The sequence below is a fragment of the Seriola aureovittata genome, chromosome 17, assembly GCF_021018895.1.
Source record: "Seriola aureovittata isolate HTS-2021-v1 ecotype China chromosome 17, ASM2101889v1, whole genome shotgun sequence".
Lineage (NCBI taxonomy): Eukaryota > Metazoa > Chordata > Actinopteri > Carangiformes > Carangidae > Seriola > Seriola aureovittata.
In genome coordinates this window covers 17,118,131-17,226,257 of record NC_079380.1, presented here as the reverse complement: position 1 = coordinate 17,226,257, position 108,127 = coordinate 17,118,131, and the positions used below count along the sequence as shown (strand labels likewise).

General features: G+C 40.4%; 9 protein-coding genes across 42 annotated transcripts; 4 read left to right on the top strand and 5 right to left on the bottom strand.

The window, feature by feature from the left end:
* The first annotated feature begins 1,582 nt into the window (after nucleotides 1-1,582).
* nme3 (NME/NM23 nucleoside diphosphate kinase 3) lies at nucleotides 1,583-5,103 on the top strand. Of its 2 annotated transcripts, none has more exons than XM_056400916.1 (5): nucleotides 1,583-1,724; nucleotides 2,835-2,965; nucleotides 3,084-3,185; nucleotides 3,281-3,393; nucleotides 3,918-5,103. In XM_056400916.1, exons 1-5 carry the CDS (start codon nucleotides 1,679-1,681, stop codon nucleotides 4,033-4,035), a joined length of 510 nt encoding a protein of 169 aa, XP_056256891.1. In that variant the 5' UTR covers nucleotides 1,583-1,678; the 3' UTR covers nucleotides 4,036-5,103. The 2 variants fall into 2 exon arrangements, with proteins under 2 accessions (XP_056256891.1, XP_056256890.1); XM_056400915.1 differs by lacking the exon at nucleotides 1,583-1,724 and adding an exon at nucleotides 2,141-2,249.
* Nucleotides 5,104-5,168: 65 nt separating this feature from the next.
* mapk8ip3 (mitogen-activated protein kinase 8 interacting protein 3) lies at nucleotides 5,169-33,445 on the bottom strand. Of its 24 annotated transcripts, none has more exons than XM_056400889.1 (34): nucleotides 32,433-33,444; nucleotides 28,037-28,157; nucleotides 27,679-27,749; nucleotides 26,961-27,052; nucleotides 26,080-26,103; nucleotides 24,677-24,785; nucleotides 23,501-23,732; nucleotides 23,251-23,353; nucleotides 22,717-22,835; nucleotides 21,728-21,739; nucleotides 20,986-21,003; nucleotides 19,614-19,671; nucleotides 19,254-19,406; nucleotides 17,585-17,642; nucleotides 17,254-17,405; nucleotides 16,975-17,031; nucleotides 16,686-16,856; nucleotides 15,794-15,953; nucleotides 14,512-14,562; nucleotides 13,267-13,356; nucleotides 12,592-12,747; nucleotides 12,162-12,327; nucleotides 11,823-12,020; nucleotides 11,542-11,725; nucleotides 11,248-11,367; nucleotides 10,916-10,996; nucleotides 10,742-10,809; nucleotides 10,380-10,528; nucleotides 10,114-10,285; nucleotides 9,841-9,954; nucleotides 8,980-9,018; nucleotides 8,244-8,423; nucleotides 7,684-7,830; nucleotides 5,169-6,569 (listed from the first exon to the last, which is right to left on the bottom strand). In XM_056400889.1, the coding sequence occupies exons 1-34, from the start codon at nucleotides 32,736-32,738 to the stop codon at nucleotides 6,445-6,447; spliced, it is 4,056 nt and encodes a 1,351-aa protein (XP_056256864.1). In that variant the 5' UTR covers nucleotides 32,739-33,444; the 3' UTR covers nucleotides 5,169-6,444. The 24 variants fall into 24 exon arrangements, with proteins under 24 accessions (XP_056256864.1, XP_056256872.1, XP_056256876.1 ...); XM_056400897.1 differs by having other exon boundaries at nucleotides 15,794-15,920; XM_056400901.1 differs by having other exon boundaries at nucleotides 24,731-24,785.
* A 4,117-nt stretch (nucleotides 33,446-37,562) lies between these two features.
* Nucleotides 37,563-42,917, bottom strand: jpt2 (Jupiter microtubule associated homolog 2). Of its 2 annotated transcripts, XM_056401485.1 has the most exons (6): nucleotides 42,745-42,917; nucleotides 41,631-41,782; nucleotides 40,931-41,082; nucleotides 40,074-40,130; nucleotides 39,697-39,733; nucleotides 37,563-39,095 (listed from the first exon to the last, which is right to left on the bottom strand). In XM_056401485.1, the coding sequence occupies exons 1-6, from the start codon at nucleotides 42,798-42,800 to the stop codon at nucleotides 38,848-38,850; spliced, it is 702 nt and encodes a 233-aa protein (XP_056257460.1). In that variant the 5' UTR covers nucleotides 42,801-42,917; the 3' UTR covers nucleotides 37,563-38,847. The 2 variants fall into 2 exon arrangements, with proteins under 2 accessions (XP_056257460.1, XP_056257461.1); XM_056401486.1 differs by lacking the exon at nucleotides 40,074-40,130.
* Nucleotides 42,918-43,875: 958 nt separating this feature from the next.
* Nucleotides 43,876-61,026, top strand: cramp1 (cramped chromatin regulator homolog 1). Of its 2 annotated transcripts, none has more exons than XM_056401483.1 (20): nucleotides 43,876-43,972; nucleotides 45,754-46,130; nucleotides 48,127-48,329; nucleotides 48,523-48,676; nucleotides 49,432-49,515; nucleotides 49,693-49,741; nucleotides 50,254-50,339; nucleotides 51,021-51,144; nucleotides 51,727-51,808; nucleotides 52,051-52,989; nucleotides 53,447-53,624; nucleotides 54,322-54,494; nucleotides 54,605-54,679; nucleotides 54,822-54,903; nucleotides 55,128-55,238; nucleotides 56,035-56,192; nucleotides 56,528-56,714; nucleotides 57,073-57,240; nucleotides 57,764-57,909; nucleotides 58,747-61,026. In XM_056401483.1, exons 2-20 carry the CDS (start codon nucleotides 45,755-45,757, stop codon nucleotides 58,858-58,860), a joined length of 3,489 nt encoding a protein of 1,162 aa, XP_056257458.1. In that variant the 5' UTR covers nucleotides 43,876-43,972; nucleotide 45,754; the 3' UTR covers nucleotides 58,861-61,026. The 2 variants fall into 2 exon arrangements, with proteins under 2 accessions (XP_056257458.1, XP_056257457.1); XM_056401482.1 differs by lacking the exon at nucleotides 43,876-43,972 and adding an exon at nucleotides 45,233-45,371.
* Nucleotides 58,899-66,623, bottom strand: dhrs7b (dehydrogenase/reductase (SDR family) member 7B). 2 transcript variants are annotated; one of them, XR_008830109.1, is made up of 8 exons: nucleotides 66,347-66,623; nucleotides 64,969-65,159; nucleotides 64,651-64,769; nucleotides 63,853-64,063; nucleotides 63,521-63,613; nucleotides 63,255-63,407; nucleotides 61,892-62,306; nucleotides 58,899-59,030 (listed from the first exon to the last, which is right to left on the bottom strand). XR_008830109.1 is itself a non-coding variant. In XM_056401484.1 (7 exons), exons 2-7 carry the CDS (start codon nucleotides 65,120-65,122, stop codon nucleotides 62,101-62,103), a joined length of 936 nt encoding a protein of 311 aa, XP_056257459.1. In that variant the 5' UTR covers nucleotides 65,123-65,159; nucleotides 66,347-66,623; the 3' UTR covers nucleotides 59,905-62,100. The 2 variants fall into 2 exon arrangements, 1 of the variants encoding a protein (XP_056257459.1); XM_056401484.1 differs by lacking the exon at nucleotides 58,899-59,030 and having other exon boundaries at nucleotides 59,905-62,306.
* A 565-nt stretch (nucleotides 66,624-67,188) lies between these two features.
* Nucleotides 67,189-71,564, bottom strand: tmem11 (transmembrane protein 11). 2 transcript variants are annotated; one of them, XM_056401488.1, is made up of 2 exons: nucleotides 71,407-71,564; nucleotides 67,189-69,481 (listed from the first exon to the last, which is right to left on the bottom strand). In XM_056401488.1, exon 2 carries the CDS (start codon nucleotides 69,472-69,474, stop codon nucleotides 68,965-68,967), a length of 510 nt encoding a protein of 169 aa, XP_056257463.1. In that variant the 5' UTR covers nucleotides 69,475-69,481; nucleotides 71,407-71,564; the 3' UTR covers nucleotides 67,189-68,964. The 2 variants fall into 2 exon arrangements, with proteins under 2 accessions (XP_056257463.1, XP_056257462.1); XM_056401487.1 differs by lacking the exon at nucleotides 71,407-71,564 and adding an exon at nucleotides 70,964-71,121.
* Nucleotides 71,565-72,446: 882 nt separating this feature from the next.
* On the bottom strand, nucleotides 72,447-76,122 carry natd1 (protein NATD1). Its single transcript, XM_056401490.1, has 3 exons — nucleotides 75,931-76,122; nucleotides 74,642-74,760; nucleotides 72,447-74,180 (listed from the first exon to the last, which is right to left on the bottom strand). Exons 1-3 carry the CDS (start codon nucleotides 76,028-76,030, stop codon nucleotides 74,064-74,066), a joined length of 336 nt encoding a protein of 111 aa, XP_056257465.1. The 5' UTR covers nucleotides 76,031-76,122; the 3' UTR covers nucleotides 72,447-74,063.
* A 1,088-nt stretch (nucleotides 76,123-77,210) lies between these two features.
* LOC130185161 (trichohyalin-like) lies at nucleotides 77,211-91,446 on the top strand. Of its 2 annotated transcripts, XR_008830108.1 has the most exons (19): nucleotides 77,211-77,564; nucleotides 78,581-78,644; nucleotides 79,939-80,278; nucleotides 80,585-80,687; nucleotides 80,789-80,924; nucleotides 83,406-83,515; nucleotides 83,685-83,920; nucleotides 84,275-84,510; nucleotides 84,688-84,798; nucleotides 84,912-87,854; nucleotides 88,240-88,378; nucleotides 88,570-88,675; nucleotides 88,999-89,155; nucleotides 89,306-89,398; nucleotides 89,531-89,617; nucleotides 89,973-90,114; nucleotides 90,386-90,422; nucleotides 90,514-90,605; nucleotides 90,768-91,446. XR_008830108.1 is itself a non-coding variant. In XM_056401479.1 (18 exons), the coding sequence occupies exons 1-18, from the start codon at nucleotides 77,545-77,547 to the stop codon at nucleotides 90,822-90,824; spliced, it is 5,172 nt and encodes a 1,723-aa protein (XP_056257454.1). In that variant the 5' UTR covers nucleotides 77,211-77,544; the 3' UTR covers nucleotides 90,825-91,446. The 2 variants fall into 2 exon arrangements, 1 of the variants encoding a protein (XP_056257454.1); XM_056401479.1 differs by lacking the exon at nucleotides 90,386-90,422.
* Nucleotides 91,447-98,137: 6,691 nt separating this feature from the next.
* On the top strand, nucleotides 98,138-106,676 carry kcnj12b (potassium inwardly rectifying channel subfamily J member 12b). 5 transcript variants are annotated; one of them, XR_008830060.1, is made up of 4 exons: nucleotides 98,138-98,749; nucleotides 101,429-102,814; nucleotides 104,704-104,771; nucleotides 106,103-106,676. XR_008830060.1 is itself a non-coding variant. In XM_056400923.1 (3 exons), exons 2-3 carry the CDS (start codon nucleotides 101,572-101,574, stop codon nucleotides 102,910-102,912), a joined length of 1,239 nt encoding a protein of 412 aa, XP_056256898.1. In that variant the 5' UTR covers nucleotides 98,138-98,749; nucleotides 101,429-101,571; the 3' UTR covers nucleotides 102,913-106,676. The 5 variants fall into 5 exon arrangements, 3 of the variants coding, with proteins under 3 accessions (XP_056256898.1, XP_056256896.1, XP_056256897.1); XR_008830059.1 differs by having other exon boundaries at nucleotides 102,892-104,771; XM_056400923.1 differs by having other exon boundaries at nucleotides 101,429-102,789; nucleotides 102,892-106,676.
* Nucleotides 106,677-108,127: the final 1,451 nt, after the last annotated feature.

The following is a 108,127-nucleotide window of genomic DNA, read 5'->3' as shown; positions in this document are numbered from 1 at the left end:
TCTTATACTTTGACTTTTTATGACTTACTATACCATGACGTTTTCATGCCTTACTATACTATGACTTTTTTATGCCTTATTATACTATGACTTTTTAATGCCTTACTATACTATGACATTTTCATGCCTTATTATACTATGACTTTTTATGCCTTACTATACTATGACTTTTTTATAACTCACTATACCATGACGTTTTCATGCCTTACTATACTATGACTTTTTTTATGCCTTATTATATTATGACTTTTTATGCCTTACTATACTATGACAATTTTATGCCTTACTATATTATGACTTTTTTATACCTTACTATACTTTGACATTTTTATTTCTCACTATACTATGACTTTTTTATGCCTTACTATAGTATGACTTCTATGTGACTCACAATACTATGACTTTTTTATGCTTTATTATACTATGACTTTTTATTCCTTACTATACTATGATATTTTTATGCCTTACTATAGTATTCCTTTTTATACCTTACTATACTATGACATTTTTATGCCTTACTATACTATGACTTTTTTATGGCTCACTATACTCTGACTTTTTAATGCCTTACCATACTGACTTTTTATGCTTTACCATACTATGTGGTTTTTAGCTTGACCTTACTATGACTTGTTATGCCTTACTATACTATGACTTTTTATGGCTTAATCTACTACAACTTTTTTATGCCTCACAATACTATGACTTTTTATGCCTATAACATTTTTAAAAAAATTAAAAATCTGTATGTATGTATGTATATTATTTTCTTAATAATTTTTTATTAAATTTAAACATGCATATCTTTCATATTTACATATATAATATGAAGATATACTGACAGGCTTTGGGATGGATATATAATAATGTAACATATGATTAAAATATAAACAGACGTACTAAAATACATGTTTCTTTTAGCTAGACATATATGTCAATATATGATATTGTTCCAATTTTAACAGATTTCATATGCAATTCTTACATATATATAGGCTATACTTTAAATACATATATGATTTTACTTCACGTGTACATATATTTCATATATGGAAATTCAACACGTACATATATTACAGTTGCCCATGGGCATTCCTGAATGTAAATTCAGATCTTATATGTTAATAACGTTAATAATAATGTTAATAATAACAATAATAATAATAATGATGATGATAATGTTGACGGCATTAAAAAGCCAATCTCTTTTTTTGCGTCCCTACCAACGTTGAGACCAATCCTACGCCCATGTATCTGTCAGTAACCGGTTCAATTAATCAACTAATCATTTCAGCTCTACAGCACAGGTTTATTGCTTGCAAATAATTTAACTGTCAGTGGGAGGTGAGTAAGGATCCAGGACCCCCTAGAAGAACTTTGCTGCACAGGATAAAAATGTGTCATCGCTTGAGTGAACTACATCATACAATGACTAAGCAAATTTTTTTTTTTTAAACTCATTATCACTTAATTTTTGCTAATTTTATTTTACCATGTCTAGGGTTTGTCTCTTCTCATCGTTAATAAGCTTCCATAACTTGTATTGGGATTGGCTGGGAACACCCGCGTGCCCGAGTTCAGCGGAGCATTCCTTAACAACGTGCGTGTTTACGTATGTGCGTCCTCCTTGCCCTGCTCCTTCCCAGAGAGTGTGCTCGTGCTCCGTCCACCGGCGACAATGATCTGCCTGTTTCTGTCCATATTTGCTAACATCTTTCAGTCAGGTTGGTGTTATATCTGTTTACAGCTCATCATTCACTCAGCGGCTCTTCAGTGTGATTTTCACAACGGTTAATGTGCTCACAGTTTCCACCATGTGAGAGCGGGAGCCGCACACTCACCGGGCAGACGCCTCGGCTAGCTGCTACAGAGGGAGCAACAATGGAGGCATGAAACCTTCACAAACTTTCCTAGAGTCTTTGTAACTAATGTTATGAGTCGCACGTACGTTTGAGGTGTGACTAACAACATCCAAACTGCGTTTTAGTTACAGATGATACTTAGAGACGTGATAGCATGCAGGTTTCGTGGCACAAATACTAACTCCCGTCCCTGTGTGACTGAAACTACAGCTAGCTACTAATCTAGCAGCAGTGTAGTCAATATGTCCTATTAATAGCTCAAGTGGCGTCTGTGAGCGCTGACATGCTGCAGGAGGGGCAATGCAATGGGCCTGAAAAAAAGGTCACAGCGAGATCTACATAAACTTGAGGATTTGGTGGTTAAACATGCACGGATCGGAGAATCTGGTGAGACATACAACAGGCAAAGATTAAACGAGATGTAGCCAACTGGGACTGTGAGGTTTGTTGCAGAAATTGCTGTCAAAAAGTGCAAGTTTCAGGGCGTTTTCCCAGCTGAACCCTTGCAATAGTATGTGTGTCTTCCACAGGTCTGTGAAAGTAACATTTGTGAATTAATTAGTGGCTTGTAAAACTAACAAATATCAGGTAATCTCTGGAGATGCATGTAGTTCAAACCATTTGAGGGTATTTGTATGTGGATCCTCAGGGTGCACAGGAAACTGGTAAACACTGGCTGTCTTTGAACATGGATTATACCCTTATAAATGCACAAATAAATACAGCTGTCACTAATGTCTGAGTTGTCATCGACCACACAGAACTTATTTGTGTCAGCTGTAGGTTCATTTCAACGCTTTTGCATTTTTCTTCCTCACTATCCCCTGTATTAATGACATTAGTGAGCTCCTTCACTGCCGATACCAAGGTGCATGCATGTTCTAGGTTGTGTGTGGTGTGGTGGCCCATTGCAGTTCAAACACAGTCTGTTTTTTCCCCTTCATTTTTGACTTATGTTAACTCTGGTTCTAGGGTGGACAGGGGTGAATGAACGCACCTTCATTGCTGTAAAACCTGATGGCGTGCAGCGGAAACTGGTGGGAGAAATTGTGCGTCGCTTTGAGAAGAAAGGATTTAAGCTGGTGGGCCTCAAACTTATTCAGGTATGTGGGATGTAGGTCTTTTATTTCCCCTAAAAACATTCTCCCTGAATGGTTTAATTCCCTGAATTATTTAGGCTAGTGTAATAATCTTTAAATTGAATATGTGTCTGTCTATCAGGCATCGGAGGACCTTCTAAGGGAACATTACTGGGACCTGAGGAGTAAACCCTTTTTCAGTGGACTGATAACCTACATGAGCTCAGGACCAGTTGTTGCAATGGTGAGACAACATGAATGTTTTGTGAAGCTGTGGTGCCACCACTCCTTGGTGATATTGTCCTTTGTGCTGCAGTCATGTACACTTCTGTGTTTCAGGTGTGGCAGGGTCTGGACGTGGTTAAGACTGCACGTAAGATGTTGGGAGAGACCAACCCTTCAGACTCGCTGCCGGGAACTATCCGGGGAGATTACTGTGTGGAAGTAGGCAGGTAAGCTCACCGGGGAGATTTATATTTTATGACATGAACAGTCACAGTTGACTGCATCCTTGACAATATGCACATCTGCATATAATCTGATTGGTTGGTCATTACAGCTACAAACTGACCAATCAGAACATGGCTATACATCCACGGTTAAAAAGGTCAAGGTCAAGGTGACCTCACAAAATACATTTTGACCTTGTGAACACAATATATCGGGAACTCCTCCTCAAGGGAATCCCCCTCAAATTTGGTACAAATGCTCACTTGGATTCAAGGATGAACTGATTAGATTTCAGTGGTCAAAGGTCAAGGTCATTGTAACCGCACAAAATATATTTTAGCTAAAACCCAGGAAGTCACGCAGCAATTATGAGTTTTACTCAATGGTTAATACTTTATGTGAATCTTGAGAAACAGGAACATAACCTGAAGCTAGTCTGAGTGGCAGAGGCGTACAACCAGGTGGTAATTCTAGTTTCTGTCTGTCTGCGTGTCCTGATCCTTTCTGTGTTGGCTCTGCGTGGCAGGAATGTGATCCACGGCAGCGACTCTGTGGTGAGCGCCCAGAAGGAAATCTCTCTGTGGTTTCGTCAGAACGAGCTTCAATGCTGGGAGGACAGCAGCAGCCACTGGATCTACAACTGATGGTCTAAAAATCCACTGTCTCCACATCTTCCTCTAGGTAAACCAGTGGTTTTTTTCATGTTAGTCTCATTACAAGATGGATCACATCATACCTCAGAGGAATATTTTGGCTTTATTAGCTTGTAGCCACATGAGATACCGTGTCATTGCTGCCTTGCTGGATCTCTCGCTCCTCCTTTTTTCATACGTTTAAATTTGTATCTAGAAGCAGAAGTATTTCAGAGGTGAAATGATTTTACGAAGCAAAAATGCACTAAATGGACAATAACTTGACAGTGTTGGCTTCTGTTACAGTTTTCATTGTAGTTTTTGTTTAGTCCAGAACACTAGCTCATGTTTACAGTTTGAAGCAATAAGCTTGGATTTGAAGCAATAAAAGGTCAGGATTCATAAGGTTTCATTCAAAGGTACAGGAAACTTCCACATCAAATCGCCTCTGTGCCAGTGATGACTATGGCTGGATGACTCAATTAAATACAAATACGATAAAATGCTGAATGTCATAATGTTCTGTAAAAACACTTCTGGCCATTATTCAAAGCCATAACACTGATCAGAAGGGGAGATAGTGACCATATTTCCTGCAGTTTAACTGGTCTGCAGAGGCATAAAACAGCAAGGCAGTGATTCTAAGGTCAAAAATTTGCCAAATGTGCACATTTTTTCTGTAATAGTCCTTGCAGTGAAAACCCCCAAACATGGGAGCAGTTGATAAACATTAAACAACACCACTATTGCCTTTTTGCACGATGATTTTCAGTTTCCTGTACCTTTTTTAAAAAATTCAAATCCTGTAAGGGTGTAAAACCAGATCACGTCACTTGAAACTACTTGAATACAGTTGTGGATGTAAGTTTTAAAATATGATGCCTAATAGCTTTCCTGCTTTTAATATGGTTTTGTAATTTCATCATGTCAGACTCAGTGAACAAATATCTTGTTTTATAAAAAATTTGATTTTTCCATCACCCAGCTGGTCACGTTCATGCTTTTGTAAAACACCTGCAATGATGCCGAGTGGATTGTATTGGAATCGTCAAAAACAATAAATCTGATCTTGAAATCCTTTTTTAATATGCTGTTTATTATGTTTCAGTGTCTTGCAAAGTGAGAGACATGCACCACACGTCAACTTAAGTTTCAGCACACAAATATGTTTAATATTTAATCCACACAGATAGAGATCAATGCATGAATTTCCATACTGAACAAAGAGGATGGGCTTCAGTGTGTCTGGAGATTTACAATAATGCCTGTACACATACTGACAACACGCCACCGTTCACCTGCTTTACACCAAACCGTCCGATCGACAGCCAGTCAGATGAGAGAAATGAGTTTCGGACCAAACTACTGACAAGTTAAACTCGAACCCTCAACCTCGCTCACATGATTTACACATGTTGACATGTTCTGACCTCACCGAACTGAGTCCTCTGACCTTTGATTCACATCAGGCTGCTGCACGTACACCAGATATTTCCTCTCACTTTGAGGTCAGTAACCACACTGATGCAAAATGTCCTTAACCAGGACATTTTAAAATAGAGGCAAGATGGGGGGGTGCAAAATATTTGGGGTACCAACCCAAAGAACCCAGACTTTCAAGCTGAATTTGACATGTAGTAATTTAAACTTTCCACTTGTTCCATGTTGACTTATTTTCACTTACCCTCAAAATTTCCACAACAACGTTAACCATCTGCTACAAGCTGAAAGCCAAAACAGCATTTCTGCGTGGTGTCATAGCACCTGACATCTGCATCCACAAACTCCCAATATCTTAATATCTGTGAACAATCAGGGTCCATGTCATGCCATAAATAGTTATGGATTGCTGATTGGCTGTTAGAAAAATCTGATAAATATCTGGTGCAAATGCAAGTCAGTGTTGTCATTCACTTTTTTTTTTGGTACAAGTGTTGCATGTTGGGGCTCTGGGCTTTGCTTTAAGACAAGGTGGAGGCTTCACAGATGACGAACTAAATGGAGGAAGAGGAGGAGTAACTGTGGGGCAGATGCAGGACAGTTGAGGTAAATATAGGAGAAGATACAGTGTGCTTACAGGGTGAATATAAGATCGATACAGAGGAGGGAGGTAGTTATGAGGCTGGGTTACAAGGCTCATGAAGATAGTTACAATGCCCTGGGTGGGACAGACAGGATGGCAGGCAGATTACTAGATCAGAGGAGGTACTTACAAGGCATTAAAGTTACAAGGTGACGGGGCAGGAGGGGATATAATAGTTATAAGGGACGATACACGGCTTGGAGGGTCATTTTAGAGCCAAGGGGGAACTTTTACTTGACCAGGGATAATTACAAGGTTTAGGTGGCTGGAAGCTTTTGGGTGCAGGAGGAAGAGGTTTCTTTAAGGAGGTGGGTGGGGCATTAAAGCAGATCCAGGTGTCACTCAGGCACGTAAGACACCTGCCAGACGATGATGTGGCTCCGCTCAGCTTTGCACAATGCAGGTTTCATTTGCGAAGCCCCACCGCTCTCTCCTTCCTCTGTCTCATCGTCTTCTCCGTCCCCTGAGGAAAAATAAACAATAAAAACAATCAAGAACTGAAGAGCCATGCTGAATTTCCACAGTGAAAAGATACTAAATGTAATTGTGCTGATAATGTTAACAAAATATGAGAGATTATTTATTTCTCTATTTATTTACTTATTAGTTTCAACATTTCAACATAAACACATTACATCTGTATTAAATATTAAACAAGAAATTATTTAATATATTTATTTAAAGAAAAATTTTAAATCGTATCACAATGCTATCACGAGAATGGTGTTAGTGTAAGCTGTGTAAAATTACCAAACTGCATAATTTAGTTCCATTTTACATAAAACATTGACATCAGGACTGGTGATATTAAAAACACTACTGTAAAATTTGATTATTTTATTCTGAATATTTTTTACAGGAAGTCTTAGTATGGTGTTTTGGCTGTGGAGATAACAGTTGAACTTGGTGGAGTTAGAATCAGTGTTGGCTGACCTCCAGTGGTCAAGAAAAACCTAATGATTGTAAATAGACTCATATCAACTGTGAAAGTAACACACGGCAGAGGAGTGTATCATGAGTGCTCACTGCACAGTGAACCTTGTAATAATGAGTTATAAATAGGGAAATTAACACTATGGCTGTGTCTGAATTTACTCCCTATTTACCACACACCACATTTACTGTTCGAGTGTCTGCATTCAGAGTGGGTAAATCTGCTACACAGAAAGTTGTTTACATGGCATGGACGTTCTGCCAAAAATCCCATAATGCACTGCTCCTCATTTTAGGGATGTGAAAATTACCACTGTCAGTGATGACGATGATGATGATTACTAAATGTCTGAAATCCCCACATACTGCTTCCTACTGAGTAAACTACTGCATGTCCATTATATAGGGAGCAGTGAATGAATGAAGAAGGGGGAGATTTCATATACAACTTGTGTTTACAAAGACAAATAAAGATAAATATTTATTTACTTCATTTATATCTTGTACCCCTTAAAAAATATCTACATGCAACATATAATTTAAATATTTTTTTTCAATTCAGTCATAGCTCTGCTGTTGTGTCACACACTTACACCTAATGCATGTGTGTGGTGTCAGGTTGATATGCAGGTGTGGCTGCTCACCTATACGGAAGTCAATGTAGCCCTCTCCTCCACTCAGCACCAGCACGTTGTGAACACTCTGGGCCTCCGTCTCTGGGGGCGCTGTGGAGCCCTGCCCCTCTGATGGACTGTCCAGCACGCTGCCGTTTAGGGTGGCCAGAACATTGCCTGTCACAAACACATGAGGGGAGCGTAGTCAGTTATAGACATGCGTGTGTGAGTGAATGCAAATACCCTAATAAAAAAGAATAATAAACAATGTCTAATTTGACTAAATGTACTGAGTAATCATTCTTCATAAAGTCCAAGAACAGAATTTTATCTATTTTCTTCAGCTGAACCTAATGATATTTACATTGTAATGCAGGATTGTAAAAGGTATTTTACAAAGCACCTTTCTGTCTTTTTTGAGACAACTTTAGAGGACATTCGTCTGTTTGGCATAAGACAGATGTTACCTACTTTAAATCTGGAGGCAAATTCCTGTGTGTGAATCAGACATGGCTAATAGGGAGTTTCAAAAAAATACACTGGATTCAGAACCAAAGCAATGAACATGAGTGTGTTATCAGCAGACTGACAGACGTTGTGAGTACCGGGTACAGAGACGAAGAACTTGACAGCATCTCGGTGTCCATGAAAACAGAGCTGGGCCTGTGCCATGGAGCAGTAGGGGATGAAGCTGCCGCTGCTCTTCTCAGAGCCGTCGTCACCGTACACGTGGATTACTCCGCCGGAGGATGTCGGAGACACCTTATTGGCTGAGGGGGAAGGAGTCCAGGAGTGAAAAAACTGACCAACCGGCAATGTTTACTGGCAAATCATACGCGGTGGCATGACACAGGCAAAAAAAAAAAATATTCCCAGGAAAAACACCCATAATACCCAACAACCAAAAATGAAAAAGGTTTTTAGAGTAACTCAAAGTTTAAAACAGCTAAAGCACCCCATTGCATGCAATGGATCTGGTACACACAAATATATCTTTTAGTCATTGATGCAATAACTCACAATAATAAATATCATGCAAAGCAACCAATGTGTAAAAGAGCTGTTCTGATATAAGTATAAAAATAAATAAAATGATTGCGCACACAATACTTTTGGTGACCATCAACTAAATAGTCACAGATATGAGAGGACTTATTCAGTGTTGAGTATGTGTCCTCACTACAGAAGCTTTTAGAAACAGCTGGCTGTTGCAGCACCACAGAAGAGGTCTGCAGACATGAGTTTCAGGGAACATGAAGGTTTGACCGGGTGAAGGCGGGAAAGAAAAGATCACAGCAGCAGGAGGTCGGGAGCGCTCCCACTTACCCCTCAAACCCAGGAGCTGTCCCCGGTGAAGGACCACCGCTACAGGAGGCGGAGGAGGAAGAGGAGGAGGAGGAGGAGGAGGAGGAGGGGGAGGAGAGCAGAGGAGAGAGAGGACAGTAACAGTAATAGTTACAACCAAGACTGTGAGAAAGAGGTGAAACCACCGAGGGGGAAAGGAAAGAAAACAGAGGGTGGAAAAAAGACGAGGACATCACGGGGAGAAGAAGGAGTGAGCTAAAGAAGAACACAGATAAACAGCACTGACGTAGGAGAGAGTTTGAGTCACGGAAAACTGCAGACATCCGACTGGTCAGTTCCGGCTACCTAATGAGATTTTAGATTTGAAACAACTTGATAAGATTTGATCATGAAGTTTGCACAGTCTATGAAAGACATGTGCACCCATTAGCTAAATTTCACATTATCTACTGAATCCAAATAGTTGAGAATTTTCAAAGGCTTGGCCTGTTTGTCTCTAACTATGTTAGTGGTGCAAATTTCCATCTACACCACATGGTTCACGTGGTGTAGATGGAAACATGGTTTTATGTCTAATTTTTCACAAAACTATAACCAAAGTAATATCCAGACACACAAGCAAATGGAGTCACAAAATAACCTCTATGGCAGAGGTAACTAACACTGTCGCGAGAAGACCAATTGCATTTATCACTGTCCAAGTGGTTTGTGTGGTTTTATGTGGTGTTAGTAGAAAGACAAAGACGTTCATTTTCCCTTTTCTTCCAACCGGCCGGTAATGCTTACAGTTTGGATTTTTATTTGCAACTGAGCTCATGAACGACTTTTCCACCTGTTTTGTTATGTGGCCCTTGTTGTAAGCTGTATATACATGAAACTCACTTTCTGTCAGTGGGATGGAGATGATCACACCGTTTCCAGTTCCAACCCAAAGACGATTTCCACCAATCAAAAGTGCTGTGATTCGCACAAAAGAGAATCCCAGTTTGCCAGTTCCTGTGAATTAAAACCAGAGTGAGTGCAATTAGATTGGCTGCATTAAATCCAGGATATTAAAAAAAAAAACACTGAATCTACCAGATGAAACAGTACAATAGTTGGAATCAATCATCTCTGTTAAGACAAGATTTGCCCTAAAAGAGGACGTAATCTCACCCAGCATCTTGCTGACGTATGGCTCAATGTCCACATCCTGGAGGTGCTGATGTGTATGAGCATGGTAGAGACGTAGGGTCGAGTCGAGCCGGATCGACACCCACACTCCATCACCGATCCACGCCAGCTGCCGCACCTGGCTTTCCCTGCGAGGGTGGGCGTCGAAGGACTTCTACAGTGAGGAAAAAGAATCACATCAAACTGCTGCACCATGAAAACAAAAGCTGATTGTTGGACTCGTTTGTGAGCATGGATTCATAACTCACCTCTATCTGCATGCTCTTGGGCTGGATGACGTGGATCTTGTTCTTGTAGCCGCACCACACCTTGTCGTGGACGACAGCCATGCAGCGAATGGAGTGATGAGGCCGACCGAGGTCCATTAGGTGGTAGTTTGACAAATCCCACTGGCCATCTGTTGATAGAAACAAACACAGACACAGATCTGACAACAGAGCCCGACTGCATTCATGACTACACAAAACACACTAAAAGCTTTGCGTCTTGCTGATCAATTATGCTGTGATACAAAACAACTACAACCATCCATTTTAAACAGTTTGATGTGTATCACAGAACTCGAAACATATCACTGATTTCCTGTGGAAAACTCAAATATTTAAAATACCCTCTGATCTATGGAAAATGGCGAGGGTCCCGTCAGCGAGGGCAACCAGCACACGACCTTTCACATGCCTGCAATTGGAGAGAAAACAAAGACAGTTGGCCTCACAGAAATTCATGGAAAGACTTTCTGATTCTCGATTCCCAACTACATAAAAACAAAGCCTGCACCACTTACACCAGACTGAGCACCGAGTCTTTGAGTTTGATGGAGTGGAGACACTTCTTCCAATTTCCCACAGCCGAGTGGACATAGAGCCTTGAGGTAAAACAGAGCCAAGTTACTGCAAGTACAGTTCTCAGGCATGGCGTGACATTTATGTGTGTATATTAGATGGAAGACACAAGCACTTTTTTGGGGGTCTTTTGTGAAAAGATGTAACAATAAAAATGTACTTTAATGCGGTTACCCAGTGTAAAAACCTTGATAAAGAAATGAGTGGAATTATGTGTTTGTAGATACTGTGAAGCTGCGGCAGAAACTGTGAGCGGTTCAGCTGAGCGGCTCACCAGCCGTTCTGGGCCCCGAGCCACATGGTGGGGGCCACGCTCGTGTAATTTTTGGCCTCTTCACTTCCGTCCTCTGAATCTGGAGGCTGAGACGTTTCCTCTTTGGACTGACCTGCATTTCTGTGAGGACAGACAACATTTTTTTAATTTTCAAAATGGAGAACCTGGACATCTTTTGGTGATGTGATAAAGGTAATAATTGTATCCCTTATCAAATGTGTACATAGGTTTATGGGGATTGAGTAATTCCTGATACCATTCCTGTCTTTACATGGACAGACCTTGACCTCTTACCTGTCAGAGGCGTCTGCGTGACGAGGCTGGGGATCGGTGAAGACGTGCTCAGTAAACGGTCCTGGAGGTCCAGATCCCATTTCTATGTGGCTGGCTGTTGACTCAGGAACCTCGGTGGCCTCTGTGGCTTCCTCAGCCGACTGTGCAGGGTGAATCTTCGCATGCATGGGGGGAGCAGTGGGGGCTAAAGCAGAACACCATTGAAATAAGTAACAGACCTATAACCTTGAGCCCTTTTCTATGATAATATAAAGATGCAGGAGTCTTCTCGATGTGCTCACCTTGACCTTTGTCCATTATGGGGGTGTCGGTGCGTGAGGAGCAGTTGCTACGAGCAACGCTGCAGTTGGTGGCGCAGCCTACGAGAGTGATACCAGCTAACATGCCCTCCACACCACCAGTGTCCTCGCCTCCCCCTGCACCTCCATCCCCTGGATCCAACACGATCTCTCCTGCTGGGTAGTCGCTCTCACTGGCAGCTGAACGACCACATAAACAAAAAGGGAAAAGAAGGAAAACCATCAATTGAGTCACAACGCAACTGAAAGTGCAAAAAAAAAAAAAAAAAATCGTATGTAAAAATGCTTCTCTGGGGCTTGGAGGTGCACTCTCTGTCTTACCTGGCACACTGGAGATGCAGAGCACGTGGGCATTGCAGACGTTGAACTGGTCGACCAGTGAGCCCGGCTGGTTGGCGTCGATGATGACCACCTTGCTGGCAGAGTGGGTGCTGGTGAGTATCCACACTCGACTGCTCATGGTGTCTGTCTCTTGGAGCTCCTTTGACTGGGACAGGGAGAGAGGGAGAGGGAGAGAGAGAGAGAGAGAGAGAGAGAGAGAGAGAGAGGAGGCAGCATTTATTACGACACAATGACAGCTAACTGAAAAAGGATAGACATGGTTCATCTGTTAAAAAAAAACAAACAAACAACGTAAAGTCCTTGATATTTCTGTGTCGTTTCATGTGTGAACTACACTTTGCTAATAATATAATTCAAAAATGTCTGAAACTGTGTGTCGGTCACTTTGAAGCAGTGATCGTCAGTTTACCTTCCTCTTCTCTGGGGAGGTGTGGCTGTTCTTCTTCTCAACTCCGTCTTCCTCAGCATGCAGGGGGTCGCTGCTGCCGGACAGCGCTTTGGCTGGTAGCGACTCCTGGCTGCTGGCCCTCCATCCTGTCAGGTCCACTCCTGCTGCACACCACAGCTACAAACCCATGCAAACACAGATTCAAAAACGGATATAGGATGGAACTGGCCACACACAAAAGCTGCTTCCCCACAGTGTCTTCATAAAAAGTTATTATAACTTTGGTTCAGGTATTTAGACTATGCCTTGTTCTAACCTAGTCTGAGATGTTGTCCCCACCTTGAGTCTTACTACCTGGTTCCTCCCCTCCTGGCCCACTCCCATCTTTCTTCCACCCTCTGATCTTCTCCTTGTGCTCACCCCTTTTTGGGACACACTTTTAATGTCACCCTAAAATATCCCACCTGACCCTCTGGTTGTCCCAACTGTCCCCAAAGTGCTCTCTGATCAACCTACACCACCGTCCCTTGGAGCATCTGTGCAGACTGTTGTCCTGGCTCAATACAGCTCCCACCAACTGACACGATGGCAGCACGTGGTAAAGAAAGAAACGCTACAGACACATGCAACGCTGCAGAGAGTTGGGTGTGGACTTGTGACTTGTCAGCCTCCATATTTCCCCCCTTTATATCTCACCTTCCTGTTGGGGTCCTTCTCTACCAGAGGGCGACAGTACACAGGGACGGGAACATTCTTCATGCGGTTATCCTCTTTTTCATTGGTGGTCTAAAAGCAGAGGTAATGAGAGGTCAGGAGACAAGAAAAGTTGTGAATTATTGTCTGGTTCCCTCAGTACATCTCCAATGTTACTGGGCACTGATGAAAACAAAGAACATTCAGTGTTTGTCTATGTACTGTATACATGTACAGTACATACACCGCAGGCAATAAAAGGAAAACTCCACTGATGTCACCGATCTGCGATGTTGTGCTCACTCATCTTAACTTTTGCTTCAGTTTCCTGTATTTTCCCACAAGGCCACTGGACCATCCACAGAGAACTTAGACATAATACGAGAGGATGGAGAGTGTAAAAGAGTGTCATGTCACCTCTGTACAGAATACTGTCTATGATGGATTTATTGCTCCAGTGCATAATGGTTCAAAATGGTGCTTTCAGAAAGAATCCTTCACTGTTTGATCGTGGCACCAAAATGTGATTTTTTTTTGGCAATTAAACTCCATTGTAGCTGCACTTTAAATGTGCTGATGCAATGTAACATCATCAGAGGTAACCACAGGAATGCAAGGTAGCCATCACTGATCATATGTCAATTCATGCTTTATGTTAAAACCACTATGTGGAAGACTTCAACAATTCCTCGCTTTTGAGGCATCTGGTGTTGGTCAGTAGGCTGAGAGCAGCAACACATGCATGACTGCACCAAGTATTTTAGAGTGGATTTTTCCTTTAAGAACATCACCAAAGTCAAAGCAGGACTAAGTAAGTGTTGACGACATCAATGTGTATGTAGGGCAGGTTGAGACAGACAGAGGTTAAAAGTTAAAAGGTTGAAAAAACACTGGCAGTGTTTAGGAGTTTATTTGAGAGATGCAGTCATAAGGTGTGTGTTTGTGTGTGTGTGTGTGTGTGTGTGTGTGTGTTTGTAAGTGACATTTGTTTGTGTTGTATGAAAGACAGGGATGCTGACTCATACCATGCTTCAAATGAGCAATTTCCCCTCAATTTTCATGCATTTTCAGAGATTGTTTCATGGCAAACTTTGCCGTACTTTAATTAAAAATTTTGTGGTCATTATGTAGATATGTATTCAGTTATTTGTCTGTCTATCTGCTATCTAGGGGTTAGGGTTTTAGGGAGAAGGTCAAAAGGAGAGGAACCGTAAAGGCGCATGCTGGCACTCTGTCGGTCTCACTTGCCTGTTGTCTCTTCAGCGGGCTGTCCTGAGCGCTGTCCGTCTGACCACCAGTCTGTGGGAGACCAGAGTTAGAGCCACCTGCCTACCAACACACTCTGCCCTCTGGCCTTTGAGCTGCACGACGTCAGCCCCTGATTCTGGCAGTTAAAGTTGAAGCTGCACTTCGATGTTATTAGGTCATGTTTATGCTTGATACCAAAATGGAAAAGACTGAGAGCTTTTACTATTCTTACCGAGACTCGAGATATTTTCCTCATCTTGAATAAATACCATAAAAGGCCAAAACCAGCAATGACTTTATCCAACTAATACAGTTTGTCTGTGCAGACAAAGCCTCATATATCTCCAAGCACCAAATTTGTATTAATCCACAGCTGAAAATAGTTCCAAACAAATGCACTATTTCCTCCAGATAAAGTATTTTTTTGCTTACTGAGCCTTAAAGAAAATCAAACAATATGTTGGAAAGTACTGAGAGACTGAGGACTAACTCATTACTGGTTTTGGTCTTTTCGTGGGTTTTGCCAACAAAGAGAAAAACACAGAACAGCAGCATCCGTATCCTTTAACAGGACTACATAGGAGGTTTCGCAGGATTTTTAAATTGATGAAAATCAACAACTCTTCTTACACATGGTATCTATACTCTGTTAGTAATATATCAAATAAACCACTTTCTATCTGGGAGCTAGTAAATCATTAAAAAATCTTATGTTTTTATTTTGGTGAAACTTGGATGCAAAGGATGCAAACATCTGCTCCTTTAATTTGACCATCACAAGGGGAGTATAGACATGACCCAGCAGGCACAGTCAGAACAATCTTCATGGTTTAATTCTGCTTGCTGGTCCTTACAGCCTGGGCCAAACAAAAACAGCAGGCCGCATTAATCAGCAGTCTGATGGGAGAGCTGACTCACAGTCACTTTCAGCTGTCATATCAATTATTTAATAATGGACCTTGGGAAAGCACTTAGACACTTGGTAAGTAAAAATCTTCTTCTCTGTCTTCTCACGACATAAACAGCAGAAGACAATAAAAGGCCACAGACTCACAGAGAAGAGTTGTTACTTGATAGGATAATTACAATCTAAGTATTTACGATTATTTCACAAGGAATTTCACCTCCCTGATCTGTCAGTAACCCAAAAAACTGGTGGGATATTCTCCCCATGTGAACTGAGTTGTCTGTGTCTTTTTGTCGTGTTCAAAAACCACCCCACTTGGTGAAAAACCCCTCCAGGTTTCTCACCATGTGGGGTGGTTTATGTGTGTGTATGTACCTGTTTGAAGCGAGATGGCACACTCCAGCCGCAGGCCTGCATGATGCCATCATCGCGGCGCATGTGCTCGCGGACCTGCCGGTACTGTTCCCGCCGTTGCTCTCGGCGGGCCAGAAGTGCCGAGTCACTGAGGAGAGACGCAACACCGTTACTGGCCAGTCTGGAAGCAACAGGAGGGGAGGGAGGGAAGAGAGAAAAGCGAAGCGTTAGCAGCCTGGCCAGCCAGCAGCAAAAAAGCTAGAAAGATGTGAGAGGATGAAGAGGAGAGGAGGAAAATAAAGCAACAGCAGTAGTTAAACTGAGCTTTATTCTAGCTCAAGCCAAGCAACTGTTGTATCACACTAAACACAGGAGAAGATTTTTAGTACTTTTGGCATTAGTGCAAGAAAGAAGTAATAAAACATACAGTTTGTGTTGTACATGTGTGTTGTATTCATGTATGTTTGTGAGAGAGATCTTAAAAGACAAGAATGGGACAATACAAGAATTAACTTTCTCAGTTCAATCACAAGTAAGTGTGTCATGATGTTAGAGGTCACGTTCACTCTTATCACCTAAAATTAAACATTTTAATGTGCAGAAATGAATTCAGTGAAATAAATTTTCAAGCTCACGGCCCTGGATTCATGTGCATTGATGCATTTGCTATATTTTCCCTTTTGTGTATGAAGAGATTTGTCTGAATGGAATATGAAGGCAAAAACAACCAGCCACATACATGTGTGTACATGTGTATGTCGAATGCTCGAGAACCTGCTGGAGGCTTTCTGCTCTCTAAAGCTGCCACAAGCGAGCAAGCAACCAGGCGTTCAGACCAAAGCAGAGTGAGAAGCAGATTTTTTTTTTTGTGTAAAGTAAGTTTAGTTAAGACGTGTAGCTGGTTGCTGCTCACTCTTCAGGGAAGAACTCCAATGTGCGGTTGGAGGTGGAGATCTGACACATGGTGTGGCTGCGTCGCTGAGAGAAACCAGCAGGCGAGGGAGACTTGTAGTGGATGTTGACGCTGTGGTACGACCGCTTGACAGGCGGAGGGCTGGACGATGAGCTGAAGAGACGTGCAAAGCTGATGGAGAGAGACAGAAAGATGTTTCATTTTGGACGGTTTTGTTTTACCAAATCATTTATTTATGGTATTTCTCTTTGTGCTTCAGTAAATAGCTTTAATAAAACCAGAATCTCACAACTGCCAGATGGTCGACTTCTTTTTCTCTTGGATTGGAGGACTCTCCCGGGACGCCCTGAGAGGAACCAGAGGTGTGAGTCAAATAGAGGAGAACCAGTACAAACCACAGGTGAGTGTTTTTCTTTTGTGGTTCAGTACACGTTCATGAATTTTGTCACTGTATCAGACATAGCAAAGACAAATTGATTCTAAATAAATAAAGTGGTTAGGTGCAAAATTAAGTGTCTAAGAAAACAAAACAATTTTAGTATAAAGCAGCATCTTTCTTTTCTTGTACCTGATCATTTCCGTCCACCGTACGGCCTCCTGCAGCTCCATCAGTCTCTCTTTGTACTGATTCCTCTCCATCAGCACACGCGCCATCTCCACCCGCGTGAAGCGCCGCCGCTGTGTCATCGTCATGTCGCCATCCTGCATGGGTGATGAAAACTGGGAACATGAGAGCACAGTGCCATTTCTTAAAATGATGCCAGGTCTGGAAATATACATTAAGATATAGACATTTGCAGCAGGAAACTAGCTATGCCAACTCTCTCCAGTTGAGGAAATACATTGAATCTGTAAAATAAGTAGGGATATCTCCAAAACCCATGCCCGACTTTACTCACATCATCACCTCCTTCATCCTTGGAGTCTCGAGACGCAAAGAGAGCCTCTGCTCTTAACCTGCGACACAAAAGCAAAAACTGTTACAGGGAAGGAGTCGATGGTTCTGAGAGTCATTGGGAGACATAGTGGGACAACTTTGGGACTTAGGTCTTTGTGGACAAAACTTCTGAAGCTGCTGTGGGCTGAATTTGACCTGACACAACACAACACGATGCCACATGGGGTTGTTGGATACCAAATGGGCAGTTTTCCTTTAAAATACACACCAGGTGTAATTCAAACAGGTTGTTCACATGCCGACATCTTTAATTTTTTTTTCTTTCTCAGAAACGTACAGGATAAGATTCTGAGCTCAAACAGCGAGTTTTAAAAATGATTTCTGCACCTTTTACATAACGTCCTTTATTGAAAGTTTGAAAATGCTGGAAAAGGTCAAACTATTAGTAAGTCTGTGTTTCATTAACCATTTCACCAGTTGGATTTGTGCTGGTTGGTTTAACTGTTGCATTGTCTCTCTGAAAATGAGTTTTTGTCTATGTTCCTGCCCATCTTAGCCAGGTCTCTCTCGGAAAGGAGATTCTTCAAGTCAGTTCTCCACAAGTCAAAAAAACAAAACAAACTGACCCACAGAAAATACACCAAGAAATAAGCATAACATCCTGAGAAAACCTTGGCAAGTGTTGGAACTAAGCGTGCAGTCTCAGTCTGTCTGGTATTCAAGTACAATATCAACCCTCTTGATATATAGTATTGAGCTGTTTCTCTCCATCTTCCATCCACCCCAAACAAAATTTACTGCCATCCATTTCCCCCTCAGAGTCTCATACTTTAAACTGCCTCTTGGTATCCACCAAGTGTATCTAAGGCACTTGAAGATTTATTGGGTGCTATAAAAATGTTGTTGTGCCTCTGGAAGTGTGTTGAGATGAGTTTTACAATTTCCAGCTTAGCACTTCATAGCAGTGGATGTTGTACCACATCAGCTTTAACTGGGGGTAAAATGCAATCTGGCCCTATGTAAACAACTTCCTTTGTAAACACAAATAAGCTGCTGCAGTGAAATATGCATCTACTATGAAATCTTTTGCTCAGATGTAGTAAATACTCACCTTTTTCCAGGTAAACATGGCTGAAAAACATTAAACTGAGCTGAACTGGTGAAAAGCAAATCTACAGTATCACCAGAGATGAGGAAGATGAGGAAGGAAAGTAAGGAAAAGCTCCTAAATGATTTATTCTTCTTTCCAGAGAAGTTTCATATTAGAGGAGAACACCCAGTTTCAGGTTTGTCCTCAGTATCATTGTGTCTGAACTAAAAGATCAATACATGATATCTGAGGATTTTGAAATAAACTGGAAACTATCTATGAAACAAAATAACTGAGACAGGAGGTGCTCAGCCGCTGGTTCTTGTGCTTTGAAGCATCACTAGCAAGAGACTATCATGTTACTGTGTTCGTTGCTAAGCCGTATTGGTTAGGTATTCATGTAGGATCACTAAGGTGTGGGTTACAGGTCAAGAGCTGAGGTCTTTATGTTCAGGGATAAAAAACCATTGACCTTCTTCTATTCCTACTGCTGACAACTCTGGGCAGAAATTTACAGGAACATGTTGTTTTCTTCCAAAACATCTCATGTTATTTAAATAAAATAATTTGTTATTCTTACCTCTTGAGTTCTTCTTCCAGCTCCTTGACTTTGGCGTCCACCTTGTTCTTGGACTGCCTCACAGCCTCCAGCTCCTCCCTGAGCACCTCCTGTTCCCCCGACAGCTCGTCCACTTTGGCAATAAGGTCATTTTTCACAATGTTGAGAGCGTTTCTGTCAAGAGAAGAGCAGAAAGAGGAAAGTGAGATATCAAAACCAGCTCCAGGAAACTACAAGTTGGGATGTCGATGTCCACACACTCCTTTTGCTGTGAGAGGTGTGACTCTACGGAAATGTTACACCTTTGGATGAAAGGCAAAAGGTTTATAGGGACAAATAGAAATACTGACACACACACTCATCCTTTGCTGTGTCTCTTACTTGGTCTCTAAGAGCTGTTTGTTCTCAGTCAGCAGGTTCTCCACCTCCTTGCCCATCCCTGAAACAGTCAGTCACATCTCTGTTACTCATCATTAAATATTATACACAACATCCACAAATCAATCAATCCAATCACCTACAAGCAAAATGCATTTCCCAGAGTTTCCGCCTTTCAGATCAACCGGCTTTGTGACAAATGACAAAAGTTTTGTAAACAAAGAAAAGGTTTAATAATTCAATGACATGATTATTAATGGACAGACTATTTATTTGAGCTGTCGTGTTAACAAGCAGGTTAAGTGAGTTTAACAAAGGACGGCACCTTGTTAAATATTGGAAGAATATTGAGTAAACACTAAATAAACAGTCAACTTCTCTTTTTTCTCGAGAGAGACAGAGAAGTCCTCGCGGGTCTTTACCTGCAACAACATCTGCTACAGCATCACTGGGAAAACTCAATTGCTCAGAACATTTTTTTACATCAACATATAACATGTTACTTGAGGGAAATTATCCAGCTCCACAAGTGCACATATATTCAGAATTCAGGGTTGATCCATTAACCACCACGGTGTTAATCTGATGCTCAACCTATTCATTTTGTTTTTAAATCTTAATGATCTAAATTATTGCCAGAAATTAACTGAATGTTTTACATGGAAGCAGCAAGCACTGTGCAACATAAGCCAAGCACACAAACTATAAGTAGAAGTTTCAACACAGAACATTTTGGACATGAGAACATGTCGAAAACAAACAAAACAAAAAGCAAAGAGGTTCTTAGATACCAAGGGGGTAAATGGTTGAGGTAAATGTCTCCTATCCATATCATTGACTGTGCAGCCTTTGATGTACAAATATATATTTTCTGACACATTCTTTTTCTGCAATGTAACCCTCATCTTATGACGGCAGGTGTTGACTATAGTTACTGAACTTAAATCTTATTGGAATAAACAACCACTTTATCGAAGCCAACTGATGATCTGGTGTTCACCACACATCCTGTTTTTCTTCTAATACAAAACAGTCGCTCTTTTCTGTCTTGATTCAGCATCTTCACCGCCTCTTTACCATTAGATTATTCTCCAGTTGTGTTTTCTTTCCAAGCTAAAGGGCGTTTTTATTTTAAGGTTCTACTCAGTGTCACCACTACTGGCAAAGCATTTCCTACAACGCCCTTCGCAGGAAATCTTAATTGAGTTTTATTCCTTTTGGTTATGTGAGATGCAAAGGTGGCACAAAATGTAAATATAAAGCCACACAAAAAAAGGACAAAGAAAGAAGCAACCAGAGGGATGTGAAAGCTAGAGGCCAGGGAATGACATAACAAGCAAATGTGACCATGAGCACAGGCAAGGGGGTGCCTTACCGAAGAAATCATCACGGACTGGAGGCAAAAGAAGAAAAAGGGAAAGGAGGAAGGGAAGAGAAGGAAAGAGGAAAAAGTGACAGATCAGAGAAGATGATGAGGAAGAAGAGACGGGAAGGGAAGAGAGAAGAGAGAGGATGCTGATAAGCATTTATAAATCTGGATTTGAGGAATAGCAGCAGGGCTAAAGGACTAGAAATAGACGTTAAGGAGGGAGCATGTTTCTGCGGCACTAAATATGATTTATTCAAATATCAGATGTATTGTAAAGTCCCAGTGTTTTTAAGAGCAAACTGCCTCTATGAAATGATGTATTTCCTATTTGAACATACGACGCTACACTACGACATTTCTAAACCAATGAAACATGGTGCAGGAAGCGGAGAGCAGTGTTTATTTAATGAGAGGAACGATTTAGAAAAATCTTTCATAATACAATGGGTGGAAAATCTAAGGTACGCATACTGATAGAACGTGTGGTAATCACTAAAGATTACAATAACTTCACTGTGACTTTAAAGGAATAAGAAAAACAGTTTTGGGCATTTACTGTATCTGCATTTTCAATCGCTTGATCAGGCAATAAATCAATAATGATATATTAATACTTAAAACTATAGCAATGTGCCTTTGAATGATTTGTATACACTGATTAATGTCTTCTCTTGTTTGTAGAGTTTGGAGAGGAGTCAAGAGAGTAAAAAAAAAAAAGATACCAACCAATACATGTTCAGATACACACCTGAGAACTCGCCTATGGGTGTCACCAGCAGAAGCACATAAAAGGGGGAAAAAAAGAAATGGGTGAGAGGTTAACAGATGGACAAGAAGACGGGTCAAACCTCCCTTCCTATTGCTGCTACATAAAAATTCAAGAAGAGGTAAATCAAAACCCAAAGGAACCCAAATCCTGATAACAGAAATGAAGATAAACAAAATGTATGAGCTCAAAACAGAGGGTTTCAATAGATATAAAAGATAAATAATTACTGCAAAGGTGAAATAAACTGTAATGAATATCTGATAAATAGAATAAGAAATTCTACTTTTACAAATAAATATCTGTTTAAGCTCAAAACATTTGAAATAGGCTTGAGTTAAACGTGCCTGTGCCCCGTAAAAATGGAGGAAAAACAAACAAACAAATAAATTAGAACGACAAATAAATAATAAAAGTAACATTGTATGGATGGGCATTTGGGGTTTAGGGATTGTATATTTTTTCAGGATGACTGTGCAGTGACGCAGAGATGAGCTGTTGGCATGGAGTGTATTCCAGCCTCGGCCATGCAAGGTAAAAAGTCAGAGTCAGTGCAGTGTCACATTCACACAGCCTCACATGGAGCTGCTGCCCTGCAGTGACCTAAAGCAAAAACAAATGCTGGCTTTGTGCAATGCACTCATGCATTTGCCCTTATTTCCCTTTGTTTGGGTCTATACTTATTTAGTACTTACATATTGGCATCTTAGCATACAGTACAAGTCTCAGATGCACTTTCACCAGCTCAAGGCTCACCTCACAGAGGCAGCGCTTTTATTCTCAAGCATTTCCTTTGAAGTGAAAAACTTACCGCTGCATAAAGGAGAAGGATATCACTAAGCTGTGACCAGCAAAGTGATTTCATGGCACAACTTGTTTCAACTTTACAGCCATGATGTACAGCTCTCGGATATTTACCAATGATCCTATGAAACCAGCAAAAAATATTGCAGCCAAAGTCCTGTTCATACCTAGCAGCTCGGCGCCTGCATCTACATCTCCAATGATGTCCGACTTAGCGTCTTTGATCTCGTGATAGAGAGAGTCAGTGTTGATGCCGAAGGCCTCATTCACGATGCCCTGGGAGGGGCTGAAATACACATAAATTACAATGTCATTAAAAAGTAGGAGTGGAATCTATTTCTATTCAATTTAATTAAAACATAACACTTCTTTATGGCAGCACTGCAGGAGTAATACATTTATCTGTTAAAGGCTGGCAACCTCAGCTGTTGTGATTTTTATATTTCACCTTTAGTTTCAAGAGTCTTCTATGGTCTGAGAAACAGTTACGGGCCAGGTTTTGATGGGTAAACTAAAAAAGAAGGACCATAACCATGTTCTTGAACGTTTGACTCTTAACTGATGACAAATGTGCACTAAGAGTTGCACACAACAAAACCATAAGATTTTTCCTAGTTTCAAAAAATCTTGGAGATACAGGATTTTCCGTAAACACTGTTGATATGTGCTGTGCATGTGATGCAGCCACAACGTAGCTGTACCTGTTTCCTCCTCCGTACACACGGGGGTCTACACACATGTCCAGCTCAGGAGTAGAATCAATGATCTCCTGAAACTCAGACCACTCATCGCTGCTTCCCATGCCTGGACAAATATGACAGAAACACATCAGAATTACAGCTGCTCTTTAGAAAACTATAAACATCTGGATGATGTTTCTGTTGCACTGAACAAGTCATCATCTCAGATGAAAGCTTTGACCTGAGGATGTATTTGGCGACATCCTCTTACCGATGCTAACATTCCTGGTTTCCTGGGAAACTTGCACCTCCATATTCCGGCTGAGCCGCTTGGTACTTTTCCTGTGGTTCACAGGCTGCATCACTTCAAACTCGGATTGTGGGAGGAAGCCCTCGTTGATAGGGGTGACGGTGGCGGAGGGGACGGAGGAGGTGGGTGTGTTGGACTTGCTTCCTGTGCTGCTGGGTGTGGCCGCCACTGAGTCAGACTCTGATCCATCCTCCTTGGTGCACAGCAGTGGCATGGAACAATGACATGGGAGCAAGACACAGACAACATTATATGAGCTTCATATGGTGAAGGTAGGAACCTGTAACACCTGCATGACTCATTTTATATCTAGCAAGTGGTGCTACTGGTGTTATGAGTTTACTGCTTGACTTAACTTTCTTGTGAGCAGCTCCATGTTTTGTAGGACAGTTTCCTTTAGTTTCTGTAGCTTTCACTTTGTCATTATGAATGTAACAACAGATATTATTATATTATATTATATTTAAAGCTTGTCCAGCATCTTAAGTTATGGCAGTTAGAATATTTTCACTACAAATCAAAACTTCAACTAGGGCTATCTAAATCCTTAAATGTATATTTTAACCTGTAATTATGCTCTTGGGATGATCTCAAAGCTAAATACCAGGTGGAGCCACAACACCACAACAAGAAAGCAACAATGTCCTTAGCTGTACGTTGGCTGTACCCTCACATGTAAAGCCCCATATGCCATCAAATTGCGTGAGTAGCAAAGTTTAAAAAGAAAAAAGAAAAAAAGAAACACTTGGAAACACAGGCTTAAACTTAATGCGTGATTCTGAACTAAAACACCAGGACATGTAGCAGAAGCTTCACGATCACACAGTAAAATAATCACAAGAAAACTCCATGAAGAAAATATACAGACTCCCCAGCTTGCTTGAGTCAACACATACACCTGACAAATATGACTTTAAAGGGAAGATTTCCAACTGATGTGAATAAAATAGTTTGACACAAGCAGGCGTGGGAGGGGAGGAGGTCCATGTGGGTGTGGCTAGCAGGATGGGCTGCAGTAAGGCTGGCCCCTCCCCCTTCCACTCCCCAGGCAGCGGTTGTGGTCGCAGAGGAGGACATGGCCGCCGTCTCTCCCACCTGATAGGCGGAGCTGAAGGTAGACTGGCTGAGCTCGCTGACCTGCCAGATGTCTTTCCCGGGCATCATCCTAGCCCCCCCGAGACCCCCACGTACCATGACCTCGCCGCTGGGGTACAGGCTCAACGATGGCGGGCGCTCTGCTTTGCTGCTGGCAGAGGAGACACAGAGAGGTGGAGACTAATGTTAGTTAGTTATTCATGTCTTAGCTGGAGCTTATCCTGCATCATGCATGCATTAGGTGCAAGGAACAAAAAAATAATCTGATGGGTCATTACAGGGTTAAAACAAATCACATAAACTCTCATTGATAACTTTCGGATTATACTATACTATATTGGGAAGTAGGCTTATTGACTTTATTGTTGAGAGTTAGATGAGAAGATTGATACCACTCTCACTAGACAAAATATTTCACAGTTAATCGCCTACATATTTAGTGTACAGACATGAGAGATGTATCAATCTTCTCATCTAACTCTAAGCAAAAGAGAGAATAAATGTACTTAAAGGGAATGTTTCTGAACTGTTTGGAGAAAACCACACAGAAACAGCTAATTCCTGCAATCATTCATATTTCATTAATATTCATTAAAAATAAGTAATATGGAAATGTATAGAGCAAGACAGGAATGGACATTTTTGGGGCTAAAAATAGCTCATTCACAAGCCCTGCGGTGAGAAGCAGGAAGGGCTCTGAGGGCATGCATTTGCCTAATGAGCTTTATTTACTATACCTTTTATTTACTAAGCAAGACATACGGGTAGTTTGTGGAAAACCTAACACGGACATGTATTGTATAGAATTCCACAACTATAGGATCTAATATAAGTTTTAAGTTATTCCTAAAATGTGCTGTACAGGTCTCAGTTCCTTGTATGACTGATAAACTACATGCAGTTTCTGGTTGTATGATGTCTGAACAAAACTGCTACTCAAAAGATGAGACATGCACAGCTCAGACTGCTACTGTTTCTGTGTGTCCATTTCATCTTTGATGATGCATATCCATATAATTACTTCCTCTTTGTATAATATTAATGTCTTCCTTAGACATAGACAAGCAGGACAGGCCAACAGGCAGACAGACACACAGATGAACTGACCAGCAGACACAAGCACATGAGGGAGAAAGAGGAGAAGGTAGATAGAGAAAAAGTGCAAAATATGGATTGCATTGCTTAACATGACCTTTGAACCATTCCTTATTTCATAAATCGTTATCAGAATGCAACTTTACTGATGCACTCACAATAATAAATATCTGGACCAAGCATCAACAACTAATACAGCAAACACATAAAGGAGCACGTCTTCATACAAGGGGTTGAGGCATGGCAGAAGTGCAATGGGGCATCAGCACCTCCTTGTCTAATTTTAAGTCCAAGCAGGTCGGTTTAGATGAAAAGGAGGTAGGGCAGTTGTGGGACCATGTTGGATTTACCTTTTCCTCCATGTGTGGCGTTGACTGCGCAAACAGCAGCACAGAGAGCAAGCCAGCAAGACAGACAGACAGACAGACACTGATTAGAGAAAGACAGGTGACAGGAACATGCAGTGACACATGAAACCACACAAACACACACCCACACCTTCACAATTCCACAGAAGATTGTTCTTCGTCTTCATCTCATTCATCAGCAGTTTACTAGTAGAGGTTTAAGAGCAGGAGTTCTTCCTCTTGTCTCAATAACTGATACATTATGTAACCCCCCCCCCCACGCACACACACACACACACACACACACACACACACACACACACACACACACACACACACACACCTCACTAGCCTCACTCAGGCAGTTGATAAAGATTTGTAGGATTAGGATGCTTTTCATTTGACATGTAGCTGAATTAAGATATAGGATACTGTATGAACATGTTGCAGGAAGTGACTAATCTGCGATTCAGCTACAGAAGCTGCACCAGATGTCCCCCTCCTTGTCTTGTTTCATGTTCATAAATATTCAGGACTCAGGGGTTTGCCAAATGCTGAACAGTACAAGCTGGCAAATAAACACCTAACTTTCCTTTTTTTTTTTTTATTGTTTCCTACAAGGCTCATAATGGCTGCCATGTTTCTTTTTGCATTTTCTCTCCTCTCTATCAGTGGGATGCACCAGCTGCTCGTCATGGCTCTTGACAAACAAATGCCAGCGTCAATACAATGAGCATGTTGACACATGAAAAGCCTGATACACTCAGAACAAAACATGAAACATCAGCGACAAGACGATGGGTGAAAGTTACAATTCAAATTTACACAAAGACATATGCAGGAATTTTAAACACCCTCACAAACAAACACATAAAACCACTTACGTTCGTCCACAGCCGGTGCCTTCTGATTGGCTGTTGCTGCCTGCCTGCTGCATTTTGGACCGCTCTATGTGTTCAACGTATGTCTGAATCATCTGTGATCCACGACAACAACGAAGAGAAAAGATGTGAGAAAAGACAAGAAAGAGGACAGTGACATTAGGGACGAGAAGCCATGAAAGATATCACAGATCGGTGAGTAAACAAGTTGTATTTGAAAGGATTACAATGATTCAATAACAAAATCTATAATCTACTACATGTTGGATTAATCCAAAATATTTGTGAACCAAAAGGACAAGCAGAGCACAAAGGACAATACTGGGACTTTTGAGATTGCTGTTTATTTACTACAAATCATATGAGACTTATTTTAACACTGACCCTTTTTTTATACATACTTTTTTTTTAGGCAGCCATCGACTTCCTTAATTTTCATTATGGTTTGAAAACATTTTGCAGGGACTTGCTTGTGTTGGTAATCCATCACAATGACAACTGAAAGTCTGCTTTTAGTTGAGTTACATTGGAAAGCAGAAAAAAAGACGTAGGCCTATAATACACTTTGGCATAGTTTCAAACTGTTGTAATATTTGATTATGATAATATTGACAGTATTTTAATTACCATTTATTTGACTATAACAGGTATGTATGTTTGGTGTGTCTAGATTTTGATATGTGAAGAGTATGAAGTTGTTGGGCTGAGTGTTTTCTCTCACCTCAGTGTGGCGCTGGTGCAGAGCGTTATATTCTTTCTTCATGTCTGATTCTCGCTCCTCCAACCGAGTGACTGAGAGACAGACAGACAACAGTTTAACAGCACGACCAGTTCACTTTAATATTTGATCCAAAAGTCTAAAAATATGAAATCCTCCAATTGCATGTCTACTTCCTTTTCCATCCTCCCCATAGAACTACAATCAGCTTTAATGTTACACACACACACACACACATATATATATATATATATATATACTGCAGAGCTATTAATTGAAAAAACTCACTACAGGTTTTGGGTCTCAGTAGCCAGATTTGCTACTTGTGCAGTATATTACAGTACATGGAGTGTCCACTCACTCTGGTCAGAATAGTTCTTTGTCTTGAGCTCCAGTTGTTTCCCCTGCAGCTCCAGAAACTCCACCTGTATCTGCAGGTCCTTCTTCTCAGCTTCCAGCGCATCTTCAAATTCAATGAATTTCTGATGGAAGACACATGAGAAAAAATTAGGCCTTCACACGGCTGCACAATATACTGTGGTGAAAATGCTTGAGGCCACTGCATTCAACTGTATTTCAAATGTAAAAAACATTATATATATACAAAATTAATGATATTATTCATAGCAGCTACACTGAGCAATCACCTTTCAGGACAATTGGCTGCTGTGTGGTCATAACAACCGACGGTATTTGGGTGAGAGTAATGCACTCTTTAAAGCTTTCTCACTCACAGAAAGGTTGGAGTTAGTTAACAGCTCTATAAAATACCTGTCTGACAGTGTTCACTCTGTAGCTGAGCAGCCAGAGGAGGCAAACACAGAGCAGCCTACTTCCCTTTCACATTTCTTTTGTAAAGCTGTTCACAATGACAACCTTTTTGCAGTGCAGCAAGTCTAAAAAGTCTTAATACTGTAATCCTCTGACTGCAGCAGGATCATGGAACCGGGAATATGCTGCACATATGCACAAAATGCAAATGCTACAATATGATGACTTCTGCAAATACAACAACTAACATAGACATCTAAAGTCACTGAAAAACTGTGTACAACAACAATCCCATGAGCACTGTTTGGCATATTATGCAGAGAGGATTTTAGCAGGGAAATCTTCACATCTGAGCAGCAGCTGAAATATCACAAAAATGTGACTCTCTTTTCTCAATAATTTAACAAGACTAGTTTCTTTAAATGTGACTCTAAACTAGTGGGCAGCCTTTATACTGTTGTTTTTGCACGTTTACATCCTGTGTAATACCTGAAAACCAAGTTTATATATTAAAGAAATAATCACACTTTTCCATAGGACAGTATGTTTGTTATCTAGTGCTAAATATTTTAGCTATACACCCAATGACAAAAAAGGATGTCTTTTTGACTAAACTATAATAATAATAATAATAATAATAATAATATATATATATATATATATATATATATATAGGATCTAAAAACAAATCACAGTATGTTGTACAGTAGCAGACCACAGCTTCACAAAATAATATCCCTCATCCTCTCCCCTACGACCGGGAACACGTCCTACAGTTATGCCCTTCAAGTCCACGCCTTAATCCACTGCCTTTACCTGCATCAGACACCTAACCTCTCCAATCTCAGTATTTGCTTTTAAAATGCAGTGCTGAGGAGGAACAGTGACCAGCAGAGGTGCAATGTACAGGTTAAAAAACAGAAAGGACATTTGATTTGTGTAAACAACAATTACACAGCTAAAATGGCGTACACAGATTTATGAGCGGGAATATTGTGTTATTCTGTGCAGTATGAATAATTCATAGAGTAGCCTTGTGATGACTGACTGGTGCTAATGTGCTTTCTGTAGCGTTGACTGAGATGTTGTCACACTTGCAGCTACTTACACTGTTTACTACCTGAAGACAGTGTGGACTGACAACAGCATGAAAATAATGAAATGCAGTACAATATAAAGTTGAAGCTGAAGCTGATATGCTATGTCAATTTTCATGTTAACTGTCAAAAGCGAACCGCATCAAGAGAGAAGGTGATTACAGATAAAGCAGAGGCAGAGGTATGATCAGTCTTTTAACTGTCATCACACTTTGAGAAGTGTGAAACCAGCACAAATGGTGATAGAAAGTCATGGGATAATTCCTCCAGAATAAAAAAAGAAAACTGCTGCAACAAAGATGCTACAAAATGGTTGAGTTTGTTAACCTCACTTTAATATCTGTAACACTGGAGATGTTGTTAAGTCTTCATGAGCAGAGAGGGAGCTGTTGGCTTTGTTTACCATCAGCTGGGGCCTAGTAACATTGTAATCTGAGACACTTTTTGGTCGTCACTCTCCGTGTCTTGCGAGAGGGTGTGTTATTGTTTTCCTCTAGCTCTGAGATTCTCTCTCTCTCTCTCTCTCTCTCTCTCTCTCTCTCTCTCTCTCTCTCACACCCTGCTCATTCTTCTCATTAGACTTCCTCTCTGTCTGATCTGGCCTGTGCATTTACTTGCTCATACTCTGGCTTTATAAGACCCCAGTCTATTTCTCTCCCTCTGCTTCTGTTGTGCTGCGTCTGCTCCTCATAAGCACAAATCAGGTTACAGTGCCAGGCTCCCTCACTGTGCTCTGTGTACTATTGATTTCCTATGATTCCCCACCCCTCGCACGTCGTCCCATCCCCCATTGTAACCCTCTCACAGTCAGAAAAAAACTGTCTCTCTGTTATTTGTTGCATTGAAATTTGTCACCTAATCTGTGCAAAGATGTGAATCAATTTCTCTTGCAAGCTGCAAACCTTTCATGGAAGAGAATCCTGCCGAAGGAAACCAAGGAGTGCTCCAACTGAATTGGTTGACATACTACTTATATAAAGCTTAAAATCTAGGTGGTATGGGACCAATATAAAACATAGATTTTGCTGCTAAATCCTTATAAAAACTACTAAGCAAGAAGCTTTACCACCAACTGCCTCAGTTAAATGTTTGGCAGGCAGCAGTAGAAAATAGTACTGGTAGCTGCTCTGTGCCAATGTACCTGTAAACTCACCAAAACCTTCCCTGGATACAGAAAGTAAATCGGTAATCAGGCCTGACTGATATTACAAGGTTGGCCACCGCGCTAAATCCAATACTTTTCTCCTTAACCGAGACACAAAAGAAGAGTGATTCTTACTCCTGAGGGCATGTGATGTCATCGTCAATTATGTCATTGTGATTTTATTTTCGGTTTTCTCTTGACTAGCAAGTACTGTTATGATTACTTTCAGTTTCACTATCACCAGCACCACTAAGAACAATAAAACTTGTGTGGACCTGTTGGCATCCATCAAGTGAAACAATGGCTCCAGTTGGGTGAGCAGCTACAGTTACCTGCACTGCCTGTTGGTTTTCAAGCTTACTCACCATTTTGTTATGATAAAGGATTTTTTTCATTGTGAAATAAAAAGAAGCTTAAATATGCTAACACTGAAATATTAATGTGAACCAGGGAGTGCTGTCTTAATTAACAGCTTAAAGGGAAAACAAATTAGATAACTGACATAGGGAGAAAACACAGCGGGGAGAACAGATGATGAAACAGGCTAAAAGCTGAGCTAAGCTGATACTACCAGAGCTGCCAGTGATATGCTGAGGCCTCTTTGGATGGGGAGGAGGATTAAAGTTGCTTTATGATGCCTGCTGGATCCCACGGCTGCTGTGACACCGGTCAGTGAAAGACAGAGAGGGGGGAAAAAAAAGATTTGCTGGAGGTGGAGTTTAGCCGGTAATGTAATAGCTCCATATTAATTTCCACTTTTGTTGTTTGTGTCCCTGTTCTTGCTGTGTTTTCAAATGTAAACGCCCACTGAATGTTGTGCTTAATACACCATTCATGTGTTTCAAAGCTTGGCTGTCTGTCCCTTTATCACCATACTGTATACTTTATGTACAGATATTATGCCCTTGCTTTGTGTTTGCATACTGTGTGCATATGGATTTGCATGAGCTCAGGTCTAATGAAACTAATTTCTGTACAGTAACATTGGTATTAGCAGTTGTAGTTGTAATAACAACGGCAGTAGTACTAGTAGGAGAAGTAGTTGTGACATAAACACCTGCAATCGTAGAAACTGAGGTAGGTTGAGCAATATTATAGCGGTATTAACAGACCTAGCAGTAGTATTAGCAGCAGCAGTAGTAGTAGTAGTAGCAGTTATTCAAACTGTCATGTTCTCATTCATATAGCAGTCTGTTGTCAAGCAGAATTATGAGTGATTTTATGAAACATTTTGCAGAACTTTATACTTTTTCTGAGCTATATTTTAGACTTTGTAATTGCTCCACTGCTTCTCTTAGACACCTGAGGTTACTTGATGAGTAAAAACTCAAAAAATAAAATATTTATTAATGTTATTTAAATCTTCAATATTGTACTAAATTTTTCATGATCATTTACTTATTAAAGTTGATGTATTTTTACTTTAAGTAAAAACACAGTACTTCAGAGGTAGCTTACATTTCAGACAGTTTTAGTATAATAACGGAATCATGTTTCTTAATTTTATCATTGGGCTACAGTTGTTCTTTGCACAGCTTGACACGGCAGAGGACACTGTCAGCAGTGTCAGCGTTGCATTGATACTAAATATAAGCTCAACAATCTCATGTCACAGGCCTAAAGATGAGTCACATGTCTGATGAAACCTCTCAGTTCAGTCAGGGCACCGTGACCATCGAGGAGGCAGCAGGAAGCTGGCTGTGATCATGCGGGCAGAGGCCCAAACAGAGCCGGGGGTTACCTACCTCCTCCGCCTGCTTGCGCAGCGCTTTCTCCCTTTCGTACTGGGTGATGAGCTGCTCGTTGTCCTCCTTCAGCAGCTCCAGCTCCACTTCGTGCTCCTGGTTCTCTGTCAACACCGCGTCCAGGTTCTCCAGGACGTTCACCACGAGCGGCATCAGCTCCTTCACCACCTCCTCGTCATAGCTGCGGATCAGCCGCTCGAACTCCCGGTAAATGCTGTTGGCCAGGCCCGACACCCGCTCCGACATGACGGAGCCGGAGCCGTAGTCGTCCTGGTAAACCACCTCGTCTATCTGCAGCTCCATCATCTTGGCAGCTGGAGCCGGCGTCTGTTTTCCAGATGAGGAGGCTGCGCTCAACAGTTTTTCAGGCCTTTAAGGCGAGACTGTCACAGGGTTTGGATCCACTCAGCGCAAAGAGAAGGGGGGCATTCAATCACAGTCTTTCCTCAAATAAAAAAACACTTATGCCATTTTGCAGCAGCACAGATTTACTGGACGAAGACTGGCTGTTGTGTGCGCGTAACCTTGAGCTCGGTACTGAAAATACTGGCTTTAATATTTTGATGTAAAGAGGGCCCCCTCCTCCTCCACCACCAGCCCGTTGTATCGCCTCCAGACGCGGCCCAGCTATTTCTCTCCTCCCGCACAGAGCATCTGATCCGGGGAGCAGTGGATGTGGAGTGGGCCAGCCTGTGGATCGGCCCTCGTTGAGTCCATGCCGAGGAACGAAATGCCTTCGTCGATGATATTGCACCTGCCCCTCAGCAGCCGCAGCAATGGACCCTAGCCATTACTGGCAGGGAAAATAAATACATTAATAAATATGTAAATAAATAATCTACCGCTCCTGATCTCCGCCGACGCCCGATCCACCACTATAATATCGTTTCTTCCATATTTGATCCCCTTCCAGCGGGCTGCCGATGCTGCTGGCCAGGCTCGGGCGTTGATGGTGATGTCTCCCTATGGGAGAGGCTCTCCCTGCTGTTCAGATGGAGGAGCCAGCTGACCGACTCTGGCTGACGTCACACCGTCTGCATTGAGCAAGCGGATCACTGGTGAAGTCAGACACCAGAAGTCCGCTCCAAGATTTCAAAATAAAGCTACAAATCAGAATTACAATAATGCTAAATAATGTTAGGCCACATGCTCAGCTTTTAGTTGATGCCAAAATATCACCTTCCTTTTAAAAACTGAGGGTGAGTAATGTGGGCATTTTCCAGGCAGGGACGGTGAAAGAAAAACAATGCTATTGGTTGAATTATGGGAAATGTAGGATTTACCATTTCTGATGCATAACCCACACTAGGGACTACAGTTAAGGTTATTTCAGCTTCTGCTGCTTAAGTTTCTTTTTGGAGTTTGTCTCTGTTCCCCAGCTTAACTGGAGTGCAGTGTTTAATTGCTGGAGTAGAAGGAATAGGTAAAATTATGTTTAAAATAATAATTTTATCTCATCATAAGATTATAAAATAAACACTAGCCTATTCCATTCTTAGTGAGCTCATTATAAAATCTCTGAACCTTATGGACACTAGAAAGAATGTTACCATTAATTTCTTATTTATATTTTCCTAATACATATCAGCCCTCATCATAATCATTGCACATATAAACAAAACAGAATATGTTCCTTACTACCAAACCAAACCAAACAAAAACACCAAACACACCAAACACACCAGAAACTCAACCTCATTATTGATACACTGTATCTCACCTGATGTATATAAAACACAAATGAACATAAATCAAATAAATTTTCATATGCAGCTATAAACTCAATCAAAGTGTTCAGGGCTCAAATATTCTGGCTTCATCATGTTCATATTATATACAATAATTTAACTGTTCATTTATATCTTTTATATATCGTATCTCACTAAATGGTGATATAAATGCCAAATTTCTATAAACAATAATGACGACATGGTCTCGGTATCCTCAGTGGTAGCAAGAGCCCTGTCAGTTTTATTTTGGAAGCCAAAACCGGAAGCTGTAGTTTTTACTTTAACAGTCACTTGACTTAAGTCCGCAGCAGTACTTGATGCTAGAATTTAATAATAATGACAATGCACTCTCCAAAAACGAAATAAAAAGCTTCACAATCCATATGAACATTATCAGTTATTCATGACGAGACTTTATGAAACCTTTACACTCTTTTTGATCATTTTTAAATTACAAGTAAGATCATTTGTAAAGATTTGATGGTCCATTTTCATATACTTCCCACTTCTGTGTTTTTAATAAAATATGACTCATATCCAGGTCTTGCCAACAAAAGCCCAGTCTACTTTAATCTGTATTGTAGATTCTTTTAATGCATATTTCAAGCTTTGTCTAAAGGGACCAGATAGTGAAACTAGCTATGAACATGTTGGTTTGTACCACAAAGGAAACTGAGTCAACATTTCTTCTCGTGAAAAAAGTCATTACATCGTTTGACTATCCCGCGAATACTGACAAAACTGCATCTCAGAGGGCAAAATGAATCATCCTGTTAGTCCTGGCGTTAATAATTTCACTTTGAAATTCAGGAATATTAAGTTTTTTTTTTTTTACAGGTTTTAACATTTTTCTCAATCATTATCATCTTGAAATCCTTAAGCATTCAGTCTGTTTATGACTAGGTATTTTCTTCATAAGATGGGGCTGAAATGCTGCATTAACAAACAGCACATGAGGTACTAGCTGTTACCTAATGATAGCTTAGATTAACAGTTGCTTAAGCATACCAGAAGTTCTATATTGAAAAGTGCATTAAGAGATGTAGATGATTTTTTCTGCCTGGATGCAATTGATAATATCGTCAGAAAAGGGACTTACCTCAACATTTTATCCCACAACAGACCCCTGAAGTCATTTGATCCATATGGGAAGGAATTCAGCTCTCCACAGGTCAGATTTGTTCAGATACTTGCAACAAATGCAACTTTTTCTGCAACAGACATGGACAGAGTTGGCCTGGTGAGGATTTGCTTTTGCGTTACATTTATTCACTGCCTTAAAAAAAAAATTTAATGTAAAATTTTTTGCTGATATAAACTGTTGTTCCCTGTATAAAATTGATAACATCCTCAACAGGTAAGAATTTATGCCTGACAATACTAACATAAGAGGGGAAGCTACAGGACAGCATACAATGTATGAAAATCACTTCTGTACAATAAAATAAGAAAAAAGGGAAGGAGTCAAAAGCAGACACCTTTATCTTGAACTGCCTTTCAGTTAGACAAGTGTAGCTTGGGCAATTGTTTGCCATTGAGAGGATTAACTATGGAAACAAAAACTGGTCAATGAAGCATAAAAACCGAATGGAGGGCATACCGCTGCCCTCCTAATGCATCTTAACTACCTCCATATTCAACAATTCTCTCCAACAGAACGGATCAACTAAACATCTTTTACTACCTTTTTTTCTTATGTCAAAAATGTGATGTATTGTGATGAAACCAATGCCTTTTCAAAAGCCTCTCACTGGAGTGTACCTTATACATAGCAGACTGCAGGCCAGAGGTGAACTGATGCAAATGCAAATTTTATCTTCTCAGAATGGTGCTAAATTGACAGAATTCAAAGCAGGTGGTCACGAGTCTCTGGGTTCACATACATACCTGTAACAAGGTCTAAATGACACAGCCTCACATGGTACACCTCCAGCTGCCAATCTGGAAGGGAGACACCAGTATTAATGTACAATATACATAGCAGCAGGCCTGTAAGCTTTCTGCAGCAACCATTTAACTGAATTAAAACTATTCAAGTCAGAAAAAATTAAATCTACCACATTGAACCAGATGTCCTGTTGGTATTGTTTCACCAGCATACAGCTACAGTTGTCCTTCTTGTTTCCGTCGATAGGTGGCAGTGAAATACTAACAATAATTACATTTCACACCATTCATCAGTTTTCTTCAGAGGCTTACAGCGGAAGGTGGGTGGTCCTTGGAAACCAAGAAGCAGATTGAGGTTTAGGCCTGTGGCTGGTTGTTACACCAACATGTGGATGAACCAGACTGAAACATTCACAAACTTAGGCTGGTTTGTGATGTGAAATATAAAATATCTGTTTTCTCATGAAAACCTAATGTCACTGAATTTCACTTTTGGTCCCTTTGTTTGATTGTTATTTGGTTAACTAAACATCTTATTCAAAAACATGATCTTGCTGTTCATTATTACACAGGTAATACGTTACAAAAAGCAGACGACTTTGTTTGATCAAATACAGAAAACATCACTAAAACTTTAATTTATACAGTACAGTGAAGATGTACTCAGTAACTGAAATCCCCTGTGTGGGTGTAGTATTGGTCACTTGTCCCATGTTAAATGCACCTCATTTTAAGTCAAACAACACGAAGTGCTTGTCTATTTGCTCTTATATCACACACAAGTGCACAGTAATCATGTTTGAGGAGTTTACACTGTTGCCTATAGTCTTCCTTAAACCTTATTCATTGTTCCTCATGAAACATCAGTTGAGATCACCATTTTATGGCGATCACAAACACAGGCTAATGATGTGTGAGCTTACAGACTGCACACAACCAGTCCTGCCTGCTGTCTCTGGCTTTTGCTTTTTAGGAAGTAGCTTTAATTTAGTACTTTTCTTTTGAGTTATAAATGTGAAGTATTAGGCGACCTACTTTTATGGGCTCAAACAGGACTCTTACCCATATCAGTACCTGTGTAAAGTCACATGCACAAACAATTTTCTGGTCTTTTAGACTGCAGTTTAAAGGAGAAAAATTAAATAGTACTGCACATTGCACTGTGTAGTTGCTAAAACTACAATTTCTTCCAAGGCATAAAGTGGCCATTTTGTCTTAGAACAAGCAGCTTGCACAGAGTGCTGCCAAAGGGCGAATCTGAACAAAAGCATCAGTGTCAGTGATTCAAGAATTAGCTATAAATCTGGGGCACACGACACGTAACTTGAATGTTACATCTACACTGATCCAGATAAACACTTAACAAGGTGTGTATGGGATTTCCATTTTTGAAAAGTAAATTCAATGTAAGTATTTTATCTACTACAGCCCTTTTAATTTTTAGTTACTATTGAATCTAAAATATTCTTAGCGTTACATTTTAGTAAAGTAAACAAAATAAACACACTCTAAATGCAAAACAATTGTTTTATTGCAATACACAGGATTTCTTTCTTCTGCTGCGCTCATTGCCTGCCAGGCACATCAACACACTAGGGACAGGCTGGCACCAGAATACCATGAATGTGCGTCATGAAGTGAGTGAAAAGGTGATTATCAATGAGCCCACCTGGACTCAGGTAGGCCACGCGCTTGTCCAGAGTTCACTTGTCTTCAGCCGTTTTAATTTAAAACATAAACAGAGGCCTACCCCAAGCAAAAAAAAGAAGGCATGTTCTCAGATAAAGCAAGCAATGAGGACAAAGCAGAAAGTACCTGCACAATACATTCGCATTAAAATCAAAATGGAATTTCTTTAAGGAAGCAGAAGCATTTGGGAGTAAACAATTCGTTCATCTTTGTTTCAAGGTCAATTTTTGGCATCTCTCCCAAAATAGAGTTTTCAAGAGCGCTCTGACATCAGATCATTAATCTAGACACTTGTTGAAATTAGGGACAAGGCATAAAGAACGCTTACAAGTTATAAGGCTTCTGATTATAAAGTTATTGGTTTAAGTCTAACATCTATTTGGAATAACTGCAAAAAAAAAAAAACGGTTTAATGTCGTCATCCAATAAGGATCTGGCAGCGCATTTAAAAAAAGAAAAAAAAAAAAGAAAAAAAAAAAAAAGAAAAAAGGGTGGCACTACTGGGACTCCCTGAAACATTTGACATATTACAGTGGTGAGAAGATCTATTCACCCCATCCTATCTGTAAAACATTAAGGCTTAAAACAAATTTGAGCAAATGTCTGCTTTGAACTTACGCAAGGATTTGTCACACCAGATCATTTAAAGCTTCTTCCAATGTCTAAACCTTTCTTGAGATGCATTTTTTTTTCAAAATGACAAATAACTGTGCCTTAAACCAGACTACATTTACACATGCTCAAACACAGAAACAGTGAAAATGTAACCGCAATATTGAGATTGAATAGGTGTCACAGACAAGGTGACTAAGTAAAAGCTAGCCTGTTGATTGACTGGTGGTATGATTGTATGATTGCAGGTTTCAATTGAGAATAATATGAAGACTTGGACTAAGAGCAAGGAGACAGAAATAGGACTGAAAGTGCAAGAAGTTGAGGAAAACATATATGACCAGGAAACAGGTGTGGAGAACAAAATTCCTGGTCTGTGTTTAGATGTACAGGTGAAATAACCGTGGGGAAAGGCGTGTTGGAATGAGAGAAGATTAACAGGGGAGCAGACAAGGAGTGTATGGACACAAACAGGGAGGAGTAGTGTGTTCAGCTGATCAGTAGAATACCACACTAGATTTTCCTCCAGGTGGGTTGAGGACCCTGTTGTGAGAACGAGGCCTGGGTCCCAGGTGAGGCTCATGGTTCTTCAGTGAAGTCTCATCAGGAGGCGGGGAAGAGGAAGGAGTGGGTTCAGGCTCAGGTGGGGCTGACACAGCAGCAGGAGGCTCTTCCTTGGCTGGCATGGGAGCTGGGGGGGCAGCTTCTTCCTTCACTTCAGGTTGGCTGACCTTGACTTCAGGCGCTTGAGGAGAGAAAACTGTACTTTACAGAAATGCTAGAGCAGAAAAAAAGCCTGGTGATACACTGGTGTGGACTCCATTCCTGCCCCTATACCTAATGAAACCAGTTTTATTATTAACACAGGGGCTAGGGGCTAATGGGTATCCTGCCATAGATACTGCAGTGTAGGTTTAAAATTATAGTTGCCTGTTGATATGACCACAGCAACATGAATGTATCATATTCCCTAAAGTTCATCTTGTTCTATTAGTGAATATGAGACTAGCAAAGGTGGCAGTGGGAAGCAGGTTTACAGTTGAAATGGCATTGTTAGATTTGTTTTCCCACAAAAAAAAAAAATCTATCTTTAGATAAGTACTTATAGATATTATAAATATCTTATTTTTTTGATTCATTTGATGGTTATAAACTCCTTAAGTCCAAAACTTTGAAAAAAAGAAAATTACAGATTCTATTAACTGTATAAAGTGGACTGGGGTCCTATAAGGAAAGGTAACTGGTCCAGATTAGTCTATTGGATGCTAAAGTGACAATGACAACTCAGTATATTACACAAATCTCCCAAAAAGAGTTCATGGGCATTTTCCTTTTAACTATCTCACCTGGTGATTCAGATTCAGGTCCCACACTTAGATTGTCCTGTAATAAAAAGAATAAAGATAAGAGATTTCTCACTCTGTCAGTGAAAAAAACAAAAACAGACTCTGTTGCTCTAGTGTTTTCAAGCTAAAGCAGCTGCTCAAATTCAGTAAAAAACTGCCATGACCAAGGGTCCTCAGGGCATCGGAGTGAAAGTATTTCTCTCACTTACACAGTCAGACTAGTAGCCTTGGCCAGTTCTCACTTGAAAACTTAAGGAAAATAAAAATACTAAAGCTGCATGTTCATAGTAAATACACCCTGTATTATGGATGAACACAATATATACTCAAAGATGTGTCAAAGATGAAACCAGTCATAGGTAGTAAGTGACAATTACCCATGCTGTGAGTGGTTTGACTGAGTTGGCAGCTCCGAAATCTTCCACTGATGCAGACTAATTTGAAAAATCCATAAACACAGAAAATCCATTATATTTCAGCACAGATTGCACAATTTGTGTGCAATTAGTAAAGCTTATTTTCATTTTCTCCTTAAACACAGTGTGAACAATAGCTTTAAGTCAACAGGGATAATACATCACAAGACAGCAACTGTTTTCAAGTTATACAGTCTAGGACAACAACTAAATGTGACTTTGAATTTATGTGACAGGGAATTAATCCTAAATACAGTTGGTATTGGTCATTTTCCCCTAGTTTGCGACCACAAAGGCTGTCCGAATGAACCCAAGCACAACTGCAAAAAACTTTTCCAAAATCTTTAAAACGTTCCATTTGCTCAACCATGATAAAAACTTAAGTATGTTTACATGCTTTTCATAGGTTTTGCATGTCTGCATGCAAGCAGCTGTATGGAATACCAACACTATCATCAACCTCAACATGTTTACAGAAAGCAGGTAAATTAACCGATTCTGAAATTAAGTGGTTGCTTGGAATCTACTCTTGTCCTTCCTGAGATTGCTGCAATAGATTCAAACTAAAGTGACATTACTCTGATTGCACAAACACTATTGAACCATGAAGAACATTGTTTGATACACACAACTGTGTCACATACTAGCTGACATAGTTGCTGCCTTCTTCATGTTTTATTGAATAGTATAAATTCGATAAATAGCAGGTTTTTGGACCCTGACTGCACAGAGGTGAGTAGACAATAAATACATTTTTAATTTGGGATGAACCATTTCTTTAAAAAAATAAAAATAAAATAAATAAAACCGTGGCTTACCTTTGGCTTATTCGGGTGGCCTCTGCTTGGGCTTTGCACAGGTGCACTTTCCGGAGCCCCAAATATGTTGCTGGTTGATCCACCTGGTGGTATGGGTCTCTGTGGTTGAGCAAGGGGTTCAGATTCCCCAAATATTCCACTACTCTTCCCACCTACATAAAGTATAACCAAGATGTGTGTTAAGTTTTGCAGCATTGACAGTGACATAATAACACACCTCAACTTTGTCACATTCCGTTTAGGAGGCTAGTGAACTGCACTGCCCATTTGATGGCCATGCAGATTCATGACCCCGAGGCAGAATGTCATCTATGATTATTCATATGGGATTAAAACATATTTTGACATTTGCACTGAGCTCTTTCATGACCCTTCAGCAATGTTCTTAGGCAAATTTTAGTGTTGTATACTGTAAAATTCACTGACAGCGATGTTAATGTCAGTGAAAACTGTAGGATAAGGTACTCAGGGTGACCCATCAGTCCCTGTCCCTCAGGTCATTTTTCAACAGTAGACACAGATTCTGGCTACATAAGATCCTTCAAATCTGGAGGTGGATTACATTCAGGCAAAGAGAACAGTGAAAGTGTTTATACTGGAATTGTCACATTATAGTAACAGTTTTCACACCCTGGACATTGATAGATGGTTATAGTGTCCTGCCTCAGCACATCCATTAGCCCTGACAGGCTGGTCTGACCTGGAGGGTTGGAGCGTCTGGGCACACTCTGTGGCTCCTCTGGTGGAGCAAAGACTTTAGAGGCCATCTTATTTGGTCTTCTTGTTGCTGCAGAATCATCTTCATAGCCACCAAACAGGTTACTGGAGCCACCTCCAGGAGGCTGCAACACCCTACAAAAGACAAGAGAATATAAGCAACTTTGAAAAGATCATGTTCAGGTCTTACGATCAATTACCATGTACAGGTGTGACCTGGAAAAGACGGAATTCAATGTAATGTAATCTTGCTAAATGATAACAGATTGTCTATACTGTGCCAACTTATTAAGGTTACCAGTTATCAGAGGATTTGTTCATCCTTGTCAAATTTGAGAGTGGACAACTGTTTTCAGAAAGTCTGAGTCATGGAGGTCCTTGTTTACTGACTGCTGTTAGAAACATGAGGTCATTTTTTTTGTTGCACCATGGCACACAAAGGGGGCAAGTAGAAAACAGTAGGTAACCTGGCTATGACTGTCACAGTACAGCCGGCAGCTTAAGCCAACGCAGGCAAATAACAGGTTATTTGATTATGTACCCGGGAATGGCGCCATACGTCTGAAAACTCTTAAAGCTATACTTTCTCACGTAATTAGAAACCACAACATACGTGAACTCGACTATTTAGCGGAGCTGACCAAAGAACGGACGCTTTTGAGTCAGAAAGGGGAAACTGAAACACATTTAAGAAGAACAGTGTGGCCACAACGCCGTTGTTGGCGAGTACAAAGAAGAGCAGTCTGAAGAGGCTTTCACACTTCCGCAGGCGCAGCAGACAACGCCTGGTTGGTTAGCTTAAAAGCTAATTCTTGATTCTTAAGTTTGCTAACGGAAGGCAACTCCAACCAAGCTAACTCGAGTTGAGCGACCACACAGATATTTCGGTCCCTTATAAGACCACTGAGAGGTATGTGAGAAAGCATTAGCAGAAAAAATTGTGTTGCAAAATGCTACGAAGAGCTCCTGTCAAATAACGTTAACCTACATTGAGATACTAGCTGACGGAGCGGCTGACTAGAGTTCAAATACAGCACTGTTGGCCACATCTTTTACAAATAACCAAGATACACGACCATATGTGTCATATTCTTCACCTTGAACTTGGTTTTGAGGCACTATCCAACCCCTGATACATGTTCGTCGAAGTCATAGTGGTTTTGTTTTGAGCCTTCAAGTTTCCGAAGACAACTTCGTCAGTTTGCCAACTGGACGACCAGCGAGTTCCTGCTGCCTGCGCGTTCCCAGCCAGACTCCGTAGTGAAGAATTTTAGTCCACCCAACTGTGACACAGAGGAATATAACTGGTCCTCCGCCAATCTGCTGAGTGACGCGGTGCGCTCGTTTCTTTGCATCTGACATCCCTCCAGAAAAAATTGACTACGTAATCCATTAAATAGTAGACTTTTGGGACAGAAATGTTCTTTGCTCACAACAGCAGAGAAGCCATAATTGTTTTTTTTATTACATCTGATTTGTACACCTGCTGAATACATGTAATCCTTTATACATGTGTTATGTAAAAAAAAAAAAAAGAAGAAAACTCCGCCCTGCTGGTCCGTCAAGGAATAATCAAACAACCGCCACGGTGCACTAATCTCGATAGATGACGCTTGTTTTTATCTAGCTGTTTGGCCGGAACAAAGGGAATGTGAGCTGAGTCTCAGAATATCAACTTAAATAAAGCGCAGATTCTATTGATTAAAACGCCTTTGCGTCAGATTTTGTGTGCTCTCTAGTTTGCGCCTTGTAGCCATAGTTATGGTTAGTGATTTGCTGTCTGTCGTTAATATCAAACTCTGATACCGCTCGGTCGGATGATTTTCGGCGTACGCCAGAATATATTCAAGTGTAACCTCTGAGTCCTACCTTTTGATTTGATCATCAAAATGTCAATTACGTTATGGGCGGAACTTATTTTTACAGTGCCAAAAACCTCCATAGCGCTGAACTAATCTCGTTGAAATAACGCTTGATTACGGAACAAAAAAGTTAGATGATGGAAGAGTAAAAGTGGCTTTTAACTTTGAAAATGCATATCGGGAAACGTATTCGGCATGACAGGAAGAGAATGGCAATTGGTTCTTCGCCGGGTCTCTTTCACTAGCAATTGGTGGAGCCTTCTGACAATCAAATTTCAACCGTCATCCTCCTGTAAGTCTGACCAATCAGAAGCTTTGTTTTCGAGTTGTAGTGGGCGTGCCAAAGCGCGTGGACCATCGATCCGCAGGAACTGTCATCGGTAACAAGCAGTAGTGCTACCGTCAGCTAGCGATGCTAGTCTGTATGTCGGTTGGGAATACCACCAATAGGCTTCTACTTCAGGTAATTCCTAAACTTTTATAATGTTTTCTATCTGACAAACTGTGTCAGGCTCAGCATAATAATAGTTGTTATATTACAGCCAGTTTTTGTAATGTAACGGGTTGTTTGACTGCCATAACGTAACGTAAGCTAGCCAACAACAGCAACCATGCTAGGTACCACGTTATGTATGTACATGTATTACATCTTACAACAAACGTAACGACAGCAGTTGGTATAAATAACTTAAACCGTTACCACGGTGCTCTTCTAAAGTAACGTAGACTTTCTAGTTAAATACTAGACCCATGATTGGACTACAAAACTACTGCCAGGACTGTAACATTGCAGATGGGATATGCAACGTAACTCGGTCGAACAGAATCCAGTATGATGCTATAAGATTTTACATGAACCTCGAGCTACACGGAAACAATATTTTGACGTCGAATATACGATAAATTTGAGTTTAATCCGGCTTATTATTTTGCAATAGCTTGAAGATGTAAGAACCTAGGAGCGCAAGTAAACATAAACTTACCCATCTAATAGTTCTGGCTCTCACTGTTGTTAGATCAGATATCTTTTGAGGCTGAATTTGTCTAAAAGCCTGCCTTAGATGATACAAATCAGGGATTCAAAGGCTGTGTCTGAATGAAGGGATATTCCTCATCATTTTCAGGCTCAAGCTACTCATGTCCAATTAATCTTTCTTTGTTTAGCTTTCTCTTGCTGTCATCCAACTGCACTGCCCACCTCCCAATTATCCATGAATAAATAAATTAGTGGATAACAATGTATCAAACACATTAATATAAATTCTGTTCTTTTTACAAGTAATAACATTATTTTAAACAAATGTAATAAATCATATCTTGATGTGCAATGGGCACATAACGCCTGGTCCTGATTTTGAGGTATGATTAATTATTATTTTCTATAAGGAAATAATAATGTAAATAGAGTATTGTCTCAAAGCCTTACAATTGCAGGATGTGTGTGAAATAACTTGTTTTGCAGACATCATTTCTGCAGGCGACGGTGACGTAGTGACAAGCAAAGTCCACTTGCACACGGGTTAATAAAACTGTCTATACTTATCAATTCAAACGAGCTCAACTGACATGTGTCATAGTAAATTCTTCTTCTTTGCATGCAGTAAATATGTCATATTTGTCGTTGGTTATAGTTTTATTTCTTGTTGCAAAGAAGCATTGAGTAATGTTTTTGCTGATAGAAAACAGTTGAACTGCGCAGAGAGTTCAGCTCAGTCGAATCAGGAGCAAGGAGAGGGCAGAAAGCGGAGGGATCGGTGTCGGTTTTATTATGCTCAATTTGATCAATAATTACCAATCTAACCGGTCGGATCCATGGTGAAGAGAAAGAAGACGTCGCCTACTACCGAAGAGTACGAAAATGGGTAAATTTATATTTGAAATTAACACTTTATTTAGAGGTCGAATGCACCGAGGGGTTTTCGTTGTCGTTTCTGCAGGGCGCTAAACTGAAAAGCGCTCGCATTTGAATTTAGTTGAAATTCAACCGAAAATATTGCCCATTAGAGCCGAAAGACACTTGGTAAAACACTGCCCTTAGTTACTGAACTATTTTTATTGTTGAATATAATTTATTTCAAGACGTTAATTGCATATATTTGGTGTTGTTTTGTCGGGACTGGAGAGGGGATTTGAAACAAACAGCGGCGGCCATGTTGAGAGACAGTGAACGTCGTCTTTAGAAGTTAATTTTGCACACCGCTTTGTTACTAATGTGACAAAATTTCCCTGAATATGTTTTGGCAGCATGACACCGGGCTCCAGGGAGGGGATCGGTGTCGATGGGAGGAGGAATCCGTCCAGAAAGCCCGAAGGTTGCGACGAGGAGGAGAGCGGAGAGCAGGCGAGCGAGGAGCGCAGTACAAAGGGAGACGACGGAGTGGAAATTCTTAATCCATCAGCCACGGCTCTCAGCCCCGGTTCAGCCCCGGTCCTCCCCGCCTCTCCGCCGAACCGAACCGGGGTAGGCTCGACCCAGCAACCCCAGACCTCAACGGAACCCGCCCCTCCGTGTCACGACCAGCATCATTTTCTCCGATCAAGCGTTCGACCTCCGAGTAAACGGATCCGGAAGGATTCAATCGGCTCAACCATCAATGGACATGGCGGGGCAAAATCGAAAGGTACTATAGGTGACCCGCTTGGAGAAGTGCGTAAATAGCTGGGATTAGCAGGGGGTCTACTCTCAGTTTTGGCTGACAGTAGTTTGTTAATCTGTGGTGGCTGAAGTGATGCTGTTTCTGTTGCTGTATAGTCCCTCTGGGCCACTGGCTGGGTTATACCTTGGTTAGATCCCTGGCTGCTCCATCCCCAGTTGCAACACTATCCTAACAATTGTCTGAAAAAGAGAAGAGTCACAGACCAGAACTTGAATTTAAATTAGGATGTCATCTGACTATTTTTAGTCCTTGGAACTATGCCTTTACAGCATTAAAGGCAGGTGGCTGTTGTGACTGTCATTATCAACTGAGTGTAGGAGAAATAAATCACACAATCAATTTTTAAACATGGTGAATTTACTGCCTTCAGCCAATGATTTCTTTTGATCCATTGATTCAGTCAATTAACTATTTGTGCTTTTGTCATTTCAAAATTGTAATTATGTTCATTTTATCCACACATGCCAGAACAAACAACAGAGATGAAAGAAACAGCTAAAGATACTTTAGTGGTGTATTCTCATTGCAGCAAACCTCAGATACAAAATGTAATTGAATTGAATTGGCACATTGCACATTGTTTGTTGTAGTGGTTTACTGGTTTTCTTATGGAACTTTTTTGCTGATGCTCTGTTTTGTAGTAACTTGCAATGTGAGTGATCTGCAGAAGCCTAGAGGAGCTATCATTGGTGAATTTACATAGTTATATCCAGCGTCCGAGCAATGAAGTAAAGCTAGAGATGACCTAAGGCTCTCAGGTTTTACTGAATTTTATACTCAACATTGAAAAAATGCTTCATTGACTCACAATGAGGCAATCACAATGATAAACTTTAATGGAGAAGGGGCTTGATTCAATGTATCCATGTAAACAAGGCATTTCCTCATAGGTGTCCTTCTGTGTTTCCATACCACTAATCCCACAAGAGGCAAAGAAAAGGTGGAGCAGTGGGGTGGGGCAAGAGTGTTAACATCCAGTATGTTTGAAACTTACAGTAACTGAAGGGGTTTCTGTTCATTTGAGAGCCACTCAGTGACACCTATACCTGTATCTTCCTTGCTGAAGGGTTTTGTATTTGCACACAAAATTAGTTTGAAATTATTCCTTACTTGTTTGAGGTGTGTTTTTTGCTTTTGTATAATTATACTGCTCTGCAATGACTACCAGTATGTCAATTATTTATTTATTTTAAAATTTATTTTATGATTGAATTGGACTCAAATCTGACATAAGAAAACACATGCAGTATGTTGTTGAATTAGTGTCCTCTGGTTCTACAACTGGTTATTTTGTTGTTATTGGGAAAGGGAATGAGACCAAGATTTTTTTCATCCAATAAATTTAGATTTATTGCCCAATTTTGACCAGTTGACCAAGGAAGCCCTACGTATTTTGATATGATGCTATATTGGTGTGCATCTATTTTGAAGGAGAAACATCTAGGATAGTGTCGATGAGCCACACACACATTTGCATCTGTAGATGAACACCTATTTTGGCTGAAAATATAGTTGTCTTAGCACAGCGCAGTGCTGCAACAGCAACTGCCTCAGTGTTTGTGTTAATGCCTCTTGGCATCGTGTTGTGTGCTGGGGTAAACTTGGCCACTGGAGCCCACCACGAGTTAGTTTTGGACCTGTTACTGTAGACCTTACCGTAGGGACTGATTGCTTTTCCTGCGTCCTTGCCAGACCTGAACCACAGAGGGGGGAGCTCTGCAGGTTGTGCACTGTAATGGCAGTGGGTGGCTTTGTGTGCATGTATTTAACATCTCCCATACCGCACTCCTCAGAACTGCAATTGTATTTTCTTTTCCGTGCTATACAAAACATCCAGGGCGGTCAACGAAAAATTTGGCTCAATCCTTAAATTCTTTACTGTGATATTTTAAGTTGTATTTTTCCTCTAAATGTTTCATTACTGATGGGTTTATGGGTTCCTTGACTCTGTGTAACACAGGCGCAGAGAATGGCTCTTCCTCCCAGGGGGCAGTGGGACAGTCGGGGCCTATGGCCAGCTCCACAGGGGGAGTATCCAAGGCATCCAAGGGCCAAGGGTCTGCTGAAAAGGAGGAGCAGGCTGGTAACCAGAAAAGGGCCCGTCGGCAATGGGAATCTTGGAGCGCAGAAGACAAAAACAGCTTCTTTGAGGGGCTCTATGAGGTAAAGGGAAGAACCAAATAGTCATAACCAAAGTCATATATAGTTTTACTGGAAATGCACTCTACCTTATGTGGCACAAACTTTTACTTAAATTGTTGGCCTTTACACTTAGGTGTCATAACAAAATTTAGACATACTTTCATAAATGTATCTTTTGACATCTTCTACTCTCTTCTACTCCTCTTGTCTCCAGCATGGGAAGGATTTTGAGGCTATCCAGAACAACATTGCAATGAAGTACAAGAAGAGAGGCAAGCCAGCTAACATGGTGAAGAACAAGGAGCAGGTCCGCCACTTTTACTACCGCACCTGGCACAAGATCTCCAAACACATTGACTTTGCCAATGGTGAGCTGCCCTTTTATCTTTGTATCCCAAAAACAGATAGGACCTTACAGAGTCTCATTGAACAGTATTTATTTTTGAGAGAAGGAGCTCCTTACCCAACTTTTTTTTAAAGCAATATTAATGTGTGCCTTATTCGGTCTCATCTTGTCTCCTTTACCGTGTTATATGTTAGAGCTGTCAGAAAACGTCACATGCAAGTCGTATGTGTTCTGGGGGTTGAAAGGGGCTTTAGTTTTTAATATTTACTTCTACTATGGGAAGACAATTTTAGTTTATTTCATACAAGGACAAGGCCTAGTTGTTCAAATCTAATCAGTTCTGATGTTTTAATTTGTTCATGTTGATTCAGGTGATGTTTTAATTTGTTCATGTTGATTCAGATCTGGCCTTGTGGATTTGTTTTAACCTTGTTTGTCACTTCCTCAGTCACTGTCATGGACAAAAAAAAACTGTCCGGAATCAAAATAGTGTCAATCAAGAAAAGCAATTTCTTTATGCCTTTTTATTACATGTCTGTTTTTTCCAACTATTCCTACCCTCAAGTCCTACACTATTGTTTATGTAGCATATCGTTAGACAAGGAGATGGTATGAAAACATATGTTAAAGAATCTTCCCAGATAAGCTTGAGCCCCTTTCCCCTTAAAAAAAAAAACCTCTCAGTGTCACTATCGTGTTATCTTAATGTAGCATACACATGCTTCCTGCATTGCTCATTACAGCAGTGTTGTGACTTGTGCCTCCTTTCTTTCTTAGTGTACTCCAGAGTGCTGAAGAAATCCTCTCAAGAACTTTACGGTCTCATTTGCTATGCTGAGCTCCGCAAGAAAGTTGGAGGATGTAAGTCAAGGCTGCATGCATGCCTTTTAAAGTTGTTTTGTGTGTGTGTTTTCATGCTGTTAGATTGGGACACATGGGATGTGATTAAACATTGCATACTCCCAGTCATGGGGGACAGCTGCTCTTGCGGGACGATGTTGTAAACGGCTCTCTGTCTTTGTGTTTTGTCTTTGACAGTAATGGATGATAAGAATGTGGCAAAGCTAAATGAACTCATCCAGCAAGGGTAAGTCATTAGTAAAAGTGATCAAATGCATAGCCCAATGTTTTTTATGTTAAATAACACAAAGGGTCTTTGTAAATGAACACGTGGGTCTGTCAGTATGTAATTTTTGATTTTAAGGCCTATATCATGTCTGCAAAAACCCAGATAAGCTTTCACTCTCAGTATGAGAAACATAACTAGTTTGAGTTCATAATAACAAATACATAAAGTACATTAGAAGCTAGAACATTTATCTCAAATATCTCTGACTGATTTGATATGGAGGGAATTTCTGAAATATTATATAATATGTATATAAAGAATGATATGGTACATTACTACTTAACTGCATGGCTGCTGTGTTATAAAACATTCTTGTTATCTTGTCTACTCCTTTTGAATTTGTTCAGGTGATTCTGAACAAGTCTATGTTTATGTGAATTATTAGCATACTTTTTCTTCTCCACTGAGAAAAAAAAAGTTTTCATCTCAAAACACTGAAGATTTCTCTGTTCTTCTGTCTGCCTGACTAGGGCCACCACTGTGCGCTCAAAAGGGAGGAACTTACGAATCAAAGCACCAATGTGCCGTGCACTGAAGAAACTTTGTGACCCTGATGGTGAGCAGGTGTACGCAGAGACACCCAATACGTACTATACACATACAAAGTAAACAAACATGAGTGCTGAAAATACAAACAGTGGTGATGGTGAGGCACAGGGTTTGTGGGGGCGGGGTTTTCTGGCAATAACAATGGCAGCGTGTGGGCTCGTGGCGTTTCCATGGTAACACTGTTGGAGCAAAGTGATTAGGAGGAGCAGGAGGGAGATGATGGAGATGACTGGTCTGGCCGACTGTCATCAACCCCTCTGTTCAACAAACTTAAAGAATTAATTTCCTTTAATCAAGGATGGAAAATCAGAATCCCACCGCTTGCATCTGCCATCTCTCTCGTGTAGTCCGTCTTTATTTTCATCACTGTATCAGTGCTTTGCAAAAAACCTTGGCCCTCAGTACCACTGAGTTTAGTTACAATCTTTTCATTTCCTGCTAATCCATTAAAAATGAAAGTGAGAGAGAACTCTTAACTTTTCAGTAGTTGTACTGTCAACTGTAGCGTACTGTTCTTGTAGTGTTATTGTGGCTCTTGACATTTAGTATTTGATGTTTTATGACTGCATACTGTCAAAAACCCCACTAGCTGGATGCTCTCACTCTTTAAAAACACCTGACCTTGTCCAAGAAAAGAGCTTTGTTGTTGTCTCTCAATCAGTCTCACTGTGTCTTTGTGTCCATGCAGGAGTGAGTGATGAGGAGGACCAGAAGCCGGTGCGCCTACCCCTGAAGGTGGCAGTGGAGCTACAACCACGCAGTAACCACTCCTGGGCCCGTGTTCAGAGTCTAGCCCACAACCCTCGCCTCAGGTCAGACTTACCCATTAACTGATGTCTTGAGAGGAGTCATAACACTGTTGCAAGCAGGAACTGTTCTGAAAGATCCCTGTTGGCGCCTTCAGAATGTGCTGACATTTGAGTCGGATACTCTGTGATGCAAGAAAAAACATCCACGTTTGCCATTGTTTTCAGGATCAGTTTTTAACAGCATAGCTCAATAATGCTATGCTTTTTGGCAAATATATACCAGTTTGCATGAATGCAACATCAAGCTGTTTTTGAAAATAGTTCCTGTTTTTTCTCAAGCACCACAAGACTATACCAAATTTTGAAAAATGGTCAGCTGAAATGCTAAGTAGGCATGTATAGTGTAGTTGTAGTTAATGTGTTTACACATGGAAAACAAAGCCAGTCTCAAAACCCGCCCACATCAATGAGTAAAGTTAATTTATATTCTCGTTTGTGAATGTTTAATAAGCCATTCACTTGGCACGAGAACTAGAAGTATTTTATATGTGAGGAGCATAAAACCTAAATTAGCCAGTCCAGAGCGGCTCTGCACTGTCTGAACAGCTATCAGCAAACACTCTTTTTTTGTCTTTTCCGACCCAGGATGGTGGTAGAGCTCCACAGGAAAGTTTCCAGCCTCATTGAGTATCTGAAACAGAAGTGGGCGTACCAGGACCAGCGCATTGTATCCTTGAACACAAAGAACAATACATGTCATCAGTTTATGATGGGATTAACAGGTTTTTTTACTGTGTCCATTTTATACAGCCAGATGCTCGTAACACCCCACAATATGTTACATCTTACAATATTTGTAATCATCGTCAGGATGTGAATTGGAGCTGAGCAGTGGTCATCTCAGCTATAAACATTTGAGGGTGATACTTGTTTCTGTCAGTTGTGTTGTCCTTAACACTTGTGTTTCAGCTTAAGAGTCTCATGGAGAGAGAGGCTCTGGAGGCCAGCCAGTCCAGCACAGCGTCTCCCAGCAAATCCCAGCCAGATGAGCTTTTTCTTTTCCCTGCTGAGAGCAGCACCTTGACCACACTGCCTGGTGTGGCACGTGTGGTTCACTCCAAGGCCTCCTGCACTGTACACTGGCTAGAAAGTGGCAAGAACCGGCCTAACGCCAAGGAATTGCCAGCCGCTCAGATCCTGGGCATCCACGCAGCTCCTCCATCTCGGACTGGTACCAAATCTGGACGGGGAAGCGCTGCTGCTGGTGGTTTGGTGACTGTATTGGGTGATATTCGTCGAACTGAACCCCCTTACTCTGAACCTTCACCAGACAGTTCTGCAAAGGTAGAGGACAAGCGACCTCTGTCAGTTTCTGTCCCTGCTTCCTCTCAGCAGACTGTGGCTCCCAGAGAAGAGGGAATTGGGGTGGGACCCTCTGATGGGGGCAAAACCTGCACTGGCGTGGAGGCCAGCGGTGGATTAGCAGCGGTCAAAAGCATGGAGAAGTTGTGTAGTGGCGTAGAGAGCACAGAGTGCAAAGAGGAGCAGAACACCAGCACTGCTTCCCCAGAGGCCAACCAGACTCCTCCAACCAAACCTCTGATGACTGGCTCAGAGGAGGGAGTGTCGCAGGGCTCTGCACCAGCAGCCAAAGAGCGGTCTGTGGAGCAGATCAGAGAGGAGGGCTGGAGTGCCCGTGACGCAGAGAATGTCACCCTGGCTGAGCTCTACCTGATGTTTGGGAAACCTGGCAAGCTGCAGCTGGAGTACGAGTGGCAGCCCATCGCAGCTCCTTCCAACAGCCAAGAAAACGGACAAGCCTTGGCACAGGCCAAGCCCAACAGGACACACCGTGTTTTGCGCTGCCTGCTCAAACTGGTTGCCACTGAGGTCAATCCTAAACCTTTGGTGAGGATTAACTGTTACTTCTCACAGTGTTGTTGCTGGTTTCCAGACACTCTATAATCGTTTTGTGAACAAAAACATTGAATATCATGTCATTTTTTTCTTGCACAAACATTAGAAGTTTAATTAATCAAACATAGGCATATGGTTGAAGACTTGGAATGCATTCCAGTGGCATGAATGAAGAATGCAACTTTAAACGAATATTGTTTTAAAGTGGTGCTCATGTGCCACACTGCATATCCTTGTGTATTCACAAATTTGCATTGCTAAGTGTGCTAATCCACAACAGATTCTCCTTGGAAAGGTAAAGGTTAGATTGGTACAATGTCAGCTAATTTTACAACTGGGAATGGGCTGTGAACTGTGTTCTCTGTGCCACCTTTAAACTGTTGTAAAAGCATTATTTAGAACTTTACATGTAGAACAGATGGTGTCATTAATGTGTCCTCTACTTCAGGCACCAGAGCTGTGCTCCACAGCCACATCACCGCTCAAGACACATCACGAGGAACAAAACCAGGCCCTCACGCCTCCAGGAAAGGGGCCCATAGCAGGTGTCCGCAGCCCCAGCTGTGGCAGGCAGCAGGCCTCTGTCCGAGGGGCCAGGTTACACCTGGCAAATGCTGGAGCCTCAGGTATTTGTGGGTCTCTCTCCTATACTCTAAAGATGGTGCAAGATATGCATTTACCTTTAGTGTAGCTGACACCCTGTAAATTTTGTTTTTTAAATTTAGTTTGGGTTTGAGTTGACTTGAAATCTACATATTGTTAAAGTCTGATTGAGGCAGATGGCTTCCCACCCTGAGCCTGGTTCTGCCTGAGGTTTCTGCCACTTAAAAGGAAGTTTTTCCTTGCCACTGTCACCAAGTGCCTGCTCATGGTGGGAGTTGTTTGGTCTCTGTACATAATATTATAAAGACTACAATCTAGATCTTCTCTATATGAAAAGTGCCCTGAGATAACTTCTGTTATGATTTGGCATTATATAAATAAAAATTCACTTGACTTGACTGGTTAGGATATGTATGAAAGGAGTCAAAATTTATGTTACATACATCTACTTTGTTCCTCGATAAAATCCCATACAAGTCTGCTGACTTAATTGATATGGGCTTTTACTGACACGTGTTTGTGCTAATGATGCTGTAGTTGTTTGCTTGATGATGGGAATTGATTATGAAATGCAAGTCCTCCCTGCTTCATATGTGTGGTTGTTTGGATATTTAGTTTGTGTACTGTATTTTCTCTAAATCTGTTCAATAGCCTTATGCATTATTCTCGAATAATGTCTTTCCTCACGTAACATATCTTACTCGTTCCTCCTCTCTTCAGGTGGACGCAACCTTCCCCGCTCTCTGCTTGGGTCGTCAGTTAGCAGTGACTCAGAGGGCGGTGTGTTCGCGGTACCGACCACGCTGCCCCCCAACAGCTCGCGGCACAACAGAATGTTCTCCCCCAACAAGGAAGCTGAGCTAGCCTTCAGACAGCAGTTGGACTCTATCAGTGTACGACAGAGCAAGGCTTTATTTTTTTTGCACGAAGAGTACAAAAACTAAACTGGTATATTATCCATATGAATATGCACAAATGTTAATATGCATTTTCTTCTTTCTAGATGCAGTCAGATCTTTTCCTGTCTAGACAGAGAAAACCTCGGAACAGGCAACTTCGGAAACCACTTGTAGTTCAGGTGAGAGAAGAGCAGAAGGATGTTTCAATGTATCTATTCAGCGGTATCTCAGTTGGTTTTTACTCATTATGGATTAATTGTGCGTCTCTTACATGTTGCTGGGTCATGATGGTCTAACAAGTTGCTTCTGTCTTGTCCATAGCGAACACTACTTCCCCGGACTACAGGAGATACCCCACAGCATGTCTGCTCCTTCTCCATCCTCTCCAACTCATCAGCCACAGGTACACTTCAGACATCATGATCACGCTGAAGGAAAACGATTGTACTTTTCCCAAAGTGTTGTGTAAAACCTTTGTTTTTGAACATGGACCCTTGAATTTATTTGTTTTTATGTTGACAATAAAATCAGCTGATGTGCTCTCTGTGCATAATTAAATATCATATCTGTCATTCAGCAAGAATTCTGCTAATCTCTTGCTCTCTCACTTCCTGCTTCTTCCCTCAGGGACTGGATCTTTCCGGCCAATCCATACTCGCCTGGCTCCTTCCCCCCGGCCCCTAATTTCCAAAGTTTCCCCTGTAGCACCGAGCTCTGCAGCGGCCAGTCAGCTCTCCAGTATGTAGTGCTTCTATTCATCTATTTTCCTGTAGTTTTTTAAAATTTTCATTAAAACTATTTCTAGCTCTAGATATGCTGTACTGTTGAAGTTTAAGTTTGAATATCAGCTGTTGGTCTTTATCCTGTAGTCATGCAAAATAAAAAAAAACAGCACATATACTGTAGATAAGCTTTTTCCTCATTTGGAAAATTTTCTTTAATTGGATTTTAAACATAGAAATTTTATATCACGGCTCCATCACTAAATGGCCTGAACAAAACAGGAAGACTACATACACAACAAAACGACTTAAAGAGAGTTTACCTCTTAATCAGAAGTAAACCTCTCCATTACAAATGAGTTGAATCACTGTATTTACAGTTGGTACTCAATCTCCTCGTTAACGGCCACCAACAGTATTTCTACGTTCAAGCATTTGGATTCTTTTCTTTGATGGAAGAAACTTGTTTCCTGGATTCTCTGGATTTTTATCTAAAATTGACTCCAAGTTTCAAAATATATGAAAAACGATCAGCTTCCTTCCTCCTACACGGTCTCCGAAAGTCAGTATGGTTTTGAACAAGTACTCTTTTGTGCAGGGATAAATAGACAAAAAGAACATTCTTCCAGATAAATTCTCTGAAAGGAAAAGCTTGTTTTTTTTTTTTTTTCCATCGCCCCTGCTTTCAATTTTTATATTGAAATTGTTGTTGAAATTAATAATTTAAATGTTAAATCACATGCTAATCTCACCTACTGTTACTGTATCAAGTATATGCATGCAACAAATCCTTTTTGTTTCTGTGCTTTCAGGTGCCATTGACCTGGCAGCTAAGTCTGCAGGCATCATCCCTGGCAGTCCCTGTCGAGAGCTGGATTCTCCTACTGTCGATAACAGCACTCTGCTCGCCACCACACCTATTGCTGATGCTGGACCAGACTCTCAACTCCTCCAGCAAAATGTCCCAGAGGTCAGGAAGAGACACACACACACACACACACACACACACACACACTAATACAGAACTATTTGATGTGATTGTCTCCTCCTCCCTTCCTCACATTCTAGCAGTGATGGCAAAAACAAACTTGTTTTTTGGATCAACAGCAAAATTACTTTTATGAGTCCCAAGTATTTTAATAAAAAAAACAGTCTGTCTTATTTGCTGTTAAAATTAAAATGTAATTTTATCTAGCAGGATACCAACAATAATTTCAGATATGCCTCCACGTTGTACTGAAAACTCTTGATGACGAAACAAAAGCATAGCAGCCCCATTGAGTGTGGAACTTACTCTTTCCACAGAATGGTGTGCCTCCGCCGTCTCCTGGAGTGACCGGTGGTGGAGACTCACTCCTCTCTCCACCCAGCGTAGCCTCACTCCTGGACATCTCTCTGCCTGGCCCCCCTGAAGAGGCTCTAGTCCCCGGAGAACCTCAAACACACATCAGTGACTCCATCATTGAGCTTGCCATCAACTCTGCCCACTATGGTGCGTTCCTGTTTCAAACCTACATGCAGACATTTATGCAGGGTATATTTATCTATGTAAAACTCATAAATTGCTTGAAAGAAAACTTGACAAACAAGACAGGAGATGGGTATTAAGATTAAACTGAAAGGATATGACTGGTGCCTAGTTACTTTATTGAAATGAAAAGTGACAACAGGTAAGAAAAGCTTTATAATCCCCACCAACAGGGTTTGGTTTTTTAGAGGTTTAAAAATATGTGAAGTATTCTGTGGAAGAAAAAAAATATGTTTGCATCCAACTAGCTTAGCTTCTGACCTGTCAGGCTTTTTGAACATTGTATGTGTAAGCTAATGGCCGTTTGTCTCTCCTGGTGAAGGTGAGGAGGCAGCGCTCTCTCCAGCCAAGCTGAGCAACAACGATGGCTCCAAACTGTTGACCTCGTCTCCCTCAGTCAGCCCATCCCGAGGCTGGATCCCATCACCCAGCCACGACCCCCAGTGGTACCCCAGCGACTCATCTGACTCCGCATTGGGATGCCTTCTCTGTAAGTCAATTTCTCACTTAAACATCCACAAATGGGTACTATTACGGATCTTCTTTTTTCATATTTATAATGTATTTTAGTTTAATTAAAAATGAAAAAACTACAGGTTTCTGCTTTTTGTGTCCCATGAAAACTCTAAAATCAGCTTATTGAAATATAATTGGTTTTGCCCAGCATTCAAAATTTTAATGCTAAATACATAGAATCTACTTCTACTAATGTTATTTGACAATCAGAGCTTTATTGAATTGACTGTGAAATACTACATATAAACTTGTAATAGATGTCAGATTAATTTATTAATTAAATTTAAAACTAAGACACTGGTAAAGAAACAAATTTTATAATGAGTAAACCCTCACGAAGAAGTCTTTGTCCCTTCAAACATTCATTCATATTGAGCACAGTAACACTGGCACGGCTTCTTTTTACACTGATGGCCCATTAAGTCAGATTTGTTTCCACTCTTCATTTGAGCTCTTCGTTCTGTTCACAGTCTGTTGTTTCTCTTTTTTCCCCACAGCCAGCATGGTCTCTCCTGATAAGGGCCGGCGGACCACCCTAACTCCCTCTGGCCCCTCCAGTGGCACAGCTTTGCTTGGTCCTAGCCTCCTGGATTGCAACTCCCATGATTCCTTTCAGTCCCGTGGCCTTCCTGATGTGGCAGAGGTAAGTTGAGTCATTGATTTTCCATATGAGCCAGCGTCTCTTTTTGGCGAGCAGGGGCATGCGCATTGGTGGCGTGTCTTCGGTGGTGTGGGCATCACAAAACGTTTAAGTCCAGGCAACTTAAAGGTAATGAGCTATGATGTGGTGCGGCAGCAACCAATCGCAATGTAAAAAAAAAAATGATGCATTGACAAAGATCTCTGACATTGTAGGTGTTTCAGACGAGTTGGTGAAGTGTAGCCTATAGTATAAACAGGTGAAAATAAGAGGAAACTGAATTCTAACTAGCTCCATAGTATGCAAAACAGTGTTGCTTGACAATTTGATGTAAAATACACAGTAACGTTAATGTTGCGATAGCATGAGTGCTCTCCTTTCATGCGGTTAACTTATACTCTACATGTGGTTAGTTGGCACAAAGATACAGGTTGACATGTCTGTTTGCTTTGTTGGCTCTTTAAATACAGTTTGCATGACCAAGCATTTCTGACAAAATTGCAAGCTGACGATTTCATCTACGTCATAGCACCATAAACTTTTTTTCGCTCTTCCACCTTTGGTCTGAACAAAGAGATATGCAAGTGGAGAAAATTTTTGTTTTTTATCTCCCACAGATATGACAGTTTGCATTTAAAGTGTACACTCACAGTCCTTTGAAATTTTCCTTTTATGCCATTCTTCCACTTGATAATTCACCTGATTAAATTACATTGTATATTTTATAAGGTGCGTTCACACTTGTAGTTCAGCTCATTTGTTTTGGACCAAGGTAAAAAAAAAAAGATACATTGTTACCTTTGCTGTTGTACATTGAAAGCTCTTTGGTTGTGTGTGCAGATGGACTCTCAGCTGGCTTGTATGATGAGTGAGAGCAGCGTGGACTACATCGCTCGCTTCAATGATCTGGCTCAGGAGCTGGCTGTGACCGAGCCCTCCATCCCGCCACCCTGAGGAAGCGAGGACGTGGCCCCACCGAACCATGGCCATCTGGAGGACACGAGTCGCTGAGTGACCAGAGGATGGGTTCCTCCTCGGTGTCTAGACTGTTGGCCTGTTGTCACTTCTACACTGAAGAAAGGACAGTCGTGGAGAGAGGCCAGCCCCTAAAAGCCATCCCTGCCCTGTTTATAAAAGTGCAATAATAACGGTGAACCCTGACCATTGTGCAAAGCGAGTTCAAAAATGCGTTGGTTTCACTGAACTGTTCTTTAAGGTGAAATGCCCTTTAAAAACAAACACTTTAGAAAAACAAAAGCGTTTACAAAACACAACCTCATGTACAGGAAAATACTATGCCATATCTGAACAAAATATTTTCACTGATCTTGTATGTCTCTTCCTGCTCTTTGTGTGTGTGTGTGTGTGTGTGTGTGTGTGTGTGTGAGTGAGTGAGTGAGTGAGTGAGTGAGTGTGTGCGTCTGCTCTCTCAAATCGACCCCCAAAATGTGTAAATCCTCCATAATGTGCAGTTCAGATCCCCGTTGGTGGCAAACAGCTGTTGCAAGAGGATTTTGAAACTAATGGCAGTGAGAAAAGAGACTGAATGTGGTGAGATACTTCATACAGTCTCTTCAGTGGCCTCCATTGCAAAAGTGGAGCACAACACAGCAGGGCAGGTAGATGTAAAATCCTTTGCTCCTGCCCTTCATTTCATGTGCTCTTCATCTCAATCAGTTCAGGTTTTATTGGTTGAATTTTAGGAACATAGCCTGCCATGTGTGTTTGGAATCAGGTTCTTAATTTCTTACAGCCACATGCAAAATGGCAGCTTTTTGTTGGGTGGCCACATTTGGTAGTCGCTCTACAGATGTGATCATCTGCAGCTACTACCCTTGAATTTTGTGCTGAAATCATATCAGAGTTCAAACTCCATTGGCAGTTGCTTCATTAAATTTTCATCGCTTTTAATGTTTGTTGAGGTAATAATACAGATTGAAATGGCCTTTAGGTTGGTTTCTTGGTGCATAAACAGATTGCAAAGAAATATCAACTTCATTCTTTTATATATTTATTTATCTTTCTCATTTTTATATGTTAATTGTATACCAGACATTTAGTTTTGGTCTATTTTTTAAAAAAACTTTTCACAATAAATGGGAATCTTTTGACTCAACCACAGAGAAAATAACAACATTGCTCATTTACAGGAGCTCTTTTGCCCATAATGTGATCAACTATATATTCACTTTAAATATTTGACTAAAATTGAAAATGTCTTGGGTACTTCTAAGTTCCCGGTAGTATTACACTCCGGTTAAACTCCACAAGAGTGAGCAGTAAGGAAATCAAACACTAAAGCCATAGTTAACACTCCACTTACTCTTACATTTTTTAAAGTTGCCGTCATTCTTTAATCACTAGTAAAACGCTCTGATTGGTTGTGTTTAAAACATTAATTGCCCATTAATAAGTATTGACACTGAACACTGTGGCTATTGTCAACATGATTGGCATATAAACATGTTCATCATCCCTTCAACATCAGCTCATTCTGTATGTGATCCATGTAGTTTCACTGTGGCTCACAGTGACTACGCACGTACCACGTTCAGTCCAAACTCATTGCATTCAGATGTTCTCTAACTTTCAATTAACCAGCATCATCAATATGCAGTATTGTAAACATCTTGTCTCATCAACATGTTAAACTTCATCTCTGAGAGTGTAAATTGTCGGAGAGCTCTTGTTGTCATTCCAAAAATGGGATTTAAAATGTTGGTCTCCTTCAGCACCTTGGGGGCTTTGACTCTACAATGTAAAAGCTCTTGTGATGTTTATTTGTTTGTGTGAAAAGGTTTCATCTTCTCACACTAGAAAAGAAACAATGAAGATGATTCTTAATAAGGAATAAACAGCAGGTTTTGTCTTTGAATCTGGCATGTTTTTTTTTTTGTTGAAGGATTTATTTGTACAAATGGCAATTCCAGTATTCACTGCGCTTTTGTAACATAATGTAAATTGTTATTTGGATTATTTATTGTTAACATTTCAGAAAAAGGTGTTTTTCTGCTTAACTTAATATTAAGATGACATCTAAAAAAGGAAAAACCTGTTGTTTTAAATTTTCAGTTTGTAAAAGGTGTTTTTATTCTGTGTATAAAGATAGTTATAAAATCAGCTTGTTTGTTGTATTCATTGTGTCTAGTTTGTGGTAAGACCAGTTCGAATGCATGTAGACTTTGAGTGATTGTCAACAGTTGAAGGCTTGTCATCTTTTCCAGAGATAGCTGAGCGGTTTCTCTGCTGAATGGCTGTCTGGACTCAAATAAAGTAAAACATTGGTTGAGAACTACTTGAGTTAAACAGGAAATCAAACTGACCGCTAAAAAAAAACTTGGCTCTGCAGTTCTCTTTCTGGGCAGATAAGCAGCGTTTCCTTCCTTTATGTGCACTAAAATCACTTTGTTTTGAGAATAATTTTCATGGGGTTGCTCAGTATGCCATGTGGTACAGATGACCCAGAAACAATATGCCAGGTGCTGTTCCACATCTCCTAAAAAAGTATACTTTTCTAACTATAGCATCTGTTTTACAGCAGACCCAAACTGATGTTTTGGGTAGACCCAAATAAAAAAACATACAGAATACCTTCATCATAGCCTGCATTTTGATTAATTAAATTGTTCTCCTATTTGTTTATACAGTTGATATTAGAAGGATACTGGTATTGTGATTTTTACAAATTAAATCCCATCTGACTCTTTCTCATCACTGGAGGCTTTTAAGGATGTTTTTCATGGGTGGGGCAACAGAAGATGTGTCATTATATAACATCTGTAAACCAAAATCCTGCTTAAGTAAAGTCCATTTGAAGGAGTGAATTCAAAAAACATCATTACATGATCACAATGTCTTCACACAAGAGCCTTGATTCTTATCAGTAATAGATTTACAACTTTTGAGCAGTGGACAATGTTAATTTCTGAAATAGTTGAAAAACACATTCTGATCAACCAAAACAATCAAACAAGACAAAACTCACCATATGTCCTGTTACAGCGTAAAGTGACTGCAGGTTTTTGCTTTGTTTCAGATGCTCTACTGGTAACACTGCAAACGGTGTTACTGAAAAGCTGCATCTATCTCATCTCCATCTGGCTTCCATGTAGATCCATCTCTTTCATGTTTTGGGTCATGTGACTTCAACTGTGCTGGTGAGCCGCTGGTCCCCACCTGCCGCTCTATCAGCCCTCATTCGTCTTTCAGTTTCTGCTCCTTGCGAGCACGAGAGGACATGAGTTTGAAGAAGAGTGCGGGCCATAATGTGCGCAGGTAGATGGCCAGGGTGGGCAGAGGTCCTGCCAAAACAACATCTTTGCTCCTGTGACGGACAGCCTTCAGAACTGCCTGAGCCACGTCCCTGGGATCCCGACCCATAGCTGTGGTTTTATCCAAAACTGAAAGCAGTGTTGCACAAACAAGAAACGATGCATCAGTGACACCTGGGAGTTACTAAAGCAGGTCAGCTACTATAGAAAACTGTTCAACTGCTGGGATGATGTTCCTTCTCTTGTTCCCTTCCTTGTCATTTTTTATTTATTCTGTTTTATTCCAATTTAGCTTATTTGTATCTTTTATTTTGCTTTAATGTCTTATGTATAGCTCTGTTTAATCAAAATTTATTTTACAAACTGACAATACTACCATTGGCAACAGTGATGTGCAGAAGTAAGAAAACCTACCAGAACAAAAGATGCACATAGATGCAACTTACATTTATAGACTGATGCAAACAACATGTTTATTCTTTTTACCCCAGATTTAGTTGTAAATTCTTAAGTGATATTTGTATTTAAAGACACTAAAATAATAGACCTTACATGCTGTACTAGTTGGCTCTAAAGCCAAAAAATAAATAAATCACATCCCTTATCAATTTTCATCAGTTTCTTCAGAAATAATGTTTGGATCTTGATGTAAAAAATCAGACACGTTAGTGTTGAGATCCAGATAATAATCCGGATCTGGTGAAGAAAGTGGGATTGAGGACTGAGTGCCATTCTAGGCAGAAATGTGGCAAGACTAGATCCACACATATTCCTGCTGCCTTTGACAAGTCATTGTTACAAGTGTATATTTGTCACAATAATTAAAAATCTAATTGATATTCTCTTGTCCTTACTGTACACAGTCCGAAACTTCTTTTCATTATATTTTATATATTATATTTTATTTTATTTTATTTTATTTTATTCTATTATATTATTTATCTCTAAGTATTTTGGTTCTTGGCATTTGGCAATCTGTTTTTCTTTGTATTGTCCACTTTGCTGCTGTGATGCTGGAAATTTCTACACTGTGGGACTAATAAAGAAATATCTTATCTTATCTTTTCATTGCCTTACCTCCATACTTAGAGCCGTCCCCTGTGACGGCGTTGAGAGAGAGGTTGGTTCGGATGTAGCCAGGACTGATCACAGTCACTGGAATCCCGTAGCGCTCCATCTCTGCCCGTAAGCAGTCGAAGTAGGCCTGGGTGGCGTGCTTAGAGGCTGCATCTGACCGCAGTGTGGACGAAACAAAGAGCTGCTTCATTTCCCATCAACCTGACAGACTGAAAAAACATCTTGGGTATTTGTTTATTGTAAATGAACAAGTAAAGGCAACTTACAAGCTGATCTGTAAGGAATGGCTATCTTGCCCTGGACACTGCTAATGACCACGATGTGGCCGCTACACCGGCGAACCATGGAGGGCAGGAGAGCTGTGAAGGGAGGAGAGAAGAAGAAATGAGTGAAGAAACTGCTGGTAAATGCAAAATATTGTGCAGTCCTTATTAAACCTCCTCTTCTAGGAAATCTGAAAATGTCTCTTCCTAATCAGTGTAACCAAAACAACAGACGTTACCAGAGAACTGTGACACTGTCATGCTGCATCAAGACTACTCAGATCTGGCAACCAAAAGCCATAAAACCTTAACTCCAGGCTCTGCTTCTCACTTACCCTGAGTAAGAGCAATGGGCCCAAAGTAATTTGTTTGCATAACATCTCGTTGAACTGAAAGATGGGTATCCAGTATGTTGCCACGGTAACTGATTCCGGCATTATTGATGAGGACATCCACTTGTCCGTAACATTTCAGGATCTCTTCTGCAGCCCTGTCCACTGTGTCTGTGTCTGCCAGGTCGAAGGTGACAGTGCTGGGAGTGTAAGTCTGGTGGTTGAACAAAAGACAACAGTTAAGTACTGCTAAGTACAGTCACAGAGTGGTGTTAGAGACACAGAACAGGGAACTTTGATGAGATAAAATCCCTGATCATCAGTGGATTTTGGTCTTTGGTTGAATATGACTATGAGCAAATGTGTGTACACAAAGTCTGCAACTAATGATTATTCTTGTCACCGATAAATTAACTGATAATTTGATTTTATAAAACAGAAAAATAGCGAAAATCTTCCTGGGGCTGTAGGCCGCACCATGAAATGTCTTCTTCTGTCTGACCAACAGTCCAACACACAAAGAAATTCAGCTTATTAATAATGTAAGACCACAAAGCTCTCACATATGAGAAGCTGGAAGAAACAACGTCACTTGAAAAATGTCTTAAACTGGGTGTCCTGTAGCTCAGGGATTAAGACACTGACCATTAATGTATTGAATCTAGCCTTGGACCTTCCTTGCATCTTTCTCTCCCTCATTTCATGACATGTCTTTACTACTGTCTGTAATAAATGCTATAAATATTCTGTCAATAAACCAATCAATTCCTTGCCTAATTGTTTCAGCTCTAGTGTACACACCTGCTGCTCTGTGCCTGTTGAACTTGCTGTAAGCTCCTGGACCACCTGCTGCAGACGGGCTGCATCTCGACCACACAGCACAAGCCGTGCACCGGCAGCGTGGAAGACTCGTGCACACTCTGCAACACAGAAAACACACCTCTTGCTCATGCTAAATATCAACAGCATGGCATGCCAGCACTTACAATACAGCACTTAAATATTCTACCGTAAATTATCTCACTACTTGCCAACTGAAATAAACCTCTGCAAATCAGTGTGATTTGATCTGCAGATACATTTAAGGTGGAGTTAGAAAGAAATTAGTAGGGGGGCAACCTTTTCCCAGTCCAGAGCTGGCACCTGTGATGACCACCACAGCATCCTGTAGAGCAGCTCCTGGTCTAAGGCGGATGAGTATCCGGTATAACAGCAAGACCCCCATACTTGCTAAGACCAGTGGCAGCATTCCTCCTCCCATGACTCGCTCCATGGCTCACAATAACCCGTCCCTGCTCCACACACGCTACCTGCAGACAGAAACTCTAAACATTTAGTCAGGGAGAGTTTTCCCAAACTGCATGTGTTGGTTTTGTAATATTACAACATTCAATTGATCTTGCACAGACAAGTAACCTGACAGAGGCCTCTTTAAATCCAAAAATTTTCACCCATTATATCTGACTCTGGGAACTTGTAATAATCATTTTTCATTATTTTTGACAGCTCACAGGCCAAACATTTAATCTTTTCTTTTTTTTTTTTTTTTTTAAGTGGAAAGTTTATTCAAAAATGAAAACAATTGCTTGTTGCAGTCCTAGTCTTCCGCTGACAAACTGGCCCTATGAGAAAAAAAAATCATATTTGGATAGAAAATGAATAAAAACACTGGGGCTTTAAGCAGGCCACAGTGTGACCTTTATTTGTGTGCTCTGTAGGCTCTCTTGCCCCCATTGATAAAGGCATTGTGGATGTTTTAATGTCCAGATCATTTAGTTAAGCCCCTTTCACACAAACGAACAGCATGCCATAAGTGATGAGTGCCATACAATGAACTCACTCACTCACTCACTCAGACAATGAAATGACAAATTTTCAGAAATCAGAAATTACTTTTAAAAAGAGAAAATGGACTCAAGAATACAGAGGGAATGGCAATAAGTCAATTTAGAGTCAGCAACAGTATGCATGCTGTTTTTCTTCAGTGTGTGCTCCTCTTGCAGCTCTACATATTCCTAATTGTGAGCACAAGGACTTAAGCATTTGACACGACATTAAGTTCACAATTGCACCAGTTTTTCTAGATTGGATCATCTGTTTTGGGTCTACATATTTAGGAGGAGAAGGGTGCTTTACTTGAAATAACTGACTTCCTGTGTTATTGTGCTATTGGAAACTATGTTGAAAGTAAAAAAAACTGCTAGTTAAATACGTCAGCTAGCATTGGCATTTAGTGACGAGTACCAGGTTTATGTTAATGAAAATGTGTATTTTCACCTTCCACTAGAGCACACGATATGAAATAGGTTAACTACATGTTAAAATCCCACACATAACAAACCACAATGAGTTCAGCATTGGTTTGCACTGCAGTCAGGTTAACAGTGTCTTACTCGATAGTAAATGGCTGGAGAAGCTAATGCTAACGATAGCTAGCTTCCACTGTGCAATAAACCGCTAGCTCAACCAGACGTGTTCGATCAAACTTGGGGCTCACCTGAGCTGTTGTCCTGCCTCTGTACAAAACAGAAGCGTGAGTCGGTGACAGGGGCAGTTCCGGGGTTGACTGGAAGGACACCCACCAGTGTTTCTTGAAGGGCTACAGGCTCTTCAGCGCCAGGAATTGTGGGAGTTGAAGTTTCGGTTCGTCAGTGGCGTAACAAGCACAAACGGGCTCATGGGCCCATTTTTAGTTTCTCTCAGATACAAATTCTTTCCTGCCAAGTTATCGGTAATTCTTGGTCCAAGCTGGTTTTTGTGTAGATGAACACAAGCAGCCACACAAATCTACAGAGCTTTATTTTTCAACTTGAAATCAGGCAAGACTGTCCTTCTCATATCTGGTTTTGTAACCAGCTGGTATGACTAGGCTGTTCCAAGGTTGAAATTTTCATATCTGACTTGGGTGTATCTGTGAAACCTTCCTCAAGCAGATGATCTAATGTAGGTTAGGAAAACAAACAACAGGAAAACAAAGTCTGGGTGATAACTGGAAAAGTGGCAAGCTTTTACCATGCCATGCCATTTCCATTTACCAATGCCTGGGGCATTGCTATACCACCAGACCCAGTGGTGTCACCCTAAAAGGTTGATAAACAGCCAATACATCAAACATCCAAACTCCTGTGCATCAGCACTAATGTCAGCAGCAGGTCAGCTGACAGATAATTAGCCTGCTCTGGCCACAAAACTGCAAACTATTAAGGTTGTCTTGGGTCGTGTCTCTGAGCACTCTTCCCATTGATTTAAGTGTTTCTGTCCCCATATATCAGTACTGCTCATCCCTTAAAGCATGTGTACAGTGTGAGAGGCAATAGCACTGGGAGTTTTGACATGCTCTGTATTCATATATGCATTTTATTTTATTCAATTTCAAAATGAGGGAGCTAGGGCTCAAAACACTGTGCCCATGGTTCTCCAGGTCCAACACAGAGCAAAGCAGAACCAAGGCCAAGCTTGTTAAGTCAATGTGAACAAAGAGCACAGCAAGGTTTGCAAACTGAATCCCCTCCAGGTTAAAGCCAACAGCAGGGTCTCAGTCGTCTGAGGTGCTGCTTTCATATACTGTACACAGTTATTAAGAAACTGTACATTTAAACCTATGTAAGCACCACTGAGGTACAAAAAAACAAAAAACAAACAAAAGCACCTTGTAAATTATAGGACAACAGGATGACATTTATCAGTGTAAAGAGTTGAACATTGTCATTAACAACTGAACTCTTTGCAACGCTACTATAATGCTTTTAAACCAGTGTAAAACGTGTTGTTTCCCTGTTCACGTTAGGAATTGATAAACTACTGTGACAAAGTGAAGGCAAGCCTTTTACGACTTTTTTGTGTTAGACTGCTACCAGTTGCAGCTGTCTGATGGCATATATGTGAACACACTAGTTACTGAAACCTTTGAATGTTACAGTGCATTTCTGATACATTGTTTGCTGGACCTCTTAAGGGATTTCCATGAAATTCTCAAGGAAACTTTTCATGACCAAATGTACAATAAAAAGGTTTCAATTTACTCAATCTACAATCAAAAAAATACATGTTTGTGGAAAGTCAACTACCCTTATTGTGCTAACCCTGTCACTTAACTGTCACTCTGGGTATTCAACTTAATCACATTTAAATTCCACTTTATTGTTCAATAGTTGCAGGTCTCTCATTATATCACAGTTCATCCTTCACTTCATCCATACTTATTTTTGTTCATCTCATAATTAGCATTTCCTCTTCCTGGGAACCAAAATTTTAAAACTGCTGATATAGACAGCAACACATGACAAGCACCATTGAATAAACAGAACCAAGAAAGTGTGAATTTAGAAATCAGCTGTAAAATTCTTGTTCAACTAGTTTCTATTTTTAATCTTCTATTAAGAGAGTTTGGCTTGTTGTTAATCTAATATACATTATTAGAAGCGTATGTGAAATGTGACTTTTCAAAAGTTAGTATTTTTTCTCAAGCGATGACACTGAGCCACATCATTATCACACAAGATCTTACTTGCACTCTTTCAAACAAGAAAATCTACATGAACAAGACACAATCTCAAAAAAGTTGCAGCTATTTGCTCCTTTCTGGACATCATGTAGAATCCATTTAATGAAAAAAGTAAAATAAAATACAGAAAAGTGAGTTTGAAATATCCTAATGTTTAATGAACGGGTGATGTACTGATCAGCAAGAAAGGGGTACAGTAAAACTACGAGGGAAAGGGGAAAGAGCTTGGTACTCAAAACATGTCTGTTCGTTTCAACTGCAATACGATTCAGTCCAGAGGAACTGCTGCCATACCCTTGTGCGCTAGCTTGTTGTGTGTCAAGGATGCAGGTGGAGGGCACAGGGAAGAGGCGCAAGGGTACTACAGAGATAAATGTGCTGTTGTTGTCACATAGAAGTAAAGGAAATGTAAGGGATAAACAATTCCTTCTAGTTTTTACTATATCCCTCTGATCAAAGTTCAAAATGGAAGCACCCACCACATGTGTGGAGCTAACTGCTGGGCCTGATCGTGACTTCCACTTTTCTTACATCTGGGGTGGATAGGTTCTGTTTTTTTTGTTTGTTTTTTTCCTTTTTCTGTTGGTTCTTATACCATCTTCAGAGTGCACTCATACAGCATAGAGTTCGTAGATCTTCTTGGCGCAATACGCCAGGGCAGCCAGTGCTATCGTATTATGGAGTCTCTTTCTGTGGATGTCATCCCTGCGTACCAATACCACGGGCGTTGAGGAGGTGAGTGTATGCAGGGGCAGCCGCGAGAGTTTTTGGCTGTCATATTCCACCTGGTACTTGCAGCAGGGGTCAAACTGCCATGAAATCCCGTAGAGGGCAGCACAGGCCACACTGAGGGCGCCAGCGGGCAACGCCACATAGCGCGAGTATTCAGCAGGTAGTGAAAGTGGCGTCAAGAGGCAAGCAGTGCCTGACAACACGGCCGTCTTGTGCAGGCAGTTGCCCACTGTAATCCAACGGGCTGTCTCATCTCCGATGCGTGTGGGCTCAATAACAATGTATTTATACTGGGCCTCCAGTGCCTGCTCCAGCTCATACTCAAACTGGTCCTGCGCATTCTCCCCATTGTAGATCTCATGCACAATGTAGCAGTCTGTCGCCGCCATCACTCCCCTGTGCAGAAACAGAAAAACAGGCAGGGAACAGTGAGAGAAAGGACAGGGAGAAGAGTGAGTTTGATTTTCCTACATTTCTACACCAACCATCCCATTTTTGTGGACACATGAATTTTAGCCAAGACAAACATTTACTGCTATTTTTTTTGTTTCTCAACTGAATTTCCTCAGGACTTACTATATCACAAGAGTCGCAAGTATTACTACTGTAACTAACACGTAATCTGTTATATGCATGAATAAATGATACTTTTCGTTGAAGTAAAGAAAAAAATGACATGCCATATAGTGCAGGATTTAATTAAACAGTTAATTTGTTGCTATGAATCAGTACATCGGTATACTAACTACATTATTATTAAATGAAAAACAATTTCCATGATCGATAACTTTATCTTTTCAGTGTCTAGTTAAAATTATATTTTGATAGTTTCTATATATATGTATGACCTCCAGAGCATGGCATGAGACATGGTGTGGAATGTGAACACACTTTTACAACATTATGACACTCACTTCTACAACATTATGACACTCACTTCAAATAATTCAATTTTTTTCAAATGCAATTACTTTTTTTTTTCTTTAATCAGTCTAACTATGAAATGACAAAATTACTAAAGTCAGTTTTTGTGGCTGTGTCTACAACATACTGCAGTTTGAATCAGTAACCGACACAACTTTGATATTTTTAAAAACCATTTACTATTTCTGTCGATCATGATTGACATGATTTATAGACTAACATTTTTGGTCCTAAAGCCTATGTAAATTGATATTTCCCGCTTGTTAGTAAATTGTGATTAAATATAACTAAGACGTGTGTAGGGACAGTCTCAGGCCTTCCAGTACATGTTGACAAGATGACAAGCAAGCCCTAACGGCTAGATAGATAACAGGCTTATTTGGCTTCAAAACAGCGGGACGTCGGCTAAGGGGGTAAAGAATTTAAAATTATATTGAAAACTAGCGAAAATCATGTTAGGATCAACGAGCAAGGAACGTAATGTAGCTAAGGGCAGGTTAGATAACATTAGCTGACTCGTTGCATGGTAGAAAGTTGGAGGACTGGCCAGCTAAGTTAAGGGACGATTTACTTTCAGCACAGGTCGACAAACACAGCGGACAACACTGCTAGCTCAGCCTGGATTGTCCAGCATGTGAGCTGAGGAACATCATAACAGCGACCGCACCAACGCGCGGTTAAACTCAACTTTCCTTGCAGTTAATCGGTTGGTGTGAAAAAACCAAAACATCACATGAGCTACTAGTTTGTTTCCTTGCTAACGTTAGCTAGCTACAGACGTTAGCCCGCTAACGTTAGCCAACCATGGGATAAAATTCCTCCTTGTCGTGTTGGAATTTAACCTTAAATTCCAAACGATATTCACGTTTGGGGTCTGGCAAATGACGAAATCGACATAACGACGTATCATTCTAAAACATTTTCATTTAATGCCCAAGATGTGGAGTAACTGACCTCTCCCTGCTCACTGGGACACCGCGCCTCCTTCCCAGCGACGCCATGTTCGAGATACAACCGTGATTGCAGTTGACGTATGACGGCACCCAGCCTTCTGGGTAATGTATTGTATCAGTGCAGTCGACGCATCACTTGGACACGAATGTGGACTACTGTTCCCATGATGCTATAAAGACAGAGTACCTGCCTTTACGTATTTTATTATAGCACACAGAAGTTTGAGAGGTCAGACCATATTCCTTATAAATCTAACGCAAACGAACGGAGGTATGTTTGTTTAGAGCATAATAATTAATCAAGTAACTGAACACCAAATAATTACAGGAACCATTTATATATTTAAATCGTTAATGCGTTCACAATTAAGTCGGTTGCAACATACTGTATACAGTATAATATAATGTCTAGTATTTGTATTTTGTAGATTTCTGGGTACTTACCCATATTGTGTGCTCACTTGCTCTGTCTGTGTCCCCCTGCGCTAGTATGAACTGCCTGTCCGCGTGCTGTAACCTGAAGCGGGCTGGATGAAACTGCACTAATGGCTACGTTCTGGAATCTGAGATAAGCTTAAACCAAACGCTGCGCCAGCGGCAACAATTGTGAACAGCTTAATGGGATGCTCGTGACGTATATTAGTACAAATCTAATCAATAAAAAATATCTTTAAAACTTGATGATTTTTGAATGATGTTAAAACCTGGTTTCTGGACCTGCCGTAGCCCCTCGAGGACATCAAATATTTTAACATCCCGTTAAGAATAACTTCATTTATGTGAATCGCTGAAATATTAATTAAACAAATCAATCAAATACCAAGCATGATGAAAGTAGTCGTAGATCCAGAATGGAGCCAGGATTTTACTAGTGAGGTCACGAATCTATGTATCTCCACTGCAGCTTGACCCTCCCTCCCTGACTCCCTCTGAATTATTTTTGATTCTTCATATTTTATTACAATTAACTGGTCGATTACATTTTCTGTTGATTTAATTTCAAGACCCGTCGGTCTAAATGTTGATGTTTTTCAGTGCCATCTCCATACAGCCATTAAGACATTTTAGTGGAGATAGTCTTCTATGTACATGACATGTTCCGCTGGTGATTCAAGTCCCCAAGACTTTAAGTGTCTCAGCTGGGTTTGTAGATGAACTGCTGCTCTCTTCAACAGAAGATTAGCTTTCATACCACCCATCTGTGGAGTGTTGCCGCATTGTTAACAGCACACCATGTGACACAGACAGTCCTCTCATAGCCTCAGTGCTTTTTTTTTTTTTTTTTTTACTGATGCCTCTGCCCACAATGTCAAATTATTAAATGTCAAGCATGGGTAGAGATCATTCTAAATTCAAAATACTGCTAACTTTTCTGCTTACCAAGTCCATTGAATTGCAACGTCAGCTCATGCTATTCTTGACACTGCCACCAGGTGGCGCCAAGACATTTTCAAACCCTCCACCAAGTGGCTGGAACAATAATGTCATGAGTAATGGATTTATTTATTTACCGACAATAAGAATGAAAATAAAAGTCTCAAGCACAAAAACAATATAACAAGTATTGGTACATTTTCACGCATTTGGTAGAACCACCTGCTCCCATGTTAAATCAGGCATTTATTTCCTCTCCATAAAACACACAAATATAAACAAAAACACAAAAAATGATATAATACCTTGACTACCTTGGCTTATCAATAGGTGTAAGCCACCTAAAGAAAGGGAAAGAGGTTTCCTGCAATTTCCTGTCAGTGATTCTTAGAGCAGATAGTCTGCCTTGCATGTTGGTCTGTCCTGCCATTGTGTGTAGAGGAACCTGAGGTATTTTTCTCCTCAACACTTTCGATTGTCATCAGCAATAGCTCCTGAAGAGCCAAAGTAAAGTAAAATGTTTCTCCAATGTTGACCTTTACCATGTTGACATCAGCTGGCTAAAGAAGTCTTGTGGGTAAGAGTAGAAAAAGGGAATCAAATGACAAGAAAAAACTAAGCTTCAGCCATCCAGCGTCATTTTCCTGAAGGACAGATCAAAGGATGGTTTCACACCATAGAAGGTAAAATGCCCTGAATATAGCAGTGCTGTTTTTAAAAGGCTGGTTTCAGCAGAAATATTTATCCATATCCACGCTGATGTGTGCCGCACAGTGACAAGCTTCACACCCAATTTATCATGTGTTTGTAACAATTAACACGTACAATGGAGAAAATTGCAGTGCCGCCAGAGCTAGACATTACTCACTGAGTAACTCAGTTTGTGTTCTTTGGTTTACAAATCCCTGCACCTCTGACTTATCAATGGACAGTAAGTTTCTGATACTGGGAGGAAGTGGACAGAGTAACAGTGGTACCAAATTGAGAATTTGGGAAAGTAAATGTCTTCAAAATACAGATTATATATTTTTAAAATCTATCCATTACCCATTTATGCCTATACCTCTTTGCAATTATCTGGAAAAAACATGTAATTAGTTTGATGTTTCAAAGATGCATGTAGCATTCAAAGCCTAGTATACTAACATTTCGAAAAAACAATTTCTAAGAGTGGAAAGTAAATTGAAAAAAATAACCAACTCAAAGAATATCAAAAGGGGGTGAAATATAAAAGTTGTCACCATTGCTTCCATACAAACCATCACAGAGAAAGACAGCTGGTTGGTTATCTTGTAGTGCTGTTCACAACCCGAGTCCAAAGGAGGACAAAAAATTTGCAACATAGGATTCGACTCACACATGTTCTCAGTACATACCTAATGCTTGCCTACAGTCAGTGATGGGTATACAACTTGGAGGTTTCTGTCTGAGGTAACAGGCTTCAGTTTTGGTTCGTTGGTTAGCTCATGTATACAAGTCGTGACCAGCGTGACCACCAGAGCGTGCATCCCTGTGTTATGGACATAACTGACCTGTCAGTTCAGCTCACGGTCGTCTTAGCCATGAGATCAGTTGTCTCTGGATTCACTCAGTGTCATGTGTAACAATGCCTGGAAGGTCCTTTATTGTATATCAGCCTGTGACTCCAAAGCATGCTGCTGCTGCCACAGTATTTATCTCCAGGGAGTCTCTCTCTCTCTCCTCCTCTCTGTCGGAGTCATGTGCGGTCATTGATAAATATGTTCAAAGTACTGAGGTTGAGGATTCTCTTTGACGTATTTTTGAATGTACCAGCAGGTCAAGTGGGCTTTCAGATCCTCTTCTACCACAAAATCCATGGCTGCCTGCCATCACACAAGCATAAAATCATATTTAAATTGCTCTGACAGGCACTTCATCAGACAACTTGTCATATGAACACTTTGGTAATTGATTTTCATATTTGAGCACTTGTACATTGTGTATTGCACATTCAAAATTCAGCTGTGAAGTGTCCTTGAATGATACCCAGAAGCAAATGTTGACTAGAGAAGTCATCAAAATAAGGTACTTTTTCACCTTTCATAATCAAGCAAGTTGGCCCTACAGCTAATCATTAGAGTAATTGGGGTTTGTGTGCACACAGTGAATTATTTGAAACTGTGATCAGTTGAGCTACAATCAAAATACTGGTTTTCCATTCCAAAATATTAAATTGTGCATGTTACAAATTGTTTTTTCAGAAATGAACAAGAAAAGAAAGAGAAACTCCCTCTCTTTTCCTAAAATTGAGTGATAAAAATAACCAGTCTTTTATGAGTTTTACCTTGGCCAGGTGCTTTGCAATTCCTCTCCCTCTGTAAGCATCTGGAACTTCAGTGTGTTGCAAGTCCACCGTCTTTTTTCCAACATATTCATAGAGAAGAACTGCACGATCATGTGATCCTAAGGGCAGACAGAAGTCATAACTCTCGGTTGTGTGTTAAGTTTGTCTCTACCCCACCCAGTTCCCTCCAGTTTACATACAGCAATTTGAACCGACCTTGTTAGGGGATACTGATATTACAAATGCAAATGTGAATGTTTAAGGGCTAATTTTATGTAGCAGATTCACAAAAATCTGTCACTATGCCAATCAAAAACAGAAAAAACCATAAGTTGGCATGAATGCTACAAAGTTTTATGCTATATCTACTATAAAGTGTAGGCATTTATATCTTTGTGTGAGCCTCCTGTCTAAGTCTTTGATCATCTTAGAACATATACATATAACATATAATACTACAACATGGCTGCTCAATAACACATCGCCTAGCAGACAAGCGCATGTGGAAAAACGATAATGAGGCTGGTTGGAGAGAGACAGAGACTGATAAAGATCTTCATTCAGGCAACAATGGCGTCCACTTTTTTGCTATAAACACATATGACACTGCTGTATTGTATAATATCATCTTAAGTCCTAGATTATCTAAAACAATTTTCATAAAACGTTAAATGAAACGGACCTGGACATATACACACATTAACATACTTCAATAACCCTGTGTTTTAGTTTGTCATACACTGAACGATTCAATGCCTTAACATTTGGCAGAATAAGTGCCAAAACCCTGCCATAACTTTTAAAATAGTGATCTAGGAATATGAAATGATTGGTGCATTGGTTGGTTTTAAGCATAATTTATAAAGGTTGGTAGTGAGGGACTAAGTTGTTACAAAGGAACTTCACTTGGAAGGATAGTTGATATCTATAAATGTTTATTAAACTGTGTTTTTTGGCTGGATGCTACTGAAGGCTGCATGTTTGCTTTCAAGAAGGGAGTGAAGAAAATGTTTTCGTCGTGCCAAAAAAGAGGCTGGTGGAGTTACAAGTCAAGGAAGTCAGCAGCTTTAACCAAGCATTGTCGTCTGTTCAGTTCCTGACACGAAATAATATCTGAATAAAGACGTTGACACTTCGACCATGTGAAATGAATAACGCCTTTGTGTCTGAAATGGCAGCTGGAGTTATCAATAAAGGCACGACGTCGATGTTAGCAGCAAAGAAAGCTACACCAACCTCTGAGCTAGCGTTAGCTCGATAGCAAGCTAATGTTTACATGTTGAACTTACCATTCAGTCTTATAACAAATTGTCGACGCTTTTTATCGTGCTCCACTTGGATCTGAGAGTTATTTGCATCGAAGGCATTTGGCTGTGCTGCCTGTGCCATGGTAGCTCGCTGAAGTTGACGATGATTACTAGGCTACTCTCCAGCGTTGCTAACCAGAAATGGCTAACATGAAATGATGAACGGTCAAAGCAAAACACTCCAGCCAACGAAATCAGCTGTGAGGTCACGTGTCGTCCAGCCAATCACCGCTGGAGCTGCTGGAGAAACGCAAACAGAGCACACAGTGAGATTTATCCTAATGTAAAGACTAAGATAACTATTATGTCCTTTACCGGGTCAAGGTAGGTAAAACTACTCTCTATAGTAAAATGCCTGAATTAAAATTGTCTTAAGTAAAAGTATTGTAAAAGTAGGCTATTCAATGCAGAAAAATGTCCCATGTCACCATGATTTAACATATATATATATATAGTACAGTAGTATAAGTATATATGCCACACTGTCATGGTTTACTGAGACACTTGAATAGAAGAGGGCCATCGTTAACGTGTGCTTTCCTCCTATGATGAGTCAAAATTTCTGCTTTGAAATAGGTCTCTTGATTACTTATAAGCACTGGACTTTGACACTCGAAAAAAATATGAACAAAATATATACAGTGTTTAAATTGCATGTCTGACAACATTAGTATAACATTACCACACGAATATGATCTGAGCAGCTCAGTTACCTAGAGCTCCCTCATGGCATTGCATTAATGTTATGATATAATTTTAACCTCTTGACATGAAAAAGGAAACAATTTCTCACTCCTCTCAAAATCAGTGTCTCACATTCAGTCTTCCATAAAATTTAAGTAATTTCAATTTTACTAATTTTTGCTTAATTTTTATAATCATCTACCATCTCAGTCTACAATTTTAGGCCACACACAATTAAATGACTAATTAGTTTAAGCACTTTAGCTTTCATTGCATGATGTGGTGTTAGAGACATTATAGTAGAGTAGTTCTTGGGTTATAAAATGTGCCCTTCTTCAGACAGGTGATGAATGTAAGAATTAGATTCTGATGGGTCAGATCAGGTCACAGCTCACAGATCCACGGTGACAGCTGTGTCGCTGTGTGTCCTCCGCAGAGCAAATGCACAGTCAGCAGTCCAATCCCTCTCGGCCACACTTGAGTGAGTTCATGTGTTTACTGCTACTACCTTGGATTCTGCTTATGTAAAATACATACTGTGTCTTGATATTAACTTCATAGTCATTTGGAGCGTTCCTTGACATTAAAGGCAGGTACATCAAGTTCACTAAAATTACTGTGTAGTAATCCTGTTAAGCAGTTGGCCTAATCCCACAAAACTCTAATGGAGTTTGTCAACTCTGTATGGGATTACGTGTGTGTGTGTGTGTGTGTGTGTGTGTGTGTGTGTGTGTGTGTGTGTGTGTGTGTGTGTGTGTGTTTCTTTGGGACACTGTTGTATAGACCTGTTTGTGATTTGTTCTCTCTGGTTTTTGCGAGACTAAGAGGGAGTGCACTTGCAGACGGATCAATAATAATATCAGCCATACATTCACACTTCTAATTCAGTGTATTCTCATTGTGCTGCTGAGAATGATGTCCAAGAAGCAAAGGTAAGTCCCAGAAAATTAATTCATTTTAGCTGATGTACAGATGGATGTAAATGAAAAGGACATAATAAAGTACAGTTCTTTGGACACCACTTGTGTTGCTAGGCCAGTTTGCTGATGTTGACCAGTTAAGAAAGAAAGAAAACTCAAGGAGATAAATGCATTGCTGTGGCTACTGATCTTATAATTTGATTTTTGATTTTTGATTTTTTATAAAAAGTATCCTCAGATGGCAGCTGATAAATTGTGTAGATGAATAACATGTCTTGGGTTTATTAAAGAAAGTAATTTCTTTATTGACAAAAACTAATTTGATGATTGCTTATTTACTCTTGATGTTAAAGAGAGGGAAGAATTATTAAACTTGAATTATTATATATATTATTATTATACTCTCATTACTCTCATAATAATGCCAAATTATTTTGCATTTCCTGGCACCATCCTGCTAACTCTGTGTGCCAATTCACTATGTGTAAAATGAATTAATCAGACCTTTCCCAGAGTCGTAACCAGCTAAATGAGAGAAGAAGACAGTTTGTCACAGCAGTTATTTGACCACCAGTAATGCTTTTGCATTGTTTTTTGTTTTTTATAAAACAGTGCAGTAGGCTAATTTGGGAGAGGACTTGTTATATTTTCAGATGTGCATAAGGAGCACAGAAATGATCAGTAACTTGAATCTAGCACTTGGGGTGAATCTCTTGTTCTCTGTAACACCCAGCATCAAACAGTAAGCATGCTGTTGTAGTGCACTTAAATAACTGTAAATGCCTATTACAGAAGGAAGAATACAGCAGAGTACAATGTGTTCATGAGAAAAATTACCAACACTCATCATTGACACGCATGTTTGTTCACTATATACTATTTCCGTTAACCTCATTAAGTTGCATTAACATCCACAAGCTGCTCACAAGCTGCCTTACAAGGAAATAATAATAATAATATTGTTGAATTTAGTGAAAGTGAAGCCTGCCAGGATGATTTATGCAGAACTGCTTTAATCTTATCAATAGCAGGCAGAATGAGACCCTGGTAAACACAAAGACCAACATACCTGCACAGAAGAAAGGGGGGAAGGTAAGTACCAAACTCATCTGGACATTCAGAAATGGTGTTCAGGTAATTTAGTAATGTTCATGACTTTTAGTCTGGAAATGAATCTTCTCAGAGAGACACAGCTGACTGATTTATTGCATTGACTTGAAAATGTTCTTGAAATGAGACATTTATATTCATGTGGTGAAGTATATTATTTGATCTCAATTCATTCATTAATTTCACATGGATAAAGGTCAAGGTAGTGAGGCAACACATGGCTACTACTTATTTTTTAGAAAAATTCATTTTTCCAAGTAAACCAGGATCGTTGCTGTTGCTCAGCTGTGTTGGAAGATTTGAACAAAATTGTAAAACGTGTTGCTGTTGTTGGTATGTGTGAAAATGCCGCACCATGCCAGAATAATTAAAATCCAGACTGCTCATCAGTCACTGGATCCACATATACCATAACAAATAAACTCAGATATAGAGTAATTTTGCAGTTTGAAGGTTGTTGTTTAATTTTGTGGAAAAAAGCAAATGTTCTGAATTTTACACGTCACCTCGTTGTATGTTTTGCTGGTTTTGTAATAACAGAAAAATAATCAATTTGCTCCTTTTTTGATTAGTTTTGAAGCTGTCTGGTAAATATCTTTGCTGATGCGTTTAAAGGTTTGAAGGATAGTATCCTACAACATCCCCTTAACGTGGACACAAGTTCCTCAGAGTTGGTGCATATTTTTGCTTGCATTTGGTTTGATTTATGTAGCCATTAATGGCTGAAGATCAAATTAGTGCACTTAAAAACCTGCACAAGTCGCTAAGTCAGGACTCTTTGAGCCTCTTCTAATTGATTTCTCTGTCGTGTGGTCCGGCCGCAGATTGATTACCTCTGCAGTTGGTGAGGTTGCAGACTGGAATAGACTTCCTATGTCTGATTGCTCTCCAATGCTCAAGTGTGATTAAGTTTAATGTGTGCGTGTGCGTGTGTGTGTGTGTGCGTGCGTGTGTGTGTGTGTGTGTGTGTGTGTGTGTGTGTGTGTGTGTGTGTGTGTGTGTGTGTCCATGACCACGGTGTTGGTCAGATGGTACTTAAGCAAATTAAGAGCTCTTGTGAGGATTAAAAGGTCCTCTCCAGTGGTGATTGGATTGTATGTGTCAAAGAGTCTGAGCAGGGATGGGGGTGAGCAAGAGGTGCGATGTATGACATCTAAATATTGTCATCCCCATAACTGAAAAACAGACAGAGCTTTCTACTGTCTTTTTGTGATTTATTTCCCTAGACGATCAGTGTTAAGCCTCTACTGTGGCTCTCTTTCTCTCTCCCCCAAAGGACCTGGCAGCACTCACAGTGCCTGTATGTACTGGTGGTAAACAGGCGGGCAGCAGTGTGCCTAAGCCCAGTGGTAGGAGCAACAGCCTCAGTAGCAGAGGAAGTGACTCGACTGCTAGTGGCAGTAAAGTTGGTGGCAGTTTGAAAACAGGCAGCCTCAGCCACCGAGGCAGCCTTGGCCACCAGGGTACCAGACAAACATCTCACCCAGGGAGACCAGCTTTCCGCCTCTGCAGCAGTCGGAGTTTCTCGTCCCTCAACACCTCCTCTTTCACTGCTGCTCCGTTCATCAGGAGCAGCCGTTCTCTCAGCAGACTTGACCAAAGATCTGTTGGACAAGGTAAATTTATTCATGTTTCATTCATGATTATTTCTTTGTATTTCTTTGGTACAAATTAAATTATATGTCAGTCAAGAATCCAATAAGCTATATTTCTAAAAATCTAAATATAGTGGCTCATCTATATCATGAGATGATGATATAGATGACTTGATGACTTTTTTCTTAATTTTCACCACAACAAAGAAGCTGGTTAATAAAAATAATGCTAAAGATTATTGTAAGTAAATTGTTATAAAGATCCCCAAAGAAGCTTCTCAAATTGTTTCATATACAGCTGTTTCTTTGCTGCTGTCTCTGAAACAGATTCAGATCAGGCAGCTCCGAGCTCACAAGTTAAGAAAGGACAAACCTCAGAGAAGAAAGTCCTGGATTCTAGATGTCTGTCGTCCTCTGAGGAACAAATCAGGTTTGTTCTTTTTTTCTTTTCATTTTATTGCTGTTGGGTGAAAATACTGAATGATAGATGGTAGTAATGTTCAGTCAGTAAACATTTGTTTTGTCATTAAGGGATAACAAAGACCAGTGTCATGGTGGTGATGTGGACAAAATGAAAACAAGCAGCTCCTCTGAGCCACCGGAGTCTTCCTCCTCTTTAGTTTCCACCAGTGCATGTCTTCATCACGGCAACAAAGTAAAGGAACAGGTACTTTTAGTTTTAGTTTATATAACTGTTTCTGACCCTTCACTGCTGATGCTGTCATTGAGAAGAGCTAGGGCTGTCACAATATCAGATTTTAATACACGATTATCATGGCCAAAAGAATTCATGATAACGATATTATCATATCTGTAGAAACAAGTTTAAAAAATTATTATTATTAATAATAATAATAATAATATTAATAATGATAATAATAATAATAATAACAACAATGCTGTCATTCAAATTAGGAAGGTGGAGGCGGTGGTGCTTTTGTTTCTGCATGCATTGTGTCAGTGTGCTTGGAGATCAGGGTTGGATGGTTTTTGTGTTTCTAATGTTTTTCATCCTTTTCATACCTTGGAAATTTGCATATTTGACTAAAGACATAATCAAAAACGGTTAATGAAGTGCAAGTAGAAAAAAACCTCGGCTGCAGCTTTACCCTCTTTTCTGTGCTAGGAATTAAAACGGTCTGTTCCTGATGCCTTTCGCTCGTCTATCCCTCGGTACCAGGGGCTTAAATCCTTTGAATGCAAAGGTTTTGAGGCCTCTGCCAATGTGAGTCTTATTGTGAAATATTTTCATACTCACTTTGTGATTTCTTTCATTTCTATTGCATTTAAGGAGATTTGCTGTTTTAGTAAATGTCTCCATGTTGACTAGTTTTATTTCTGAAACATTAAAATAAAAAATGGTGATGTTCATTAATAAGAAATAGAAATTGATATAATTTGTGGATCATGCCTTTTTTATGCTCAATACTGACCAAGATTATGAGAAACAGTATTTCTCGGCAAATAAGATGCTTTACTTCTTCTTCAGCCTGACCTACCCAACTTTAACAAAGGATGGCTGATGCAGCAGGATGCACCTGGGCAGGTGAACTGGTCATTTCACTGTCACTTTTGGAGGCAATGATGTGGCAATGATTTCAGGATGCACAAGATGATCCTGTGCATTGTCCTATTTTATTCTGACTGTGAATGTGTCTCCTATAGTGGCAGAAACACTGGTTTGTCCTAACCGACCAAATCCTGAGGTTCTACAAAGATTCAGTTGCTGAGGAGGTGCGCTGGCGTTTTGTTTTGTGAAAAGAAAAACAAAAGAAAAAGAAAAACATACTTTACAGTTGGTGAAGAAGCTCATATGTCTGTCAGTGTGGCAATTGATCCTCGCAAACTTGAATAGGATTAAACAACAAATCACGAGCACTTCAAACATGACATCAGACACCACAGACATATGACACTCTGCTCAACATTAACTGCGAGTGAATGTCTGAATGCAGGTTCATGATGCAGACATTTGCCCTAAGCTGTCTTGTTCCCTGATTTCAGGCAGCTGATGTGGACGGTGAGATAAACTTGTCCACATGTTTTGACATCACAGAGTACCCAGCTCAGAAGAACTGTGGTTTTCAAATTCATGTGAGTTCAATAGTTACTGCAATTTACAGTCTAATAAACAAGAGCCTCATACAAAGCAGTTTAATGAATCTGACAACATAGCTATATGTCATCACAGGTGCTGCGGTCTCTAATATGTGGCAGGTGTGACAAGGCATGATTAATCACAAAAACATACAGGAAATTGCCCTGATTTTTAATTACGCGTGATAGAGGCAGTCATAAATTCGATGTACCCACATATTAATGGCTCATTAAATGTTTAGAGCAATAACATAAAGTTATTTAGCTGCTACACAGGCAGGTAGGCCAAATAGTGTGTGGCAGTGTCTAACCAATTAGAGTCAAGCATCCCTTTTGGTTGAAGCTGCTGGTTGGTGCGAGAGTTCGTCTGCATCCTCACAGTGTAAGTTTTCTACCATGGATGTCTGCAGTCTGCATGGACTGTTTGGTGAGACATTTCATTTGAGGCTACTGTGGACCTGGATTAACTTTGTGGTAGCAAATAAATTGTGGTCTGGTTTTATTTTTTGCATTGAGGCTGTAACAAAATGGACAAGGTTGATTTTGGTGTGTGTTACTTTGGTCTTTAATGTAGTAGAGTCTTAAATATAGTCTCTGTGTTTCATGACCTGCTGTAGCTTTGCTGGAAGCATGTTGTTGCTTCATGGGCTTGTCCATGTTGAAGGAGTAATGTCCTCTTCCATGTAGTAACAGTTCATTTATAATGGTAGCTTAAATGTTCTTTGCAAAAACCCCTATACATACGCTTCTTTGTTTAGTTAATTAGTTATCTGAATTATCTGAATTTCATTTGATCTCAAGGCAAAGATTCTTACTTGCTGAAATCCTCAATCATGGCTCATGTCATGTTCTTCACTGCTGTTACATTACATGATGATCCATAAATCTCCACATGGCAGTTATTGTCTTCTTTTGCCTGCTCAGTGTTTGATGGGAAAAAAGTTGAAGGAATTCTTGACACAAAATTTGATCTGATTCCCCCTTACAATAACCAAAGCCAACAGATCTTTCATTGTAAGGTGTAATACTGAACAATATTTCTTCTCCACAGACCAGAGATGGTGTGCACACACTGTGTGCGATGACCTCTGGGATGAAACGCAACTGGGTCCAAGCAGTGTTGAAGAATGTGAGACCCAGTCTTACACCTGATGTCGGAAGGTAGATAGAGTTTTATTTCTAAAGGTGCTCCATGATCGGTATCAGACTTGTAGATGGGATCTGCCTTTAGGACTTGATTTTGTTGAGCTTTTACATCATGATGTACCGAAACTCCTTAGAAGTGTAAATAAGTATTTTACAAATTATCCCTCTTCTGTATTCCACACAGCTCCCTTTCACAGCAGAAGGAATCAGCAGATTCAGAGTCGGCTGAGGTCGGTGACAGGGCAGAGGACTCACATCAACAGCAGAGAGAACATGAGTCGAGACCGCAGATGGAAAAAGAGCAGAGATCTGCTGATGGAAACTCTGCTCTGTCTCCCATCAGTCCTCTGCACCAGGTGGAGGAAGGCGACAGTGCTTCCTGTCATCAGCGTCCGCTTCTTGTTGCAACCACACAAACTGGTGAGTTATTGAACAGAATTGAGAATTGAAAGAAATAAGAAATAGTATTTTTTTCTTAAAGGTGCAAATGGAAAATTTATATAGATTCCTACTGTTTAGGGCCGCCAGCTATATTTTGATATATTATTCAGAAATATGATTTCACTTTGAAATTACTATTATTATACATTGCATTACATTCAGTCAGTGAGTTCTGGATGTAAGTGAGTTATCAATTCACAATGTATTTGTGAATGTAAAATACTGTTTTGAATGGTTCTTGACATAGGGGGAGAAATACATAACAACATGTTGTTTCAATACATGTTTTAATTGCGCTAAATTTATCATTACGTATGGCCTTCTGTGCCTCAGGTGTGATGAATGCATCATCGTGTGCTGAAGGAGCTGGAAGTCACAGCTCTACCTCCACAGCGGTGCCGTCAAGTGAGGAACATTCAAACATGGGGAGTGAAATCGAGCAGAATTGTCAGGAACTTAAAACCACACCCCAGAGTGAGGAGCAGCAAGTATCAATAAACACCCGTGAGTGCACGAAAGACAAGGAAACACCGTTGTGTGAGCAGCAAACTGGACAACTTGTCAAAGAGGTAAGACTTTGTGTGTGTGTGTGTGTGTGTGTGTGTGTGTGTGTGTGTCACAATCAGGAAATAACAAGAAACTCAAGAGAACTGTAAGAATCCGAAGTCCAAAAATGTATTTGGGGGTTTAATAAATTAAAGGTGAATGCATGTTTGGAGTGACAGTTTGTTACCAATTATCCACAGCTGGAACAAACACAGAAGGAACTGTCTCGACTCCAGCAGCTAAACAGGAATCTGCAGGATGAACTACAACATGAGAGAGAGAGTCATTCAGGAGAAAGGGTTCGTCCACAGGTAGAAGATGCTCTAAAATATGGATATTCAATATTTTTAGTAGTGATGAAAGTATGATTTCCCAGTTTGTCCTAATTAAAAGATTTAAATTAAAGCTCACTGTTGTCCTGTAGAAGGATCGTCTTTCAAACTCTTCGGATCAAGCTTTGGCTTTACAGCGACTGCAGAAGATAAACCATGACCTCCGCATTGAGCTGGAGGCACAGAGGAGGAGTCAGGAGGAGGCCAGAGAAGCTGAACTACGACGAAGAGTAGATCTCTTAGCACAGCAAGCTCAGTTACTGGTCACAGGCGATGCCACAGCGCTCGCACAAGCTCATCTGGAGCAAGACCGACGGCGGTTTCATGAGCAGCAGATGGAGTTGGAGCATTGTGTGTCCTCCCTGAAGTCTCAGCTCAGCACCAGTGAGGAGCAGAGGAAGGAGGCTGAGTCCCGCTTGACGCAGCTGCAGCAGGAGTTGCAGAGTTATCACAGTATCCAGCAGGAGGCCGATCGCTTGCAGAAACATCTCCACGAGGTGAAAACTCAACTTTGTGCAAACGAGGACGCACAGGCCCAAAAAGAGGCTCGCCTGCAGAAACACCTCCTGCTCCTTCAAGCAAGTCAGGACAGAGAACGGAGGAGCTTGGCTGCCAGTCTGGCCCAGGCTGAGCAACGCTCACAAGACCTTCAGGAGAGACTGGACAGGGCTGAGCAGCAGGTAGAGAGCCTGAATAAGACTCAGACCTGGTCCAGGGAAATTGAAGAGGCTCAACAGCAGCTTCAAGAGGAGCTAGCACGAACAATATCTGCTGTAGAGAAACTTCAAGAAGAAAGAGAGCAGCTGGACCGCCGCTGTCAAGAGCTGCAGAACCAGTTATCGGAGGCGGACGGCGAGGTGAGCAGGCTGCAGAGCCGCTTGAAAACAGAAGAGACACACTACTACAATCTTGAGCACTCATACGAGAGCGTTTGTGAGGAACTGCAGATGGCTTTGGGGAAGGTGCAGCAAAAGGAGACTGAAACACAGGAGATACGAGAAGGCTACGAGAGACTCCTCGACAGGAAGGAGCAAGAGCTGAGTGAAGTTTTGTTGAAGATGGAGGTCTTGGGTAATAGCTTGGAGGAGACGGAAGTGAAGCTGAATGAAATGCTGAAAGTTTGCAACTGTGCCTCTTCTCAGCTGAGGGTTGAGTCATCAGAGCCCGCTCAGCATAATGACAGACAACAGCAGACAACTGAGCCTTTCACCGTAAACGACAGCAGTTCAAAGGCAAGAGACAGTGGCCAGTTGTCCAACAGCCCAAATACCATAGATGCTGTCGAGGTAAATGGCAACCACCCTCATGAACATGCAAGGAACAGGTCTCGCTCGATTGACCTGTCGTACCAGTACATTGTCACTGCGGGAGACGATCCAGAAAGGTTTATGTCTGTGATCCAGTTACTTGAGACTAAGCTTTACGTGACAGAGGAGAAGCTAAGAGACATCACGCAAAGACTGGAGGAACACGAGAGCCACATTAGCTGCCAGGACCCCCACCTTTGCTCCCAGCTGACTCAGAGCCGAGCCACCACCCAGCACCTCAGTCTGCTGCTTCACAGTCAGGCCAAGCAGAGCCAGCGCTTCGCCCAGGAGACAGAGAGCCGCTGCAGGATGTTGGCTGGCAGGTTCCAGGTTGCTCTGAACATCATACAAGCCTGCAGGGAGAGGCTTCAAGCCACTCCCGTTAATATCGCACACTTTGAGAAGCAACTTGCCAGCGTTGCCGCCTGTCTTCAGCAAGGACAGAGAGGTGCAGAGAAGCAACAGCATGAAGCACATAATGCCAGCAAAGGAGAGGACAAAATCCTCAATGACGAGCCATTAGCTGGAGCTGATAGCAGCGTTTGTGCTAAAAGTAAACTCACTAATACGTTACCCTCAGAGGATGACATGGCAAGTGTAAGGATGTGTTTAATGAGGGAACTTTTTGTAGTAGAAAAAATGCTCTCCGTCCTTCAGAGTCAACGCGGCATTGGCCAACTCTCCCTAGTACCAAGAGAAGATGAAGGGGATGTTGCACACAGGTACAAAAGCATAATCTCCCAAAGAATAGCCTTAAAAACAGAGAGAAGGACTCTGTGTGGGAAAGCAGAATGTGACAGTGATGCACCTTTGGAAGGCGCCATCGGTAGAGTCTGCGCTGAAGCTGAGCTCATTTACGCTGCCTTAAAATTTCAGCAGCAATATGAAGAGGAGCAGAAAAAGAAGGGTCTGGCAGATATCAATCCCCCAGAGTTGGCTCCTTATGAGGAGCAAGTGAAGGCAGAGGGCAGAGGTGTAGATGAAGCCACAAAACCCGTTGAAGAAGACGAGACTGATGACAACAAGATGGAGGCCGAGAAAGAACCGGAATGGTTAGAAAGACTTATATCTCGGCTGCAAAGAAGGGTCAAGTTCTTAAACCAGCTCTGCCAGGAGATCTCTGATGGACCAGTCAGTGAGTGCAGTGTGGACTGTAGCAGGGAAAATAATTCAGCAGTAGACATGAAGTGGATGCAGGAGCAGGCAAAGTTGATTTATTTGTCAAACAGGTTGCACTTGGATTTAGAGCAGGAGTTGCAGCAAAGCGAGATGTTACAGAACAAACTACAGGCTTTGTGCAAAGAACAAGAAATCAATTTAATGGATGAGCAGGAGGTCTTTAATCACACCTTATGTCAGCTTCAGGAGGACAACAGCGTGTTAAGACAAGAACTAGAGCGTGCTGAGCAAAAGATAATATCTGCAGACGCTGAGAACCAGAGGCTCCTGGAAGACATACAGAAAATTGAGGATTATCATGAGGAACGGAGGCAAAAACTAGAGACAAAGTTTCAAGAGAAGATAAGAGAACTACAGCAGATCCATGAAGGGGAGATGAAACACTTGCATGGTTACTACACCAAAGAGAAACAGACCAAAACCTGCACAGAGGCACCTGCTTCCACTGACAGTACGTCCTCCACCGCACGAGACCAGGCTGTGGTGGAGAGAAGTGGTGATGAAGCGGCAGTGAGGGAGGCTTACCACAACGATCGTGAAAAATTCGAGGTATCAAAGACCTTTTTCCTATTTCCAATTTCTTTTTTCAGATGCTTTAAGTAGTGTGATTGTATAGTTTGCTCTTCTTTGTTGGTGCACATTTGTAAAACTATTTAAGTTTATTCATGTGTATTTATTCAATATAGTATTTTGATTAAAATACTGACTAATAAACATATTTTTTGTGTGTGTATAAAGATATACAAAAGGTATAATAAATTTTATTTAATTAATTTTTTTTTTGGGCATGGGGGGTGGGGTTGGGGGGTCCTTATCCAGTTTGAGGTTCTAAGGACAGAGGTTGTTGTATACTGTACCGGTTGGACTATATAAATAAAATTAAATTTGACTTGATATACATTAATGAAGAACCATTTTCTAAATTTCAAAACAGGATCATGGTTTCAGTGCTATGGAGGACATGCACAGGAAGCTGATAGGAGATCTACAGCAGCAGCATCAGACGGAGGTGGCCGCACTTCTGAAGGAGAAAGACCAGCTGCTGCAGAAAGAGACGGCCGCCACAGTAGCAGGTAAAAGTTGTTCAGCGAGAAACTTTGCAAAAATAATTGCACTGTAGAGCCATTAAGTCAATTAATAACTACATTTCATTATCTTTATTTCTGTGATGGGGACATTTCATTTCTACAAGCTTCTACTGTTTTAAATTGATTGACAAACAATGGGTTATAGTTCTGAATGAGTTTCATTTTTTTTTTTACAGCAATTGTAGCAATGAGGAGAACCCACAGACAGGAGCTGGAGAAAAGCAGACAGTCTCAGCACATCAGGGAGGGTGCTGACATCACACAACTGCACATGGAGTATGAGTGAGTAACTACTAATCCTTTACTATTGTTTCTTTTGTCCTTACGCTTAAGAGCTACGTATGTCTGAATCACTGCAGCAGTTATTGTCGGGCTGTTGTTTTTGATTTCTTTAGATTGTGTGTATGTACTTTATATAACAAACTGGTAACTCAGTGTAGATGTTGTGTGTGTACACTCACAGTATTTCCATCATGCATTGCAACCAAGTTTTTTTACTTGCTATTTTAACCAAATATTTACCACTTCTTCCTAGTACAGTTTCTTACAAAATGTTGCTCACCTCGCTGTACAATATCCCCTGTGCTTCTGCTTTGCCACTGCAGGAAGGAGATCCAGTTATTGCACAAGGAGCTGGAGGTGCTGTCGGTTCAGCACACTCAGAAATGCCTGGAAAACTCTCATCTGAGCCAGGAGCTGCAGGATGAAAGGACATCTTTGATGCAGTACCAAAAAGAAAACCAGGAGCTGAAAAAGACGCAGGTTTAAACATTTTCCCTCTCACAAAGGTTTCTCAGACAGTGTAGCTGAATATTCCTTATTTGGACTGACTTAACAGTTAGATAGTATAAACACTGTGCGTGTGTTATTTCTAAAGTCATTTGTAAAATGTATCTCCTGTTATCCTTTAAGAGAGAGACAGATGAAATGTCTCAGCTACACTTCTCGCTAAACGGGAACCAGTCACATGTGGCTGCACAAACAAATGACTTCTATGAGATGGAAGTAAGTATCTGGAAAACAGAGAGTTACACTCTCGTCTCTGTCCCACATCTCATTAAAGTCTCTCTGCTAAACATTTCTGATAAGAAAGTAGTGATAAGTGGTGTTCACACTGTATTGATGTACCTGCTGCAGGTGATTCTGAGGGCGAGGGAGGCAGAAATGCAGTTTCTCAGACAGGAGGCTCGTTCCCTCAGGGAGGAGTTGAAGATTGCTCGAATGGTACAGAAATCTCTTTGAACCTCTGGGGATCTTGCTGGATTATGAATCAGATGTTTGATTGTAGAAAATCTTCTGCATTATGATCCACTTTTATAGAAACAAGTGGACAATTATCAATAAAACAACAACAAAACAGGAAAAAATGTGTCATCATCAACAAACATCTCCTTTGATTTAATATTTACCTGAAGACTGAAGCATATGAACAAGCAATAAAGCATAAAACCATGTGATGAAATTAACTTGACTAAGGCAGCGGCATAAAATTATACAAATGATCATATAATTTACTGTATGTAATGGATGCCATTGTAAACTTATAAATCCAAATATGTTATTTCTATGTGTGTAACAGGACAAAATATATGCCCAGAACAAGCTGAAGACCCTCTATAAGAACAGCCACGATGAATCCCATCATGATGTCAACAAAATCAGTGAAGGTTTCAAGTCCGCCACTTGGTCTCCAGGCAGAGATGCTTCAGGACAGAACCTCAGTGAGACACTTTTTACTTTGTGAACATTATAAGATGAAGTAATAACTAGCTGAGATTTCTACTCACACACATATTTAATCAACAATTTTCTCAGTTGTTTGGGGAATAATGCTGCCTATTGTCTGACGTCTTTTCTCAGCACATGAGTGATGATGAAACGAATGTTTAGATCCACCTTCAGGGAATAATTTGATATTTTGGGAAATAAGCTAATTTGCTCTCTTACTGAGAGTTAGATGAAAGGATTGATACCACTTTCTTGTCTGTACAGTTAACAAGAAGCCACAGCCAGCAGCCGATAAGGATAGGTTAGCATAAAAACTGGATCTTTCCCAGAATGTCGCACTACACCTTTAATTCCCTCCCGCTCTGTTTTTACTACACGCTTTGTTTTCTCAGGCGACTCCATGACAAACACGAGTAGTGCTGCTTTTCTGAAGAAAACAGAGAAATCCTCCCTCACGCGTCAGATCAGAGGCGTGAGATCAAAGGTAAAAAGTTGCTGCTGTCTATTGATCAATGCAGAATGTTTCCCTTATATAAACCATGTTAAGCCTTTTTAAACCCTTACCACACAGTTAAGTGTTTCAGCCATACTAACCACTCCTACCTTTATCTCCCATCTTTTTTTTTTAAATGTGTTTTGCTTGCAGAGTTTGAAAGAAGGCCTTTCTGTCCAAGAAAGAATGAAGTTGTTTGAGTCTTTCTGATCCGAAGAAGATGTGACACAGTGACACTGCTGCTTGGTCAGTGCACTTTAAAGACAGAACTCTTTTTACTGTATAAAAAGGTGTGTGTGTGTGTGTGTGTGTGTGTGTGTGTTAGAGAGAGAGAGAGAGAGAGAGAGAGAGAGAGAGAGAGAAGCAGCATCAGGACACCACTAGAGGGAGCAACAAACACTGGCTTTTTTAGATGAACATTTCTAAAGGTTTGTCACTCTGCAACGTAACAGAGTCATCACAACAAAATTATATTCATATGTTCACAGTGCATTGCACAGTGTATATATATATATATACACACACACACTGCCTGTGTTTTCATTAAAAGATAACTCATTGTGTTGCATCAGTTGTATATTAACATGTTGTACCACTAGATGTAGCAAAAAACATTTACTCTCGTTTCTGTTGCTGCAAACAAAAGCCCTCATGGAGATGTTTTATGACCAAAATATAAAATAAGGACTTTTATTAAAAGAGTTTTAGGAAGGTTACTAATTTTTTTTTTTTTAACAGTAAATTAAAAATATTAGTCATAATGTATGTAGGTTTTGTATTCTGGCATCTTTCAGTCATGTAAACAGACAATAAAGTATTTGCATATTTGTAAACCAAATACCAGAACACACTGTTTATGTTTCCCTGTTGCCATCTGACAATATCTGATTGTGAGAAAGTAAGTAAGTAAATAACTGTCTGTGAAGCTGGAACATAAGTCAGCAGAGGCTGTTATGTGGAATGTAAATGGCACATTAATGGCTTATTGTCAGTAGCATGCTGTAAAGATGAACAATCTTTATTGTCTCAGTAGAGACTTGTTTTCACAGCCAGTACATGTCCTACACAGAAACATACAATAACATATTGATATACACAATGTATGAAATCTTCATATGGTTACATCTAAACATATACATTCATGTCTCTATGGTCCTCATCACTGGATATGATGCCACATGTGTTAAAAAATACTACGCATTCACAATATAACACCTGATGTGAGGCAGTTATTAAATTATTAGTTTTTATTAATGATTAAACAAATAGAAAAAAAATTACAATTATGATAACTCCAATATGTCATGAACACAGCATCAGTATGAGTAAGATTTGCCTCCTGAAGAGGCCACGTGGTTTATATGGAGATCTATGTTATCTGTCTTTGTTAAGGACACAGCTCATGGGGTATCCACAGGAAATTATGAAGGATATCATGAACTGTTTTATTTCATCATGAATATACCAAACTCATAACATCAAAAAATACTGTGCTGCCACCTCATACAGTAAAATGAAGTTTTCAGTCTGAGCACACAGAGCTGCTGTAGATAGTCAGAGCACATCACGTGTGTTGTTGGTGCTGCTTTAGTGAACATGCGCTGACAGTGTGTGACACAGTGTGAACCTGAGACGCTCAGGAGCACAGCAGCAAATGAGGAAGCTGGTACAGGAAAACACTGATGTCTGCTCTCACGTGGGACACACACTGTTCATTGGCGGAGCATCAAATCTGCACCAAGCCTGCAAAAGCAACACACTTCAGCAGGGTCTCCAACTTCAACCAACTGTCACAGAGAAGGAGAAGAGCCAGATAAGTCCTTGAGATCCCAAACAGTTTGCAATAACCTCTGATTGAATGTCTGATTATTTATCATTGCCTCTGTCTTTTATGAATATACTGTTATAATGTCCCTCACATTACTGAGAGGTGTGCTTCTCTTCTCCCAGATAACCCTTCAAGCTTAATATGTGTAAACCTAGAATTATGTAGAGCGCTACAGACAGTGTGTTTTCTCTCCTCGCTCTAATTTAGTCTTTTTTAACTTTATCCTATGGAAACAGACTCTTAACAATAAATCTCTACGTCTCCAGAGATCTGGTCACTGTGTAAATTATAAATCACTGCTCCTAGTGTCCTTGCAGAGGACCTACACTCGGTGTTGCTCTGTTCCTTGGAGTCACACTCCAAAACAGGAATATGGCACCTCATTAAAACCCAACACTCATCTTGCCTTTCCTGTGACTACTGCGTGTGAAACTCCGATCGTGTGAGCCAACACTTTGAAAGAGCAAAGCTGACTCTTAATGTTATCCATCATGGATATAATTCTGCTCCTTTGAGGTTTGCACCTGGCTCACTGTGACAGTTGAAACATAAACACCCGTTCTTCTCCAAAAATCGACTATTACATGAGACAGGTGAGACTTTTCATCCTCAGTCATGAAAGTAAAGTGACAAGTGAAGTTCATACCCTTCAAAGTTCAAAGTTGGTCACAGACAGAATAAAATAATCATGTGCATGAAGGGTTGGAAATGGTAGTTTACAAAATAATCTAACTCAAAGTCCACTTACTCGCTTTGGAAGTACTGAAGCTTTCATCTGCTAGTAAATACTATAAAAATGTGGTTGAAAGCTCTGGGAAAACAATGAGAAACAATAAAATGATTAACCAGTAAATATTTTGATAATGGAGTCAAAATGTCGAACATCCTTTTGTAGAGGAACGATTAATCAATTCATCAAATAAATAAATAAAAAAATATGTAGGTAGATTCATTGATGATGAAAATATCATGTTCACTCTTGTATCTCAGAAATACCAAGAAATCCATTGTCTTTTTAAATGTATTTGACAGTGTAACCTCAGTGGGTATACTACACCGATGGTTGACCAAGTAACTGAAGTTAACTGAAATATGGCAGAATAAACAGAATAAATGAAATGATTTTCATTGGAACAATATAAACCTGTCTCAGTTTGTTTCTGCATCCCTTTGTGTGTGATGCAGTGTATGTGTGTTTGTACGTATGTGCACCTGCAGGGTTTGTTCTGAGTCGAGCTGCCCCACAAACGCTCCCGGTCCTCATGACTGATCAGCGGATGATGTAAAAACACCAGCGCACAGGTGCACCTGCTCTGGCTGTAAAAATAAGTGGCCCATTTAGTCATGCAAAGATCAATTACAGCAACCAGCAGTGGAGCAGCTCTGATCAGCGAGCGCAGCCCGCTTCCCCGATGATCCACTTCAGACATGTTTACACTGCAGCCGACAGAACCACAACTCTGGCAGGACCACAGCACAGGTCTGGGTTTCAGTTTTCAAATCACTGTCACCAGCAAGGAGCTGCAGACGACTTTTTTTTCTTTCTTTTAGTTTGATTTGGATCACAATGTTACAAAATCAGGTCCAGAGGCGTGTGACCTACATGCAACTTGTTCGCTCCAACTCATATTTGTCAGTGTTTCCATGACAATGGATGAATCCTGCGTTGTTCATCTGAGACAAATATAAATTTGGCACCAACATCAATTTGGCAACAACAGCCTCGGCATGGAGGATGATGAAGATGATGATGAAGATGAGGCATTTGGGGAAGCACTTTAACACAGTCAGCCCTTGTATGAGCTGAAAGTAAAATGTGTCAGCAACCAGGAAAGCGGTTAGTGCAAGAACAGATATGAAGATGTGAAGCGTATTCCTATATATTGTCATCTTGAAAAGCCATAACCAATCATTCTATATAAATAGCTTAATGGGAACAACAACAACCTGCTGATACAACTTAATAACACTGAAGATATTATATATCTTGTAACTGCTTTTTAAAGTTTATGTTTATGATTTTTTTTCTCTTTTTTCTACAGTCAGCTGGACGCAGATCTGTTAACAACTGAAAACCTTGTATAGACAGACTTTTCACAAGGATCAGACCACGTTGTTAAACTTTTTCTCTGGATTATTATAGAGAGCTAAACATTGTTTGTGATGGAAAAAGAAAAAAACATAACAAGAAAAACACAAATTTCTTGTTTTTCTTGTGGAAAACATAAAAGTTTCATTAACGTTTATTAATCGCCTGACAGTAAGAGGGACCTGGATTCAACCTCCAGTATTTAATGTGTGGAGCTAACATGGCCTCCCTGTGTTATTTCACAAGGTGAGAGCACTTCATCACTGTGAGGCAGGATGTTGATTAGGCTGCTCTGGAGCATATTCCCTAACTGGAGCAGGGTGGTTGGTGAACAGCTCCCTGAAAAAAAATCCCTGTGTCTTGTGTATGTGCAGCATTTCTTTTTGTCTGGTGGGTGCACAACGCCTCTCTTCCCCACTCACAGGTTGTTTTTATCGGTGTTGGCTGCCAACACAGACTCTCTACTGTATCTGCAGCCTATGTGTTTGTTCTCTGTCTTCCTTGATCACGGCTGTGTAACACAGGCCTGCAACCATTTTTTTTTTGAGGTTCTGGCAGCGAAGTTCATTTTATTCCAAAAATGGAAGATTTTTTTTTTGCTGTTATTATAAACAAATTTAATCCATAGAAGTTGAAAAAACTCCCTGGGCCACTTTAACATAATGTGGTAGCCCTTTACATTATGTTGCATTGACCCAAGGTAATACTGGGTAAGTAGTATAATAATATAACATAAGATAACATAAGATAACATAAGATAACATAAGATAAGATAAGATAACATAACATAACATAACATAACATAACATAACATAACATAACATAACATAATCAGTCATATCTGTCTGACAACAGGGTAATATAAATGCAAAACCTGTTACTGGAGGTAATAATAGATGGGGTATGCTTTGATGATGACGCATGTTTTCATAAAGGTCACATCATTAAAACATCTTCACACTCACATTAAAATGACAAAAAATCTTTCTACACTGGTATTTCCTACCTGGAAACATGGTTAGTTTCAGTTCAATTATCAGCCCTGATTTGTTGGATGTGGACATCATCAGTGAGTCAGTATGTAAGACATACTCTACTAGAGAAGAGATAAGAGACCAGAAATGTTCCCTCCAGCTTAAAGGGAAAAAAATGGTTACAAGTTCCAAGCGCTTGCACAAAGATTTTTTATTATTATTATGGTACTACCAGGTTGAAGCCAATAACACAAGAGGTAATTTAAAAACTCAACAGAAGATAAAAAGGTAGGCTAAGGTAGGCTGTGCTATAGAGCCACAGAGATACAGAGCTACAGCTACAGCTATGTGCTGTAGATGTAAAAAATAGAACAATGACCCAAACCTGCAGAAACACACCGTGAGCATGAGCAGCAGGAGTGCTGGTGAGAGTGGACCAAACAGACGGTTACACAGTTGTATAATTGGAGTACCTGCCATGCTCCTAATCCTGAGTGTCCTGCCAGAACCAGTTACGCTCATGTCTAACTGAGCTTTGAGTAAACATCCTGTGCTCTGACTGGTGTCTCCTGTACCACACAGGGATGACCATAGTGTGACATAATACTTGTAATGAATCAGGAGAGTGTGTGCTGACAGTCTGAAAGATGATCGAACGCTGTAGCTTGGGTCCTGAGTGTGGTCAAGCCTGGCCCAGTTTGTCCTGCCGCAGTGAGGCGGCCTTTAAATAACTCGCTGGGTACGACGTATCGGCCGGGCTCTGGGCTCTCTCTCTGTCCCGATAGCACACTTCACATCCCCATCTGGTCTGCCATCTCCTAACTGAACCCATAACCCATTTACAGGCCTGACATCACAGTAACAGTACAGTAAAGCTATAACACACACACATTCACTCATAAACACACAAATCACATTACAGCTTAAGGTTTGAAATGTGTTTTATAAAAAGGTTTATCGTTTAATGACAGTTACAGCCTAATGTTACATTCAATACATTTTCAGCTAAAGATTTTACTCAGCGATTATTGTCTTTGTCTTTGAAAAAAAAAACTATTATAAAGTCATTCCTAACAAATATGACCATTTAGTGTGAAAGAGTAATCTGAAGTGTGATGTCTTGTCCTCACAAATCCTTATGGTAAATGGATTTTTAGTATGCACCAAACACACTGTACGTTTCATGTCTTACATGCATTATCTGTTCTTGTACACTCGGTACATCTACAGATCCAACAGCGCTAACACTTGCAAAGGTCAAATATTATTTCTATTATAATTAGAAAACGAATACTCAGACTACCATGGCTTAGCTTCCTTGGAGGCCGTGATATTGCAGTGTCACACACACCTTCCACCCATGTTTCTGCTCTGTGATGGCCTCCGGTGAATCTGGGTCAGGACAGTTCTGTCTTGTGAAACTCACAAAAGAAATTCAAACTCCTGAGCAAAGCAGTGTGGTGGTGTTCTTTTTGTTTTTTTTTCTTTTAAAGATGTGTTTTTGGGAATAACTTGACTCCTACAATAACATAGAAATAGTGAGTGGTAATGTCAGTCTGTCCCAAGCTTTGGTTAGTTAAATATAAATTAAATATCTCTCACTTTAGGAATTACACTTTTTCTCAACTATGATAGTGGCACAGATGTCGCACAGACATTTATGTTCTCCAGAGGATGAATCTTAGTGATGTTAGTAATCCTCTGACTGTTCCTCAAGCACCACCATGAGGTTGACGTTTTTGTTTTTGAATGAAATATCTCGACATCTACCAGATGGATTGCCATGTAATTTGTTACAGATATTCATGGTGTCCAGATAATTCATCTTTGGTGAGCCCCTGACTTTTTTCATCCAGCTCCACCAACAGTCTATATTTCCACTTATTCTGTGAAATATCTCAACATCTAGATGGATTGGCACAAAATTTGGCACAGACAATAATGATTCCCAGTTTATGACCAAATACCTGCAAAACTAATGACATCACAAAGGCAAACCTGCACCTACGCGTAGTCTCACAGGGCTGTTAGCAGGGATCTAGACCCTTGTTTTTACTATTAATCAAGCCGCTCTTTGGCCCCGTGATACACAAGAAATTCATTGATTTCCTCCTTCATCCAGGCATGCTCACACACACATCAGACAAATGAGTGATGTTCTACAAGAAACTGCCTACATGGGCTTTTCATTATCTGGTGTGTTCAACAGGAGCTGCTTCGCTTTCTGAATGAGTCAAAATGGAGACCATACCACCCACTCTGTGATCTGTTTGGTTTTGGTCAGAAAATAAAGACAACATTACAGACAACATAGGAATAGAAATTAGAAGTTTAAAGTATTGGTCTACGCATCCAGTAGATGTCTTGCCTATTTTTTAAAAATAATACAGACTAAGAATTGCTTTATAAGACTGAACCCATAGTCAAACCCAGAGAAATCTATTTAACAAATACGTTCTGGTCACTGTTTATGTTCTGGTCCGTCCACTATCACATCAGTCTTGAATAAACCAGTTGGTTCTTTCAACTCTGAGCATTGCTGACCAGCGCTGGTGCAACACTTGGTAGGGGAAGAGCACATAGTCTCCAAATGCCAAGTATCTACAGTGACACTGTGAAAGGGAGGGGGAGGACGAGAGCTGAGCAGTGAGCAATAGTTCACTAGATGTGGGAAACAGAGTGGGATCTGCAGCAGAACAAGATCAGATAGCAGATATACTAAGAAAGTGTGAGACATGGAAGAAGAGAGACTGTTGACTGCCCATGACTCTAAAATGAGCTGTGAGGAATTGATTTTTTGATTGGATTGGACCCTACAGGCCATGTGAACCCTCTATACAGTTCATTTGGGATAGCTGTGATCAAGTCATTGTGCTATTTCGAGGGTCAAAATTATGACTTCGGTGATTCACTAAAGTCATTTTCTAATTTCTGGTCTGTTTCTGATCAACTGGATATCAATCGAGCTGTAACTCTGAAGGACTTGACAGTTGGAGTGAATGTAATGCTCTCCTCGCTGAGTGGAGAAAGAGACGTGTTAAAACTAGGAGACACCGACATGAAGGTACTCTGTGACCATTTACTTTTGTGCCTCAGGAGGATAGAGTGGTTCTACCCATAACAGATGAGAAGCGTTAAAGGAAGCCTGAGGAGAAACATGCAGTGGTTTGGCTAGTGGACTGGGAAGATCTGGAAGAAAAGGAACGCTGGGAATCAGCATTTATCGGAAGCACTTGCACACAAGGTAAGCTGCTTGTCATTTTAGAGAGACAGACTATCCATATATTACTGTAGTCAACACCGTAGACTTAGACTTAACTTCCATAGACAGTGACTATTGAACTGTCTCTTATTTGTTCAGCTCAAATATATCTTCAGTGAGAGCAGTGAAAAACATCAGCAGAGAAATAGACTCATCCCTGCTCCGGCGTTAAGATCCCAGCTTGGCAGGCAGAGTGTGGCTCCTGAGAGGGCTGAGGAGCAGCCGCACAGAATATTAGATATGAATATCTTATGGACACACAACATACTGCTTCCTAGCAACTACAGCATTTAGAAACAAACACACATGGCCATACACAAAAAAATCTCAAAATCTGTTGTTTTCAATTATTGTCATCCTACAGTCTTTATTCTAAACTCTTACAATTCAGGCTTTTGGGTCGGAAACAATGAATATGACATGCCATGCATGTTGAAACTGCACAGAAAGTGTAAATTCATCATATACTATTTGTATATGCAGATAGTATACCGTGTATATAGGCTGTATATACAGGTTATTAATGTCTGTCTATTCATAGCTATAGAGTATCCATGGTGGGGACACCTGCACAGCAGCAGCCTTTCTGACCCCATTTGGAGGTTTTATTAAAGATGAAATCCCAGTTGATTAACACCTCTACACTCTTAAAGCCCTGATATACATTATTTACAGTATGTTTTCTGAGATGAGTGTAGCCGACCAATGTTGTCATCCTACAGTGTCCTCAGATATCCGAACAGAATAACAGTATAATCAAAATCAATCTCTGTACCAATTATCTACAAGTAAAGAGCCCACTTTCAGCCAGTTGCTGACCAACATGTCACCTTCTGCTGACCTGCAGCTGAAGTGGTTCCCTCTGGGTCCCCTGAGTCCACAGTGTGATGGTGGGGCAGGGTCTATTTTATGACTTGAAATGAGTGAAGTTCCATTCAGAGGAAACTGCAGCCAGTGTCAGGAAATTAGTCCTACAATAATTTAGATAATAATCCTGCATAGTTGAACCTCAACGTTTCTTATAACCTATGATATGACAGAAATTTCAGTCAGTTCAGAAGACACAGGAACAACTTCTTCTGCAGTATCTTTTACGTGCTAACTTTGGCACTAATACAGGTCTATGGCATTGTATTGCTAGCCATGCTTGTGATGTGGCTCTGTGTATGGCAATGCTGGCCTGTCAGTCGGTCATCCACCAGACCATGATATCTGTGGTCCAGACTGTAATATCTCAATAGCTACTAAACAGATTGCCATGAAATTTTTCCGTCCGCAGGATGAATCCTACAGACTTTGGTGATCCTCTCACTTCACCACCAGCAGGTTGACATTTTTGGGTCTTAGTGAAATATGATCGATAATGATCCGAAAGATTTTGTCGATCCCTAGACTTTAAATAAAACATCTAAACAGCTATTGGATGGATTGTCATGAAATTCAGTTCTGTGTTCTGCGCTCAGGATGAATTGCAATAACTTTGGTGATTCCTCAAATTGTAGATTAATTTTCAAGACTGTTTTAGGTGTAATGTCACTTTAGGGAGTTTACACATTCATTATTATTAGACTTTTATTTCTTACTCAACATGAGGTAGAAATAACAGCCCTCTATGCTGGGTGTGCTGGAGGCAGCATTTGGGACAGATCAGGATACGGTTTCCTCTTTTTCAAAACCTTTTTTCCATGAATGTGCCTGAAGTGATCCCATCGATTGCTCCCATCAAACCATTTGTATCTGTGGCTGATAACCAGTGTTGTGCCCCGTCTTTTTCTGCCCGTATTATTTTCCAATTCAGTCACAGGGGAATCACACAGCCTCATCACTGTACTCCAGTGACTCTAATAGTTGTGCCAGCTGGAAGAAACAGAAGATACGTCACATAAAATGGCAGGGCATTGGATTAGCTGGCTATTTCTGTACCTTGTTGATCAGAGAAATATGTATCTTATATACCAGTGTTGCCGGTAGAGGCAGGGAAGAAAGAGAGGCAAGACAGAAAATCAAACATGTGCTATGAAATGGTGCATTTGAAATGAAATGCAGTGTCACTAGTATCACCAAGGTTTCAAAATAGAAAATCTGTATAATTATAGTACAGTATGATTTTACAACTTCCATGTTTGTCTTAATATGTGCAGTATAAATGAATCTAAACAGCAGATTATTGTAAATTATATTCATCATTGACATATTGAGAGGAGAAGCAATCAATAGATTCATTACTAAACCAACAGTGAAAAACAATTCAGTGAAAACAAAACATGCTTTGGCTCGGCAAGCTTTGTAAACCAACAAGGTCCTAAAACTAGCAGGGATTAGAGAAGATATTTTTAGGCAGCTGCATCAAAAATATCAAAAACCTGTGAGTAAAACTGAAAATACGGAAGAGAGAAAAATGATTTGATCTCATGCTTTGACAAGTGAACATGATGTTATATAATGATAATGAGAATTTACCATCCACTGAGTCCAGACACTGCTACACACTGTTAATGAATTATAGGGAAGGTGTTAAATAAAACTATGACTGATTATCACTGTGTGATTATCTTATGCTGAAACAGAGGACATTATATTTATCTACTTTTCAAAAACTGTAGTGTTGATAGATGATTCACAATATCATGTATTAATATTTCCCTTGTGCTTCCTCTATAGATAACAACGGTTGTGCCTCACCTCTCAGTTCCGGTTGACACTGAGTCTGTGTTGGACGGAGCGGTGGACTTCCTGTGAGCCAGATCAATTTTGTATGAGCTGGGCTGAAAGTGTGAAGCTACGTGGCTGTGCCCCACTGAGGCATGAGTGTGGGAAGGGCCCACCACCACAGCTTCATATCCTGTGAAGAAGAAGGCCTGAGATTAAGTACCATGCCTGCTGTGGGCAGCTTTGGAAATGGCAAGATTCACACGAGACGCAAATACCGTGGGCGGTTTGTCACCAAGACTGGCCAATGCAACATACATTTCTCAAACATGGATGAGAAGTCACAGCGGTACATATCTGACATTTTCACAACTTGTGTGGACATCCGCTGGCGATACATGTTCCTACTGTTCAGCCTGGTGTTTGTGGTGTCCTGGTTAACATTTGGCTTGGCATTCTGGGTCATTGGCCTCCTACACGGTGACATGGACCATTCCGGAGAGGATGGCACTTTTGTTCCTTGTGTCACTCAGGTCAACACCTTTGTGGCAGCTTTCCTGTTCTCCATAGAGACCCAGACAACCATTGGGTACGGTGCCCGCTGTGTGACAGAGGAATGCCCGGCTGCTGTCTTCATGGTGGTCTTTCAATCCATCATGGGCTGCATCATCGATGCCTTTATGATTGGTGCTATCATGGCAAAGATGGCGAGGCCCAAAAAGCGTGCACAGACTCTACTGTTCAGCCACAACGCAGTCATCGCCTTGCGTGATGGGAAGCTGTGCCTCATGTTTCGGGTTGCTAATCTAAGGAAGAGCCATATTGTGGAAGCTCATGTGCGTGCCCAGCTCGTCAAGCACCGTTACACGGAGGAAGGCGAGTATATCCCCCTGGATCAGATTGACATGAACGTGGGCTATGACAAAGGCACAGACCGCCTGTTCCTGGTTGCTCCCCTTACTGTCATACATGAGATTGATGAAGAAAGTCCACTTTTTGGCATCAGTAAGCAAGATCTGGAAACATCTGACTTTGAGATAGTAATTATACTTGAAGGGCTGGTGGAGGCCACAGCTATGACGACACAGGCACGGAGCTCTTACCTGTCCACGGAGATCTTGTGGGGTCATCGTTTTGAGCCTGTCATCTTCGAGGAGAAGAGTCAGTACAGGATAGATTATGCCTACTTTCACAAAACATTTGAAGTACCATCCACCCCTAGATGCAGTGCCAAGGAAATGGAGGAGAGAAAATTCCCAGCTTCCGGTGCCAACTCCTTCTGCTATGAGAATGAGCTAGCCTTCATCAGCAGGGATGAGGAGGATGAGGGAGATGTAGAGAAAGAGGAAGACAGGAAGTGGTCATCAGAGCTGGTGAATGAGCCAACCACTCCTAGAGGTGAGCAAATGTCCTCCTGTAGAGAATCAGAGATTTAACCTTTGGCTGTTGCTTCTTTTGCTTTTGTTTGAATGCAGAGCAATGCAGGTGTCATTTGAAGAGCCCTATGACTGTCACTCTACTGACATGAGGACACCACTGAAGACATTACTGCTGCAGGTGGAGGACCAGCAGTACCGATCTCTATCATACAAGCAAGACTGAAACTCGTCACGTTTCTCTCTGGATGAACTTTTTTGCTTCCCTGAAATGGTTACTGAGCTTTATCCAATGCAAACAAAAACTGTCACATTTCAATTTTCACATCCTAGAAATAAAACTGCATGACAATAGCATAGTTTTGTATGAATATTTTGAGAAATGTTTGATAATTTTGATGGGACTGTCTGTATGTGCTGTTCACAGTCCTGAAGCATACAGTCTAAAACTAAGTGTTGAGTGAAATTGACACTTTGCAGATGACAATTAGAAAACTAAACCATAGGAATATTTCTACGGACTCACCTGGTACAAACAGACGTGCAACTGTGGATTTTGATCTTATGATATAACTCATATCAAAAATAAGAATCTTCCACGTTATACAATATCAGTGGATGACTTGGTTAGTTGGCATACATGCAACCGATGGTACGTGTACAGTATGGATTACATGTAACTATGGGAGACACATGAAAGGGTAGAATAATAAACATTCATCATAAAACAGGCAAACATTTATGCATATTAGCAAGGAGAAATATCAATCACTGTCTTTACATTTCACTCATTGGGAAACATTTGACCTGAGCAGATGTTGAGTTCGTAATTTCTTTCTTAATATTTAACTAGAGACTTCACGGCTGGAGAGAAAGCAGATCGAATTTATCCGTTCGCAAAGCCCAGGCTTATCTGTTTGTTACTATGTCTGTCATACTTTCCGTTGCTTAGCAAATAATGCAGTTTACTACGATAACAGATGCAGATTTATCACTTGAGGTTTTTGCTAGTTTCCAAATAAGCGATCCTTGATTTCAGACTGTGGTAGTGAAAAGCAGTTGCTAATAATTTCTAGCCCACAAACCTCGATTTGTTTGCTATGGTAGTAATAATTCTTAGCTTCATAAGTTGGTTGAAAAGGCCATGTCCTGCTGACTTTTAAAGTTTGAAGCTGACTCATGTTAAAAGTAGAAAACGAGTCTTCAACATCTACTTGTTGCCACATACATGATATTGTGCTAAAAGACTGAGGTCTAAGCTAAAAGGACTGAAGCTAAAAGGTCCCAGGCAAAAAGTTATAATCCTCACCAGTTGATGATCAAATATGGAAATAAAGAAACAACAGTGTTATTGCAATGTAGAGATTGTTAATCCTAATATTATAACTATGATAAGGAAAAATGTCAAATATGATTAACATAACCCTGTTTAGCGTAGCTTTGTTTCGCTTAGCTTACAGACAACATGCAAGACAGAGGCTAGATTCATGCTTTATTTTTTCATATTTTCAAATAGTACTGTATTTTTCACTTTTAACATTAAAAGAGAAAAGGCTTTTAACAGCAGGATTAGTGTTAACTATCTCAGGTAATGTTGGGTGGGGTTGCTGCAGTGTAAACTAACCCAAATCCAATAAAGGGCAGGACAGGGCCATATTAGCCTTCAGTCTGACATGGTAGCATCCAGGACTGGCTTCCACAGAGCAAGGAAATTGGCCTACTGACGTTAGTTGTGAACATGGCTGTTGTAATTTTTTTTAATGCTGCTGGCTTTGGAAGTGACGCTGGGCTAGGTCATCACAGTAGGTAAAGCTAGCAAGTCATGCTAATGTTTGCAGCTTATTTTTGAGATGACAAACACACTGGTTAATCCATTCCTTACACTCTTGCGCTTGTATTTTTCTTTTTCAGAGTAACAGTTGAAGAGATCCAAAGCTTGAGAGGCCTGCTAATTGCTACCACTGATTGCACAATTACTGGTCAGTCAAAGCGATTAGCGAACGATCAACTGAAATTGATTTCAGTTCATCTCAGATGCAGTATGTGTTCTAAACAGAAAATCTTAACTGTACACTAATGTTGTGCAGCAGGTCAAAAAGCCATCATCATGGCCTGTGTGATTCAAAACATACAAAAGGAAATAACCAAAGACAAATAACACCTCAAAGTTCAGCCCTGTCTGTAACCCCAGGACATAAAAACACACCAAGAACAGGATAGTTTTACTCTAAACTGTCACATATTGGTAATCAAAGACTTGACTCATAAATTCGGCGGGCCCCAAAAGGCAGTAAAAGAGTCTAATTAAAGTCGTCTGCAGTGAAACTGTGTCACACGCATGACCTATGGGAGACAAAGTGGAGTAATATCATATCACATCAATGCCCTATATTGAATTAAAAGGCCAAATCCAGAAAATCTAATGGGAAGCCCTGACACACAACACCAAATACAGTACTGAGGATATACTGTATACCATATCTTTTGAAAGTTGATATAAAGCCAACACATTAATGACTCTCTAATGTTTTAGATGAACATGGGACATATGTTTTGGTACATTTATATGGTCGGTAATCACTTGTGCAAACTAGGTATTTCTGTGAACATAAGATCAAGAGGTTTTAAGAAGCTCTAACTCAGATTTAGATGCCGTAGTGTCATGATAATGTCATCATAGATATATCAGATAATACACTTCATCTCATGGTATCTCAAAGTAAAACATGTAACAGATTATTTAAAATGTATTTGAAGAAGCAAGAAGTGAGTTTGAAGAGTAGGTATGTCACAATGATGAAAAAATAATGAATATCCTGACCTTGAGAAAATTTGTTGGTATATTATTAAAGTGAATCAATGTGAAAAAGCGCAGCAGGCATTCAGCAAACATTTGCTTAATTGTAATCATGTGTTTCATACAGACATACTCAGCTTCGAGGGAGGACCTTGAGTGTCCTAGTTTCCCTCTGACCTGCTCATGTTGTGGCGGATCACACACATGGCAACAAATAACAAATTAATTTTCTGCTTGGTAAAATTACTGGCCTCCAAAAAGCCTGGGATAGATGCACTTTATTATTATTATTATTATTATTATTATTATTATTATTATTATTATTATTATTATTATTATTATTATTATTATATTAATTTGGTTCTAGTATTGAGTCCATTGATGTTATTTTTACCAGTTTATGTTGTTTTTCTATGCCCTTGCATTGGCGTTGGTTTCTTTCGTTCATTCTTTCTTTCGTTCGTTCTTTCTTTCTCTCTTTCTTTCTTTCTTTCTTTCTATTATTATTCATAGGACAAGTAACGATGATATAAGGTCAGACTGTATACCACTGTTTCACTTGTCCTGGGTGAGATGAATTAGTTTCCCCTCCAATAAAAGCTCCATGTGGGTTAACTTATACACCTGAATGCCATTTCAGCAAATCTCAACACATTTGTATTTATATCTTGCTGAGTTGTGCTGAAAATATCAGAATAGGCTTGTTCCAGAAAACAAATGATGGTTCCACTGCCCTTTGCACCAAGAGCAGGGCCAAGGACGTCCTGCATGTATAGTGCGAAGGAAGAACTCTATTATTGTAAATAAACAGTTATATAGTGTTAATATCATATGTTCCTCGAGCAAAGCAAGAAAGTGGAAATACTCTCCTGGCTTGACTGACTGAAACAACATCTACTGAACTGAATGACTTTGACCTCTTCTTGCTGTCTTCCACTAAAAGCATTTGAAGCAATCTTGACTCTAAGTTGCACCACACTTTCTCCATGCAGGATTTAGTTTGTTGTGTGAGACAACACTTTATAAATTGAAAGACAAATAAAAGCAAATCTCCTGTTGATTTCCACAATAAAATATATTTCACAAAGCCAACTGTTTTCTTTTTCCTTCATGGCAGGCAGACACTAAGTACAGGGATCATTTTACAGTAAACATCTACTGAATGCATTTGTTATGGAGTTATAACAAATCAGCGCAGCGCCGAGGGAAAGTGGGAGCAAGCTGTTTGACAAACAGAGAGGAATGGACTGTAATTTATGGCTGTGATTAGGTGGGACGGGATCTGGTTGGGGTCAGAGGTGTATTCTTTCACTCTTATGCAACCATACAGGCACGTCTTTGCAAATGTACACACAAGACTTGGCAGTCCCACGTGATTTCACTGCCCAGTAACCTTGAACACTGGAAGAGAGATCACATGCACACAAGCACACGCACAACCACAGAAACTTAACTCAGAACTTAGAATAGCTTTGGTAAATATTGTCAGAAATCAGTGTGGGCTAACTGTTTGTGTAACATGATACTAAATTTAATTTATATCAGCTGACAGTTTTTTGTTTTTTTTAAATTTAAAAATAGATAAAGTTTTACACTTAGTAACAGGCCGGGATATTTACTGTAAAATTATCAACAGTATAACAGGTTGTCTCTCTTTAACTGTCTTTCAAACGCTTAATCAAAGGTTCTACTGATAAGTAGAAATTCCTGTAAAACTGTAAAAATTACAAAGTAGTATTGTGTCTTTGCGTTGGTGGGATGTCTATCCAAGCTTAATGCTATCTAGATCTAGTTTAATTCAATTACCATTTAATTTATGACCCGTCAGCTAAAGAGCTAACGAGTGGGTGTGCGAGTTATCCTGGCAACAACAAGTCTGTCACAGTGACATTTTAGTAGAATGAACTGTTCTCCCCTTTCATGCTTTTAATTTTCAGGATTTTATCTTAGTGCCAAATAAATGTATAAATTCTTACTTTAAAAGTGCTGTTTCCTCTGTGCTGTGCGATGGAAGGAGCACTGAGAATAAACTGGGAAGCTTCCCACCCACTCTGCAGTGTTGGAGGATGAGAAGCCGTGGAGGGTCAGTCTTCCATCATGCAGAGTGGGTTGTTGAGAGGCAAATACAGCCTTAATTGCAGCGGCTCTATTCTTTGTTGGTTTCCCACAGCTGCCAGAAGGAGGTGGAGGGTGGAAAAAAAAGTAACATGATGCAACAGCTGCACTTCCTTTCCTCGAGCCATAACAGATATTTAGACCTAGATGTTTTCTGCCGTTGACTCGTGCATCTCCAAAGTCTCATCTTCTGTACCTTGATGAAGACTGATCTCACTGGAGTTTGAAAATTGTTAGATTAAACCCAAGATTTCTGTCTGCCAAGATGTCTCTCAGCCCACACAGAAGAATGTAATTTAATGTTGTTATGAAAACAAACTTCAGTAAATGTATTCTTTTTGTGTGTGTGGGCATTTGGTTCTGTAGGTCAATTCTAGGTCAAATGGTCTCTCAAAAAACAAACCCCAAAAGCTCCCAAAACAA

Bases quoted from the DNA above. Each gene is read 5' to 3' on its own strand.
- nme3 (XM_056400915.1), top strand. From the start codon at position 2,168: ATGGGCCTGAAAAAAAGGTCACAGCGAGATCTACATAAACTTGAGGAT. The intron at 2,250-2,834 runs GTGAGACATACA...CTCTGGTTCTAG, and splicing joins TGCACGGATCGGAGAATCTG to GGTGGACAGGGGTGAATGAA. The intron at 2,966-3,083 runs GTATGTGGGATG...TCTGTCTATCAG, and splicing joins TGGGCCTCAAACTTATTCAG to GCATCGGAGGACCTTCTAAG.
- mapk8ip3 (XM_056400889.1), bottom strand. From the start codon at position 32,738: ATGATGGAGCTGCAGATAGACGAGGTGGTTTACCAGGACGACTACGGC. The intron at 12,328-12,591 runs GTAAACTGACGA...TCCCTGTCCCAG, and splicing joins CCTCCCCAGAGAAGAGGAAG to TCAAAGGAGCTCCAAGAGAC. The intron at 7,831-8,243 runs GTCAGTCTGCTG...TGTTTGTGACAG, and splicing joins ACCCGGTACTCACAACGTCT to GCAATGTTCTGGCCACCCTA.
- jpt2 (XM_056401485.1), bottom strand. From the start codon at position 42,800: ATGACTTCGACGAACATGTATCAGGGGTTGGATAGTGCCTCAAAACCA. The intron at 41,083-41,630 runs GTCAGACCAGCC...TACTTTATGTAG, and splicing joins CAGACGCTCCAACCCTCCAG to GTGGGAAGAGTAGTGGAATA. The intron at 40,131-40,930 runs GTAAGCCACGGT...TTTTCAAATTAG, and splicing joins GCCACCCGAATAAGCCAAAG to TCTGCATCAGTGGAAGATTT.
- cramp1 (XM_056401482.1), top strand. From the start codon at position 45,322: ATGGTGAAGAGAAAGAAGACGTCGCCTACTACCGAAGAGTACGAAAAT. The intron at 46,131-48,126 runs GTACTATAGGTG...TGTGTAACACAG, and splicing joins TGGCGGGGCAAAATCGAAAG to GCGCAGAGAATGGCTCTTCC. The intron at 53,625-54,321 runs GTATTTGTGGGT...TCCTCTCTTCAG, and splicing joins GGCAAATGCTGGAGCCTCAG to GTGGACGCAACCTTCCCCGC.
- dhrs7b (XM_056401484.1), bottom strand. From the start codon at position 65,122: ATGGAGCGAGTCATGGGAGGAGGAATGCTGCCACTGGTCTTAGCAAGT. The intron at 63,408-63,520 runs GTAAGTTGCCTT...CACTGCGGTCAG, and splicing joins CATTCCTTACAGATCAGCTT to ATGCAGCCTCTAAGCACGCC. The intron at 62,307-63,254 runs GTAAGGCAATGA...CACTGCTTTCAG, and splicing joins GGACGGCTCTAAGTATGGAG to TTTTGGATAAAACCACAGCT.
- tmem11 (XM_056401487.1), bottom strand. From the start codon at position 71,010: ATGGCGTCGCTGGGAAGGAGGCGCGGTGTCCCAGTGAGCAGGGAGAG. The intron at 69,482-70,963 runs GTCAGTTACTCC...GTTTCTGCACAG, and splicing joins GTCCCAGTGAGCAGGGAGAG to GGGAGTGATGGCGGCGACAG.
- natd1 (XM_056401490.1), bottom strand. From the start codon at position 76,030: ATGGCACAGGCAGCACAGCCAAATGCCTTCGATGCAAATAACTCTCAG. The intron at 74,761-75,930 runs GTAAGTTCAACA...GTCTGCCCTTAG, and splicing joins ATTTGTTATAAGACTGAATG to GATCACATGATCGTGCAGTT. The intron at 74,181-74,641 runs GTAAAACTCATA...GTGTGATGGCAG, and splicing joins TTGCAAAGCACCTGGCCAAG to GCAGCCATGGATTTTGTGGT.
- LOC130185161 (XM_056401479.1), top strand. From the start codon at position 77,545: ATGATGTCCAAGAAGCAAAG. The intron at 78,645-79,938 runs GTAAGTACCAAA...TCTCCCCCAAAG, and splicing joins CACAGAAGAAAGGGGGGAAG to GACCTGGCAGCACTCACAGT. The intron at 84,799-84,911 runs GTAGAAGATGCT...GTTGTCCTGTAG, and splicing joins GAGAAAGGGTTCGTCCACAG to AAGGATCGTCTTTCAAACTC.
- kcnj12b (XM_056400921.1), top strand. From the start codon at position 101,572: ATGAGTGTGGGAAGGGCCCACCACCACAGCTTCATATCCTGTGAAGAA. The intron at 102,815-102,891 runs GTGAGCAAATGT...GTTTGAATGCAG, and splicing joins TGAGCCAACCACTCCTAGAG to AGCAATGCAGGTGTCATTTG.